Source organism: Mastigoproctus giganteus, chromosome 14, assembly GCF_048544385.1.
Source record: "Mastigoproctus giganteus isolate SK-2022 chromosome 14, ASM4854438v1, whole genome shotgun sequence".
Classification (NCBI taxonomy): Eukaryota; Metazoa; Arthropoda; class Arachnida; order Uropygi; family Thelyphonidae; genus Mastigoproctus; species Mastigoproctus giganteus.
The window spans coordinates 117,885,714-118,010,707 of record NC_143588.1 but is presented as its reverse complement, the minus strand read 5'-3'; the positions used below and the strand labels follow the sequence as shown (position 1 = coordinate 118,010,707).

General features: G+C 37.4%; 1 protein-coding gene and 1 long non-coding RNA gene across 3 annotated transcripts; both read left to right on the top strand.

Annotated features, from left to right (window-relative positions):
* The first annotated feature begins 36,690 nt into the window (after positions 1-36,690).
* LOC150075666 (uncharacterized) lies at positions 36,691-73,770 on the top strand. The gene is made up of 3 exons (XR_016547907.1): positions 36,691-36,765; positions 44,940-45,106; positions 73,234-73,770. It is a non-coding gene; the product is annotated as an uncharacterized LOC150075666 (long non-coding RNA).
* Positions 73,771-73,883: 113 nt separating this feature from the next.
* Positions 73,884-116,349, top strand: LOC150075665 (uncharacterized). 2 transcript variants are annotated; one of them, XM_090388796.1, is made up of 2 exons: positions 73,884-74,667; positions 115,432-116,349. In XM_090388796.1, exon 1 carries the CDS (start codon positions 73,891-73,893, stop codon positions 74,641-74,643), a length of 753 nt encoding a protein of 250 aa, XP_090244922.1. In that variant the 5' UTR covers positions 73,884-73,890; the 3' UTR covers positions 74,644-74,667; positions 115,432-116,349. The 2 variants fall into 2 exon arrangements, 1 of the variants encoding a protein (XP_090244922.1); XR_016547893.1 differs by lacking the exon at positions 73,884-74,667 and adding an exon at positions 102,258-102,332.
* Positions 116,350-124,994: the final 8,645 nt, after the last annotated feature.

Here is a 124,994-nt window from a genome sequence, read left to right as displayed (position 1 = left end):
TTATTCCCCCTTAGGTTTGTAATCTGAACAAATGGAAGGATCCCATCAGAATTCAGCGTGCTCAACCCATGGTTTGGCATCTTTTTTTTTTTTTTTATTATTATTTCTTACTTTAAAGTGTGGAAAAATTGTTTGTAAAAAAAATCAGAATCAGGTAATAATTTATTTTTAGGAAATCATTATTTGATTATTGTGATAAGTTGACGTCCAAACTTGGCCTTGTTGCTCACATAATCCTCCAAAAGACAGGATTGTGTATGAGTTTCTTTGATTTGAAATTTTAACCATTCCTATGTACTCTTACTTTCCAGATTGCTCTCCCTTCGCACCTGTTGTTTTTTTCTGTAGATTGTTAAATTTTTTAGCCGTATATTTTTCTTATGAGGTCCATAATAGTTGTCAACTCCTACTACTTTTTTTTGGAAAAGTCCGGGTTCAAAGCCTTTTGGCTAGACAAGTTTCTTAAAGACTCATGTTTCTAACTTTTCATCCCACAGAAGTGGACAGATAAGCCATGATATAAGCATTTATACTGAGTGGACAGAAATCATGCATATTTATCTAGTAATGGGTAGGCCCACCTTTCACCCAGATAAGGGCAGCCACACGGCGAGGCATTGAGTCCACTAGTTCACAAGTGTTCCACAGGTATTTCCATCCATGCTTGCTGTACCGCTCTCCATAATTCCGTCACATTCCTGGGGGGAAGATCCAAAGCTCGAATGGACCTTTCCTCAGCGTCCAAAAGATGCTCCATGGGGTTCATGTCTGGTGAATGGGGAGGCTATTCCATGGTGGTAAAATCTGCGGATTGCTCTTTGAACAACGTTCTAATCACCACAGCTCTGTGGGAGCACAGTGAACGCAAAGGGATGCAGATGGTCTGCAAGGATGGACACATAACCTGAACCGTTCAGAGATGTACCAGAGGTCCCAACATGTGCTAGTTGAACATGCCCCAGACCATTACTGCCCGTCCAGCTGCCTGAACAGTTCCTTGTTGACATGATCGGTGCATAGCTTTGTGGAGATTCTGCCAGATACGTGCTCTCCTGTCCACTCAAAATAACTGGAAATAAGACTCATTGGACCAGGAGACCCATCTCCAATCAACCAAGGCCCAGTTCTGATGTTCTTTCGCCCAGTTGAGAGGTAGAGTCCTGTGTCGGGGTGTTGGCAATGGGACTCAGGTGGGTCGGTGGACCCATAACCTATTGCAGCTAATAATCGCCTGTGGCCTTGGTGGGGACTTTTCTGGCATCTTCCTTGTTGAAGTTGATGGTGATTTGTGCCACTGTCACTCTCCGGTTGGCTGAAACAATGCGAGGTGGATGAACGTAGCTGTCGACAGTTATGTTCATCCACCTTTCTCCACCCGCAGCGCTGTCCACAATGAGATGTTATTCCGGAAATGGTGTATTCCTGCTACACTCTTGATACTGACGAATGGGGATAGTGCAATTTCTGTACCACCTCCGCGATAGTGACTCATGCATCGGGCACCCACTATCATATATCAAAGTTGGTTAACTCACAACGTTTATCCATACTGACATCGAATTACCATCTATGTAAATGCAGTGATGCAGTGTACCTATATACCTGCCAAGTGGTGGGTTTGTCCACTAGTGAGAGGGTGGTGACAGCGTCGCATTGCCCAGGAACCAGGTATCCCATGAATTCAGTACTTTCAGTGTTACATGTTAATAATTATAAAAATGTTGTCACTGACTGTAAAGGCACATGTATTATGGAGACTAAGCCTGGTTATTACATAAACATAACAGGAACCCAACATTACCCGACCCCTTTGTCAGCCATTAAACATGATGGTGGCCAGTGCAGAAGACGTATATCTGCTGAAGTTCATCAATGTTTGATTTCTGTTGATTAATAGGTTGTATGGTAGAAGAATGATGAGAAAATATGCAAGTAAGGACACACAGTGCTACCAGAATTTACACCTGTTCTCTCATGTCAATACGCCAAACATGCATTTGTGCACGTACATGACTTGTCACGTACTCTCTCACAAGTATATGCTGACAGATCTCCAGTTACATATATGCTATTCATTCACAAATGTTGTTTGTAAAGAGTTTATGCTACATGGGCTACATTTCCATAATTAAAATCGAAAGAGCTATGAAGCCCAATATGTCCTGTTATTATTAATCTTAAATTATAAGAGGGAACCTCATACCTTTTTGTAGGACTGTAATTCTCTCGGCACTCAATCGCAGATGAATGTATTATTATATGAGCCAATGTCCCATGTTTAATATTAAATCAGTTTATGAGTTTTAAAATAGCTACATATTAAAATCATCATGTATTCGATTCTCATACCCACCGTAGTGCATTGAGAAGAGCCGTGGAAAGTCGACAGCCATGACTGTCGACTTTATACAGTGAGATATAAAATTTACTGTGCAGCAAACAGGTGAATAGAAGGCACATGGTGTCTCATCTATTATATATAGGGGTGCCTCCATAGCCAGGTGGGCAGGAGCAGCAATACAGAGGATGCGGAAAGGTCAGGGAATGACCACCGCATATCCCCGGAGCAATATGGCCTTAGTTGCTAATGCTCCTAAAAAAAAAATCAAATAACAATCAAATTATATATAAGACCTTTATTAATAGGAAGAAGGGGTAACTGCCCCTCTGTATAAAATGATGGTGATGAATGCATGAGTCTAGGTTCTAGCCTTGAGATGGGCAGCTCGGTGCTTGATGGGTCCTGAATTTTAATTACTTTGAGGGCATAAACTCAGGTTTTCAAACCCTCACATAGGCCCATCAGAACACTGAACTGTTCTTTTTTTTTATGATTTTTTTCCATTTCTTTTTTTTATTTCATTCGTTTCAATTTTTCGCTCTGGTGGAGAAAAGGTTTAAATAAACCTTTTCTTCTGGCAGTTTCATTAATTTAAAAGGCATTTTATTAGAATTAGATCATATTTGGTTAGGATGAGAAGGAAGAAAGATTGGTAATTACATATTGGAATTTTCAACAATTTCTGTGGCTCAGAATAAATTTCTGCTCTGATATTAACAGATGCCTTTTTGCAGAAAAATAATATTATTCTGCTAAATACGATATTAAAGATATATTCATATCACACATTTAATCGGACTTGTTTCCATAAAATGTTATGATCAGTTTATTGGAACTAAGTTTAGCATATTTCAGTATCATTCTGTTTCAAGAGCATTTGCTCTCATTAGGTAATGAATATTTCGGCATTAATTATTTTCTTTCAGTTTAAAATCCTAGACACCTCTAATTTTGCTGATTAACGGACCATCTGTTTGTTTCTTCTATCAAAGATAGATTGTTGCAGTTGGCTTACTGATGGAATATGCTGACTTTTCCCATTTTATGTCATTTTATTTGTCATTGCCATGTGTTTGCACACACAAAATGTAGAGCCATGTCTATATGTTTCTGTTTTACTCTTACCTTTTTTTAGATATTAGATAAGTAAATAAGATGCTCCATATAAGTTTTAATTCAATCAGCTCTAGGCTATGTGTAAATAGGGCTAAAGCATGTCTGTGACTGTGTACCATTCTTGCATGACTTGACAACCCACTGACAAAATGTTTCTGCAGTGTGAAAGATGCCAGATGGTTGGATATTCAGAACTTGGGTAAATTTGGGTTTCAGGGTGAAAAAAAAAAAAAAAAAAAACCTGTAAAACTTAAATAGATGAGAGTTAGTATAGCAAGAAAGCAAACTAGATTTGCCACAAAGAGTTAAATATCTCATGTTGTGAAGGAAATCATAAGTTGCCCCAGTTTTGAATCACAAATTAGCAGCACTTCCCAACAAAGGAAAAATATATTGCTATTGTAATGTTTACCATTATTACTATTTATAGGATTATTATTCATTGGTGGGTAATTAAGCATTGTGAGTGCAGGACCTTGACAACAATTATAAAAAAATATTATTCAATTATTATCCACTATTAATCCACAATATGGTACTTTTATAAAAAAAAAAAAAAAAAACCCACCTTGGTAATTTTTTAAAACAAACCAAGGAAAGTATCACACAATATTTGGAACAGTGAAAAATCATTCATTTAGCATTAGCATTGGCATATGATGCAAGAAAGCAAGCTTATGCAGCATCAGCCAAAAAAAAAAAAAAAAAAAAAAAAAAAGCCAAAAAAAAAAGTGATGAATGTTCACAATGAATCAATGAAGGCAGATGTATTGGTCTGTATAGGGAGCAGTGAATGATCCTTCCATAGCTGAGATGATATGATTGGTTTTCAAAGAGCATAAATTCACAGAAATAATGATCAGACTCATCCAGACAAGTTGACAAATCTTTCATTCATTTATGACATGCCTCTATTAGAAATAGGTGCCCACCCCTTGCTTTGACTGCTGCACATTGTCTTGGCATTGACTGGATAAAGTTCTGAATGTATTAATGGGAAATCTCATGATACCAATGTCTCGTGCAGTAAGTGTTTTTGATTTTTTTGCATTCTGAAACGCCCATTTTGTTCCAACAACTTTCAGTTGGATTGAGGTCTGGACTGTTCCTGGTCCATGATTTATCCATGATATGGTTAAAAAAGTACCATGATGTACTTTTTTACCTTATGGCTTTGGCATAGCTAATAAAAATTGTAATGTTTTTTAAAATAAATTACCAATTCCGTTATTCTGTTTTTAATTCCACTCTGCATCTATGATGAATTAGCGACCATATCCCAGTTACCCTTCTGTTTAGAACTCAGGTAAATTTATGTTTCAGAGGTATGTGAGTGCTGTAAAACATTAATGGATGTGAGTTAGCAAAATTTCTCATTTGTTTGTGCAGCTAAAAGCAAATTAAGTTGGCTACAAAATGTATCAACATTACAATTTATTTGTGATCTATGCCATCACTCAGAAGTCTGTTTCATTATTCTGATTCATTGGTGGTACTGTCTGGGTAATGGCATGTATTTTAAATAAATAATAACATGCTTCTCCTTAGGAGTAATACTATTTATTTGAAATGCAATGCTGAGACAAGTTACGGTGATACTTCACTTCACAAGGTTTTAATGCAGTTTGTGGCCAATTCAGTTTGCTTTTAATTATGTACACAAATGAGGCTTTTGCCTAGGTGTACATTGATATTTCATAGCTTCCTATTCTAGAAGCCTTTACTATAAATTTACTTGAATACCCTTTTAAAATCTTTCAAATTGTGGAAAATATCACTGCTGGGTTGTCAGGCTTTGCACTGATGCATAAACAATAAAACACACAGCTAAAGTAGCTGTTCTAGGTAATAGTACTCATTACCTAGTCATTGTTTATTTTGTAGTGAAAGACTGCAATCCATAATGCAGTAATTGTAAGGTTAAAAAAAAAAAAGCAAAGTTCCATATAAAGTATAGGCTGATTTTTTTTGTAAACTCTAAAATATTTTTATTTTATTATGATAATAAATAAATCATCAATTTTTAATAATAAATCATTGTTTTTGATTTTTTTTTTTTTTTTTTTGTACTTATGTTTGGTAGACCCATTTGTAACTGTAAACAAAGAAGTATTCCTGACTACATACTGAATTTATGTACAGCAGTGCTCAAAAAATTGCATCACCTCATTTTTTAGGTTGTTTGTCCTTATATTAACAACTAATCTTTTAGAAATAGCTGAAGTAATATAAATAAGTAATAACAATGCACATATGAAACTATTAATTGCAGAAAAATTTACTTTTATGCCTTATGAGTAAATATACAATGAAATAATTACTTTTCTCCAAAATTAATAGCACGTTACTTACGGTTCATATAATAACAAAAATTCTATGAAAGCAGTGATTGTTTTCATTATTTTGCTCATACTAGTATGAAAGACAGCTATATAACTAAAAAACACAACAAAATGCACACTAATATTTTATTGGCCCACCCCCATGCTTTAATGATTGCTATACATCATCATGGCATTGACTGGATAAGATTCTGAATGTATTCCTGAGAAATCTCATGGTACCAAACATGGATTAATGTCTCCTGCAGCTCTTCTAGTGTTTTTAGGGTTTTTTTTGCATTACTGAAACACCCATTTTTTTCCAACAATTTTCGATTGGATTGAGGTGTGGACTGTTCCTAGCCACGTCATTGTGTGAATTCATTTATCCTTCAACCATTTTTGCACCTGTGTAGACTAAAGACAGTGAAATAAATTACATTTATTTAAGCAAGAGTTGATGTTTCATAAATATAAAACTAATAAAGCTAATTTAATAGAGCTAATATAAAATATAAAGCTAATTTTATGAAGTAGTATTTACAGTTTTGGCTCTATGACATGGAGCAGAGTCAACCTGAAAAATGTAGTTGGCAACATCCCCATAGTGATCTCTAACTGTGGAGAGCAATTTTGTCTCAAGAATATCCTTGTATACCTCAACATTCAATGTAACCTTCACAAATACATGATGACCTCTGTGTGAAATACAGCCCCATATCATTTTAAATGCAGAATGTTTCATTGTGGAGATGATGCAGTCAGGATGACATTCTTCTCTTCTTCATCTTAGTCTGCTAGCTGTCCAAACCATGCAAGTTGAATTTTGATTCATTAGAGAAAATAACACAATTCCACCAATCCTCAGACCGGTTAGTGTGCTCTTTTGCTCGCTTTAAACACTAGGCTTTAATAATTTATGTCAAAAGTGGCTTTTTTCTTCAGTGATGTGCTACTAATTCCAATGAGAAAAGCTGTCTACATACTTCAGCATTCCTGTATTCTCCTCCAATGCTATTCCACACAGACAAACTAGAAATCTGTTCTGTGCTGCAGAAGATATTTGTGGATATCCACTTCTCTTCTTTCTGTTTAGACTGCCATTTCTGATAATTTTTGTAATAAACGTTCCACTGTTAGCTGATTACAGTGAATTCTTTTAGCTATTTCATGTGTAGAATGTCCCTCTGCATTCAATGCAATGGCAATGCATTTCCTATGTGGTGTTAATTGTGAAAATTTTAACCATTTTAATAACACAGAATACTGGGCTCGTTGCACATGCACTATATTTATACTTCTTCTAGGGTGATGCAAGCATGTGATTGCACGTGACATCATTCAAGAGAGCTTGCTAGGATGGATGATGCTAATGCTGTTACAAAACATATGATATTTTGCCAAATTTCACGGAAATTCATTGAATTTTGTGAGTGCTGCTATTTTTTTTGCACACTTGTGTATCTCCTCAGTACTTATTGTATAAATGATTATACATTAACTGTTTAATTTTTCATTACAGATAAAGGAATCTACAGCATTCAGAAACTGAAAGGATACTCAACAATAAATATAAAAAAAAGTATATAAAACTATTTTTAGAAGTGAGAGAGAGAGAGAGAGAGAGAGAGAGATGATTTTAGAAATATTCACTTGAAAGAAACCTAAAGAATACATAGTGATTTGGGTAATTTTTATGCTTTTTAATCAACATTGCAACTTCTTTATCTAATTATTTTTAATGTAAGGTAAATTGTGTTACATTTGTTCAAAAAGTAACTTTATAAAGAAAATTAGATAAGTGAATTATACTCTGTATGGCAAGACTATGTTATAGTTACCTCAGAAATAATGAAAACTCTACTTTCGTGTAAAAATTAAGCAAGTTAAAAAAAAGCATGCCATGTTTTTCTTAGCATGCTTCCCTAGCATCTTGGTTTCTTGGTTACAACATTATTTAAAAATTGCATACCTCTGTTATGTAAAACTTTCCAGTGAGTTAACCATCAGTATATTAGTATTAGTAACGACAATGATGCAAGGAAACAAGCTCATTCAGTCTGTCATTGTTATTGTATAAAGCTGAGATCATGCAGTAAACAGTGCACTGTTGCTCGCAATAAGATATGTAACTGTCATCAGCAAATTATATATGGTAGGACATTTACTTTGCAAAAAGTATGCATGGACTTTTCTGAGCTTATCATACTTTGTTAGCTAATCAGTAATGCCAATTCTTGTTTGGTAGTTTTCTCAGTGGTGTTAACAATTTGCCTTTGCTCTTTGATTATTTCCTCACCCTGTATACTCTGAGGGTCTTGAAATACTGGTAAATTTGGTCATGAATTCAATGGTTTCGTGAACTCACTTCTCAGGATAGAATTCTACTAATTTGCTGTAAACATTTATTACAGTTTTCCTCAGTTGAATACTTAGCTGCTTCCTTAGCATGTTTTTCCTTCAGTAAAAATAGGATGTCATTATAGTGTAACTTTTGAACTAAAAATAACCTGATGTCGCTTTATTATAACATCATGAATATTTTTGTTCTCCCGATGACAGTATAATTGAGTTTGACTGTATAATATAATAACCAATATTGAAAAAAAATAATAATAATAATTAACAAAGACTGAGGAAGAGAACAGTTCAAAGTGACATTTCTTTTTAAGAAATGTATTAACTGTAATGACAACAGAGGCTTGTAATTAACCTAACTTTATAATGTGGTTAATCACACTTTTTAAAACTGTAGAACTGTTTTTATATTTGTATGAGAATTTATATCATGAAACAGTCTGTTAACATAACTTCATTTCCAGAAAAATCTCTCTGTGCAATTCCTTCTACTGAAAAGCATAGTTGCAAAGTTTGTGGTAAAACATTTTTTTCTCTCAGGCATTTACAGTAATGAAAAACTTTCCAAGTGTGAAATGTGTGATTTGGCATTTCTTAAGTCAATAAATCCAAAAATCTACAGGCTGAGTAATGCTGGTCAGAATGAATTTATATGTGAAATATGTGGCAAAATATTTTCAGAATTAGAAAATCTTACTGCACACTCCAGAATTCATACTGAAGAAAGAACTTCAAGTGAAATATGTAATAAACCATTTTTAAGGAAAGAATCACCTGAGAGGTATATTAAAATTTGTATCAGTGAGAACCCTCAAATTCATGAAGTGCATAAGAAGACATTTTCACAATCATCAAATCTTCGAAAACACAGAATTCACAATGGTGAGAAACAATATGTATGTGAAATATGTGGTAAAGCCTTTTCAAGGTCAATAATCTCTCTTCACATGTAAGAGTTCATACCAATGAACGACCGTATACATGTGAAATATGTGGCAAAGCATTTTCATTATCAGGACATCTTAAAACTCACAGAAAAATTCATACTAATGAAAAACCGTTTGTATGTGACACTTGTGGGAAAGCATTTTCAGAAGCAGGACCACTTAAAAGACATATCAGAATTCATACTAAAGAGAAACCTCATATTTGTGAAATATGTGGAAAAGGATTTTCACAAGCAGCACATCTGAAGAAACACATAAAGATTCATACTAACGAGAGGCAATTTATATGCGAAATATGTGGTAAAGCATTTACAGAGTCGGGAAGTTTAACTGTTCATATAAGAATTCATACTAATGAAAAGCCTTTTTCTTGTGAGATATGTGGTAGGGCATTTTCACGATCAGAAAATCTCTCTGTGCACATAAGAATTCATACCAGTGAGAGACCTTTTAAATGTGAAATATGTGGAAAGGCATTTGCAGTATCAGGACATGTTAAAAGGCACCAAAAAATTCATTTCAAGGAGGCATGTTTTGCATGTAAAATATGTGGCATGGTGTTTTCAGAACTGGAACCATTGAAAATGCATATTACCATTCACAAAAAGAAACTTCATATTTGTGAAATATGTGGAAAGACATTTTTAAAATTATCACGTCTTAAGAAACATGCAAGAGTTCACGCTGATAAGAAGCCATGTGTATGCGAAGTATGTGGTTACACATTTTCAGGATCAGGACATCTTAAGAGACACCTAAAAATTCATTCCAAAGAGAGTAATTTTATATAAAAAATATTTATCACAGTTTTTTTACAGGTTTTTTTTTTTTTTTTTTACTAGAATCTTGAAATATGTGTACTACAACACAAAAATCAGTTTATAGGTGATAAAATGAGAATGTTTTAATTCCGAAAGAAAAATGCCGAAATAAATTTTTTTGGATTTTTATTTTTTTATTTTTTCTCATTTGTTAACTGATTTTGTATGTGATCTGATTCTGCATTACAGTTTATACCAGTGTTTTCAAACTTTGTTTTGTGGAATTTTGGGTTTGCTCAAATGTTTTGGTATTGATTTTTTTTTATTTCATTTGCACAAGTATGTACAGTAGAATCTCAAAAATCTAAAATTCAGAAATCTGGAAATTTTGAATATTTCTCCAAGGGTGGTCAGGGATATGAGGAATATTTCTTTGAAGCTAAAAAAAAGGGCAGAGGGAAAATAGACTGGCCAGACTTAGGAAAAAAAAAAAAAAACACCTGAGGTGTTGAATTTATGCATTATGTTCCATTAATAATTTCTAAATGCTAATTCCTTTTTGTTTTACTTATTTCCTGGACAATATGTCATTGTTACCATGACTATGTATTTTGAACATAAATATCATTTGTTTTGTGTAGTGCTCGATACTTGTTCACAGTATAGTACTTAATAGTACAGTAGTATATATTTAGTTTTTAAAACATTTCAATTGCTGAAATTATTATTATACTATTTATACCTTATGTTAAAAGTATTAGACAATTTCAACATCTATACCAGAAGTAGCATTCGAACTCGTGACTTTTTTTTTTTTTTTTTTTTCTTAGGCAAATATGTTACCCGGTGGGCTAGTCTGGCAGTATGGGTTAACATTTTTTGCTTAATGCTGACAACCATCATTCTGTGGAAATAATAGGGATCAAGGCTACTGTGTTATCTAATGAAAATAACAAATTACTCCTGATTATTTAGGCTATATTCATAACTTTCAAAAAACGCAGAATTTTCAAAAATCTGGAATGTGCCATGTCTCCAGGAATGCTGGATTTGAGTTCTACTCTATTACTCTTTTCACTATATAATATCGGTGTACATTGAGCTCTGCCAAAAAACTGGGTTTGCAAAAAGGTTCCATGATCAGTATATTTGAACCGTTTTTTCACTCAAAAAAAAAAAAAAAAAAATCCAGTATTTTGTAACCATTAAAAAAAAAAAAAAAAAAAAAAGGTTAGGAAATATTGGATTATGCTAACAGTAACATTAGCATAAACACTAATTTATACTAACAGTTCACAATTGAATAAAAAACAGTTTGCCTGTAAATGCTGCAGATAAGCATTTATGAAACATGTAGAAAGGCAAAGGTTGAAGCCAGGAAATGGGCAATTTTAAAAGCTCAGTAATTAAATGAAGAATTTGTATTTGCCAAATTACAGATATGCCATCTTAAAGTACATAGCATTGTTGTTTATTTTTTGAAGATGATATCCTCAAGGTGACCCCTGTCTCTCCACTGGCATTTCTCTAGTCTTCTATGCTTTTCCCATGATGCAACATAGTGTATCCAAAGGAATTCAAGAATTTCTTTGCAAATTCTTTCATATTGTGTGGGCAGTAAGAGAGTACACACCTTGCTTTTTAAGTTCCTTATAAAAAATAAAAAAGTCACATGCTGGCAGGTCTTGGGGAGCTTGGAGGCCAAAAAATGTTACCATTCCTGGAGATGATGCGAATTATTAAAAAGCAGTTGTACAGTGTTCATTGACACCCTGGCAGTATGACACATCATGCCATTTTGTTGAAACCAACTGGCATCATTAATTTGAGGAAACCTAGTAGCTAGTTCAATAGTCAAAAAAGTTGCAGTCATGTTAGCATAGCAGATTTGAAGATGACAATGTCATCTTCAAAAAAAAATGAGCCGATAATGCTGTGAGGTGAAATTGCATGCCACACTGTTACCTGGTCACTGCTATGGCTGCTGGCAGAATTGGCAAGTTTTCTTCTGATGAACTGTTTAGATGAAAGTGAGCTTCATCAGACATCCATAGCTTGTGAAGAAAGTCTTCATCATGGTCCATTTGAGTGAGCATTTCTTTACAAAACTTTTTATGAGTAAGGAGATTGCTTGATTTTAATTCTTTCAGTACCTGTACCTTGTAAGGATGGAAATTTAAGTCTTTATGCAATATTATTCATCATGCACTTCAGTTGGATATGTCCAAAGATAGTGCATGGTGACGTGCAGAACACTCTGGATGCTATATGAGAGTGGGCCTTCTTTCTTTTGAGAGCAGAACCAGCTTCTCCAAAAGTAGTACCCATATTTTTATGGTATGAGCAGAGAGTACAGGATCATGATGCTTCAGCTTAAAGTGAACATGAAATAAATGTCAGCTGTAATAATTGTCATTGTTTTTGTAAATTGCCTTAATGATGCAAGCACTTGTGTACCACTCCATTGTTCCGTGGTTATTAATGGCATGATGTGAACAAGGATATCTTGGGTGATGCAATCCTTCCCACTACACTGGTACCCACTTTTTAAAATTGCTTGTTTCCTTGTGTTCTCCATACATTTGAAACTAGTATATTTTAAATGGCCAAGAAATTCATCCTGATTTGTTTCAAATATCAAATTTTTAAGCAAATCTTAAGGCAAATGTAAAGACTCATCCTAATCAGAAACAGTTTATGTGATGCATGTGTAACTTTTGTTTTTATTGTTATGAAATTCTCTAATACATAAATTCACATATTAAAAACTATATTTTTGTATAAATGCAGACAAAATAACTTCATAATGCTTTTAAGAGACTAACAGATTTCATAATTTCTGAAAATAAAATCTTTTTCTGGATAATTTATCATTAAAGTATAAAAAAATTTTAAGTATAAGCCTGAGCTATTTCTGGCTAGGTGCTCAATCATTTTGGCACTAGATCTCTCTCCCTTGCCAGTAAGTCCTTAACCTTGCTGTTTGTTGATATGCAGATTGTACATACTGTAACATACATATAAATCTCTGTAAAAAAAATTATATATATGTCATTTTTGTTATAAAATAATTATTCTTTCTGTATATTGTAAATTAAATTATTGTTTTATTTGATGCTAAAATATACATATTTTATTTTGTTTATAAATATGTGAATACCTGTAGAAAGTTGTCATTCCAATAATTGGATGCATCTTCTCATTAATAAATGAAAATTCAAAACACTCATATTCAATAACAATCATAATCAGTATAAATACGAGGTTTGTATATTAAATAGTACTAATGAAAACTAATATAAAAAAAAAGGTTTCTGTAACTAAAAACTCCTAAAAAAATAGCAGTTTCTTCAAAATAATTACCATTAGACTTAATACATCTTTCCCAGTTTTAGACTATGGATCAGATATGTGCATATTCTTGGGTTTGGATGCAAGCAGGCTGCCATATTAAGTTTCAAGGTGGTAGACTCATATTTCATTTCTGTATTTAATTAGTATTCTTGTTTATCTTGTTTATTACTCTGGCATGACCACTAGGCCAGAGGAGTTTACATTATTTTGATAATGAATTCAATCATTAACTGTATTTAGCAGTCACACAGGTTTGAACAATGATCCACTCAAATTGTGTTTGTGCCTTCTGTACCTCATGCCTAACCACTCTGCTATTTTGAGCCTTCTCATGCCTGTTAATGCTATTTTGACTTAGTAAATATGGAGTAATGACACAGGGGAGGGGGGGGGATGAGAGAAAGAGAAAGCAGGTCAATAAGGAAAATGGAGCATAAGAACACCTTTTTCAAGCAAGGTTCGCTATTACTTCCACATTATTACACAGCAGAAGGCAGTTTTCCAGCTGCCAGAGGCTAAGTTTTGCTGTCCTTAATTGAAAACACACATTAAAACATCTTCATAGGCTTACTGATTAAAGTTTGACTATCATGACATTTTTGGTTTATGAAAATCAAAATGTGATGAGCATACATTTCATCTTTGAGTTTTACGTTGTGATCTTAACTTTGATGGGAGAGTTATTGCCATGTTATTCTACACCAGCATTTTTTAACAAATGCTCCATGAGTACTTGTCACATGGAATTCTGTACCGAGAAATAAATTTTTACACAGTTTGTTTACAAGTACAGGAACTCCCCGACTTATGTAATACTCGACTTACGGAAATTTGACTTTACATATGTTTTTGCCGGCCGGAGCACACTTAAAAAATCGCGGAAACGTATTATGCATCCCATAGGAATAAATGGAGGTATCGTGAAAATATAATGTGAACCCAGTAACACGTTTTTTTTTGTTTTTTTTTTTAATTCTTTCCAAGTCCTTGTAAATTGAAAATTTCGCTATATTACTAAGCTATCTATCTCTCTAAAAGGTCCATTTTTATAATGGAAATTGCACTACACTTTCATTGTTATCATATATTCTGTTTTTTTTTTTTTTTTTTGTTAGCTTTTGGCACATTGGCTTCTGTGGCCATAATGCACCTCCCAAGGTTTTCGCACTACTCTGATCCAAGCCCGAGGCGGGATTCGAACCCGCGACCTTTGGGTTGCCAGGCAGGCACCATACCCACCCGGCTAGCCCAGTCGGCATATTCTGTTATAAGAATCAATTTTTGAACACCTTTGTAATATTTTTCTCAAACACATTTTTGGAGGTCACTACCACAAAAAAATAAACACAATTTGCACTTTCCAGTTTATTGGGCTTTTCTGTTAGTGCAATCTATTATAAACGAGTAGTAAACTCAATCGTATTGCATTTTGCGATAATACTGATAACTGTAATTGTGTGGGTTTTTACACTGTTATGATGAAATGTGTTCCCCTTCACTGAAATCTTCAATCATATCAAAAATTTTCAATAACTTCTCTTCATTCCTATTTACGTATTACAATGATGAAGGGAAAGTGACCAATGAAAAGGGCAAGTGGTTTTAGTACCAGGAAACGAAACAAAATTGATTTAGAAATGAAGATGAAAATGATTAAGAAGTACGAAGCAGGACAAAGTTTGTTATCTATTGCGAGGGAATTGCAAGTGAATACTATTTTAAGGGAATGATGCCAGCAGTGGGGAAGATGGATTGCAAAGTAGCAACACATACGACATACCCGATATTCTTCCTGATGAGGTAGAACATACATTGAAGAAAATGAAGAATCAGAAAGCCCCGGGGGAAGATGAAATTACTGTAGAGTTGTTAAAATTGGGAGGAAGAGACATAACGCAAAAACTGGCAAGGCGCTTCACAAAGTGCATTAGAAAAGGTGTGATGCCTAAGCAGTGGAATAATGTAAAATCATAGTTTTGCTGCATAAGAAAGGAGATAAATTGGAAATTATAGACCAATTAGCTTGTTATCCCACATCTACAAGTTGTTCACAAGGGTCATTACTAACAGATAAGAAAGAATACTTGATGAGAATCAACCGAAAGAGCAAGCTGGCTTTAGAACAGGATTCTCAACTATGGATCACCTTCACGTAATATCACAGCTAATGGAGAAAGCAAATGAATATAAAACACCATTATGCCTGGCATTTGTGGATTATGAAAAGGCATTTGACTCCATACAGCATAAGGCAATGTTTCATGCACTGGAAAGACAAGGCATAAATACCCCATATATTATGATTTTGAAGAAAATATATGAGAGTGCTACTTCCTTTATTAGACTAGACAAAGACAGTAGGAAATTTAAAATTGAGAAAGGAGTTCGACAAGGAGACACAATATCTCCGAATCTGTTTGCGGCTGCCCTTGAGGAAGCTTTCAGAAGATTAGACTGGTCGCAGAAAGGAGTCAATGTGAACGGAGAGTACCTAAACCATTTACGATTTGCAGATGACATTGTGGTCATAAGCCACGATCCCAAAGAATTAGAGGAAAATCTTAAACAGTTATGCACAGTTAGTAAGGATTTCGGAATGAAGATGAATATGGCTAAAACAAAAGTAATGATGAACAAGTATGCCACAGAAAGGGAAATAATGATTGAAGGAGCAGTAATTGAAAAGGTGGAGTCATATATTTATCTGGGACAAGTTATTAGCTGTAATAATGATAACTGGCTGGAAGTCAAGAGAAGAATAAATTTTGGATGGATAGCATTCAGGAAATATACTCACATACAGAAGAGCAATATCCCAGTTTGTCTGAAACGTAAAATAATGAACCAATGTATACTCCCACCATGACTTATGGAAGTGAAACTTGGGCACTCACCAAAAGAATGGAAGAGAAGCTGAGAACTACACAGCGAAGAATGGAACGAATGATATTGGGAATCAGACTGTTAGATAAGAAGAGAAACACATGGATTAGGCAGCAAACTCAAGTAAAGGACATTCTTATCAAAACTAAAGAACTAAAATGGTCTTGGGCAGGACATATAGCTCAGAGACATGATGACAGATGGACTAAGAAAATAACAGAATGGTACCCAAGAGGAGCTAGTAGAAGAAAACCTGGAAGACAAAGGCGGAGATGGATAGATGAAATTCATGAGTTTGTGGGTAGTAAATGATGGTCAGTACTCAAAACAGAAGGAACTGGAAAGTTGCTGGAGAGGCCTTCATCCTGCAGTGGATTGAAAATGGCTGATGATGATGACTATTTTAAAGGACAGTGCACGTATAAAAGAAAATGTCAAAGGATCAACACACTTAAGATCAACAGTGATCACAAAACAGTGTTCAAGTGCTATATCAAAGATGGAACAGCTGTTAATAATATGGATGGAAAATCAGATTCAGAAGCGAGTGCCCCTGAGTCTAATGACCATTCAAGCAAAAGCAACAAGCATTTATAAAGAAATTAAGGATAAGTACGGCGAACCCCAACCCAAGTTCATGGCAAGCAATGGGTGGTTTAATAGGTTCAAGCATTTCACAAGGTTTCCACAACATTAAAGTATGCAGTGAAGTCACCAGTGCTGATTCTGCAGCAGCAGATAATTTTGTGATGTGTTGGAAAAAATTATTGATGAAGGCAGCTATTCAACGTAGCAAATTTTTAACATTGACGAGACTGCTTTGTATTGGAAAATGATGCCGGATTGAACATACATTGCAAAGAGGAAAATACAATGTCAGATTTCAACACATCAAAAGATAGGGCCATGCTCTTGCTTGGGGCTAATGCAGTGGGAGATTACAGATTAAAACCACTGCTTGTGTACCATTCTGGAAATCTTCGTGCATTTAAGGGCATCTATAAAACCACCCTACCTGTGCATTTCCGATCGAACCAGAGAGCATGGATGGATAACAGTATCTCTCTTTGAGGATTGGTTTAAATGCTGCTTCATTCCCAAGGTTGAAAAATATTGTAAAGACAACAATGTTCCTTTCAAGATTTTGCTTCTATTAGATAATGCTCCTGGACATCCTATGTATCTAGATGATTTCAATTCGAATGTGAGAGTCATATTTCTACCGCCAAACACTACTTCACTCATCCAACCTATGGATCAGGGTGTTATTTCGAATTTAAAAGCATACTATTTATGCACAACATTTGCTTAGGGTGGGGGTCAAGTCCCTCACTGCTGAATATGGTCAACCTGCACTGGAACCTTTTGAAAATCTTAAAGTATTTACCATGCCATCTTAAACATTAATAAGGCCTGGGCAGAAATTACTAAAAGTTGTTTGAATGGCACATGGAAGAAAATATGCCCACAGCATGTAAAAGGCTTCGAAGGATTTGAAAAAAGACGAATCATATGAAGAGGTTACAGATAAGGTTGTAAAGGTTGCAGAGCTACTTCAGTTGGAGGTCGATGCCAAAGACGTGGAGTAGTTAATAGAGGAAGAAGAGAAGGAATTATCTAACAAAGAACCTATTGACTTGCAGGCAGCAATAGTGAAAGAAGAAAATGCTGACAAGGCTCAAAATGAACCAAATGAGCAGCCGAGACGCTTCATCACCAGAGAGATGGCAATGGCATTTTGTGAAATTGCAATGGCAATGGCGAGGTTTGAGAAGATGGATCCTGACAGCGAACAATTCCTAAAAGTTAACAGAGGGGTGAATGATATGCTTGCTTGCTACAAAGAAATCTATGATGAAAAAAAAGCCACCGTCCAGTTATCCCTTAATATGTTCTTTCATAAGTTGAGCGGCCGACCCCTTCTGAATCTCCACAGCTCTCAACCTCTGCAACGGTGTACTTATCAGCTGAAGACATCGATTCTGGCAATGATGCTCGAAAGGTAAAACTTACTGATATTATGCCTGTCTCCTCTCTTTTTCTGTAATTTTATAATATTGAAATTTTTTTTAAATTGCACGCTTTTGTAATTTTTCCTGTGCATGAGATAAAAAATTGAATAAATACAATAAATAATTCTATTTACATGTTCGTTGAACATTTCTTTTTTGATTCAATCAATTCAGTGAGCACAGCTGCAAGTGCTGCACAAGCATGGGGGAAATTCCGACTTACTTAGCGTTTCATGGAACGCAATCCTTACATAAGTCGCGGAGTTCCTGTATTAGCTGAGTAAATATGGGCAAGATCTTATTATTTAGTTAATTTTCTGGTTTGTTTTTACACTAATGTAATATTTGTATATACAGCAAAATGTAAAATATATTATATGTATATGAGCCTCCATAGCTGAGTGGTCAGGAGTGGAAGTGCAATTGCACATGCTCTGAGTGGAGTTCAAGCCCCTCACTGCTGAATATGGTCAATCTGCCAACCTACACTGGACCAGTGTGGCAGATTGTGGTCCAATATAGTTAGGGAAGGACATACCTGGTTGTTTTCCATTAAGATTGATTATATACCACTCATATACCACGTAAAATTAATAATATAATTTATTAAATTAATTACCCAAACCACTATACATTTAAGGTGACATTTCAGGCATCTTACCGATACCTATCAGACCATGCTGCTGACGAACTGCTACTTGCCGATACCGCCAGAATGGGTATGTACATCAGGTTTCTGGCAGCATCAGCAAGTAGCAGTCCATCAGCAGTATGGTCTGATGACGGGTATTGGTAAGATGCCTGAAATGTCACCTTAAATGTATAGTGGTTTGGGCGATTAATTTAATAAACTATATTATTAATTTCGAGTGGTTATTAAATATAGTAATTAATCTTATATTGTGGTCCATTCTCTCAACACAACTTGTTGAGGAGGCCTCCATACTGCAGCGGAATGACAATGGCTGCAGATTTATTTTATTATATATGTATATATTTGTTCAAGTGCTTCACCTAAATTAAGGAATAATTTGAGGTGCTCCAAGGTATACTAATGGTTGAGAAACACTGCTCTACACTGTTTTTGTTTCAGGGTTATAAACAAAGAATCATGTTTCATCTCTAGTTATAATATGTGGTGTTACTGTTTTAGACATTGTTAAATTTTATAATCCTAGGAGAAGAGCCTTCCACAACAGAGTTAAAATGAAAAGTATCTACAAAAACTCACGGTGTCAATAAAATTATCACAAAAGACAGATTCATGGCAAGATTAACTAGGGGAAAAGAAGTGAATTTGAAGGGAAATAAGTATAAAGTGCAATTCATTGCACCAGCCTACTAAGAAAATGTTTTATAACAAAATTAAATTGCAGATACTGAAAAAAAAAGAAGAAAGCAAAAAAAAAAAAAAAAAAAAACATTTCCACATATATTTATATTCATTAAACAAAATGAGACTCCATATATTATGGAAGACATTTTGCACAATCAAAGGTTCAGTGTTGTATCTACTAAACTAAGACATAAGTGACGTCACATTAGCAAAGAATATCTTGCAAATACTTATTGGGAATTACAATGTTATACATTGTAATTTTTAATGAGCATTTGTATATTTCAATTAAAAATGTAATTCTCAATTGTACATTAATATATTAATTAGTAACAATTCCAACAGTTTCATTTGTATTGTCAGATACAGTGCATACCTCCCTTTCTTCTGATTATCTAATATATACTCTCTGATCATTGGTGGGTTTAAGGGAGAGCATGGGGCACATGCTCTCCCCAAATTGGAATTAGAAACGACATCATATCTTAATGTACTGTTGTGTTGGATGGAAAACAAAAGAAAGGAAAGAGGAGACTGCAGCAATCATGTGTCGTGAAAAAAATAATACATTTTCTTTACTGGCATTACACCTTGTACACACAGCACCTAGACAGGTTAGACTATCATAATCGACATCAGAATTTCCTCCTCCCTGAAAAATTTCTGACTCTGCCTATGTCTGAAATCTATAGGAAACATCCTGTCACGACCAATGACAGATGCATGCATGAGGTACGACACACCAGGCCCTGGTGTGTTGTACCTCGACACAAAACGTGTCCTTGTGTGTTTCATCTGAGAAACAATGTGATCAGCATTTAGTTTACTTAGCCCTTTTAAAGCCGTATACACTTCATTTAGATGATCACGCAGAGGTCCAATTTCCAGAATCAATCATTTTTTGTGAGAATATCCCTTTATACCCTCAACTGACCTGGCTACTATGGGTATTTAATTAAAGGAGTGGTTAATTTTTAATCTTTAATATAATCTAATCCTAACAAAGTTGTAACAACAAGATTACAAGTGATCCTTAGTATAAGCTTTATCTTTAGTATAAACTCTATATAAATATTATTGACAAATTTGTTAGGATTAGATTATATTAAAAATTAAAAACGATAATTAACTACCAATGCATATGATTAAAAATAAGATGGTGGTTAAACCATCTTATTTTTAATTATTTTTGGATTACATCAAACCCAAAGGTTTGATGCACTCAAAAAAATTTTACTGAGAAGAAATGTTAATGAAATAAATATTATTGAGAGTGGTATTAGACTCCAGGAAGATCATCTTGGATGGAAAAGTGCTAAGTCTTTCCCTAATCCACAAAGGTGATACTCAAGAGCTGGGCATTTATAGGCTAGTGTGTTTTATGTCTGTGGTAAGGAAGATCATGAATTCTCTGGTTGATTATGTGATTCAGGACCATTTCAACAAGAACGGTATCCTGAATAGATCCTGATATCTTGGAGTGGGAGTTGTCTGATTAGTCTGGCACAACTATTACTACATTACTGTTTTTCAGTCATTAGACAGTTGGATGCAGGTAACAATTTTTACATTATTATCTTGACTTAAAATTTTGAAAGTTGGAATTACAGTAAGATCCTATGCTGAATTGCAGCTTTGCTGAAAGATAGGAGACAGAGGGTTATCACAAGTGGGTCCCCTCTCCTATTTCTAATTTTCATAAATAATATTTCTGAGGATATCCAACAAGAGAAACTCAAAGTTTGTTGATGATTTCAAGTTGGGAAGGGTGATTAACAATTCCAGCTGGACTGTTGTTCCAAAACAACTTGTATAGGTTGCATCTATAGTCCAAAAAATGTCTATTAAAGTTTAATGCATCTCAGTTTTAGGTTACGGGTGAGGGTATTTGGGGAACTGAAATATTTGTAGAGTCCTGTATAAGTTAGGAGGAAAGGAACTAAAAGGGATTCAAGGTGAAAAGGGTTAGGTGTTTTGATTCAATCAAAAAAAAAATTTTAACAAGGCACACAATATCCTGTTCATGATTTTATAGGAGTCTAATCCAAAAAGGTGATGCTAATGAAGGAAATCATTATCCCTCTACACAAGACAATAGTAAAACTGTATTTGTAATATTATATTCAGGTCTGGAGACTACACCTAAAAACTTCTGAAGAATACAAAGTAGGGCAACCAGATTAGTGATGAGTGTATATTGATATTCATACAAAGAATGATTAGGAGTGTACTGAAAAGTTTGAGAACTAGATAAGGAAATCTAATTGAGGTATATAAAGGCATTGAATAAAATGAATGAAGGAGGTGTGTTTCCATCAAGTGAGACAAGATTTAAAATTTTCAAAACCACTTGGCCCCGGACTGAAACAAGCACTCACATGGCATCTGGCAGATTCAACGCAAACTGTATTTTTTTTCAGTTGTTCATGTTTTAGGCAGAATCTGCTACAAGATTAAACACTTCACTTAGGTTGCGCTGCTGGCCCTTTCTGAACTGAATTGAATCTTCTGAAAAAAGCTCATAAAAATTCTCCAAGTCATTGATTAGATTCAAACAGGTCTTTCCCACCCTCTTTGAGGAGGGTGGTGATATCAAATGTGCTACCCATGCGGTACAATAGTGCTTAAATAGCAGCAATACTTTACGTAATTGAGGCCAAATTCACAGTTTTTGTAGAAGTCCTGGTTTTTTAGAAATTTCTTTTAAGCATTGAAGTCATTAACTTAAGGATATCTCATGTTAGGCAGTCAAACTTTACTTTGTATTTAACTGATTTAAAATGAAACACTCATTTTCTTACATGTGGTTTCTTTAGAACCCTCCAAGTTGCCTTTCAGAATCCTCAAAATGTTTCTTATTAAACAATGTAAATTGTAAAATAAATGTATTTATTTTTAATACATTACAATCACTTTTTTTTGTTAACTTCAATTAATTGTTGATTTATTTTTGTATGTAAATTCAATGTTAAATTAAATTTTGTCAGACGTCTAATGATTTTTGTTAACAGATTGTTACCTTCTACGCCATGTGGAAATAGGCTATCTCTGCATGACAAACTTTTCATGGTTTCTTGTATTGTGGTGCATATATTTTTTCTTCCCAGAAATTAGTTATTCATAAAGCAAAAAAATTTATCAGCAGTTGTGTGCCATTTACAGAAAATATATGAGTATTTTGTAGCCGTAGTTACCTAGCTGGAATTGTCAAAAACAGACCTAACATTAGTGAGTGGACAGTGCAAAGATATAGTACACTGATTGGCAAAATTAACAGAACACATAGAAAATGAGTAACTTGTGCATCTTGCGGTGAAGCAGGACAAAATTTAGGACAGTAGTATACCACAGAATAACAACGAAATGAGGAAACACCAAGAAACATCGGACAAGTATAAGGGACATTTATTAGGGTTCATATAAGAATCACCATAAAGGTCGCATTATAGAAATCGATACAAGATGCTAGAAAATATGGTCACATGACTCAGTACGGTGTATGATCTCCCTCCATTGGCTAAACAGGCCAGACAGCAATGAACAATGCTTGATATAAGATTGCCTATAAGATTCTGTGGCAAATCCCATTCCGCCGGCACAGATCTTAGCTCACCAAGTGACTGAGGAGTTTACTGTCGGTGTGAAATGCTATACCTAAGGGCATCCATCATGTTTGAACAGATTTAAATTTAGTGATCATGGTGGCCACGGCAGTTGTTGGATGTTTTCAGTTTCAAGATACTCCTCCACCACTTGAGCTGTATATGCAGTGGCATCGTACATGAAAAGATAACCTGATACCACAGCACCCCTAAAAAGTCACAAAAGGGTTTGCCCATCTGTTCTCAGTACCTCTGAACAGTTACAGTACCCCTATCAAAAACATGAAGAGGAGTGTTGCCATTGGATCATTATTGTGCCCCATGAAACAATTCCACCAGCGTAGGTGTTCCTTTCTCTGATGTTAGCATTTCCATTAGTTGTGGCATATGATGCAAGAAAGCAAGCTTATAGAGCATCAGCCAAAAAAAAAAAAAAATTTCCCATTGACCCATCTGGTCACTCCAAATGTTTGTCTAGTTCAGCCTTAAATTTAAGCTATCAACTTCCGCAACAACAGATGGAAGTCTGTACCAACAATCAACTACATCTGGCTAAAGGCAAACTTCCACACATCTATTCTACAACTGTCTTTAATCAATTTGAATCTATGCCCACAGAGTTTAATTTCAGCAAGTGAAAGTATCCCATCAGCCTGCTCAAACCATTCAAGGCCTTGTACACCTCAATCAGATCACCTTGCAGGTGCCTTGTCTCTAGAGCAGTGGTTTTCAAACTTTATTTAATAACGGCACCCCTAAGTAATTTATTTTATTTTGCGGCACCCCTACTCAATTTTCTTCCTGTTAGATCCAATTCTCTCTGTATATATATATATAATATTAAAAAATATATATGTTATATGATATTTATTACAATAATATAATTATAAAAATTACATTTCATAATACAAATTATATATATATGCAGTATATAATTTTATTCTTCGTATAGAGGTATTAAGTAAACATCAATTATAGATCACCACAACATTAAAAAGATACTGTACACCTTTTTATAATGAAATAAACATAAATTAAAAAATAATAAGTTTAAGTAACTTAAACCCAAATTACATGGCACCCCTGGAATGTTGTTGCGGCACCCCAGTTGAAAACCACTGCTCTAGAGGCTGCAACTTACAGAATTTAAGCCTCTCCTGGTAAGAGAACACTTGTTCCTCACACCAATCTTGTTGCCCTTCTCTGTACTCGTTCTAGCAACTCTACATCCTAAAATGAGGCCTCCAAACCTGTCGCAGTACTCAAGGTGTGGCCTGACTATTCGCTTATACAAAGGTATCACCTCCTTGTCTCTGCTAGCAAAATTCCTATATATCACTGACAAAACTCCATGACCTGGCAGCCCATCTACCTAACTATTTTAGGTCATGTGGCAGTAGCATACTGTCTTTACTATCATTAACAGTCCTGCCAACCTTTGTATCATCTGCAAAATTGGACATTAAGCCTGATATACCTTCATCGATATCACTAATAAATACACAAAACAATGGGCTCAGCACCGAACCCTTGGGGGATTCCACTAATAACAGTCTGCGTAGAGCAGTGTCCATTTATTACCACTCCGCTGTCTCCCACTTAACCATCCCTTGATCCATTGCAGCAACTTGCCAGTAATGCCATGCTGCTCCAATTTGTACAGCAGTCTTCTATGTGGAACAGTAGCAAAAGCTTTCCTGAAATCCAAATATATGATACCAAAATTATTTTTTACATCCAGTTCCTTTGTGACCACATTGTAGTATCCAATCAAATTGGTCAGACAAGACTTCCTCTTAACAAACCCATTCTGTGTCTGAACTATAACTGCAGTCTTGTCTAAGTGATCCTGCATCACTTCTTTAACCAGTGACCATTAATTTCTCCAGAACAGAAGTTAAACTAACAGGTCTATAATTATTTGTGTCACCCTTTGCGAATTGGGGATACATTTGCACATCTCCACTCCATGGGGACCTCCCCTGAATGTAACAATGTCATAATTATAGTTAAGGGTTTGCTTACTTCACTTGATGCCTCTAATATAGCTGGATCAATTCCAGGTGCCCTTTTTTTTATCTTCAACAATTTCTCCTCCACTTTGCTCTCTGTTATTACAAAATCATTTAGCTTCCAGTAGAGTTTAGTAAACTTCTGTCCTCCCCTTCCTTACAGAATTCCTCATGTGTAAATATAGATGCAAAATACTCATTCAGTTTGTCAGCTATCTGAGCAGGATCAGCAACAGTTAAACCACCTGATATCTTGGAGTGGTACTGCATTCCTTATCTCCATTAGCATTAGCATTAGCATTAGTAGAGGCATATGATGCAAGAAAGCAAGCTTATTCAGCATCAGCCAAAAAAAAAAAAAAAAAAAAAAAAAAACCCACTCCCATTTCACCCCTCCGTTCGTTCGAAATACCTGTCCAGTTGAGCTTTAAATTTGTTTAGGCTATCAACTTCAACAACAAGTGATGGAAGTCGGTTCCACCAACCAACCACCCGCTGGCCAAAGGCAAATTTCCGCACATCTATCCGACATCCGTCCTTCCGCAATTTGAATTTATGCCCTCTGAGGTGATTATTCTGAGCAAGATGAAGAATCCCATTGGCATTGAGCATGCTCAAACCATTCAAAGCCTTATACACCTCTATCAGATCACCTCGCCGGTGCCTAGTCTCCAGACTCTGTAATTTGCAAAACTTAAGCCTTTCTTCGTAAGAGCAACCCTTTGTTCCATTCACTAATCTTGTTGCCCTTCTCTGTACCCGTTCCAGCAGCTCTACATCCTTCCTGAAATGAGGCCTCCAGACCTGTATACAGTACTCAAGGTGTGGCCTGACCATTGCCTTATACAAGGGAATAATCACATCCTTATCCCTGCTAGAAAAATTCCTGTATATCATTGACAAGACACCATGAGCTACTCTTGCAGCCCGTCTGCACTGCTCAGAGAACTTCATATCTGCCTGCACAATTACCCCCAGGTCCTTTTCATTCTCCACCACTGTCAGTGTAGTACCACAGAGTTGATACGTTGCTCGGGGGTTACTGTTTCCCATATGTAGTACTTTACATTTGTCAATGTTAAACTTCATTTGCCACCTCTCAGCCCATCTGTTCAACCTTTCCAGATCCTGTTGCAGCAGCATAGCATCAGTAGTGTCCTTAACGACCCTGCCAACCTTTGTATCATCTGCAAACTTGGACATTAAACTTGATATACCATCATCAATATCATTCATAAACACCGAAAACAACAACGGACCCAACACTGAACCTTGAGGAACTCCACTAATAACATTAGTCCACGTTGAGCAGTGTCCATTGATTACCACTCTCTGTCTTCTGCCACTCAACCATCCCCTTATCCATAGCAGCAATTTGCCTCCAATACCACTCTGCTCCAATTTGTGCAGCAGTCTTCCATGTGCAACAGTATCAAAAGCCTTTCTAAGATCCAAATATATAATATCAAAGTTATTCCTTGCATCCAGTTCTTTTGTGACTACATCATAGTATCCAATCAAATTGGTCAGGCAAGACCTACCCTTAACAAAACCATGCTGCGTCTGAGCTATAACTGAATTCTTGTCTAGATGATCCTGCAGTGCTTCTTTAACCAGTGCCTCCATTAATTTACCTGGAACAGAAGTTAAACTAACAGGTCTATAATTACTTGTGTCAGCCTTTGATCCTCCTTTGTGAATTGGGGTTACATTTGCACATCTCCAGTCTATGGGTACCTCCCCTGAGTCCAAAGAAGCTCTCATAATTATGGCTAGGGGTTTGCATACTTCCTTTGCTGCCTCCTTTAATATAACTGGATAGATCCCATCCACCCCAGGTGCCTTTTTTATGTTTATCCTCAACAATCTCTCCTCCACTTTCCTCTCAGTTATTACAAAATCATCCAGCTCACTGCCCATGTTTACTTTACCTACATCATTCTCCTTCCTGAATAACTCCTCATGCGTGAATGTAGATGCAAAATACTCGTTTAGATTGTTAGCCATCTGGGCAGGATCCTCAACTGTTGAACCATCAATATCCAGTGGACCAATCTGATTCATTCCTTTCCTTCTCGAGTTCAAATATGTAAAGAACTCTTTTCTGTTTTTCTTTGCATCCTTTGCCAAGGATTTTTCGTAGTCTGCCTTTGCCTGCCTAATCACCTTTGTGACTTGGTTACAGACCAACTTATATCTATCATAGGCTTCCATGTCACCCATTAATTTGTATGTATCCCATGCATTTTTCTTCTCTGCCACATGTCTCATTAGTTCATCTGACAACCATTTAGGCCTAAACCTTGAACAATATTTCTTAGTTGGTATGTAAAGCCTGGTAGCCTCCAAGATTAGTTCCTTGAATGCTTCCCATTTTGAGTTTGCTGTTGGTAACATCATCAGTTGGTCCCACTGTATAGAATTTAAATACTGTCTCAGACCATCATAATCGCCTTTACGAAAACAAAAACCCTTCCCTTTACCTCTGATGGTAGTTACCTCCTTGAGTAAATCCCACTTCAACACACTGTGATCACTGCCACCTAGTGGTTCATTTATCTGCAGATTCTTAATGCATGAAGAATCACTACTGATAATCAGATCAAGAGTATTGCTCCCTCTTGTTGCCTCACGAACATGCTGATGTAGAAAACAATCATCCAATAAATCCACAAAAGCCTTGCTAGTGTGCGAGTGACCAACCCACAAATTCCAGTCAATATCTGGGAAATTAAAATCCCCCATTATAAGACTCTCTGATTTACTGGCCCACTCTATTTCCCTGTACAATATCTTATTATACTCATCAGAATCATTAGGCCTATAGCACACTCCTACTCTCAATTTTGATTTCCCTATGCTTATGTCACACCAAACTGACTCGACACTGCCCTGTCCATCGATGTCGACTGGCTTCACTTCCTTGGACTTTATGTGTTTCTTAATTAATAGCATAACCCCTCCTCCCCTCCTGTCCTGTCTATCTTTTCTATACACATTGTATTCCCCAAATTCCAGTTCCGCATTACTTATATCTGTGTGACACCACGTCTCTGATATCCCAACAATATCTGCCTTTGATGTTTTGAGCAATACCTCAAATTCATCAAATTTATTTACCAAACTCCTAGCATTGGTGTACACACAGGTATACATGCACCTGTTTCTATTCTTAGCTACCCTAACACAACCCATGTGTTTACTTGTACCGCAATGACTACCAGCAGTCTCTGAAATATCCGGCATCTTGTTTTTCAGGCTTCTGCTCATTTCAATAGAAGCAGTGCAAGAATCACTTCCACCTCTGCCAGTGGCTACTGTTAATCTATTAATCCTTGTATCCCCCCCAACTAGCAGTTTTCCGACCCACCTAACACTGCCTCGACAGCATCAGCAAAAATTCTTGCACCCTTTCTATTTAAGTGTATCCCATCCCTGTAGAAGCAATCTCTCCTGTTAACAAGTACAGTCCAGGCTGAAAAAAATTTTACCCCTTGAGCCTTGCACAATCCCTCCAGGGCCGAATTGATCGACAAGGCTCTCATCATATACTCCCTCCTATCGTGTCTGGGCAGAATTGCAGACACTCTCAAGTTCAACCCTAATTCACGGCTTTTTTTCAACAGTGACCTGTACTTGCTAAGTAGTTCCGCCGGTCTCCTACTCTTAATATCATTAGTGCCAACGTGTACAACTATATCACCTTTTGTGCCCTTAAAAGATGATATCCGCTCTACAACGTCATCAACCTTTGCCCCTGGCAGACATACCCTGGTCCTATTCCACCTATCCTTTTTACAAAGCAAATTCCCCGTTTCCCTGACAATAGAGTCACCAACAACTACTAGTTCCTGTGGGACCAGCGCATTCTGCCTAGGGGGCTGCCTCTGTGTTGCCTGATGACCAAGTGCAAGCTCTGGCGTTGATGTGGGCAGCTGAGAGCTTGATGGGCCCCTCAATTTATTTCCTTCGAGGGCATCCACCCTGTCCTTCAAGCTCTCATAAAGGCCCATAACAACGCTGAGTTGTCGCCTGATTTCCTTGCACTCCTTACATCGTGCACACACAAAGTCATCCCCCTTGGCAGTATCATGTCCCGTACCCGACTGCTCCGCAAACATCAAGCAAACAGTGCATTTTAATAGACTGTGATTCAGAGGGCAACTGCCCCCCCGCAGTTCTCCCCTGAACCACAGCACTCCTATTAGCTTGAGCCTTTTGCTTTGCTGCTCTGGTCAGAGTCTCCAAATAAAATAACGTCTGGAAACTAGGCTAAAATGGGGCTCATCAGAGAACAAACTACTCCATTTGTCAGGCTCCAAATCACATGTTCATGGCACTAGTTTTGATGAGCTCTGCAATGAGGTCTGGGGTTAATTGGATACAAACCAATAGCTTGTGTAGAGTGCACTTCAGTTGAGATTTTCACCTGTGACTGCAGCAACTTGAACAGACAGTTGATGAGATATTGTAGAGATCTGTCTTTCTATTACAGCAAGATAGTGGTATGTTCTGGTTGACATAGCAATCGGGCAACCTTGCCAGTTTTTTTTTAATGGTTCCTGTCTCCTGAAACTGCTTCTGTAGTACAGAGACGAGACTACAACACATTAAGCATGCCACTTTTGCCCATGGCTGCCTGACTTCAAGTCATCTAATGGCCAATCATCTCAAAGAAAGAATCATATAAACTGTGATGACGCTAGCCTGAGTACTGGAGATTTGACTGTCCCAGTGAGCATGCCAAAAAAAAAAAACAGGAATGAACTGATGTGGGTGCAACCCATGTTTTTATAGGCATGAATAATTTGCATAATATGCAGCTCTGTAACGTAGGAGATCGATTTATATTGGATTATAAAACGAATTTGCATACCAGGATGACAATTATATCAAATATTCGCCGTCTGCGACTCTGTTCACAAAAAAATGTTAATGAAAAACATTTTCTGTTAATTTTGTTGAGCACCGGATAATTTAAAATCTCAAGGGAAAAAAATTAGCAATTGTGGTTATTTAAACATGAAAAAAAAAAATAAAAATATTTTTTTTTCTTTTAAGTTTATGTGTATTATTTTTTCACACCACTGCTAAGTTGTTAGAGCTACAAATACTTATTAAGTTGTTTCATCATCATTCTCTCTCTCTCTCTCAGGGTAACTCGGAATTTTTTTTTTTTTTGGCCGGTACAGCATAAGCCTCAGGCTTCCTTGCACCATATGGCTAATAATAATAATATTTCTTTTGGCTTAGGGGCGCCGTGAAAAAATTACTGAGACACTAAGGAAGGGCATTGTGAAAAAAATTACTTAAACACTTAGAGCGCCGTGAACCAAGAAAGTTTGGGAACCTCTGCAGCCTTATGGTGAATATAAGCTAGTCTGTAATCAAGTCACAAAGGAGGTTATGCAAGAGAAAGCAGTCAACTAGAAATCTTCGGCAACGGATGCTAAGAAAAATAGCAGAGACTTCTTTAGTTATGTAAAGAAGTCATTGAAGAAAAGGAATCAATCAGATTGGTTAACATGAAAACGATGGTTGGACTGCTGATGATCCTGCTCAGGTAGCTGAAAACTGAAGGAGTATTTTGCATCTACACGTTCAAACGTGAGTTATTTAAGGAGGGAAACGCTATAAGTTTATAAAAAATCTAAAAAGGAGCTAAAGGATTTTGTAACAACAGAGCAAAGTGCAGGAGATATTGTTGAATTTAAACGTAAGGAAGGCCCCAGGAGTGGATGGGATCTATCCAGTTATATTGAAGAAGACCGCAAAACACTTTAATAAGTATTTGGGCTTTAACAACTTAGCAGTGATGTGAAAAAATAATACACATAAATTGAAAGGAAAACCCTTAGCCATACTTATGAAAGCATCCTTCGATTCAGAGAAGGTCCCCAAAGACTGGAGATGTGCAAATGTCACCCCTATTCGAAAAGGGAGTTCAAAGAAGAACAGTAATTTCAGACCTGTTAGATTAACTTCTGTTCCAGGAAAAATAATGAATCACTGGTTCATGAAACATTAGAAGATCATCTAGACAAGACTGCACTTATCGTTCAGACAGAGCATGAGTTTATTAAGCAGAAGTCTTGTCTGACCAATATGATTAGATACTACGATGTGGTCACAAAGGAACTGTATGTAAAAAATAATTTTGATATCATAATCAAATTGGATTTCAGGAACGCTTCTGATACTGTTGCGCATGGGGGACTGCTGTAAAAATTGGAGCATAATGGTATTAAGGCCAAGTTGCTGCTATGGATAAAGGGATGGTTGATTGGGAGCAGACAGAGGTCTGTGGACACTGCTCTTCATGGACTAATATTATTATTAGAACTCCAGACGGTTCGGTGTTCAGCCCATTGTGGTTTTGTATATTTATCAATGATATTGAAGAAGATATATCAGGTTTATCGTTCAAGTTTGCAGATGATACAAAAGTTGTCTGGGTGTTAATGGCAGCCCACTACTGAAACAGGATCTAGAAAGATGGGCTGAGAGGGATAAACGAAGTTTAACGTTGCCAAATGCAAAGTACTGCATATGAAAAGAAATAACCCCAGAGTAACCTACTAACTGTATGGTACTATACTCAGGGTAGTGGAGACTAAAAAGAACCACGGGATAATTGTACAGTGAGATAAAAAATTTCTCAGCAGCGCAGACAGGCTACAAAAGCCATTCATGGGGTCTTGTCAATGATATTCAAGAATTTTTTTTTAGCAGAGAAAAGGAAGTGATTGTCCTCTTGTATAAGCAATGGTCAGGCCACATATTGAGTACTGCATATAGTAGTAGTGGCATGTGATGCAAGAAAGCATGTGTATGAGCTTATGCAGCATCAGCCAAAAAAAAAAAAAAAATCACACCATTCCCTCCAAATGCCTGTCCAGTTCCTCCTTAAATTTATTCAACCTATCAACTTCCACAACGACAGATGGAAGTTTGTTCCAGCAATTAACCACTCGCTGGTTAAAGGCAAATATCCGCACATCTATTCTACATCTGTCTTTTCTTAATATGAATTTATGCCCCCTTAGGTTCGTAATCTGAACAAGTGGAAGGATCCCATCAGAATTCAGCGTGCTCAATCCATTCAAGGCCTTATACACCTCAATCAGATCACTGCGCAGGTGCCTAGTCTCCAGCCACTGCAATTTGCAGAACTTAAGCCTCTCTTGGTAAGAGGATCCCTTCATTCCCCTCACCAATCTTGTTGCCCTTCTCTGTACACGCTCAAGTAAATCTACATCCTTCCTAAAATGAGGCCTCCAAGACCTGTACTGCATACAGGTCTTGGAGGCCTCATTTATATAGGTCTGGAAGTCTCATTTTAGGAAGGATGTAGAGATACTGGAACGAGTATAGAGGACAAGAAGATTGGTGAGGGGAACATAAGGTTGCTCTTAACAAGAACGACTTAAGTTCTGCAAATTGCAACGTCTAGAGATTAGGTACCTGTGAGTGGATCTAATTGAGGTGTAAATAACACCCTAAATGGTTTGAGCATGCTCAGTGCTAATGGGATTCATCCTCTTGTCCAGATTAATTGCCTCTGGGGTCAAATTCACATTAAGGAAAGGCAGTTGTAGAACACATGTGCGGAAATTTGCCTTTAGCGGGTGGTTGATTGCTGGAACAAACTTCTATCTATCGTTCTGGAAGTTGACAGCTTTAATAAATTCATGCCAGAACTAGATAAACATTTGTAGTGGCTAGATGAGTGAATTGGGAAAGGGTTTTTTTTTTTTTTTTTTTTGGCTGATGCTGTATAAGCTTGCCTTCTTGCATCATTTTTCGCTATTAATACTAACCGCCTCATGATGATTTCATTTTAAAAAAATCCGTTTTTAAAATCAGTGTTAAATGGCAAAAACTTATTGTTACGAGTAGCAAGCTGAATATAATCACCATCCTTCCATGCTAGGTGGCCATTTGCAATTATTCAGTTATAGTACTAATTAACAATAACCTCCTCTTTCTAAAAACCATTATACAAAAATGCTATAATGCATCATAATTAACAACTGAAGACAGCAATACTGCCTCATTCCCCCGGCCAAAATTAGCCACCAAATGTATCAGCTCACGTCTGAACGTACCATACAAATGACAATTGTATAATACATGATCCCATGATTCTACCGTGCCACAAACACAGTAAGGTTCATCTTCCAAGACTGCTGTAATAGTTAAGACACAGCATGGGTTTGCTAAAGGGAGGTCTTGTCTGACCAGTTTGATTGGACACTATGATGTGGTCACACAGGAACTGAAGGCCAAAAATAATTTTGATATCATATACTTGGATTTCAGGAAAGCTTTTGATACTGTTGCATATGGAACACTGCTGTAAAAATTGGAGAGGTATGACATTAAGGGTAAGTTGCTACGATGGATAAAGGGATGGTTGAGTGGGAGACGACAGAGAGTGGTAATCAATTGACACAGCTCTTCGTGGATAAATGTTATTAGTGGAGTTCCTCGGGGTTGGGTGTTGGGCCTATTGTTGTTTTCAGTATTTATTAATGATAGTGATGAAGGTATATCAGATTTAATGTCCAAGTTTGTAGACGATACAAAGGTTGGTAGGGTTGTGAACGACAGTAAAGACAGTATGCTACTCCAACTGGATCTAGATAGTTTGGAAAATGGGGTGAGAAGTGGTAACTGAAGTTTAACATTGACAAATGCAAAGTAGTGCATATGGGTAGCAATAACCGAAGAGAAACGTACCAACTGGGTGGTACTACACTCATTGAAGTGGAAAGTGAAAAAGACCTGGGGGTAATTGTGCAGTCAAATATGAAGTTCGGTGAGCAGTGCAGACTGGCTGCCACGGCAGGTCAATGATGTACATATAGGAATTTTGCTAGCAGGGACAGGGAAGTGATTATCCCGTTTTATAAGGCAATGGTCAGGCCACACCTAGAGTACTGTGTACAAGTCTGGAAGCCTCATTCTGGGAAGGATGTAGAGTTGCTAGAACGGATACAAAGAAGGGCAACAAGGTTGGTGAGGGGAACAAAGGGGTGTTCTTACGAAGAAAGGCTTAAGTTCTGCAAACTGCAGCGTCTGGGAAGTAGGTACCTGCGAGGTGATCTGATTGAGGTGTATAAGGCCTTGAATGGGTTGAGCAAGCTGAATACTGATGGGATTCTTCCTTTTACTCAGACTAAGAACCTGAGGGGGCACAGTTTCAAATTTAGGAAAGATAGTTGTAGAATAAATGTGCGGAAATTTGCCTTTAGCCAGCGGGTAGTTGATTGGTGGAACAGGCTTCCATCTTTTATTGTGGAAGCTAATAGCCAAAATAAATTTAAGGCTGAGCTGGACAGGCATTTGGAACGAATGGAGGAGTGACATGGGAGGCTTTTTTTTTTTTTTTTTTTTTAGCTGATGCTGCTTTCTTGCATAATATGCCTCTACTAATCCTAATGCTAACACAATCCTAACTCATGTAATTAGCTTTCAGTGAACAATGTCCTGTATGTATGAACCCTCCATATAAGTATAACACCAATTGTTTAATTTATTCTTATAATTAAATTGTACACTGTAAATAAAAGAATATGTTGTCTTACCACTTACACTTGTCTCAACGCTCCTGCCACAAATCAACTAACTTAGATAATATATCCCTCTTCTTTCCTGTAATTGTTAATGCTGGATTTACTGTAATACCGAAAAACGTTATTTGACCTTCCTTACGTAAATAATAACAGAATGATCTGTATACAAGAAATAAATCCCAAGGCATTACCCCAGCTATGTATTGATCGACACCGTCTGACATACCCGTAACATAGTTAATAACATAACTCTTTGTAGAGACAATAATTGCTTCTTAAATTTTATCCGAGCGGCTCTTGCATACCAAATAGAGACAGCATAAGTAACTATTGGTATTAAAATAGAATTATAATATAAACGTATAACCTTCTTATTTGAACTCCAACCGTTTATAGTTAATCTAATAATGGAAGCAGCATAATTTTTAACCTTAGAACTCAGGTAATCTAAATGCAGTGTGAATTGCAACTTATCATCAAGAATTACTCCTAGGTATTTAACTTGAGAAACTAAAGGAATCTGTTTACCATTTATTGTTAATCTGGGTGGTCTATTGTAATCAAGCTTTCCTTTTAATAACGTAACTATTTTATTAGAAGAGATCTTTAATTTGTTTAATTCAGCCCACTTAATTGAATCCGGGATAATCATATCTAACCTACTTTCCAAAACTGCTCTTGACCTTCCAGTCACGCATAAAGCCAAATCATCGATTTAAAATCAACGTTAAATGGCAGAAACGTGTCCTTGCAGGTAGCGAGCTGGATGTAATCATCATCCTTCTATGCTAGGTGGAAAAGCTCTGATTTGCAATCCTCCAATGACAAATTTTATTGACTTTTTTTTTTTTCACAATGTGGTTGAGTTAGTGTTCGCCGGTTTTACGTCCAACAAACAATTTTCAGTCAATCGACAGTAGAATCCGTTCATATAGACACACTATACTAGCGCCCCATAACCTTAGTTGCTTTTGAGCTTAACGAAATTTGTGAAAGTTGAATGAGGAACTCCTGATCAAATAATAGAATATAATTTATTAAAATAATCAAATAATAGAAATAATATTTAGTTTACATACACTGTTGAAGTGTTTACTGATTTACATTAAGACATGGGAATATGTTATAGCTTCTGTTTGAGTGGCAATACGGATTTAGTGAATTTACATTATTATTATTAGCCATATGGTGCAAGGAAGCCTGAGGCTTATGCTGCACCAGCCAAAAAAAAAAAAAAAAAATTCCCCGAGTTACCCTGAGAGAGAGAGAGAAAGAGAGAGAGAGAGAGAGAGAGAGAGAGAGAGAGAGAGAGAAGGGAATCACCAAGAAAGAGAAGAATGATGATATCCGGCTGAGGACCCTGGATGTGCCAAGTCCAGGGTCCTGAGCTGGATATCATCATTCTTCTCTTTACATATAGGATTATTATTATTATTATTATTATTAGCCATATGGCGCAAGGAAGCCTGAGGATTTTGCTGCACCAGCCAAAAAAAAAAAAAATTCTGAGTGAGAGAGAGAGAGAGAGAAAGAGAGAGAGAGAGACGGAAATAGAAGGGAATCACCATGAAAGAGAAGAATGGTGATATCCAGCTCAGGACCCTGGGTGTACCAAGCCCATACTCGCCAGATGTGAGCCCCTGGGGGTAATGATTGTTAATTTAGTTAATTCAATTTAATTGTTAATTTCACTTCATGTTTTTCACTCAAGGTATCAGCTGTAAATATTATTTTAATATTAATTTATAAATAAAGTTATAAAAATGCAAAAAAAATTAAATACAGTTGAAAAATTTTTCATGTTAATAATTTTTTTAAAAATGTTTGAAAAAAGCACCACATTAGTGTTGTTATTTTTAATTCGGTCAGTAGGGTGCCATCTTTCAAAATATAGCAACAAAATAATTTGTGGTTTTTCATACTAGCAGTGTATTCATTAGTTTTGTTTTGATGAAAATTTATTACTGTTATTGTTAATTTAATTTTATTAGTAGTTTGTTTATACTATTTTCATTGACAGTAGTTTTTTAAAAAATTGATTTTTTTAAATTAAAATAAATGTAACTAGTCACAAATGTAAGAGTATAAGCGCTCACTCTAGTAAAAGAGCTTGAGGCTATTTACTTCTTCCTTCAGGAGTTATGGTAATTTCACTTTTTATGCGTATTCTTGAAAATCTAAAGGCACCTAACTGTTATTTAATTCTACTTAAGATACCAAGAGTATGATAATCAAAAGCATTGAGATTAGAACAGTAATACCTCATGCATAGCGCTCGTATTGTGATTGTTTTTACATGAAAACTTTAGTTATTGTAAAATGAACCGAGATCATAGTGTTATTACACCCTGACCTCAAGGACGTAGATCTGCCCTTTTAGGACAGATCTGTGCCCTTCCTAAAATGCGTTGGTAGCAATTCTTACTAAAAAAGGATAGGGTTCTTTAAATTGCAGTTTCTAGAAGGCGAGCTAACTGAGGTGCATAAGGTTTTAAAAAGGTTAAGTAAACTAAATGCTGATGGAATCTTTACCTTTTCTCAGAAATAAATACGTTAGGGTGCATAAATTTAAATTGGAAAATGCTTCATCCAAAGAGCACTTAATTGATGGAATAAACTTCCACAAAACGTGGAGGTCAGTGATTAATAATGTAGACAAATTATTGGATGGATTGGGAAAATTAAGGGTTTTTTTTTTTTTTTTTTTTTTGGCTAATGATCTATAAGCTTTGCTTCCTTGTACTATGTTGCCAATACTAACACTAATTTGAGATTTTCGATGAGCCACAGGTAGGTCCAGATTTTGATATGAGAATAGGGGAAGGAGTTTGCAAATGCAAGCTATAGATGGCTGCAGAAAAAAATTAATAAAATACAGTTCTTTGCAGCTCTAACGTGCATTCTTCCTCCTAGAACTGCAAATACAAGGAGCCACAATTTAATTATGCCTCTTTCTAGAGGTAAAAGGAGATAGAAAAAAAAATCTAATTATAAGCTTATCAATTTTTGGTCCTTTCTGATTAATAATAATATAAGTATTGTTGAATCAATGAATGAAAAGATATATGCAGTGACAAATCAAATTGTAAATGCTGCTTTATTTATTAAAAATGTTTCAAATTTAGAAATGAGGCCATTTTTAGGACTTAATAACTGATGTACTTAAATAGTCAAACCATGATCATAAAGAAGAATTGAGCAACCCTCTATTGGGGGAAAAAATGATGGAGATTCTTATTATGTTCATCTAAAAATGACTGCCGTAAAATTGTTTGCACAGAACAGCATGGTTGAGATTATTTTCAATAAGTGCTATTGAATTTTGACCTTTTGTGATGAGGGCCATCAGATGTGTTTATTTATTTTTTATTTTTTTTTAAACTCAAGGCTGTGAAAAACAAAACAAAACATAGAATCATTTTAATTAATAAGTTAGGTTGTTCAGGTTTCCTCTTCTTTTTGTAACAGTGTTCAAAAAAACATGCTTTTTTATTTATTGTCGTAATCTTATTTTTTTAAATTAATGTTAAAAACAAGAAATTAGAACAAATATTTATAAATTTGAAATATATAAATATGTCATTTATTTAATATCTTAAGTTGTTTACTATAAAAATACAGCTTTCATTTTTCAGATAAAAAATTACCTGGCAGTGTACTTTAGATTGTAAAGCAACAAATTGCGAGACAACATTTAAATTAATTATACTTATGAACAAATCTTGTGAACTTTAATTAATGCAAAATTGGCCATAATTTCACAGTAGTTGAATTCATTGGGAACATTAATTTCACTTAATTTCAATTTACAGAATAGCTAATTTGTTAACCCATTTTTGAAGCATCATTGACAACAGTTAAGTTTTCTTAAGTTTTAGTTTTTGAAACACTTTTCATCAGCTGCTCTGGTGGCAGGAAAAATTAGAAGTTCTTAGAGCAATGAAAGTAATAGGAAAGTGTAGCATATGCTAAGGCAGGCCTCAGCATATTTTTTTTATTATTATCAACCATATGGTTCAAGGAAGCCTGAGGCTTATGCTGTACCAGCCAAAAAAATTCCCGAGTTACCCTGAGAGAGAGAGAGAGAGAGAGAGAGAGAGAAGTAGAAAGGAATCGTGAAGAAAGAGAAGAATGATCATATCCAGCTCAGGACCCTGGATGTGCCAAACCCGTACTCACCAGCCCCTGGGGTTGTTTGTTCAAGATATAGGCATCACCTACAAAAAGTTAGCTACCAGTTTTGGAGAAAATGGCATACTTTTTAGTATATCTGATGTATATACATCAGATATTGGTTGCTAGGAAAAATGGGCAACCTTTATTGTCTGAATCTGTAAGAAGCCAAAGGAGAATTGATTGTCATCTACTTTGTAATTTGGCTCCTGACCACTCGGCTATGGCCTCCATAGCCGAGTGGTCAGGAGCAGGAGTGCAATAGCACATGCTCTTTGAGTAGACTGGTGTTCAAGCCCCTGTGCTAAATACGGTCAATCTGCCCTGGACTAGCGTGGAAGATTATGGTCTATTTCCCTCAGCATGAATTGTTGAGGAGGCTTCCATCCTGCAGTGGGTTGATAATGGCTGCAGTTTTTTACTTTGTAATTTATAGTTTATTTTTTTCTGATTAGTGTTACTACTGAAAGACCTGGAATATGAATTTCTAGCTGCAAATATTAAAGTGAGAATGAGTTAAGAGGACCTAGAACAGTGGGAAAGTTGTATGGGAGAAAGTTTTATACAGTGGAGATTTGGTCCATGTGTGTTCAGCTCAGTTTAGGTTGGCTGACCAGTGCAGGTCTTGTCACACTTGGCACCTTGTAAACTGAGTCCTGGATTTTGGTAGGTGGGAGGATTCAACCAGAGAATGTTTTGTTCTAGCCAGTCTAGTGAGCTTTTCTTCCTATCCTGGATTATAGAAGAGGGTTGATGCAGGATGTTCCATCCCTTCCCCTTTCAGGATTGTATGCAGTAGGAGACTGGAACCTGTTCATAAAAAATCATATCAGCATTTTCCATGATATTTTTATATCATTATTTTAGGTAACTAATGGGCCTACAGGATCTTCAGGTTCAGATTCCTGACTGCCATGGTCATAGAAGGAGGCTTCCAATCTTTGAAAGCTTTTTGTACATGGTATGTTTCTGGTGTTCTGCAAAAGAATTAGTGGTGGTAAATACCACTAATACCACTAATTGACATATACCACTAATTTTTTTGTGGACTGAAATGTTTTATAATTTGTTGGCCTAAATATCCACAATTCCTGTAACTTACCATCAAATTATGTGAATTAAAGTCCATGAATGTTATTCTGTGTTTGAAATCTGAGTTGTACATGCAAGATTGATGTCTTATTTACAAATCAACTGCACATTATATTGATCCTCCATTGTGGACTTGTACAGTGAGTTTGCCAGTTGACATTCATTTGGAGAGATCTGGGTTCAAATATATCAGAGATGGTGGCATGAATTTAAAGGTTTCTTCAGTCAAGCTGTGTTTAGTCAATTTCAGGTATAGAGGATAGGATTATTTGTTGTTTTTAAATCTATGTAACATGTTGATCAGCCCATGAATGCTGTGTTCATTAATATTTGTATTAACTAAAGCAAGTTTTGCAATATTGTTAAATGTTTTTCTTCAAGGCATTATTATTTTTGCAGTTACAGCTTTTATCTGTTTTTTGAACTGCACAAGGTAAAATGTTATAATCAATAGAAATATTCTCAAAAAGTGCAGAATCGATGTTTTAAGTGAATGTTACTCTCTATTTTAGTTATCCAGAGACCATTATGATTATTCAGTTTTTTTTTTACTGAAACTAATTTAAGAAATAATTTTAATGTTCACTGTTTGGCTGTAGTGATTTTAAATATGTAATTTGCTTTTCTTTTTTTTTTTTTGTAGATAATGAAATGATTTGGATATTCACAAATTGAAAGTTCAGTACAAACCAAAGGGAGCATAAAAATTATTTGGAAATGCAGTTCTTAAAAGGAAGTAGTATCTTGCTTACAGTAATGGCAAATTCAAAATGAACTGATGCCAATTTTCGGTTGGTTAACAGAAACTTAGAAGTAAAATTTATAGTGGGGTAATTATTCCATAACTTTTTGATGGAGTCAAATTTAACATGTACTGACATTGTTTCATAAGGAAATAATTTTAAATATATACATTATGAACTATGCAAAAGCTAGCAGTATAACTAGTAATGTGAAAGATGTAATGTAAAAGAAATATTTTGCACCACTCTTCATATCTTCATTGAATACTATTTTTTTTTTTTTTTTTTTTTTTTGTATCATTACGTTATTTACTTGTGGATATAGCACTAGGTGATTCTGAAATGCAAAGAAGAAGAAGCAATGGAAGAAGATCCTTTAATGAATGTTCACAAACATTCATTTTCACAGTCATCTTCTGTTGATAATGCTGAAATTGATTCTAATGACAAACCATTTTTATGTAAGATATGTGGCAAGGCATTTTCACAACTGCTAAAGCTTACTGCACATGTTGAATTTCACACTAATGAAAAAACATATGCTTGTGAAATTTGTGGAACAGCATTTCCACATTCAGAAGATCTTAAAATCCATATAATGATTCATACTAATAAGAAACCTTTTACATGTGAAATATGTGGTAAGGTATTTTCAAGAGCAAATGATCTTACAAAACATCAAAGAATTCATACTAATGATAAGCCTTTTATATGTGAAATATGCAAGAAAGCATTTTCACAATCGGGAAATCTTAAAACGCACGTAAGAATTCATACCAACGAGAAACCTTTCATTTGTGAAATATGTGGTAAATCATTTTCACGATCTCAGAACCTTAATACGCATATAAGAATTCATAATGACAGGAAACCTTTTGCCTGTGAAGTATGTGACAAAACATTTGCACAGTCAGGAAGTCTTAAAAGACACATAACAGTTCACAGTAAAGCGAAACCCTTTATTTGTGAAATGTGTGGCAAGACATTTTCAGTTTCAGGTGATCTGAAAAGGCACAATAGAATTCACACTAATGAAAAGCCATTTAGTTGTGACATGTGTGGAAAAGCATTTTCATTTTCAGGAAGTCTTAAAATGCACATTAGAAATCACACTAACGAACATCCTTTTATTTGTGACGTGTGCGGGAAGGCTTTTACTGTTTCGGGAGATCTCAACAGGCACGTTAGAATTCACACTAATGAGAAACCATTTAGCTGTAAAATATGTGGTAAAGCATTTTCAGTATCAGGAAATCTTAAGAGACATATTAAAATCCATAGTAATGTGAAATCACTGTTATCTAGAAGGCCAAAATGTCATATGCTCTCTCCTTCCATGAATTTTGATACAGAAGATCATTAATTCATGTGGACTTAGTCTAGTCTATCCTCTGCCATCCTGCTTTATCAGATTCCTTGTATATAGATGATTAGAAGGCTAATCTCTAGATTACAGATTTTTTGTCATACGAGTCTTTCATATACATATTTATAAATAAGTAATATGAGATGTTTGTACAGAGAACTTTTCATTGTGGTTTTGTATGTTTGTTCTTTATAATAAAATTTTATTATATTATTAGTACTTAATATTGTTTAGTTTTATGCGAAAAATGGTTTAAGTACATTGCATATCTTATAATTATAGAATATTTCAGTGTTTAAAAAATTTTGCAAAATACTGCCGAATTCTAATTTATAAATAATTAACTTGTGGTCTTGAGTAATATATGTTTAGAGCCTTAAGCTTTGATCCTTTCCTTTGTTTACATTCACAACATTCTCACTCCTTGCACTAATCTGTCACAACCAGAATTCTGTAATTAGTCATTGGTTCTTCTCCCTGCCCTCTTTTTAAATCATGGTTCACTTTCTAATTTTATTTTTACAAATTATTTTCAATAAACACCATCATATAACATAATCTTTATAATTTTTTTATAAGAGATTATTTTTTATAAAAGATTTATAACATAAATCTTTATAATCTTTATAATTTTTATGTAGTTCTTTTTTTTGCACAGATCATTTAGTAGTGTATTTACAAGCCAGTTTTTGTCCTCATATTTATTCAAATCAACTTGGGTAACGTATTGCAAAAAACTTTCATACAGTTGAGATTCATTCATTAGTATTAGTAAAGAGAAATCAAAGCAAGGGTATCAGGATTATTTATGATCATCTATAAAATTAAATAAGTCAACTCATCTCATGCAAGTATCTGTCCAACCCATCCTTAAATTTACGTAAGCTCTCTAGTTCTACAAGATTAGATAGTAAATTATTCCAACAGTTAATAGCCTCTTGGCTAAATAAAATTTTATTGCATCTATTTAATAACTAGCCTTCTTTAATTTTAGTAAATATCCCTTGTTTGTGCAGCCTCAAAAAGAAAAAATGTATCTCAATGGTTTAATCTGTTTGTCTTTGAAGGCCCTTGATCAAGTCCCCATGCAGATGTTTGGTTCTTAAAACTGCAACCCACACATCTGTCTCCCTCTTAATATCTGTATTTGTCAATAACTAGCCTTATCACTGCTCTTCAGTCAAGTTTTTTCAGAAGAATCAACATTCCTCCTGTATTCGAAACTCAAGGAACTGCTTAATTCTCTATTCTCTTCATCTGTCTAGAGCTCCATGGCCCAATCCACATTTGTGGTTTGATTTGCATAACATAACACTTGTCACTGCTTTTTCAAATTTATATTATTTTTGTCAATGCTATGGTGTATTAAATGTAGGTATTTGGTTCTCCCCGTGCATTCTGTCCTTAGAAACAACATTTGGCTTTGAGGGCAAGTTGCTACAATGGATAAAAAGATGGTTGAGTCGGAGAAGACAGATAGTGGTAATCAGTGAACACTGCTCTTTGTGGACTAATGTTATTAGTGGAGTTCCCCAGGGTTCAGTGTTAGGCCCATTGTTGTTTTCTGTATTTATCAATGATATTGGTGAAGGTATATCAGGCTTAATGTCCAAGTGTTTGCCAACAGTACGAAGTTTGGTATGGTTGTTAATGACAGTAAGGGTGGTATGCTACTTGCAACAGGATCTAGAAAAGTTGAGCAGATGGGCTGAGAGGTGTCAACTGAAGTTTAACATTGACAAATGCAAAGTACTGCATATGAGTAGCAGTAACCCCAGAGTAATGTATCAACTGTGTGGTACTACACTGACAGTGGTAGAGAGTTAAAAGGACCTGGGGGTAATTGTGCAGGCAGATATGAAGTATTCTGAGCAGTGCAAGAGTAGCTCATGGGGTCTTGTCAATGATATATAGGAATTTTGCTAGCAGGGATAAGGAGGTAGATTATTCCCTTGTATAAGCCAATGGTTAGGCCACACCTTGAGTACTGCATACAGGTCTGGAGGCCTCATTTTAGGAAAGATGCTGAGCTACTAGAAAGAGTACAGAGAAGGGCAGTGAGTGGAACAAAGTTTCTGTTACAGTGATAGGCTTAACTTCTGCAAATTGCAGCATCCGGAGACTAGGCACCTGCGAGGTGATCTGATTGAGGTGTATAAGGCTTTGAATGGTTTGAGCAAGCTCAGTGCTGATGGGATTCTTCCTCTTGCTCAGATTCCACACCTGAAGGGGCATAAATTCAAACTGAAGAAAGTCAGCTGTAGAATAGACATGCAGAAATTTGCCTTTAGCTGTCAGGTGGTTGATTGCTGGAGCAAACTGCCATCTGTCATGGAAGTTGACAGCTCAAATAAATTCAAGGCTGAACTAGATACACTTTTGGAGTGAATTGGATGGGTGTTTTTTTTTTTTTTTTTTTTGGATGATGCTAAATAAGTTTGCTTCCTTGCATCATATACCTCTGCTAATGCTAAGAGCAACTGTTAGCCTATTAATGTATCTAATAGATACTGACCAAGCAGGTAAGCTATATTTAGTAAAATAAATATAGATTGCTTGAGTTCTGTAAACACAAAAAAAGAAGTGGAATGATAGGATAATATTGCATATATAGAAATAAAGTGGAATTTACCTCTTTTTCCCTTTTTTGTAGAATGCTACATTACAACACCCTCCTTAATTCAATCAGATGTAAAATTATTACTCAATGGTTTTCTCCCCTCACAGACATGAATGGTCTGACCTATCCATGATCGGCAGTCAAGATCTCTCAACCACAAACACATCAAACCACCACCACATAATCTTGACAGTCAGAAAACATCTTCTCTAAAAGTAAAATCATTAAAAACCATTAAAATGATTGTGTCGTATAAAAGTTAAAATCTTTAAATTAGCTAAAATAATTGAAATCCATTTTGAATAACTTCTCTTCCTAAAGCAGACCGGGGCTTTTCGACTGTCTGTCTTGTTTACGGGATAGAAGTAACATCGTGGATACGTCGGACCATTCATATGTCTGTGAGGGAAGGAAACCATTGAGTAATAATTTTACTTCTGATTGAATTTAGGAGGGTGTTGTAGTGAAGCATTCTACAAAAAAGCATCGAGGTAAATTCCTCTTTATTTCTATATATTAATACAAATGTAGAACTCGTTGAGTATTATAGCTTTGTTTTATTTATCCTAATTGATGCTTGATGGTGTAGAGTAATTTAGATTACGGTATAGTTTAGGGCTAAAGCCTCAGGCTACGTAAATAGTTTAACCAATGTACAAGTTAGTGCATTTGCATCATTTCTGTACATAGCCAACTACATAAGTAGTTATAAATTGGCATCATTAAGTCTAAATTACTCCACACCATCAGGCATCTCTCATATTTGTGGATTTATACTTCGCAAATGGGTTGTCTTGTCATCATTGCAACACCAGGATACCTGCCCATCCACTGATGAGGAGCCAATAAGTTCCGAAACAGTGCCATATGGGTGATGGTATCCACTGAGAATAAGTAACAAGTCTTCTCCTTGGTGAAGTGTTACTTATTCGAGGTAGTGCAATATCATGGCAACTCGTGAAGGTATTCACAATATGAGATATACTTAATGATGCCAATTTATAACCATTTATGTAGTTGGCTACGTGAAGAAATGATGCAAATGCACTAACTTGTACATTGGTTAAACCAATAATAATAATTGTTTTTGTGTTTTGAAGAATTTAAGGTCACTCATCCCCTGATTGAAACAGATTCTTGTGTGAAATTATCTTGTCTTAAATTCTACAAAAAAGCATCTGTAGACAGAACAGGAATGTCTTTATCTTTATTTTTGTTATCTATTTGCATTTAACCAGCAAAACCAAAGATTTATGGCAAGATTAAGCAATTCTCGTTGGCATTGATTGGTGATGTAATCTGCAGATTGAAGTGGACTAGTGCTGAAGCTATCACAATACAGCCCGAAAACCTTCAAAGCTGATGGGACATGACAGGCAAGTCCTGCAAAGAATCATATGCTCAAAGCAGGTCAATGATGTTGCAGCATGCACAGGCCTTCACAGAGAGACAGTTGGGACCTGTCTGCACCAATACAGTGCATGGGATGCTCCATGATATGGGTTATCACAGTTGTGTACTGTTCACAAGCAGCACCCCAACTAATGCCACACACTGTAGTTTGCTGCAAATCCTGCTATTTTTGGACTATTGAGCAGTGTAAAGCTGTGCTTTGGAGCAATGAGACAGTACATGTTCTACCAGTTTGATGGTTGTGCCTGGTGTGGCAGATTCCCGGCGAGCTACCTGCTGTATTATCATTCCAGCAATGAAGCTTGGAAGAGGCAGTGTCATGATCTGTACTTTGTTTCATGGTTTGGCTTGGGATCATTGGTGGTTTTGACAAAACCATGAATGCTCAGGTCTATCAAGATGTCCTGGACAATAATGGATTACCTATGTTGGTGGCACTTTGGAGTAGTGCCACCAACTCCAAATAGTGCTCCTACTGTAACGGAGTAAACCACTCTGAAGACAGCAGCATTGAAAAGTTGGACTAGCAAGCCCAGAGCGCCGATATTAATTCTATAAAGACCCTCTAGAATGAATTAAATTGATTTTAGGTTGCATGTGAGAAGAGATGCCTAAAAGCAGTTGAACTGATCACTACTCTGATGGCCGAATGGCAAAAAATATCAGAACAGTTACAAAAAACTAGTGGAGGGCATTTGATGGATATTAGAGGCTGCCATAAAGGCTAAAGGTTTAGTTTTTGTAGTTATCCAGATGTCGGGATATTAATTATCAGAAAAGTGAGTTGTCAGTAAATAAATGTACTACAGATTGCAATCCAATGGCTTCAGACCAAACAGTTGCCAGATTTTGATATGAAATCTTATCAACACTGCCTTATCTTAGTACAAAATATATTATATATCCAATAGTGCAGCACCAGGACATACACTGTGCTGCCACTTTATTAGGTACATCCCTGCTGTGCACACAAATGATTTGTCCCACAACAATGCAAGTCACATGACCACAGTTGTGGATATAAATGCAGCAGAACAACCTTTCTAGTATCAGTTAAGTGTACAAACCGTAGCAAGAACGGGGAAAAGGAGTGATCTAACGCACTTCGAATGTGACATGGTAGTAGGTGCAAGACGTGCTGGACAAAGCATCTCTCAGACGGCAGTTCAGAAATTTTCACGCACAGTTTCAAGGGAGTATCGAGAATGGTGCAATGAACAGAAAACATCCTTTCAATGGCACTGCTGTGGAAGAAAATCGCTTGTTGATGAGAGAGGTCAGAGGAGGATTGCTAGAATTGTGCAAGCAAACAGACGGGCCTCAATGTCGCACATCACGTCAGAATATAACCTTGGTGCGCACAACAAAATATCGCAATGGGCCACTAGTTGCACTTTGTCGCGAATGGGATACAACAACCAACGGCCACCGCATACCTTTGTTATCAATGAAGAACAAGAGAGCACGCCTCCTGTGGGCACAGCAACACCAGCACTAGACTATCAAGGATTGGAAAACAGTTGCTTGGTCTGATGAGTCGAAGTTTCTGGTGCATTATTGTTGAAGGCTCAGAATTTGGTGAAAACAACATGAATCCATGGACCCGTCATGTCTGACGACTGCTGTGCAAGGCGATGGGGGAAGTGTTATGGTGTGGGGAATGTTTACTTGGCACGTGGGTCCATTGATACCCATAGATTCACATCTCAGTGCCACATCGTTGCTGACCAAGTGCATCCGTTCATGTTGAGCTTACCTCAGTCAGATGGTTACTTCCAGCAGGATAATGTGCCGGTGCACAAAGCCCGAATCACTATGGAATGATTCCAGGAACATGACAATGACTTTTCTTTGCTGCAGTGGCCCGCTCAGTCTCGGATCTCAATCCTATTGAACATCTTTGGGATGAGCTGGAAAGGGCTGTTTGCTGCAGCAAACATTCTTTACGATGATATATCATCATGAGGTTAGACTGGTGGAATTTTATTAATTTATATATTTTTTTGGATTCCACTTCTGAGCCTACACCTCCATTGAATCTCAAGGAACTGTGTGTGACACATTCATATCTGCATGGTACTCCATTCCTGCACAACATTCATCCCATGCTTAGGCTGTTTTGAAGGCTAAAGGAGGCTCAACACGCTACTAGGTAGGTTAAAGTGGCAACACAGTGTAAGTTCACATTAAATTGGTATTTGATATAATTGCATAGGAGCAAGGAAGCATGCTCAGAAATAGGTGTGCAAAAGAACTGTGTTATAATCTTTTGCCTATTACACTTGCATTTGATAAATAAGAATTTTGTTCTCCATGCTTTTTGTCTTTCTCATAGAAGCTTGGCACCCTGGTTTGTTTTTTCTTGATATTATTAAAAGCATATTCTTATTCATGGAAAAGATTTGTTTTCTGAATATCATCTTTTTTTATTGTAGCCATTTTCTACAGCTTTTATCTTCCTGAATTCATTTTGCAATATATGTTAATTTTATTCCATTATTATTAATTATTTTTTGTAGTTGGACAGGATTTCACTGAAATGTAACTCTCGACACCAGTTAAACTCAACAGAATCCTCGTAGTTATTAAACAGTATAGGGACAATGTTTTTCCTGATGAAAAACAAGTTATGCTTGAATCAAACAGACTGAAAACTATTTCTGGTGCCAAAAATCTGATTTCTGGTAATCATTCTTTACAATGATATATCATCATGAGCTTAGACTGGTGGAATGTTATTAATTTATATATTTTTTTGGACTCCACTTTTAAGCTCAGAGCCCTACCCCAGGATTATACTTCACTGGTATAATATAATTAGGATCTGATTTTATGTGGTGATTTTTCATGAAATTTTTGTACTTATTGACTTACTAAGAAATTAGGTAATGTTTTGAGAACCTTGCGAGAACTTATCATCAGACCATACTTGGCTGTAACAAAGGGCAGAAAAACAAATTGTTATAATTAATTATGTTTTACTACAAACATCCAATTATCTATAATTTGGAAATTTCATACAAAGTAAAAGTAAATAAGAAGCTGGCTTTCCCGTTGCTGAATGACAGGTCTCCTTCGTTCAGTAAAGGTGAGATGTTAACAGCCCATTTTATGCCTATATTGAACATGAATGAATGCCATCTTAATTAATTGGTCAATAGTAGGTTGTTAGGTTAGTTATCCTGGAGCAATGTTCTGGAAGGGTTAGCTAAGCCTCACTTCCACAAACTTCCTAGGTTGTGGTTATACCACTGGAGCTTTGTTTTTTTGAGGTCTCCTTTGAGGATGCAGAGTTATTGGCAAGTGGCACGTGGTTGCCACTTGGCCCTCAATAATATGTCCATTCTTTAAGGATAAGGTTGTTGAAATATTGATCAAATTGTATACCTTGTGTTTTGTTTATAGAATTGGCCCCCCAACATTTTTATAAAGATGATTCTTTATAAGGAATAAATGATTATAAAAACGTTGGGCCAACTCTGCAAACGAAAAAGGTATGGAATTCGATCAACAATATTTCAACATCCTTAAAGAGATAGTAGAAGACCTCAAAAAAATAGCTCCAGACAAGAAAACATCCAATCATTCCTCTCCCCACTATCAGCATAACCACAACCTAGAAATTTTTTGGAAGCGAACCTTAGCTAACCAATCTGCAAAATCAACTCTGAGGTAAATTGAACTACAAGAAGCAGTGGATTCCAGGATAACCAACCTAGCAGCCTACTATTGGCCAATTAATATGTCAATAATCCAGGCCCTACGTAGGCAAAAAATGAGCTATAAATAGCTCCCCTTGACTGAATGAAGATATAAGAGTAAGCCAATATTTCCCTTGTTTAAATTTGTATTGCTAGGGTGGTCATTTGGTTTACCCCAAAATATGAGTAATCACAAGACCCAATCAAAGGCAAAAAACCCTTAAAGCTATAAACAGTTGGCTGGCGTACTTAGATTGTGTATAACAAAAGGGAAATCTGACCATGTATCAGAAGAAACCTTCATCTTGGGTTTTTAATCCCAAGAAAATTGTGCAAAAATAAACAAGACACCTCGTGTAAAACAATTTCAAGCTTTAACATGATAATTATTACAACCCACTGATGATATTTCATACATGCAGGATACTAAAGTTATTTTAAATTATGTGTACATGCTAATTACATAATAGTGCTCTGTTTCACTGGATAACAATCTTTCATTCATAAATCATTTACTGACACTCAGATTTCACTTCCCACTTAAAGTTGAACAATTTTTAATGCACTATAACCTTAGAAGCCTCGTTATGAACAATAAATTTCAAGCACTGTAATTGGGTTAGTAGTAAGGGCTGTTCCTAAGTTCTGCCTGTCTAGTTATCTCCTTTAAAAAAAGCGATGGGGCTCACGTTCCTAATTAGAGATCAATTTTCGTGCACATTGACTTCCACGAGCGCGAATTTAATACTTCTGATGACTGGCACGACGTGCTCCAATTTATCATCGCTTCAACACCCGTAGCGTTCACTAAACCGACTTCCATGCACGTATCAAAAGCAGCTATTTTTCTCGACTATAATTAATAGACTTCCACGCTCGCAAATTTTATGACATGTTCTGTCTTCAAAGAAACTCACCTTGAACGTCAAGGGAGTGGTCCACTCTGGCTTGACATCAGCGAGAGGCGCTTAATGGAACTGTTGCTTCGAAGGGACTCGCCTTCCTATTTAGGGATGAAAATGCTTGTATACCGACTTTCATGCTCACGTATTTTATGACTTCTGTGTTTTGACGGCGGCATTTGTTCTTATTTAGTGTCCACAGAACTGGCCTCTTGAATCTTGGCGATGAACGGAGTGACATCATCGAGACGTGCTCTACGGTGCTCTCACTTCGAATTACACGTGCGTTAACACGAACTGATTTCGGTTTAAAATGAAATGTGAGTTTAAATCAGACAAAAAATCTTTTGTTTAATTGGATGTTCGACTTACTCAGAGAGCCTCTTTTTTGTGTAGTCGGCAGAGAAACGAGCAAAGCATCACATGAATAAATGTACTCAATTCCTTTATAAAAGAGATCAAAAATGGTGAGAAATGCTAGCAATTGACTATCAGTTCCCATAGAACCAATATGGTGGATATTTTATTAAAGAAATAGCAGTCTCAAATGGATGAGAAACGTTCTCAGAAATAATGTCTGCTTTGTACGTGGGAAAAACTGCTGACTAAAATTCAAAAGCAAAATTTATGGCTGATAGGAAGGAAACTTATCTAATGATGAAATTCATAAATTGCTGAGCGAAAAAAAAAAAAAAAAAAGTACTGGAAAGATTAATATCAGTTCCTGTTTCTGATTTAACTAACTACAATGTCCACCAATCAAAGAGCTTCATTTTCAAGGCATGGCATGTCATGTCAGCTCAGCTGACCTGTTAAGCCCTCTTCTGTGCAGCGAGTCAGCCAGCTGATGCAAAATTGGGTTTGGTCGGTTCTAGACAGTCTCTAGAGAAGTTGATGATTTCTATAGTTCCGAATATGTCTAGCATTATTCCTAATGAGTCTAACGTTGAAAAGAAGGTATGGTATGGTTGTTTACTGGCGCATTAGCTGCTATGGCTATAGTGCGCCAATAAAATAAAGGGTTAAATTTCAGAACAACACTCTTACCCATGAATCTTTGTGAGAGTGAATGATAACCAAATATAGCTTTGCCCTGATTAGCTGCTAATCACGGTTTTGCAATAAAGTGAATGCCATTCTGCAAGCGATTAGAGCCGGCAGGAATACGATGGACAGGGACAGTAAACCTGACATTCGTTTCTAGTTTCCATGACAGACTTTCATTTCCAGCAGCAAAAAAAGGTCAGGTTAGATTACGCCCAGAGCCGAAGTTAGGGAATCCGACGCCTGGGGAAAAAGTGTTATAAGTATGTCCCCATTATATACAATTAGTGAATCTTTCAGTAGCACAGATAGGGTGGTCAACGCCCAGGACAACATGTCTTCCTGGTGTCCCTGATTGTGATAGGTAATTCCTTCAGTGTGCGCCCCTGAAGTTCATCCCCCTGGGGAATTCCCCCCCTCTGCACCCATTGCTGCTACCCTACAATTTTTATGAATTTATAAAAATTACCATTCCAACGGTCTACGATTTCCATATATTTATTAATAAAATAATTTAAATAATACAATGAATATAACAAAACAAAAATATCAAAGAAAAAGAAACTTACAAATATTCGTTTATATCTACAGAGAATTTAATTCTAAACTACAAAGAAAGTACATATAACTACAAAGAAATTAGAAAACCAGATAGTTTGTTTGTATATCTGGTATAAAATCATAGAAACAAAATATTGCGAAATATAGTACTTTTAACATAAACTAAAAATATGCAATGAAGGTGTATTATTTTAGTTGAAGTTTTCTCGCTTTGAAGGACCTTTCACAAAGCGCTGCTGTTACAGGCAGTGTAAGAAAAATTCATAACGCTATTTCTATATTTGGATAAGATTCTATTAGACAATATTCCTGAACGAATTGAATAAGTTGTAAAGGGGATACAGATATTATACCATACTGCAAAATTGATAAAATATGATTTTTCAAATATCTGTTGAAATATCAACAGATATTGAAAAAATTTTGTTTGTCCTCCTGTAGTTAGCACTGGAGGACAAACCAAAAAGCTCAGAGGTGTGACATCACCAAATGGACCATATTATTATTACTAGTTATATTATTATTAGCTATATGGTGCAAGGAAGCCTGAGGCTTATGCTGCACCAGCCAAAAGAATTTCCCGAGTTACCCTGAGAGAGAGAGAGAGAGAGAGAGTCAAAAGAGAATCACCAAGAAAGTGAACAATGCTCAGGACCCTGGGTGTGCGAAGCCCATACTCACCAGATGTGAGCCTCTGGAGTTAAATACTTTATAGAAGTTTGTATTTGGAATTTTTCTGTTATTTTCGAAAAATTTGTAAAACACTGTTCCTCCCTGATATTTTTTCAGTAAGTGATTATAAATGCCAAATTTATAATTTTTATTGCACTCACAAAATCACAATTTCTGGAATCATAAATAGCACGTGAAAAGATAATACAGTATTTCTTTTAATAAAATTTTTATTTTAAACAAAGAACACAAGTTGACCAGAAGCTATTATAAAAATGTGGCCATTTTTATTTCTTGCTTAATTCCCATCAGCAAGTTGCTCTATATTTTTGCCACTGCTATACTCAGAGAATAATAACCATTGCATGCAGTAAGCTATTTTTGTCTGTTCTAATATACACACCTTGACTTCGAACTTGGGAGGCAGCAATAGAGACGCTATTGTGAGTCCGGCTAAATCACAGCAAGAGATCAGTTCGGACAAATGTCGTGGATTTCATTAAAACAGTGAGAAAGTCTAATTCTCGGCAGAGAAATTAGAGTATTGCTAGGTAAGGAACATCTTTGAGGTGAAACCTGAACTTCCTAACTACGAAGAGATTGTTATCTGGAGATTGGTACAAATAAGAGAACACCTGAACTTCCTAACTACCAAGTGATTGTTATCTGGAGATTGGTACAAATAAAGAGACTTTAGATTTAGTGACTAATGCTGAACAATCTGGATATGCCACCTCATGCAGATGCGAAGTTCCTCTTTCTACTTATAAGATTCTATTTTTAATTGGGTCAGGTTTCCAAGACAATCGTTTTTCTTTCCCCCACAAAATTAGTCTCTTGACCAATACGAGGATTCAAACCTAAGGGTGGGGGGAGCTATATATATTTGGAGAGGGCAGAAAGAGAGGTTCGTTGGTTAGGGAGTAGTTTGTTCGTCGTTTTGTCGGTTGTTGAAGTTGTGACTGATTGTTGTGGAGTGGCGAAGAGAAGCAGAAAGGCTCAGTAGAAGAATTGTAGTTGAAGCAGTGTCTTGAGAAAAGAGTTATACATCATGGAACACTGGCTAGAGCCTTCAAACTCTGGAGGAACGCAGAAATTTTCTGGTAAGTTTGCTCGTACTTTAATAGAAATTAAACGGAACGACCCAACAAGATCTACCCCTCCCTTTAGACTGTCAACGACTACTTACATTCCTCCTCTCAGATTTACATGTTAACATTTTACCTATTGTTAATACTATTAAATGTAGTACTATCAGTCAGATTTACATGTCAACATTTTACCTATTGTTAATACTATTAAATGTAGTACTATCAGTCAGATTTACATGTCAACATTTTACCTATTGTTAATACTATTAAATGTAGTACTATCAGTCAGATTTACATGTCAACATTTTACCTATTGTTAATACTATTAAATGTAGTACTATCAGTCAGATTTACATGTCAACATTTTACCTATTGTTAATACTATTAAATGTAGTACTATCAGTCAGATTTACATGTCAACATTTTACCTATTGTTAATACTATTAAATGTAGTACTATCAGTCAGATTTATATGTCAACATTTTACCTATTGTTAATACTATTAAATGTAGTACTATCAGTCAGATTTATGTCAACATTTTACCTATTGTTAATATGTTATAATGTAGTATTATCAGTCAGATTTACATGTCAACATTTTACCTATTGTTAATACTATTAAATGGAATACTATCAATTATTGGTAAACATACAAGTCAACTCTACACAGTTACCTAAATATTCAGACAGCGAGATGCCTATTGACGCATTTGAGTACGAGCAATGAATATCTAATAAAGGCCTCACGAAGAACACAAACCAACTAATATACATGTGCTAATTATGTCTCAACTTTTAGTATATTGTGCAATCTTCAGTATATCGTGAATAAGGTACAGAGTCATACTCTTTAATACTGAGATGCAACCAGCCACTGCTTTGATTCGTTTGTATCATATATGTTTATGTCTAATAAATCATGTTTTGTTTGTTTACTCCTACCTCTTGACCATTCTCTAGTTACACATAAGTCACAGAATAAGTTTTAATGGAAAAGAACCACCATTTGCGGCCGCTCTGGAGTCTAATCATCTGAAAAGGGACCAGAGCGGAAATCACAGCATCTTCTTGTTGTTGTTGTGGATCTATCCTCCATGTTTCAGGATAAGATTTGAGGACACGAGATTGTAGTCCTAAAAAAATAAACTACTAGTCGATCATATAAAACCCAGGTTTCCTGGAATACTAATATTAGTGATAGTCCTGCCCGGTATCTTTATTTTAAGCATTGAATGGTGAGTAATTGTATGAGTTGATTGTCTTAATCGTTAGGTGATAAAGCTTATCTGGCAAGCACACTATAACAGGAAAGCCTGTGGAACACTATTATCCATGTCGGTAATACGCCTTAATCTTCTGAATGGCTATAGAAAGCAGTTGACTAGCATGTGGGATAGGTGGCTGCATACGTTTTACGTTCCACTTACATTGTGGAACGGTAATCCCTTTAACCCATAACTTGCGCTTTCTAATTGCTGAAATTGCATTAAGGCCAGAGGTGGAAACAAAGCATACAAATTTAAGTCACTCGTAATCCGTTCGTTATATACAAATTTTCTTCATTCTACAGAAACTTTTAAATGTAATTACCAAAAGGAATTCAAAAAATTCGCTATAAAGAAGTTCGTTAAACACAGATCCGACTGTAATTAAATCCAAAAATAATCAATTTTAAAATAAAACTTATCAAATGAGCCCTTAAAATGCTGCACCTGGGGCTGGTACCCCGCTCACCCCAACGTGGTTCTGGTTCTGATTACACCACCAAATTCGGAATGGATTCAAATGAAAAATGGTGCATAGCAGCCATTATGGACACCATTTTCGCTAGAACCCGCCCCAAATTTGGTGGTGTAAACTAAACCAAACTCTTTTTAGTATAGAGTGTACAGTAACGTACACTAAACATTATTTTACTGTTGAATCCTTCCCGAATTCGGGTAAAAAAGCAACCTAACCTTTTTTTTCTTAAATGCCACAATAACCTAGGTGTGATTATATGGCTTCTAAAGAAAATTAAGGTTAAATTTCTGACATGATTATACCTTCCAATCAGAGTAAAGCAGTGGACGGAGTTACATCGATGGATAAGAGTGTTGTTCTGAATTTTATCCGAAAGAAGAATTGTGTATTTTTCCGGCGTCGATTAATTCAGTATGTGTGCGTCTTTTTGATTGTGAACTGGCAATAGTTTGAGAACAAAGCTATTTGTGCCTAACGAAATGTCAGTGGTCGGAGCTAAAGCAGCAGGGGGGGGGGGTAACGTGCTGTTATTCTTGCTTAGCCGAACGACTGAGATGGTGAAAATCCGCAGCGATTTCATACCGAAAACGGACAACGGCTGTGTTACACTAATTTCCGACAACCCATTTGAAGTTGGTATAGCCGAGCAGATACAGTTAGGCTTATTTGCATATGAGATGCTTATACAAGACACGTATGTGGATGAGTTCTTTGAAATTCGGGACAGCGAAAAAGACACAAATTAATTCATAAAATCATATGGAACCAACTGCACAGTGTACACGAGTACATGAAGGGGCACTGCTACTTTACGAATTGTGACATTCCATTCAATCAATGTGTATGATCATCTTGCCAGAAAAATATCACATCGCTTTAGGATGTGATAACTGACTTCACTGCAAAATGCAAGCTAAGTCACAAGGAATCCCTGTTTTAATGCTTAACAGCATTCTGTAGGGGTACTATGGGATGATCTCTGAATTGAGATGTTCGTACGATTCTCTTCATCCCACAACGTTTCCCATTCAATGATTGTAATTTTTGATTTTCAAAAGCAGTCAATGAACTTTTTATATGCTCAGTAAAGACTGAGCATACAAAAGGTTAGAGTTGTTATTATTTTTAGGTAATGAACATGTCACTTTTAAATTATTAAAGCAAAAAGCTTTTGAGTACAGTCTAACTTTTAAGATAACTTATAGTGTACAAAATTAAATTTTCATTAGTCTTCACAGATTAAATTAATGAAAGCAAAATAGATCCCCAAAAGATGAATGATACAAAATAAATAATTTCATTAGAGTTAACTGAAGTCCACAAAGTGATGATTTTTTAATTTCATGAAAGCAAATAAACATTCTTATCATCTCTTGATTTTTAAGGAGTCCTTATGTGCTGTAATGTGATAACTAGATCATATGCATAGCTTAGCTTAATTTTCAGCACTCACCTCATAGTAATCCGCTTAGCTGGTGGAAAGTTTTACCACATGCATAGTGGTTATAGGATTCTAATAACTTACGGGGATTATGGATTTAAAAACTAAGTTATGGGCTATAAAAATTTTGCTAAGAAATGAAAGTGCACCTTCCATTCTATGGTTGCCTAATTAAAATAAATTAAATGAAGAAAGATTAGGCAACCATAGAATGGAAGGTGCACTTTCATTTCTTAGCAAAATTTTTATAGCCCATAACTTAGTTTTTAAATCCATAATCCCCGTAAGTTATTAGAATCCTATAACCACTATGCATGTGGTAAAACTTTCCACCAGCTAAGCGGATTGCTATTAGGTGAGTGCTGAAAATTAAGCTAAGCTATACATACGATTTACATCCTTATCATTTATAACTGAAATGCAAGGAAAAAAATCACACAAAAAAGAAAAAATCTTCATTGTCTACTTATAGAAAAAAAAATTTATTATTATTATTATTAGCCATATGGTGCAAGGAAGCCTGAGGCTTATGCTGCACCAGACCAAAAAAAAATTCCCGAGTTACCCTGAGAGAGAGAGAGAGAGAGAGAGAGAGAAGTCGAAAGGAATCACCAAGAAAGAGAAGAATGATGATATCCAGCTCAGGACCCTGGGTGTGCCAAGCCCATACTCACCAGATGTGAGTCCCTGGGGGTATCTTCTTGTAATTAATGGATTTTAGGCTGATGAAGCCTGTACCATAAACTCTCTTCAAAGAACTGTTCCATCCATTCCTTTCTGGGACGCCCTCTTGTTTCTTTTTCAATAGGATTGTAGTTCATAGCCAATTTTGGTAGGCCCTTCCTACTTATTCTCTTTTAAAAAAAATGATATAAAAAAACAATTTCAAATTAAAAACCACATTGCTTATCGAGAATACTCGCAGCACCACCAAGTGCCCATTATCAGCACTATATAAGGGGGAAATATACATCAAAACCTGTACATCACCAAAAATGGTTACACCTTTACAAAAATGTAGCATTCTTTCTTTTAAGATTTTGTAGAGAGTATGGCTAACTTTTTAGAGTTAAGGGGTTTTAACTTTTTAGGGGTTTAGAGGGGAACAGGTATCCTGTGTGTTATCAGACACTCAGCCTAAAACACTGATGAATCCAATATCTCTCTATTACAGAAGATTTAGGAGAAGTCTGGTTGGCCTGCCTCCCTAAAATCCACTCATGCACACCTTCTCGATGGTAAACCCTGTTATGTCACTTAGGTGGCAACGAACGTGCAGAGTGGTTCTCTTCAAGACGCCTGGTCAGCGTGAAGAGGAAAAGACCAAACCCTCCAGCATATGAGAGCACGACAAAAGAAATGGCCCTCAGTCCCCAGCAGCTTTCACTCTCCCTCTTACGGCAGAGAGAGGATCAGAGTGGAAGCAGAGGGTGCTAAGAATCTCTGGGTACGATCAGGCTGCCATGCACGGAAACTGAACTTGGCCTGTTATAACGTACGATCACTCATCGGTGAAGACAGGATATTAGAGCTGGGAAAGGAATTAGAAAATGTGAATTAGAATATCATCGGTTTGGCTGAAACAAGAAGAAGAAATGAATCACTTATAAGTTTATCAAGTGGAAATCTGCTGTACACCAATGGAAACAGTGAAAGGAGTGAAGGTGGAGTTGGGTTTCTGGTCCATAAAGATTTTAAAAACAACATTTTGGAATTCAAAAGTACATCACCAAGGGTGTCAAGACTAATACTCAAGATTTCTAAGAGGTACAAGCTAAAGATTATAATGATTTATGCACCAACATCGAGCCATGATGATGAAGAGGTTGAAGAAATGTACACCGAAATTGAGTCTTCTAGATGAGCAGAAAACCCACTACACTATTATTATGGGGTACTTCAATGCTAAGGTTGGAAAAAGGCAAAACAGCGCAGAAAGAGGAACTATAGGAAATTTTGGAATTGGTGAAAGAAATAAAAGAGGTGAAAGACTTGTGGAATTTGCAGAATCTCAAGGACTGTCAGTAATGAACACTTTTTTCAAGAAAAGGGTGAACAGAAAGTGGACATGAAAGAGTCCAAATGGATTAACAACTAATGAAATCGACTTCATCCTCACTAACAGAAGATATATTGTGAATGATATTACCGTCCTGAATAAGGTAAATTTTGGAAGTGATCACAGAATGGTAAGATGTACACTTGATATAGATGTAGGAAAGGAAAGGAAAAACTGACTCGAGTAAATAATACAAAAGTCGGAGATAACAGAGGAGGAGAAAAAGCAGTAGGTACTGGAACTTAAGAACACGTTTGAGCTTCTGCAGACTGCTCAGGACCAAGATATCGACGAGGAATATTACAACTTTCTGAAAGTGATAAAGCCCAAGAAACCTATAGGGAAAAAGAAATCCAAAGAAGAAAAAATTAGTCAAGAAACACTTGTCATGATGAACCGTAGACGACAAATGAAGAGCAAGAAAAACACTGACAGGGAGAAAATTGAGTATACTGAGTTATGCAAAGCCATTAGAAAGAGACTCAGAGAGGACATAAGAAGATTTAACACAAGAAAAGTAGAAAAAGCATTAAGGGAAAACAAAGGATTTAAATCAGCAGCCATGAGCAGTAATACAGAAAGACAAATGATACTGAAACTGAAGAATAGCGATGGTGTACTTATAAACAGCAGAGAAGGCATAATTCAAATAGCAGAAGACTACTATAGAGAATTATACAAGGAGCGAGGGAATGATACCAGCAGTGGGGAAGATAGATTGCAAAGTAGCAACACATACGACATACCCGATATTCTTCCTGATGAGGTAGAACATGTATTGAAGAAAATGAAGAATCGGAAAGCCCCAGGGGAAGATGAAGTTACTGTAGAGTTGTTAAAATTGGAAGGAAGAGACATAACACAAAAACTGGCAAGGCTCTTCACAAAGTGCATTAGAAAAGGTGTGATGCCTAAACAGTGGAATAATGCAATCATAGTTTTGCTGCATAAGAAAGGAGATAAATCAGAAATTGGAAATTATAGACCAATTATCTTGTTATCCCACATCTACAAGTTGTTCACAAGGGTCATTACTAACATTAGAAAGAATACTTGATGAGAATCAACCGAAAGAGCAAGCTGGCTTTAGGACAGGATTCTCAACTATGGATCACCTTCACGTAATATCACAGCTAATGGAGAAAGCAAATGAATATAAAGCACCATTATGCCTGGCATTTGTGGATTATGAAAAGGCATTTGACTCCATACAGCATAAGGCAATGTTTCGGGCACTGGAAAGACAAGGCATAGATACCCAATTTATTATGATTTTGAAGAAAATATATGAGAGTGCTACCTCCTTTATTAGACTAGACAAAGACAGTAGCAAATTTAAAATCGAGAAAGGAGTTCGACAAGGAGACACAATATCTCCGAAGCTGTTTACTGCTGCCCTTGAGGAAGCTTTCAGAAGATTAGACTGGTCGCAGAAAGGAGTCAATGTGAACGGAGAGTACCTAAACCATTTACAATTTGCAGATGACATTGTGGTCATAAGCCACGATCCCAAAGAATTAGAGGAAAATCTTAATGAGTTTGCACAGTTAGTAATGATTTTGGACTAAAGATGAATATGGCTAAAACAAAAGTAATGATGAACAAGTATGCCACAGAAAAGGAAATAATGATTGAAGGAGCAGTAATTAAAAAGGTGGAGTCATATACTTATCTGGGACAAGTTATTAGCTGTAATAATGATAAATGGCTGGAAGTCAAGAGAAGAATAAATTTTGGATGGATAGCATTCAGGAAATATAGTCACATACTGAAGAGCAATATCCCAGTTTGTCTGAAACGTAAAGTAATGAATCAATGTATACTCCCCACCATGACTTATGGCAGTGAAACTTGGGCACTCACCAAAAGAATGGAAGAGAAGCTGAGAACTACACAACGAAGAATGGAACGAATTATATTGGGAATCAGACTGTTAGATAAGAAGAGAAACACATGGATTAGGCAGCAAACTCAAGTAAAGGACATTCTTATCAAAACTAAAGAACTAAAATGGTCTTGGGCAGGACACATAGCTCAAAGACATGATGACAAATGGACTAAGAAAATAACAGAATGGTATCCAAGAGGAGCTAGAAGAAAACCTGGAAGACAAAGGCGGAGATGGATAGATGAAATTCATGAGTTTTTGGGTAGTAAATGGATGGCCAGTGCTCAAAACATAAGGAACTGGAAAGTTGCTGGAGAGGCCTTCATCCTGCAGTGGATTGAAAATGGCTGATGATGATGATGTTGGCTAACTTTCTGTCTTCACTTTTATCTGTGGGAAATGGTATGTGTTCCGATTATCAGTACTAGAATTGAAAACGAGCATGGCTTATCAGTTTTCATGTGTGTGTGTTTTTTTTCTTTTTTTTTTTTTTTTTTGATATCCCATCAGCCACAGGGATATTAGCTTACTACGATAGAATTTATTGTGAAAAAATATGCATATATATTAAGTAAAAATTTGGCCATGATTTGTTTCTAGAGGACATTTTATTGACAGAGTAGTTTTTTGAAAGTTTTTCAAAGTGGTTGAGTCAGTCCAGATTAGGCGAGAGCAATGTTGTTTTTTCTCCGGAAAACTTGGGTTGTTTATCTAACAAACAGCAAATTGCCCACAGAACACGCATAATTTCTACAGACATTGTTTTTTTTTTTTTTTTTTATGTGAACCCCAAACACGAGAGGTATTAAAATCTATAGTACTTAGTACCATGCTTGGGTTGGAGGTTGAGAAGACGAAAGAAGATATTTGTTGACATTGGACTTGAACTTCTGTAGATTGCAATTTTCAGGAAATACGTATGAAGGAAGGTTGTTCCAGAAAATGGCAATTCAATGAATAAATGAGGAAGATGAAAAGTTGGTTCTGTGGGTTTGAAGTTGGACAGTAAATGGATGTTGGCTGGTGGCGGCACGTGTTCGGACTGTTTTGAAAGAGAGAGTGGGAATTATAGAAGCCAATTCAGAAGAACAGTGCACTATGGAAGTATCTGTAGAAGGGCATGCAGCAGAAACAGTACGTCTATGAGAAAGCGAGTGGAGAGACTCTGTTAGAGATGAATCATTAATTAACCTAACTGCCCTCTTCTGAATGGAATCAAGAAGCCCAAGACAGGTTTTTGGGCGAACCACCCCAGATGTGGGAACAATATTCCATGGCAGGGCGGATTTGCGATTTATACAGAGTGAGAAGCTGTTTGGAAGAAAAGTAACGCCGAGAGCGAAAGAGAAAACCAAGTTTTTTAGATGCAGAGGAAGCAATATTTGTAATGTGCTTGTGCCAAGAGAGATTAGAAGTCAGGGTAATCTCCAAAAGAGATATATCATTTTGCCTGGAAATCGGAGTGTCACTAAAGATAAGCATAGGAACAGAAGAATCCTTTTTGCGAGATATAAGACAAGACTGAGTTTTAGAAGGGTTGAAATCAACTAAGTTGTCTTTGCCCCACTGGAGAATTACCTGAAGATCCGCATTTAAGGAATTGGTAGCAGATTTTCGAGAAATTGAAGCTGATTGAGCAGGCAAGGTTTCTCAAAATGGAAAGTGGAATGCAATGTGCTATCATTGGCAAAACTATGGATAGGATTTCCAGTCAATGGAAAAAGGTCATTAATATACAAGAGGAAAAGAGTGGGGGAAAGAACTGAACCTTGGGGGACACCGGCATTAGTGGAGAAGTTAGACAGAGAGCCATCTACCATCACCCTCAGTGAGCGATCAGAGAGAAAACTGGATAACCAATTACTAAGAACAGTTGGCAAACCATAAGATGGAAGCTTGTTTAGAAGACCTTTATGCCAAACACGATCAAACGCCTTTGAGATGTCAAGAGAAACTACTTGTGTTTCACCGAACCTTTCCATTGAATTAGTCCATAAATGGGTAACATAAGCCAGAATATCACCAGTGGATCGACACTAACGGAATCCATACTGGTGATCGTTGATCAGACGGAATGTTTCTAGGTAGTTTAAGAGTTGGCGGTTAATTGATTTCTCCATTACTTTAGAAAGAGTAGAAGTAATTGCAATGGGACGATAATTGGATGGGAGGGATTTGTCACCCTTTTTAGGAACTGGCTGGATATGAGCAAATTTCCAAGCAGAAGGAAAAACACCTTTGGAATAAGAAAGTGAAAAAAAGGCAGCAAAGAATAGGAGTAAGTTCAGGTGCACAGGTTTTGAGAACAAGTGGAGAAATACCATCAGGACCTGGAGCTTTCTTAGCATCAAGATTCATCAAAATCCTTCTGATATCCTTTTGACGGAAGACCACAGGAGGCATTGAATGGAGCGTGTTGGGAATGGTGGGAGGTGTTTTACCAAGATCATTAATATCATTAATCATTAATACCAAGATCATTAAAATTGAGCTGGAAGAAAAATGGGATGCTAGCAGGTCAGCTTTATCCTTGGCTGAAGTGACAACAGAACCATCTGGTTTGGGCAGAGGTGGGAGTAGAGATGGGCAAAAGTTGCGGCCAGTAGCTTTGGCAAGAGACCAGAATGCTCGGCTACCATTAGGGCAAGAAGCAAGTTTTCTACTCTTAGCCTGTTCAAACTCTAGTTTGGACTGATTAATAACTGCTTTACGATTGTTGCAAGCTTTGGTGTAGGCAGAAAATGACACTGAAGAATTAGAAACAAGCCAATTATGATATGCAACATTCTTCTCTTGAACAGCCTTAGCACATTTATTGGAAAACCAAGGTTTAGATAAAGGACGAGATTTTAAAGTGGAGTGTGGGATAAAGGATTCCATTCCTGCAAGAATAATTTCACTGACACAATCTGGGCAAACGTTGACATCAGAAGTTTTGAAACAGTAAGAAGAAAAGAAGTCTCGCAGGTCATCCCATTTTGCATTCTTGTAATGCCAAACAACACGAGGTTCGGAATAGCCATGAGATAAAAGGTTCCATTGGAGAAGAGACAATCACCAAGTTGTGATCTGAAGTGCTTAAAGGAGCTCTCACTTCGACCGTGTACTTAGAAGGGTTGTTTGTGAGAAAAAGATCAAGCATATTGGCTGTATGATTAGGATTGTCTGGTATTCTTGTAGGTAAATGAACAATCTGTGCTAGGTCATTAGTAATTGCAAAAGCCTCAGCATCTCGACCTGCTGGGTCGTTGTGACTAGAAAACGGAGGCCAGCTGGAGTTGTGAACATTAAAATCGCCAAGGAAAATTACCTCACTGTTAGGAAAGTTGGACTGGAGAAAGTCAAGTTGCAAATAGAGAAAGTTAAAGAGCTCCAAGTGATTAGTGGAGTTGGGAGAACGGTAGAGACAACAGATGAATTTGACACAATGAGGTAGAGAGATTTTAAGCCAGAGAAGATCAAAGAGAGGAGATTCCAAATTGCCAAGTCTGACAGGGAATATCAGAACGGACATATGCACAAGTACCACCTTTGAGGCAAAAGGAATCATACAGCGAATAATTTGGGCATCTGAGATGAGCAGTGATTGAATCAACCGATAACTGAGATTCTGTCAGAAAAAGTAGATGGGGTTTGGCAGACTGCAAGTGGAAATGGACATCGTTGAGATTAGAACTGAGACCACGTATATTTGTGAAATGAATTAGGAAGTGCTTGGGAGGTTTAGATCTTTTCGCAGATAAGCTTGCTCTATTAGTTTGACAATTCATGGTGTATTCAATAGTAAGAAAAAGTGGGTGGGACATGCTGTATGAAGTAATGAAATTTTTGGATATGGCGTACACGTGGTAAGAATATACCCAGATCCTTGACATAACGTGGCCTCGACAATGCTCCCCACATACACACTACTCGGACTCCCTCCAATCACTATCTGGCAGAGTAGAGGTAGCAAGATTATACACTAGCTGATCCAGAAGCCTCCTAGAGAGTTACCAATAGGTTCGGTCCAGTGTACTAACTAGCGGCCGGCCTGCGAACACCGTTTTAGAGCTGTACCCTCGAAGCGTAAGGAATATTGGATCTCGCCACGACGTTCATCATAACCTCAAAAGTCATCAATCTTACTGCATGAGGGAAGGGTTGGCCGGAACTTAGCTCTAGAGACTAAACATGGGTTCCACTACTTCAAGCCTCCAATAAGCAGAGTGGTGGTATTTCACCGGTTGATGAGAGTCATCTGCCTCCTAGTACTGCCTGGTAACATAGAGGGTCGACGTTCTTCCATGTGGTGTGGGCGCCACACCTCGACCCCTGCTTACGTTGGTTCACACCTGGGTGGTCACCCACCATGTACTTGTGCATGGAGGTTATACCCAGGATTACTAACAGTCCCACCATCGTGAAGGTGCAAGCAGAGGATTTGGCTGTCACAGACCGTCCGGACTTCGCCGAAATTGGGTCCACTTCACTTGAGTGTCACCCGAATATCAGTTCCATCAGCGTTTTAGACTCCCAGGTAGCAAGTACAGCTTGTCTGGCATATCTGAGAGAATGTCTGTGATAACCTCAAGGACCTGTTTCAGATATTGTTGGGATATCAGAGACATGGTGCAGAACTGGAATTTGGGGAGTACAGTGTGTATAGGGGGATAGGAAGGGAGTAGGGGTTATGCTGTTAGTTAAGAAACACACAAAATCTAAGGAAGTGCATCCAATTGATGCTGGTGGACAATGCAGTGTTGAGTCTGTTTGGTGTGAAATAAGCGCTGGGAAGGAAAATGAGAGTAGGTGTGTGTTATAGGCCAAATGAATCTGATGAGTATAATGAGCAATTGGGCAGAGTGGGCCAGTAAATCAGAATGTCTTATAATGGGAGATTTTAACTTTCCAGATATTGACTGGAACTTGTGGGTTGGTCACTTGCACACTAGCAAGACATTTGTGGATTTATTGGATGACTTTTCTACAGCAACAATCTCGAGAGGCAACCAGAGGGAGTAATAGAGGGAGCATGAAGAATCTGTAGATAAAGGAAACACTGGGCAACAGTGATCACAATGTATTGATGTGGGAATTATTTAAAGATGTAACTACCATCAAGGCTAAAGGGAAGGGCTTTTGCTTTCGTAAAGGTGACTACAGAGGTCTCAGACAGTTTTTAAATTCTGTACAGTGGGATCAACTGATGATGTTACCAACAGTGAATTCTAAATGGAAATCCTTCAGGGAATTAATTTTGGAGGCTACTAGGCTTTTCATTCCAACTAAAAAAATACTGTTCAAGGTTTAGGCCTAAATGGATGTCAGATGAATTAATGAGGCTAGTGGCAGAGAAGAAGAATGTATGGGAAGCATACAGCAGGCCCCCGTTATAACGCGGTTCGCTTTACGCTGATTCGCTATAACGCTGTTCTTTTATTATAACCCGTATCTGACTATAACGCTGTTATAGATCACTATAACGCTCTTTTACAGATTGCATTTTTGGCATATTTAACGAAATCGTTTCATTTGATGGAGTCGATAGCTTGAAAATGAATATAAAAATACGGTTAAAACGTTTCCCACGCCGACCTGAGAAATATTCCCACGCTCAGTGAAATTCTCTCGCGCGCTAATTTAATTGCAGTACAGTGACTTGTTATGTAGTTCGGAGATCAACATTTTAATAAATGATCAAGTATATTGCTTGTAATATTTGCGTTATATGCATTTATCCGAAGTCTAGTGATCACTCAGTACAACGGACAGTTTACTTGCACATTGTATCATAATTAATGCAACCAACGCAGTTACATTTTCGAAGAGTTAATAATGGCCGATAAGAATGAAAAAGCAACAACATCTGAGTGCAATACGAAGACTATAAATGTAAGGAAAAAGACTGAATTTGAAAATCAAATTAGACGTTTTGAAGCGGAATCGATCCGGTCTAAGAGAAGCGAATGTGTGCCAAAATTTAGGACTTGCAAGTTTAACTGTAAGAACAATTATAAAAAAAATAATAAAGAATTAATTTTAGCAGCGGGAAAGATAGCTGTTCCACTGCAAGCAACTAGGGCTAGTGCCGGCTATTAGGATTGAAATGGAAAGACTAACTAATTTTATTGAAGATAATATCCAATGCAGAATTCAGTTAAGTTAAATATTATAAATACATGTAATAAAAAAGAGAGAGAGAGATTAGCCTATATGATGATCTGAAGAAACTCACCTAAAAAAAAAAAAAAATTGGAACCATTTAAAACTAGTAAGGGCTGGTTGAATAGATTTAAAATCCAGGGAGAAGCCGTAAGTGCAGATCAAAGAGCCGAAACTTTCAAAAAATAACTTGTTAAAATTATTGAAGAGGGGTATTGTGTGTTATACTTCTCAACAAGTTTTTAACATAGATGAAGCAGGACTTTTCTGGAAACGAATGCCTAAAAGAAGTTTCATATTGAAAGAAGAAAAAAACATGCAAGGTTTCAAAGCGGCGAAGGATCGGTTGACTTTATTGTTGGGTGGTAATTAAACTGCGGGGGATTTAAAATTAATACCCCTTTTAGTTTATTTGGAAGAGGGCCAAAGTTCAACCCAAAATCGACACATTTTTCATAATTAAATTCATCAATTAAATTAAATCAATTTAGATCAATTCAATTCATGATTTTAATTGGAATTTTAAGTTTAATTTTGATACGTAAGTAGTTACCACATAATTATATACGTATGTAATGCGGAATATTTTATATGTACAAATATTTGAATATTAAATATTTTGACCGACATTTGTGCATCTTTTCACTACCCCTTATTATTGATTAGGAAATATCGTATGGCACCGACTGCAACTCACAAATACATACGTTACTTTATGGGAATGCGGCGCTCGCTTAGCGCGGATTCACTTAGCGCTCTGTTTTTCCGGAACGCATTATCAGCGTTAACCGGGGGTCACCTGTATAAAGTATCAGGTGACACAGAAGCCTATGGCAGGTATAAACTAGTCTGTAATCAAGTCACAAAGGAGGTTAGGCAGGCAAAGGCAGATTATGAGAAATCTTTGGCAAAGGATGCAAAGACAAACAGCAAGGAGTTCTTTACTTATGTAAACTCTAGAAGGAAAGGGATGAATCAGATTGGACCACTTAACATAGATGGGTTGACTATTGATGATCAGGTAGCTGATAAACTGAATGAGTATTTTGCCTCTACATTCACACAAGGAGTTATTCAATGAGGGGAGTGCCAGAAGTTTATCAAATGCTAACAGGGAGCTAAGTGATTTTGTAATAACTGAGAGCAAAGTGGAGGAGAAATTGTTGAAGTTAAACATAAGGAAGGTACCTGGGGTAGACGGGATCTATCCAGTTATATTAAATGAGGCAGCAAAGGAAGTAAGCAGGCCCTTGGCCATAATTATGAGAGCTACCTTGGACTCAGGGGAGGTCCTCATGGACTGGAGGTGTGCAAATGTATCACCAATTCACAAAGGAGGTTCAAAAGGTGACACAAGTAACTACAGACCTGTTAGTTTAACTTGTGTTCCTGGGAAAATAATGGAATCACTGGTTAAAGAAGCACTGCAGGATCATCTAGACAAGACTGCAGTAATAGTTAAGACACAGCATGGGTTTGTCAGAGGGTGGTCTTGTCTGACCAATTTGATTGGTTACAATGATGTGGTCACAAAGGAACTGAATGCCAAAAATAATTTTGATATCATATACTTGGATTTCAGGAAAGCTTTTGATACTGTTGCACATGGAAGACTGCTGTACAAATTAGAGAGGTATGACATCAAGGGTAAGCTGCTACAATGGATAAAGGGATGGTTGAGTGGGAGACAACAGAGACTGGTAATCAATGGAAACTGCTCCTCGTGGACAAATGTTATTAGTGGGGTTCCCCAAGGTTTGGTGTTGAGCCCATTGTTGTTTTGCTTATTTATCAATGATATTGATGAAAGTATATCAGGTTTAATGTCCAAGTTTGCAGATGATACAAAGGTTGGCAGGGTTGTCAATGACAGTATGCTACTCCAACTGGATCTAGATAAGTTGGGAAAATGGGATGAGAAGTGGCAACTGGAGTTTAACGTTGGCACATGCAAAGTACTGCACATTGGTAGCAATAACTGAAGAGAAATGTACCAACTGGGTGATACTACACTCAAGATAGTGGAAAGTGAAAAAGACCCGGGGGTAAATGTGCAGCCAAATATGAAGTTCGCTGAACAGTGCAGATGAGCTGCCAGGGCAGGTCATGGAGTCTTGTCAATGATATATAGGAATTTTGCTAGCAGGGACAGGGAGGTGATAATCCCATTATACAAGGCAATTGTCAGGCCACACCTAGAGTACTGTGTACAGGTCTGGAGGCCTCATTTTAGGAAGGATGTAGAGTTGCTAGAACGAGTACAAAGATGGGCAACAAGATTGGTGAGGGGAACAAAGGGGTGCTCTTATGAAGAAAGGCTTAAGTTCTGCAAATTGCAGCACCTGGAGAGTGATCCGATTGAGATGTATAAGGCCTTGAATGGGTTGAGCAAGCTGAATGCTGATGGGATTCTTCCTCTTGCTCAGACTAAGAACCTGAGGGGCCACAGTTTCAAATTGAGGAAAGATAGTTGTAGAATAGATGTGCGGAAATTTGCCTTTAGCCAGCGGGTAATTGATTGGTGGAACAGGCTTCCATCTTTTGTTGTGGAAGCTAATAGCCTAAATAAATTTAAGGCTGAGCTGGACAGGCTTTTAGAACGAATGGAGGGATGAAATGGGAAGTTTTTTTTTGGCTAATGCTGCATAAGCTTGCTTTCTTGCATCATATGCCTATGCTAATGCTAATTGCAATGGTAGGATAACTGGATGGGAGGGACTTGTCGCCATTTTTAGGAACTGGCTGGATATGAGTAAATTTCCAAGCAGAAGGAAAAACACCTTTGGAATAAGAAAGTGAAAAAAGGTGGCAAAGAACAGGAGTACATTTGGGAGGGACTCATGGAGAAATACCATCAGGACCTGGAGCTTTCTTAGCATGAAGTTTAGTCAAAATCCTTCTGACATCCTTTTGATGGAAGACCACAGGAGGCATTGACTGTAGCATGCTAGGAATGGTGGGAGGTATTTTACCAAGATCATTAATACATGAGTTGGAAGAAAAATGGGATGCTAGCAGATCAGCTTTATTCTTGGCTGAAGTGACAATAGAACCATCTGGTTTTGACAAGAGGTGTTTGTAGAGATGGGCAAAAGTTGCAGCCATTAGCTTTGGTAAGAGACCACAATGTTCGGCTACCATTAGTCAAGAAGCAAGTTTTCTACTCTTAGCCTGTTTAAAATCTAGTTTGGACTGATTAATAACTGCTTTACAATTGTTGTGAGCTTTCGTATAGGCAGAAAATGAAAGTGAAGACTTGGAAACAAGCCACTTATGATATGCACCATTCTTCTTTTTAACAGCCTTAGTACATTTATTGGAAAACCGAGGTTTAGATAAAGGATGAGATTTTAATGTGGAGTGTGGAATAAAGGATTCCATTCCTACAAGAATAATTTCACTGACACGATCTGAGCAAACGTTGACATCAGAAGTTTTGAAACATTAATCTGACCAAGGAAAAGAAGAAAAGAAATCTCACAGGTTATCCAATTTTGTATTCTTATGATGCCAAACAACACAAGGTTGGGAACAACCATGAGATAAATGCTCCATTGGAGAAGAGACAATCACCAAGTTGTGATCTGAGGTGCCTAAAGGACCACTCACTTTAACCGTGTACTTAGAAGGGTTGTTTGTGAGAAAAAGATCAAGAATGTTGGCTGTATGATTAGGATTGTCCGGTATTCTGGTAGGTAAATGAACAATCTGTGCGAGGTGATTAGTAATTTCAGAAGCCTCAGCATCTCGACCAGCTGGGTCTGTGTGACTATAAAACGGAGTTGTGATCATTAAAATCGGCAAGGAAAATTACCTCACTGTTAGAAAAGTTGAACTGGAGAAAGTCAAGTTGCATAGAGAGGAAGTCAGAGTTCCAAGTGATTAGTGGTGTTGGTAGAATGGTAGAGACAACAGATGAATTTGACAGAATGAGGTAGAGAGATTTTAAGCCAGAGAACCTCAAAAAAGAGGAGATTCCAAATTACCAAGTTTCTGACAGTGAATATCAGAAAGGACATATGCACAAGTACCACCTTTGAGGCGAAAGGAATCGTACTGCAAATAATTTGGGCAACTGGGATGAGCAGTGGTTGAATCAGCTGATAACTGAGATTCTGCCGGGAAAAGTACATGGGGTTTGGTAGTCTTTAAGTGGAAACAAACATCATTGGGATTAGAACTGAAACCACATATGTTTGTGAAATGAACTAGGAAGTGTTTTGGGGGTTTAGATTTTTTGCAGTTAAGTTTGCTCTATTAGTTTGACAATTCATGATGTATTCATTAGCCTATAACACACTCCTCTCATTTTTGTTTTTCATTGCTTATGTCACACCAAAATGTACCCAACTTTGAACTGCCCACCCATGTCAACTGGATGCACTGCCATATTTTATGCACTTAACTAAAAGCATAACACCTTCCCAACCTATCTTCTCTGTCCTTTCTGTACACATTGTAACCCTCATATTCAAATTCTGCATCCCTAATTGGAGTGACACCATCTCTGATATCCCAACAATGTCTGCATTTGATGTCTTGAGCAGCACTTCAAATTGATCAATTTATGTACTGTGCTCTTAACTTTGGTTTACATGAAAGTATACATTCATTTGTTCTCGCTGTTAATTACTCTAACTCAGCTCATGTATTTATTTGTTTCACGATGACTCTAAGCAGTCATTCAAATCCCCAACGCCTTGCTTTCAAGGCTGCTGCTCATTGCAACAGAAGCAGTTCAAGAATCACTTTTACCTCTGCCTGCAGATATTGTTAATCTATTAGTGTGTGTATCCCCCAAGCTAGCAGTTTTCCAGCCCATCTAACACTGCTCTGATGCCACTGGCAAACCTTTTTTGTGCCCTTTCTGTTTAAGTGCATCCCATCCCTGTTGAAACTGATTCCCTGTTGACAAGCGCAGACCACTCTATGAAAAATTGTACTCCACGAGCCTCGAACAGTCTCAAGGATCAAATTGATCAAGAAGGCTCTAATAACATTCTCTCTACTATCGAGTTTGGGCAGACACGTTTTACAGACACTTTCAGATTTAACCCTATCTCACAACTTTATTTCAACATTTCCCTGTACTTTGTTAACATCTGGGGTTGGGCTACCAAAACTACTCTCAATCTACTAAACTTTGTTGAAAGGAGGACAAAATTTTTCACAGTCTTCCAAACCAATGAGAACACGTGCAGCAGTTATTCAGCATTCATCCCCTACCCAACTCCAAATTCATGGGACCAACTTTTCCTCTTACTCATTTATCCTTCCTGGTTCTTTTCTCTGTAATGACCTTTCCTCGCAAATTTCCAAATAAGTAGCCCATAGAAATTAGTCTTAATGTCACCAACTATCTTTTGTTTTCTCAGGCTTTGCCCCATAGTTATGCATCTTGGCATCTTCTTGTGCTATATTATTTATTTATTTTTTATTTATTTTTTTTTTTGAAGGAAATAAAACTTAATTCATAATTTTATATGATCTTACTTCTAGGAAAGAGACTAAACTAATAATGCCACTTTTAGGAAATGTATCAACTCGAATAGTGATTGTTCAATGTATTGAAAAATCAGAGTGCAAGTTTTAGTCTTTAAACATAAACCAACAAAACTTATTAATCTCAATGTTATAGAATTTTCATAATTTTTACTTACATGAATATATAACAAATTGAAACTGCTCATCAGTTTTTTTATTTATTTTTGTTTTTATAAAATATTCTAAGTCAAATAGAAACCATGTATAGTAAAATATTCGAGCACATTCCAAAAGTCCCAAAAATCTAATCTTTTTTAGATTATTGCAGTGAACAACAAATTGATTTTTCAAAAAGTATAGTTAAAAACCAAATGTAATCCTTTATAAATATTATTAAATGATTATCGTTTAAATATCTGTTTATTTGAATATTTGTTGTTTTATGTACTTTAAAGTATTTCATTTTATTCTGCAGGTTACCTGCTGGAGTGATTTCTAAAGAAGTGTGGAAGTAGAACTGTAGCCATTAATATTTTATGGCAGGATAAGTAGAAATTTAAGACTGGGATTAATAACGTATTGTTACTTTTCATGTTTCAAGAGTGCACTAGAGACTGAAACATTTTTCTATTAGAAAGTTTGATAACTAATTGTTATTACTTTCACAGTTTTAAACAACCAAGCAAAAACATTGACTATGAAAGAAATGTTCGGATGCAAAGTTTGTGGTAAGACATATTCAGAGGAAGGCAAGCTTACTACACATGAAAAAGGACACATTTATGAGAAAACTTTCCTCTGTGAATACTGTGGAAAGGTTTTTAAAAGAAAACAAATCCTTTTGGACCACACTAAAACTCACACTGGTGAAAAACCTTTCTCATGTAAAACTTGTGGTAAAACATTTAACCGGTGTAGCTACCTTGTTTCACACAGCAAAACACATAATCGCGAGAGGCCTTTTACTTGCAAAATGTGTGGTATGACATTTGCACGGTCTTCATATCTTGACAGGCACAGTACACTTCATAATTTTAAAGAGAAAGAGAAACATTTTAAATGTGAAATGTGCTCCAAAGCATTCTCTTCTTCTAAATACCTTCAGAAACACATGATAGCACATAGCAGTGAGATGCCATTTGCTTGTGATATATGTGAGAAGAAATATAAATATTCTCAGAGCCTTATTATTCACAAACGAACTCACACTAATGAAAAACCATATACATGTGAAACATGTGGAACGGCATTTTCTGATTCGGGACATCTTAGAGTGCACTCAGTAGTTCACTCAAACGAGAAACCATATACGTGTGAAGTATGTGGAAGAGGATTCTCGCGTTCTAATTGTCTTAAATTGCATTCTGTTGTTCATTTGCAAGTGAAACCATATATGTGTGAAATGTGTGGAAAAGAATTTTCTTCCTTGCGTTATCTGAACACACACAAAATAGTTCACAACAATGAAAAGCCATACATGTGTAATACATGTGGGAAAACATTTTCAGATAATAGACTTTTAAAGGTTCATACCAGAGTACACACTAATGAGAAACGTTTCGTATGTAGCATATGTGGCAAAGTATTTTCAAGCTGGAATGGGCGCAAAAATCATTGTAGACAGCATACTAATGTAAAACCCTATGCTTGTGAAATATGTGACAAAAAATTTTATCGTTCGCATCATCTAATAGGACATCGTAGAATACACACTCATGAGAAACCATATACTTGTGAAACCTGTGGAAAGAAATTTGCTCATGTTGGAAATCTCAAGCTGCATTTAAGGATTCATACCAAAGAAAAACCATTCACATGTAATACTTGTGGAAAATCATTTTCCCAGTCAGGAAGCCTTCGTGGACACATGAAAACTCATCGGTAAAGTATTGTGTTTGAGGAACATAAAGTAATAAAGTTTCCGTTGTAAATTATTTTTCTATACATATTTGTGTTATGTTTATTCTTTAAGTAGAAACAGTAGTTCCATCTAATACTTTCCAAAAGCAATTCCATAATGTGTGTATAGAAAATAATGTGAAACACTTCATTTATAGTTCAGTTATTTATTGATTGAGGATATCTTTTCCCTGTGTAAACATGAAACACAAAATTTATAAATTAAATAAATTAATTAAGAATTAAAGTAAATAAAATAACTTCTGCTTCAATCCCTGATGCCGGCATTTCTTTTCCCTGGCATTTCTTTTCTCACTGAAAGTTGTTACAAGAATATAAAGTGCAAACATCTATCATTATGAATACTAATTCTAATGATCCCAAATCCCAAACACAAAAATTATTAGAGCCCATATAGCTTAGTAAAATGTATATATTAAAGGTCAGAAAACATTAGACATTAGATTGTTGACATTAGACTTCAATTTCTGTAAATTGCAATTTGGAAAATACATTTGAAGAAAGGTTGTTCTAGGGAACAGGAGTAGAAGGGATAAATGAGGTAGAGTAAATGTTGGTTCTGTGATTATGCAGTTGGACGGTGAATGGATGTTGACTGGTTGGAACACGTTTGTATTACTTTGGAAGACAGGAGTGAACTTAAGAAACAGATTCAGAAGAACAGTCATAGAAGTATCGAAGGAAAAAGTATGCATCAGAAAGTGATCATGTATGTCACAAAGAGTCAAGAAAATTGGAAAGAAATGGGTTATTAATTAATCAAACTTCTCTCTTTTGAATAGAGCCAAACTGTGGAGAGGTTCTGAGACATTTCCTCAAATGCGGGAACAATATTTAATTGTAGGGCAGATTTGAAATATTTAGAAGAAGAGTAAAGTGAATTATTTAGAAGAAAAGTAAAGCCTTTCTTCTAAATAATAAAAGAAAACCCGGTTGTTTTTATGAAGAGGAAGCGATATATGCTATGTGCTCGTGCCAAGATAGATTATAAGTCGAGGTAATCCCAAAAAAAAAAAAATATATGAACTTCTCTAAAAATCTGTGTCATTGAAGGTGAGCATAGGAGTAATAGACTTTTTTGCAAGTATAAAACAGGGTTGAGTTTTAGAAGGATTGATATTAACTAAGTTATCCTTGCCTGATTGGAGAATTACGTGGAGATGAGAATTTACATAATTGGTGGTGGATATTCAAGAATTTGAAGCTGTTATTACAGGTAAGGTTTCTCAGCTTGGAGGAGGGAATCCAATATGCTATCATCATCATCTGAAAAATAATGGATGGGATATCCAGTCAGTGGAATAATATCAGTGATATACAAGAGGAAGAGCGGGAAAAACAACTGAACCTTGGGGAACACCAGTGTTAGTGGAGTAGTTAGAAGGTGATCACCAAGACTGAGTACTCTCGCAAACTCAACCAGGTGGCCAGGATAATACATCAAAAGCTAACACAAAGTAAGTTACCAGCTGGTCAAACAAAGTTCACCATATTACAATTACAAGCCTCATGCCGTACTAGAGACCCTTTCTCGCAGACTATATTCGTACCGTGCCATCATAAAGTACAAGAGAATCTGGCACAACAGTCCAGACATAACAATCATTGACAAGAAGGAAATGGCTATCAATTTGATCGACATAACGGTGTCCAACACCAGAATCTCGAGAAAAGATCAGGAAGTTCTCAAACCTAAGATAGGAAGTCAAAGTTATGTGGCATATGGACAAGTAATGATCTTCCCTATCACTGGATCAACCACAGGCACGGTGCTAAAAAGCCTCCATAAGAACATAGCAGCAATAAGCATACCAGAGAACACTTACGTGCATCTCCAGAATGCCGCAATTCTGAACACCTTTAGGATAATAAGAGTTTCTCAACCAACAGTAATAATAATAGTAATCAAACACAACTAACTGCCCCATGCACTTGATACCAGTACCCATCACGGGGCAGAAATAATCCTATAAAAAGGAGAAAATGTGTTCTTTTCTTTTTTTATTTTGGCTAAACAGCCAAACCACGACTGTGCCAGGCCTCCCACTGCATTATGAATCAGTGTTCGTGATCGAGTACTTATTCAATAATTAATTGATAATTGAATGAAATGAATGAAGTCACCCTAATGTATTCTACAGTTATACGTAGTTAACATTCTTTAAAAGTAACTAACAGAACATTTCATTTGCTTTTTTTATTGGCACACTACAAAAGTTAATGAAATATGGTTTACATATGACACTAATGACTTCATCAAGTTCATTGCAATTCAAAATTATAAAGTGTGAGCAGTGCTAAACTAGGCACATGAGATGCTAGCTGAGATCCCTCTTTGGAGTTTCCACTTACAATGGGCCTTCGAATATGTATCATCAGAACAAATAAATTATTTAATTCAAAGAAATACATATTTCAATTAATATATCTCTGGCAAATTAATAATTTGTCTATTTACACAGTTTTTATTCGATTCAAATAAAGCTTTCTATCTATATTTTTTTAGTGCCCCTTGCTGGGCCACAAAGCTAACAGAAACTACAGATGGAAAACTGATGAGCCGTTTTTGTCTTTTCCATAGAACAGCGTTTTGTAAACGAGGTTAGAGAGAGAGAGAGAGAGAATCTTTAATTTAGGGATATTATTAAAGATAATCTTATTATTAATATTATTAAAGATTAAATTAAAGATAATCTTTAAATCTTGGGGCAGCCGTTTATTTGGGGCTAATCTTAAAGAACAGAACCTAATCGAGAAAATAGCCAGGGTTTTTTTTTTCGTTTAATTCGGACAATGTGTGTTTTAATTGGGGGCAGGAAACTGCAGCACTTGAGATTACCCTATGATTATCTCTGACTGGACCATGTGGTCCAGTTGGATTTCTGGAGGTTACTAATGATAGCTACATAGCCATATTTATTTATTTTTATTACTTTTGCCTAACTTTTACCTCACATAATATATATTAATGGTAGTAGTGGGTTGATATGCTAAATAAGCAGCGCCTGTGCCGCCATCTATTCTTTTCCTTTCTATTGTATAAGCTGGTTAAGCTTGCATTATGTCAGTGGTGTGGCTCTGATCAAGAGTGCTGTCTGTTCTATAGTTTATTTTTCGCTGCATAAGGACCACCGCCATGCAAATCCTCTGCATCGGTTGATCTATCGGAGAATGGAGGGGTGGTTTGGTTCTTCGATATTTCTGCCTTTGCGATGATTTGTATGACGATTGAAATGCAGCGTTTCCATGACCATTATTGGCCTCGTGGTCCTCTGTCGATATGGGGCATGATGGTCAGTCTATTATTTTGATATTTTAGTTTTTTGGTAGTTTCTTTAACCCCTTTTTTGGTGATATTTCACGTTTTTTGGAACTGGTACCTTCGAGGGGGGTACCGCTAAATTATTTATAATTGGCATTATTTTAAATTTACATTTTTTATTAATTGGGTTTAATGACTTAATTGACTAAATTTTACAGGGGATTATCGACTACCTTTTTTCCTATTATCTCTACTTTCCCTTTCCTGTTTGTTTATTTTATATTATTTTGCGTTTCGTTTCGCTCTGCATTATTGCCGTACTACTGGCTGATGTTTTTATTTTAAATATCATATTTATTTTAATTATCAGATATAATTAGGCATCATGTGGAGGATGTGCATTTGCTGCCTCTAATGATAGCTACATAGCCATATTTATTTATTTTTATTACTTTTGCCTAACTTTTACCTCACATAATATATATATATATATATATATATATATAGTACTTTAAATGTAATTGAATAACTAATAAAAATAATTGATCTGTATTAATAAATATATACTTTTTTTTTTCCTCCCCCAAATAACAAATATTACAGGGAGAGGTTTGTCGGGTTGCCAGGCATCCTGTATATACGGGACGTGTCCCGTATTTAATGATTTTGGCCTGCCTCCTGTATTGATTTTGTCAGGACACCCTAAATGTACTGTATTCAGCTTTTTTTAATAAATTACAGAAATTCGGCAGTTAGAGCTATTTTTCTGCCACAGTAATTGGCACTTAAATGGCAACACTACTTCAATTTATCGTTAGTTCGCAACCCTTTCAATGGTTCAACCCCTGTTTACAGTTAGTTTTGAGTTCAGACTTGTGAGTGATAGACACACTGATGCAGCTGTGAGATTATCAAATTCAATCTTTTTAATTCTTGCAGTGGTTGCTATTATCTATTTTTTATATTTGCATATTTGAACCCCAAAATGCCAAAATGCAACTGTAAATTTCATGATGAATTTTCTGAACGGTGGACATTTACTAAACAGGAAAAAAAGTCCTTTTGAAGCTCTTTGTGCAGTATGCAATTGTTCATTCAATATCAAAAATGGTGAAAAGTCATATAAACCAGCATACACTAACAGATAAGCATAAGAGATGTACGATTTCCTCAACTAGTACCAAAGAAAGTGATAAAGTAACAAAATTTTTTCATTAAGAGAAATTCAGATGAAGTTGTAATGGCCTTCCACGCATTATATCATCATCAGTCTTTCAGCTCAATTGAGTATTTGAACATACCTACCAGAAGTATTTTATGATTCCAAAATTGCAAGCAAATTTTCAAGTGCCAGGACGAAATATACTGCAATAATAAAAAAAAAATGTAATACCTCCATTTAATATTACAGAGATTATCAAAGAACTAAATGTCTGACCTTTGAAGAATTTGAAGGGTGGTTGATTGCTAGAACAACTTCCATCTGTCATTGTAGAAGTTGAGAGCTTAAATAAATTCAAAGCAGAACTAGACAAACATCTGATGTGAATGGATCGGTGAAATTGGAAGGTTTTTTTTTTTTTTTTTTTTTGGCTGATGCTGTATTATAAGCTTGCTTTCTTGCATCATATGTCTCTACTAATGCTAATTGTTTTCTTACTTCAGCATTTATACTGTTCGTACTGAGCGATTAAAGGATTTTTGTGATTTTGTTGGCATTCAGTATCCTTCAATTGTCTTGCAATCAAAAACACATTGGCTCTCTTTAACAAATGCAGTTGAAGAATCCTCAGTTTATTTTTGAAGCATTAAAATCATACTTTAATTCTGAAGAAAAGGCCTCAAAAATTCTTGACCTTTTCAACTATGAACAAGAAATAAGCCTACTTATTTCTTGTTCATAGTTTTAAATATCTCTTTAGCAATAGGATTATGGAAATTGAAAGAAGAGCAAACTGTTTTTGAAGTACTCAATTACTTAAAGAAACTTGTTGAATGTGTTATTGAAAAAATTGACAAAAATTTATCCCTTTAAGTGTCAAGGCTGTTCTTAAAAGGGACAACATTACTTATGAACAGGAAAATAAATTCCGACTTGAAGTAGATAATTATTAGGGCACTTGCCACGACTATCTTTTGAAATGGATTTTATCCCTTGAAGAATTTGATTCTTTTACATGGATGTTACTAAATACTCTTCCAGCATGGGAACAAGTTATTTTTTTTTTTTTTTTTTTTATGTGAACCCCAAACACGAGAGGTATTAGAACCTATAGTACTTAGTACCGTTCTTGGGTTGGAGGTTGAGAAGATGAAAGAAGATATTTGTTGACATTGGACTTGAACTTCTATAGATTGTAATTTTCAGGAAATACGTATGAAGGAAGGTTGTTCCAGAAAACGGCAGTTGAATGAATAAATGAGGAAGATGAAAAGTTCGTTCTGTGGGTTTGAAGTTGGACAGTAAATGGATGTTGGCTGGTGGCGGCACGTGTTCGGACTGTTTTGAAAGAGAGAGCGGGAATTATAGAAGCCAATTCAGAAGAACAGTGCCCATGGAAGTATCTGTAGAAGAGGCATGCAGCAGAAACAGTGCATCTATGAGACAGCGAGTGGAGAGACTCTGTTAGAGATGAATCCTTAATTAACCTAACTGCCCTCTTCTGAATGGAATCAAGAAGCCTGAGAGAGGTTTTGGGGGCACCACCCCAGATGTGGGAACAATATTCCATGGCAGGGCGGATTTGCGATTTATACAGAGTGAGCAGCTGTTTGGAAGAAAAGTAACGCCGAGAGCGAAAGAGAAAACCAAGTTTTTTAGATGCAGAGGAAGCAATATTTGTAATGTGCTTGTGCCAAGAGAGATTAGAAGTCAGGGTAATCCCCAAAAGAGATATATCCTTTTGCCTAGAAATCAGAGTGTCACTAAAGATAAGCATAGGAGCAGAAGAATCCTTTTTGCGAGATATAAGACAAGACTGAGTTTTAGAAGGGTTGAAATCAACTAAGTTGTCTTTGCCCCACTGGAGAATTACTTGAAGATCGGCATTTAAGGAATTGGTAGCAGATTTTCGAGAAGTTGAAGCTGATTGAGCAGGACAAGATTTCTCAAAATGAAAAGTTGAATGCAATGTGCTATCATCGGCAAAACTATGGATAGGATTTCCAGTCAATGGAAGAAGGTCATTGATATACAAGAGGAAAAGAGTGGGGGAAAGAACTGAACCTTGGGGGACACCGGCATTAGTGGAGAAGTTAGAAGACAGAGAGCCATCTACCATCACCCTCAGTGAGCGATCAGAGAGAAAACTGGATAACCAATTACTAAAAACAGTTGGCACACCATAAGATGGATGCTTGTTTAGAAGACCTTTATTGCCAAACACGATCGAAAGCCTTTGAGATGTCAAGAGCAACTACTTGTGTTTCACCGAACCTTTCCATTGAATTAGTCCATAAATGGGTAACATAAGCCAGAATATCACCAGTGGATCGACACTGATGGAATCCATACTGGTGATCGTTGATCAGACGGAATGTTTCTAGGTAGTTTAAGAGTTGGCGGTTAATTGATTTCTCCATTACTTTAGAAAGAGTAGAAGTAATTGTAATGGGACGATAATTGGATGGGAGGGATTTGTCACCCTTTTTAGGAACTGGCTGGATATGAGCAAATTTCCAAGCAGAAGGATAAACACCTTTGGAATAAGAAAGTACAAAAAGGTGGCAAAGAATAGGAGTAAGTTCAGGAGCACAGGTTTTGAGAACAAGTGGAGAAATACCATCAGGACCTGGAGCTTTCTTAGCATCAAGATTCATCAAAATCCTTCTAATATCCTTTTGACGGAAGACCACAGGAGGCATTGAATGGAGCGTGTCGGGAATGGTGGGAGGTGTTTTACCAAGATAAGATCATTAATACATGAGCTGGAAGAAAAATGGGATGCTAGCAGGTCAGCTTTATCCTTGGCTGAAGTGACAACAGAACCATCTGGTTTGGACAGAGGTGGGAGCAGAGATGGGCAAAAGTTGCGGCCAATAGCTTTGGCAAGAGACCAGAATTCTCGGCTACCATTAGGGCAAGAAGCAAGTTTTCTACTCTTAGCCTGTTCAAACTCTAGTTTGGACTGATTAATAACTGCTTTACAATTGTTGCGAGCTTTGGTGTAGGCAGAAAATGAAACTGAAGAATTAGAAACAAGCCAATTACGATATGCAACATTCTTCTCTAACTCTGATGATTCCACTTCTCTGAGTGGAATCATCATGTGTAGTGTTGAAGAAGAAGAGAATAAAAATTGATGAGAGTGCTCTTCTTTGTCAGTGGATAACATTTAAAAAAATCTTTGATCAAGAGATGCAACGTAATCCTGAAGAATGGAAAAGCAAGTTATGCATGAAAGATGGTATGTGCTTCAACAAATCAAATTTAAAGAGCAATTCTCACAGTTGTTAACTTTATGCTAGTTCATGTTCAGTATGCTCATATGTTGAGCATGTTTTTCTCATTAATGAATGTTCAATGGACAAAAGAACGAAATGAGTTGGTTTGGTTTGGTTTTTTTTTTTTTTTTTTAGGAGCATTAGCAACTAAGGCCATATTGTTCCGGGGATGTGCAGTGGTCATTCCCTAACCTTTCCACATCCTCCGTATTTGGTGGTCACAGGCTCAAACCCCGGTCTAATCAAGAAGCATGTGCTACGCACTGCTGCTCCTGCCCACCTGGTACGGAAGCGCCCCGAAATGAGTTGGATGTGACCACTGTAGATGCTATCTTACAATGTAAGTGGAACCTACTGTAACTACAAGAAATTTTTATAAGCAAATTCTGCAAAACAAGGAACTGTTAAGGAGAGCCAAATCATCAGGGAAATGTAATGAAAGAAATAGGTGTGTAATTTAGATACTTAATTTTTTTTCAGATAAACAATGAATAATGTTTTAGTACAAGTATGTCCCATGTAACATTTTTCTTTTATCTCCCTGTACATATGCATAGGCAATTAGAAATAATTCAAATTTAACTGGGCATCCTCTATTTTTATTTGCTATATCTTGCAACCCTTTTGTTTCCATCACTAATTGGGTTGCTATTCTGTGCACACATTCCAACAGATCCACATCCTTCTGTAAATGAGGCTTCCACACTTGTATGCAGTACCTAAGATGTTGCCTTACACAACAGGATTATCACCTTATCCCTACTGGTAAAATTCATGTATATCACCAACAAAACCCCATGGACTGTCCCAGCAGCATGTCTGAACTTCTTGGAATAAGTGCTTCTGACTTTGTTGCTGCTCCTTGCATCTCTTCCTGTACCTACCTTCATAAAAAGAATCATCACGTGTAGTGTTGCAAAGATTTGCAAAGTGAAAATTTAAATGAAAACGGGTTCTCAGATTGAAGTTTAGACACTGTTGCCGTAGAAATTAATTCTGGTTTAAATTAAGAATTTTAAAAGGCAATTTTTTCTCTTTTAATGGTAGTTTAGTATTATTTAGTATTATTGGTTATTTTTTTATTAATTATTAAAATTAATAATTAGTATAAAATTAATCAAGAATACTTTGTACAAAATTAATAATATGAACTATAGAAGCCTTGTGCCTAAAGCTTTTTTTGAAGATAGGTGCAGGAAGAGATGCAAGGAGCAGCAACAAAGTCAGAAGCACTTATTCCAAGAAGTTCAGACATGCTGCTGGGACAGTCCATGGGGTTTTGTTGGTGATATACATGAATTTTACCAGTAGGGATAAGGTGATAATCCTGTTGTGTAAGGCCACATCTTGGTACTGCATACAAGTGTGGAAGCCTCATTTACAGAAGGATGTGGATCTGTTGGAATGTGTGCATAGAATAGCAACCCAATTAGTGATGGAAACAAAAGCCTGCTCATAAAATGTGAGGTTACAGGATAGATGTGGAGAAATTTGTCTTCAGCCAGCAGGTAGTTTGATTGTTGGACAAACTTCTATCAGGTGTTGTAGAAGTTGGCAATTTGAATAAATTCAAGGAAGAGATAGAAAAACCATTAGAGGGAATGATGGACAGGTAATATTAGTAGTGGCAAATGTTGCAAGAAAGCAAACTTATATGGCATCAGCCAAAAAAAAAACTTCCCACATCACCTGTCCATCTCTCCTATTTTATTCAAATTACCCACTTCCACAAGAACAAATGTAGGTTTGTTCAATGAATCAACACTTGCTGGCTGAAGGCAAACTTCTACTCATCTACAATGCAACTGTCCCTCCTCAATTTCAATTTATGCCACCTCATGTGTAGTCTGAGCAAGAGAAAGAATGCCATCAGCATTGAACTTGCTCAATACACTGAAAGCATTAAACATCTCAATCAGATTACTTTGCAGGTTTCTAGTTTCCAGATGCTGCATTTTGAAGAACTGAAGCCTTTCACGATAAAACCACCATTTTTTTGTTCCTTTACCAGTCTCATTGCCTTACTCTGCACCCATTCCAACAGATCTATATCTTTCCTAAAGGGAGATCTCCAGATCTGTATGCAGTACTCAAGATGTGGCTAAACCACTACTTTGTACAAAGGGATAATCACCTCCTTATCCCTGTTAGTAAAGTTCTTGTACATCATTGACAAAACTTATGAGCTGCATGGCTCAGAGAACTTCATATATGACTGCACATTATCCCCAGATCCTTTCCATTTTCCACTAATATGGGTGTACTGTCTCACAGTTGGCATGTTAGTCTGATTTTACTACTACCTATATGCAATACCTTGCATTTTTCAAGGTTAAACTTCGACTACCATTTCTTGGCTCAGCTGCCTCGTTTATCTATATCCTATTAACCACCCTACCAACCTTTGTATTATCTGCACACTTAAACATTAAGTCAGATATACCCTTATCAATATCATTAATAAATATGAAAAACAATAATGGGCCCAGCACCTGGACCTGGAGAACTTCACTAATAGCACAAGTCCGTGAAGACCAGTGTCCATTAGCATTAGCATTAGTAGAGGCATTTGATGCAAGAAAGCAAGCTTATGCAACATCAATCAAAAAAAAAAAAAAAAAAAAACCACTTCACCCCTCTGTTCGTTCAAAATACCTGTCCAGCTGAGCCTTAAACTTATTTAGGCTATCAACTTCCACGACAAGGGATGGAAGTCTGTTCCACCAACCAACCACCCGCTGGCTAAAGGCAAATTTCCGCACGTCTATCCTACATCTGTCTTTCCTCAATTTGAATTTATGCCCTCTCAGTTGATTATTCTGAGCGAGAGGAAGAATCCCGTCAGCATTGAGCATGCTCAAACCATTCAAGGCTTTATACACCTCTATCAGATCACCTCGCTGGTGCCTAGTCTCCAGACACTGTAATTTGCAAAACAAACTTAAGCCTTTCTTCGTAAGAGCCCCTTTGTTCCATTCACTAATCTTGTTGCCCTTCTCTGTACTCGTTCCAGCAGCTCTACATCCTTCTTGAAATGAGGCCTCCAGACCTGTATACAGTACTCTGGGTGTGGCCTGACCATTGCCTTATACAAGGGAATAATCACCTCCTTATCCCTGCTAGAAAAATTCCTATATATCATTGACAATACACCATGAGCTACTTTTGCAGCCCGTCTGCACTGCTCAGAGAACTTCATATCTGCCTGCACAACCACCCCCAGGTCCCTTTCATTCTCTACCACTGTCAGTGTAGTACCACAGAGTTGATACGTTGCTCTGGGGTTGCTGTTTCCCATGTGTAGTACTTTACATTTGTCAATGTTAAACTTCATTTGCCACCTCTCAGCCCATCTGCTCAACCTTTCCAGATCCTGTTGCAGCAGCATAGTGTCAGTAGTGTCCTTGACAACCCTGCCTACCTTTGTATCATCTGCAAACTTCGACATTAAGCTTGATATACCCTCATCAATATCATTTATGAATACAGAAAACAATAATGGACCCAACACTGAGCCCTGAGGGACTCCACTAATAACATTAGTCCACGACGAGCAGTGTCCATTGATTACCACTCTCTGTCTTCTCCCCCTCAGCCACCCCTTTATCCACAGCAGCAATTTGCCTCCAATGCCACACTGCTCCAATTTGTGCAGCAGTCTTCCATGTGCAACAGTATCAAAAGCCTTTCTAAGATCCAAGTATATAATATCAAAGTTATTCCCTGCATCCAGTTCCTTTGTGACTGCATCATAGTATCCAATCAAATTGGTCAGGCAAGACTTCCCCATTAATAACCACTCTTTATGTTCTCCCATCCAACTGCCCCTTTATCCGAAGTACTAACTTGCCCTTAATGACACTGCTCCATTTGTACAAGTCTTATGTGCAACAGTATAAAAATATTTCCTGAAATCCAAGTATACGATATTATTTTTTGAATCCAGTTCCTTTGTTACCATGTCATAGTATTCATTTTGTTTGGTCCAACAAGATCACCCCTTAAGAAATATGTGCTGTGACTGCAGTATAACAACAGTCAGTGATTGCTCTTTTAGTGCAGTCATATTGGAAGTGTTGATGTTTGTAATGCTGTATAAGCTTGCTTTCGTGCATCATTTGTCACCAATAATACTAATGTTGTGACTGTGATGTTCTCAAGGAGACCACAGAAAACAGTGTTTGTAAAGGCAATCTAGAGACAAGTCTTTCAAACCACAGAAGCCACGTTATGTTCCAAGAATTGTTTTCTTTTCTGCACATCTGTCCTTCATCCTTCCTCAATTTGAATTTATGCCCCCTCCCCAACCCTCATATATGTAGTCTGAGCAAGAGGAAGAATGCCATCAGCATTGAACTTACTTAGTCCATCCAAAGCTTTAAAGACCTCAATTGTATCACATTTCAGGTGCCTAGTCTTCAGAAACTGCAATTTGCAGAACTGAAGTCTTTAATTTCTTTCCATAATTGTCTGGTTTACTGTTTAGGTTTCTTCAAAATATTTTGCACCTACTTCATTAGTTGCATTTTTTATAATACTGCTACAACTAGCATATTTTATTTAAAATAGAGATTACATTACTAAAAATTTATAGGTGGAATTCGTAACGTTTCATTTTGTTTATGTGCTGGGAAAGGTAGCCGGTTTTAAAGCTTTGTGGTGCGAAGTATTAGTTTCATGTTATACACTTTCCGGGAAAAAAAGTATATAATGACATTAAAATAATATCATTTTTCCTCTCAAAGTGGAATGGAAATTTTATTTTTTCTCTTATCATTTTACCCAGAGAATCTCAGTTTGACATAGCATCATTTAAAATTTTGTAAAATGTTCACTAATTATTATTTACATCATTATTTCAGTATTCTTTACAGTATAAGCATCAAAAATATATTGTTTTACTTTCTCAACTGACTTAGCAATGCATAAAAATAGCCCCAGTATTTTATACATACAGCTGTACATTTAAATTAATATCATAATAGATATCAATTTAAGGGTACCTATAGTAGAACCTGCCATATTAGCAGAGAAGGTAAGATTAGTTATCAAAATCATGAAGAATGGCAGGGCAGCTGTTTTAACTGATTGCACCATGCACATTATATTAATACCTAAAAGTGGCCCAGTAAGAATGCCAGCTGTGGGCCTCCTAGATCTGCCCCTGCCAATATGAAATTCTTTCTGAACTGTTGAAGAACACTGGAAGTTGGGCATCAAAGAACTGACTTTCATTCATAACACGATTAATTATACATAACTTAATCATAGAAAAATTGAGAAAGTATGCAAAGTATTTCATACTCTTTAAATTTGTTTTCATTTGTCATTTACGGGCACATTTGCTTATAAAATACATCATACTCAAGTCTACTTTGGTTAAACTAAATGTTACTTGCAGCCAAAAAATGTATATACTTAAAAGTGATGATTGCCTTCAGAAGTACCGATGTCTTTAGTACATTGCTGGAACTTAACACGTGTGGTACAACCTACTAGTGTTTGGAGCTGGATCTATTTCAAGAAGATAACACAATAGTGGATCGATATGAATGGTTTCAAATTCCTCCGTTTTGTAATTCTGCTTAAAATCAGGACCACGAGCAATGAATATGGTTTTAATGGACATAAGCCAATAGTCACCCAGCTGGACGAGAAAATTTGCTGCTCTGCAAAGAAATATGACACCAAAAATTAAGGTATTAAATATACTTGTATGAAACATACAGTTATAGAGTAGCTAACTGCTGGAGAATTCTGTTGTCAGGGCTCCACTCAGCCCTAATACAAATTTGTATTAATATTACGGAACAGTAACCTGTGAAGCAGTGTATTTGTTCTCAGATATGAGCATTGCCCACTTGAATCTGCTGGTCAGGAGACCTGGTTTAATTGTTAAGTAGTTTTTCTCACAAGAACTACTTGCATTATTACTGATTCGCCTAGCATATGATTATGATAAAATTAGTTTTGTTATCAGGAAAAGTATTTGGATATCAGTACAAAGTTATGTGGTTACTCTGTTAACATTTCTTTTCCATATAGGGAGTCCTGCAGTATAAAGAAACTCTTTGACCTCACATAAGCTAAGTGGCCAAGCACAAGAATTCTCATGAATTTGATTGGGCCATGGTTTAAACTGATGCGACTTCCAAATACAATTCACAGTTTTATTCATTTTCAAAATACGTCAACTTTTCTGACCTAGCTGTCGTGCTTGAATATAAACAAGATTTTTAATTTTTTTTTTTTTTTGTTAGATGATCAGTGAGTTCACTGCCTAGAAGCAAACAGTTATTCTAGGCAAGATGCTCTCAACAGGCCTATTAAAAATACAAACTGTTTCAAATGAACACTACTTGGGCCTGAACGAAACAACTTACAATTTTTGATCCCACGATGTAGAATTATAAGAAATAACATGAAGTGTTTCGGCATCTGTTCTGTTTTGTAACAAGACAAGTTGTGCCCTCAACATAATTTTTCTGGTAATACGGATCTGATCTCTACATTACCGTCTTGAGTAATAGTGATGTCCTTTTAGTGGTTTTCAGCTGTCTGAAGATAGGGTAATTGTGCAGGGAGCAGTGTTTCCTCTTTATCTCTGCCTGAATGACGTTGGCTGTATGAGGTTTCCCATTGCACAAGATAATGCCACATGGGAACATATCAATCTACCAGCTTGGTTTGGTTGCAACCCCCGCTGCTTAAAACATTGTGCCCCCATTATCTCCCCCCTCCACTTAGCCCTCATGTTATCATGCCACTTTATTGTTAAGAAACTTCCACATTTTTTTAAATGTAGAGGGTTGTATTATTTATTTTGTACATAAATATTGTTTTAATATAAAAGGTGAAATACGTAATTAATGTTTTAATTTTTTTTCTAATATGTCTGCTTATTAGGCAACAGTTTGAAGAAAAGGATCAAAAAAGGATAGGATTTGAATAAATGTCTGGAATATGTAAAAGAAAAATGTACAATAAAATATAATTGTGCAATATATTTACATAGCCTCTATAAAATAGTTTAGCATAGTCTTTTACAAAAAACTGAAAAAATATTAGGATCTATACCCAATGAAAGTGCAAGTTCTGTACTTGAGTCCTTAAGTTCTTGAAAAGAATCCCTTAATTGTCTTAGCTCCTCATAAATGTTGAGGTAAGCTTCAGCATCTTTTATATCAGTAGACTTTCATTGAAGGTTGGCGCCTCCATAGCCAGGTGGGCAAGAGCAGTAGTGCGTAGCACACACTTCTTGATTAGACCGCGGTTTGAGCCCGTGACCACCAAATACGGAGGATGCGGAAAGTCAGGGAATTACCACTGCATATCCCCGCCCTGGATAAAGGGTGAGGGTTGGCGTCAGGACGGGCATCCGGCCGTAAAAATTTCATGCCAAAACAGTGAGTGAAAAACGCTGACCTCATAATAATGGGAAAAAGGCGAGGACAAAAAAAAAGAGACTGACTGAAGGTACTCAGTGGGTTACAAAGGAAAATATTTTAGAAAACATTACAACTAAAAATATTGAAATTCTCAAGTTGGCTTTTGAGACCTCAGGCTTCTGCATGGTGTTTTGATTTTAAAATAATTTCTGTTAATGATTTTATGACATCTTTGTACTTAAATCAAACTGTTGTCAAAGCTTCATTTCTTGAAGACCATCTTTTTCGGCACAACAGTGAGATTCCATGAAGAAATGTATATCATTTTTAGGAAGTAATCCCCATCTGTTAACACTGGCATGAAAAAATTGTAGAAACACTCCAGGGTGTCAAAAAAGCAGTGACTTCAGGAACCCCTTTTACAGCATCATTCACAACGAGATTGATATTTTGAGCCGCACAATGAACCAATTTTGTGTTTTCCCTCTAGCTGCAAAATTTGTGTTTGTAGTCCGTTGTAAGCACCTGCCATAACACTTGCGCCATTGTAGGCTTGTCCGTTGCACTTGTTTAGGTCTATACCGTGTTTTTCAAAAAAATTAATATCTTTTAGTCCAGATGATGAATGGTCACGCACAGGGAAAAAAAAATCAGAAACGATTCTTTTACTTTCAGGTCAACTGGATTTCCCTTCTGATCAACCATAACTTTAACGTATCAGAAAACAATGCTTAACTGGTCAACTTTGATAATATCCGGAGTGGTATCAAGTACTATTGAAAAAAACGAAGCATCTTTGAGCTCATCCAACAATGTTTTTTTTAACACGTTCCGAAATGAGATTAATGAGCTCGTTCTGCACATCATGACTCAAGTATTTAATTTCTCCTTCAGGTTTTTCTATTAGCTCTTTCAGTACTGGATCATATGTTGCTAAAAGTCCGATCAAAGACAAAAAGTTTACTCCCACTTCACCTCCAATGTGTTCCGTGTGACCTAAATGGCAAATTTTGATGAGCAAGAAAAAGGGACATATTTATTAAATGATGAAAAAATTGCTTCCATAAAGTTTGCCTTCACTTATTAGGGACTATAGTGCATCATTAACTGTTTCCTCTTTTCCAAGAATTGGAGACAGCACCATTAGCAAGAGCACATGATGCAAGAAAGCAAGCTTATATAGCATCAGCCCAATAAAAAAAACCCCTTATTTCACCAATCCCTTCGCTCAAATGTTTGTCAAGTTCTTCTTTGAATCCATTTAAGCTAATAACTTCTACGACAGATGAAGTTTGTTGCGGCAATCAACCACCTGCTGGCTAAAGGCAAACGTCCGCACATATATCCTACAATCGTCTTTCCTCGATTTGAATTTATGCCCTCTCAGGTGAGCAAGAGGAAGAATCCCATCATCATTGAGCATGCTCAAACCATTCAACGCTTTATACACCTCAATCAGATCACCTCGTAGGTGCCTAGTCCCCAGACACTGTAATTTGCAAAACTTAAGCATTTCTTCGTAAGAGTAACCCTTTGTTCTGTTCACTAATCTTGTTGCCCTTCTCTGTACTCGTTCCAACAGCTCTACATCCTTCTTAAAGGGAGTATATGATGAGAGCCTTGTCGATCAATTCGGCCCTGGAAAGATTGTGCAAGGCTCAAGGGATAGAATTTTTTTCAGCCTAGTCTGTACTTGTTAACAGGAGAGACTGCTTCTACAGGGATGAGATACACTTAAATACAAAGCGTGCAAGAATATTTGCTGATGCTATCAAGGCAGTGTTAGATGGGTCGGAAAACTGCTAGCTTGGGGAGATACAAAGATTAATAGATTAACAGTAGCCACTGGCAGAGGTGAAAGTGATTCTTGCACTGCTTCTATTGGAATGAGCAGCAGCCTGGAAAACAAGATGCAGGATATTTCAGAGACTGCTGGGAGTCATTGTGATACAAGTAAACACATGGGTTGTGTTAGGATAGCTAAGAATAGGAACAGGTGCATGTATACTTGCGTGTACACCAATGCTGGGAGTTTGGTAAATAAATTTGATGAATTTGAGGTATTGCTCAAAACATCAAAGGCAGAAATTATTGGGATATTAGAGGCGTGGTGTCAGACAGATAAAAGGAATGCAGAACTGAAATTTGGGGAGTACAATATCTACAGAAAGGGAGGAGGGGTTATGCTGTTAAGTTTAAAATCTATAAAATCACATAAAATCTAAGGAAGTGCATCCAATTGATGTTGGTGGACAATGCAATGTTGAGTCTGTTTTGACTTAACCATTGGGAGATCAAAATTGAGAGTAGGAGTGTGCTATAGGCCTAATGACTCTGATGAGTATAATAAGAAACTGTACAGGGAAATAGAGTGGGTCAGTAAATCAGAGAGTCATAATCGATTTTAATTTCCCAGATATTGACTGGAATTTGTGTGTTGGTCAATTACACACTAGCAAGGCTTTTGTGGATTTATTGGATGATGGTTTTCTACATCAGCATCATCAATCAGATCAAGAGGGATACTCTTGATCTGATTATCAGTAGTGATTCTTCATGCATTAAGAATCTGCAGATAAAGGAACCACTAGGTGGCAGTGTACTGAAGTGGGATTTACTCAAAGAGGTAACTACCATCAGGGGTAAAGGGAAGGGTTTTTGCTTTCGTAAAGGCGACTACGATGATCTGCGACAGTATTTAAATTTTATACAGTGGGACCAACTGATGATGTTACCAACAGCAAATTCAAAATGGGAAGCATTCAAAAAATTTATCTTGGAAACCACTAGACTTTACATAGCAACTAAGAAATATTGTTCAAGGTTTAGGCCTAAATGGATGTCAGAGGAACTAATGAGACATGAGAGCTGCCGCCTACCAGAGTCCCGTTGCTAACACTACGACAGAGAAATGTATTCCTCAACTGGGCGAAAGAACACCGGCACTAGACCTTGGAGGACTGGAAACGGGTCTCATAATCTGACAAGTCATGTTTCCAATTATTTAGAGCAGACAGGAAGGTGCATATCTGGCGGAAACTGCACAAAGCTATGCAATGGTCATAGCACCAAGGAACTGTTCAGCCAGGTGGACGGTCGGTAATGGTCTGGGCTGTGCTTAACTGGTGCACGGAACCTCTGGTACAAGTAGACGTATTTCTGAACGGTCCTGGTTACTTGTCCACCCTTGCAGACCATCTGCATCCCTGAATGATCGTCGTGCACCCACAACGCAATGGACTTTCAACAGGACAATACGCATCCCCACAGAGCCGTGTTGACTAACATTAGCATCAGTGCTAATGCTAATATCATTTACATCATTGGATGCAAGAAAGCAAGTTTATATAGCGTCAGGCAAAAAAAAAAAAAAAAAAAAACTTCCCATTTCATCCACCCCTTTGCTCCAATAATTTGTCCATTTCTTCCTTGAATTTATGTAAGCTATGAACAACAACGAGAGATGGGCGCTTCATCCAGCAATCAAATACACACTGGCTAAAAGCAAATTTCTGCATATCTCTTCAACAACTCTCTTTCCTCAATTTCAGTTTATGCCCCCTCAGATTTGTAATGGATTTGCTATGGATAAAGGGGTGGCTGAGGGGGAGAAGACAGAGAGTGATAATCAATGGACACTGCTCATCGTGGACTAATGTTATTAGTGGAGTCCCTCAGGGCTCAGTGTTGGGTCCATTATTGTTTTCTGTATTTATAAATGATATTGATGATGGTATATCAAGCTTAAGGTCCAAGTTTGCAGATGATACAAAGGTTGGCAGGGTTGTCAAGGACACTACTGACACTATGCTGCTGCAACAGGATCTGGAAAGGTTGAGCAGATGGGCTGAGAGGTGGCAAATGAAGTTTAACATTGACAAATGTAAAGTACTACACATGGGAAACAGCAACCCCAGAGCAACGTATCAACTCTGTGGTACTACACTGACAGTGGTAGAGAATGAAAGGGACTTGGGGGTGGTTGTGCAGGCAGATATGAAGTTCTCTGAGCAGTGCAGACGGGCTGCAAGAGTAGCTCATGGAGTATTGTCAATGATATACAGGAATTTTTCCAGCAGGGATAAGGAGGTGATTATTCCCTTGTATAAGGCAATGGTCAGGCCACACCTAGAGTACTGTATACAGGTTTGGAGGCCTCATTTCAAGAAGGATGTAGAGCTGCTGGAACGAGTACAGAGAAGGGCAACAAGATTAGTGAATGGAACAAAGGGGTGCTCTTACGAAGAAAGGCTTAAGTTTTGCAAATTACAGTGTCTTGAGACTAGGCACCAGCGCGGTGATCCGATAGAGGTGTATAAAGCCTTGAATGGTTTGAGCATGCTCAATGCTGATGGGATTCTTCCTCTAGCTCAGAATAATCACCTGAGAGGGCATAAATTCAAATTGAGGAAAGACAGATGTAGGATAGACGTGCAGAAATTTGCCTTTAGCCAGCGGGTGGTTGGTTGGTGGAACAGACTTCCATCCCTTGTAGTGGAGGTTGATAGCCTAAATAAGTTTAAGGCTCAGCTGGACAGGTATTTTGAACGAACAGAGGGATGAAGTGGAAGTGGTTTTTTTTTTTTTTTTGGCTGATGCTGAATAAGCTTGCTTTCTTGCATCAAATGCCTCTACTAATGCTAAATAATGCTAATGCTAAACTAATCTGACCAAGAGAAACAATCCCACCAGCACTGAACCTGCTCAATCCATTCAAGGCCTTATACACCTCATTCAGATCACCTCTAAAGTGTCTAGTCTCGAGACGCTGTAATTTGCAGAACTTAAGCCTTTCTTCGTAAGAGCACCCATTTGTTCCCCTCACAAGTCTTGTCCTTATCTGTTCTCGTTATAGCAAATCTACATTCTTCCTAAAATGACGCTTCTAGACTTGTGTGCAGTACTCAAGGTGTGGCCTGACCATTGCCTTATACAAGAGGATAATCACCTCCTTATCCCTGCTAGCAAAATTCCTGTATCATTAACAAGTCCCCCATGACCTACTCTGGCAGCCTATATGCACTGCTCAGAAAACTTCAAAAATGACTGCACAATTACACCCAGGTTTCATTCTCCATTACATTGATTGTAATAACAACACATTGTTACATTTCTTTGGGTTACTGCTAACCATATGCAGTACTTTGCATTTGTCAATGATAAATTTCATTTGCCACCTGTAAGCCATTCTGCCCGACTTATCCATATCCCATGCATTTTCTTCTGTGCCACGAGTCTCATTAGTTCATCTGACATCCATTTTGGTCTAAACCTAGAAAAGTATTTCATAGTTAGACACCCAGGGTCCTGAGCTGGGTATCATCATTCTTCTCTTTCTTGTTGATTCCCTTCCCTTCTACTTCTCTCTCTCTCTCTCTCTCTCTCTCTCTCTCTCTCTCTCTCTCTCTCTCTCTCTCTCTCAGGGTAATTTTTTTGGCTGATACAGCATAAGCCCAGGCTTTCTTGCACTATATGGGTAATAATAATAATAAGTGTGTCGACATGTGTCATCGAACACTTTGATGACACATGTCTACGATGCCACCTGGCCTCAGAAACGATCCAACACATCACCATGGGGTGCAAGGTAATCACCCAGACTGAGTACACTCATAGACACGACCAGGTAGTTAGGATAATACATCAGAAGCTAGCAAGGAAATACCAGTTGATCGAAGAAAGTGTACCGTACTACAAGTACGAACCCCAGGCAGTAGTAGAGACCCCAACTCACAAGCTGTACTGGAACCGCGCCATAATAACGAATAGGACAATCCCACACAGCAGACGAGACATAATCCTTGTGGACAAGAAGGAAAAGGGTTACTGCTAAAGGTTACAACATCAAAGGCGGATATCCTAACAATATCCGCCTTTGATGTCGTTACCACCACTTCAATTCATCAGATTTATTTACTATACTCCTAGCCGAGACTAGAACATAGTTCGAAGAGCAATGCGCAGATATTACCACCATGGAATGGCCTCCCCGTTCACTGAACATGAACCCTGTGAAGCATCTTTGGGATGCTTGGAAAGTTTCATTCTAGCTTTGGATCCTCCACCCAGGAATGCCAGGGAATTTTTGACAGCACTGCAGCAAGCATGGATAGAAATACCTAGGGATGCTTTCGTGAACTAATGGATTAATGCCTCGGCGTGTGGCTGCTCTTATGTGGGAGAAATGTGCTCCTACCCGTTACTAGGTAGGTATCCAATGATTTCTGTCCACTCAGTGAAGTCCTCTTTGAAGAAGCATGAACATAATGCGAGATGATCTGATTGAGGCGTATAAATACTTGAATAGTTTTAGCATGCTCAATGCTGGTGGGATTCTTCCTCTTGCTGAGATTATTTTTCTGCTCTTATTTTTCCTTCGAAGCCCGAATATTGTTCCTTATGATTAGAGTTATAATGCCGCTTAATGTTGTATTCTTTAGCAACACTAATATTTTCCTTACAAACTAAGCATGTAATTTTACTTTTTTTTTTTTTTTTTTGGTAGTTGTTGGCGCATCGGCTTCTGTGGCCATAGCGCACCTCCCAAGGTTTTTAGCATTAGCATTAGCATTAGTAGAGGCATTTGATGCAAGAAAGCAAGCTTATGCAGCATCAGCCAAGAAAAAAAAAAAAACCCACTTCCACTTCACCCCTCTGTTCGTTCAAAATACCTGTCCAGCTGAGCCTTAAACTTATTTAGACTATAAACCTCCACCACAAGGGATGGCAGTCTGTTACACCAACCAACCACCCGCTGGCTAAAGGCAAACTTCCGCACGTCTATCCTACATCTGTCTTTCCTCAATTTGAATTTATGCCCTCTCAGGTGATTTTTCTGAGCTAGAGGAAGAATCCCATCAGCATTGAGCATGCTTAAACCATTCAAGGCTTTATACACCTCTATCAGATCACCTCGCTGGTGCCTAGTCTCCAGACACTGTAATTTGCAAAACTTAAGCCTTTCTTCGTAAGAGCACCCCTTTGTTCCATTCACTAATCTTGTTGCCCTTCTCTGTACTCGTTCCAGCAGCTCTACATCCTTCTTGAAATGAGGCCTCCAGACCTGTATACAGTACTCTAGGTGTGGCCTGACCATTGCCTTATACAATGGAATAATCACCTCCTTATCCCTGCTGGAAAAATTCCTGTATATCATTGACAATACTCCATGAGCTACTCTTGCAGCCCGTCTGCACTGCTCAGAGAACTTCATATCTGCCTGCACAATGACCCCCAAGTCCCTTTCATTCTCTACCACTGTCAGTGTGGTACCACAGAGTTGATACGTTGATCTGGGGTTGCTGTTTCCCATGTGTAGTACTTTACATTTGTCAATGTTAAACTTCATTTGCCACCTCTCAGCCCATCTGCTCAACCTTTCCAGATCCTGTTGCAGCAGCATAGTGTCAGTAGTGTCCTTGACAACCCTGCCAACCTTTGTATCATCTGCAAACTTGGACATTAAGCTTGATATACCATCATCAATATCATTTATAAATACAGAAAACAATAATGGACCCAACACTGAGCCCTGAGGGACTCCACTAATAACATTAGTCCACGATGAGCAGTGTCCATTGATTACCACTCTCTGTCTTCTCCCCCTCAACCACCCCTTTATCCATAGCAGCAATTTGCCTCCAATGCCACACTGCTCCAATTTGTGCAGCAGTCTTCCATGTGCAACAGTATCAAAAGCCTTTCTAAGATCCAAGTATATAATATCAAAGTTATTCCCTGCATCCAGTTCTTTTGTGACTGCATCATAGTATCCAATCAAGTTGGTCAGGCAAGACTTCCCCTTAACAAAACCATGCTGTGTCTGAGCTATAACCGAAGTCTTGTCTAAATGATCCTGCAGTGCTTCTTTAACCAGTGCCTCCATTAATGTTCCTGGAACAGAAGTTAAGCTCACAGGTCTATAATTACTTGTGTCAGCCTTTGATCCTCCTTTGTGAATTGGGGTCACATTTGCACATTTCCAGTCTATGGGTACATCCCCTGAGTCCAAAGAAGCTCTCATAATTATGGCTAAGGGTTTGCTTACTTCCTTTGCTGCCTCCTTTAATATAACTGGATAGATCCCATCCACCCCGGGTGCCTTTCTTGTGTTTATCTTCAACAGTTTCTCCTCACTTTACTCTCAGTTATTTCAAGATTCTGTAGCTTACTGCTAGAGTTGAATACACCTCTGGCATTCCCCTTGCTGAATAACTCCTCATGTGTGAATGTCGATGCAAAATATTCATTTAGTTTGTTAGCTACCTGAGCAGGATCATCAACAGTTGACCCATCAATATCAAGTGGACCAATCTGATTCATCCCCTTCCTTCTAGAGTTTACATAAGTGAAGAACTCTTTGCTGTTTTTCTTTGCATCCCTTGCCAAGGATTTCTCGTAATCTGCCTTCGCCTGCCTAACCTCCTTTGTAACTTGGTTGCATATCAACTTGTATCTATCATAGGCTTCTGTGTCATGTGTTAATTTGTAAGTATCCCATGCATTTTTCTTCTCTGCCATATGCCTCATTAGTTCATCTGACATCCATTTTGGCCTAAACCTTGAACAATATTTCTTAGTTGGTATGTAAAGCCTAGTAGCTTCCAAGATAAGTTCTTTGAATGCTTCCCATTTTGAATTTGCTGTTGGTAACATCATCAGTTGGTCCCACTGTATAGAATTTAAATACTGTCTCAGTCCATCGTAGTCGCCTTTACGGAAGCAATAACCCTTCCCTTTACCCCTAATGGTAGTTACCTCTTTCAGTAAATCCCACTTCAGCACACTGTGATCACTGCCACCTAGTGGTTCATTTATCTGCAGATTCTTAATGCATGAAGAATCACTGCTGATAATCAAATCAAGAGTATTACTCCCTCTAGTTGCCTCCCGAACATGCTGATGTAGAAAACAATCATCCAATAAATCCACAAAAGCCCTGCTAGTGTGTGAGTAACCAGCCCCCAAATTCCAGTCAATATCTGGGAAATTAAAATCTCCCATTATAAGACTCTCTGATTTACTGGCCCACTCTATTTCCCTGTACAGTTCCTTATTATACTCATCAGAGTCATTAGGCCTATAGCACACTCCTACTCTCAATTTTGATCTCCCAATGCTTATGTCACACCAAACTGACTCAACACTGCACTGTCCAGCGATGTCGACTGGCTTCACTTCCTTGGTTTTTATGTGTTTCTTAACTAATAGCATAACCCCTCCCCCCTTCCTATCCTGTCTATCCTTTCTGTAGACGTTGTACTCCCCAAATTGCAGTTCTGCATCCCTTATATCTGTGTGACACCACGTCTCTGATATCCCAACAATATCTGCCTTTGATGTTTTGAGCAATACCTCAAATTCATCAAATTTATTTACTAAACTCCTAGCATTGGTGTACACGCAAGTATACCTGCACCTGTTTCTATTCTTAGCTACCCTAACACAACCCATGTGTTTACTTGTACCGCAATGGCTCCCAGCAGTCTCTGAAATACCATGCATCTTGTTTTTCAGGCTTCTGCTCGTTTTTGCAGTACTTTGATCCAAGCCCGAGGCGGGATTCGAACCCGCGACCTTTGGGTTGCCAGGCAGGCACTTTACCCACCTGGCTAGCCCGGTCGGCTGTAATTTTACTGTTCACTTCCATACAAAAATAGTTCAGCTTCCACTTTTCTTGGAATTTTCTTCCCTCGTTATCAATTTTTCTTTTCCTGATTGGTGTTGAAAGCGACATTTTCTATATAAATTCTATAGTTGAAATTAAAATTATAAAATTAAAAAAGAACGATTACTTTGCAATGGCACCACAGTTCGCAGTAGGGGAGGAATCTGGTTAAGCTCTATAAAAATTAGCATTAGTAGGGTCAAATGATGCAAGAAAGCAAGCATATTAACACCAGGGGCTCCCATCTGGCGAGTACGGGATTGGCACTCCCAGGGTCCTGAGTCGGATCTCATCATTATTCTCTTTCTTGGAGATTTTCTCTCTCTCTCTCTCTCTCTCTCTCTCTCTCTCTCTCTCTCTCTCTCTTTCTCTCTCTCTCTCAGGGTAACTCAGAATTTTTTTTTTTTTTTTTTTTAGCTGATGTTGCGAAAGTCTCGGGCTTCCTTTCACCATAAGGCTAATAATACAACATAGACTAAAAAAAAAAAAACAAACAACGCCTCCCATTATTATTATTATTATTATTATTAGCCATATGGTACAAGGAAGCCTGAGGCTTATGCTGCACCAGCCAAAAAAAAAAAAAAAAATTCTGAGTTACCCCGAGAGACAGAGAGAGAAAGAGGGGGGGGGAGAAGGAAATCACCAAGAAAGAGAAGAATGATGATATCCAGCTCAGCTCAGGACCCTGGGTGTGCCAAGCCCATACTAACCAGATGTGAGCCCCTGGGATTAATTTCAGCCACCTAGCCCGCAATTACCTGAATCGAAAGTTTTCTGGTCAGTGGATAAGTAGAGGTGGACCAACTGCCTGGCCTCCACGCTCACCTGATTTAAACCCACTAGATTTCTTCTTGTGGGGACATTTAAAGTCATTGGTGTATTCGACTCAGGTAGCTGATGTGGAAACTCTCTGCAATCGAAATCTGCATTTCACCTGTCATTCCCTCCAATAGTTTATCTAATCCTTTTTAATTTCTTTAAGCTATCAACTGGCAATACCGTCAATACTGACGTCTGTATTGACGTTTCACTGTTATGACAGATTTAAATTCAGGATACCACAACACACTTTCTGTTTCATGGTGGCCATCTTACTGATACTGACTGAGGCGGTGCGTGTAGGAGTCATTCTACACATACTCACAGGGCAGCCAAGGTCATTGTTGAGGTGTCAAATAAAACTTAGTGAATTACCATACTGTTTGCTGCTACGATCACAGCAATCCATCAAATATTTCTGAAGATAATTAAAAGGGAAATGACGGAAACTTTTTTTTGGTTAACCGTGTGTTAGGGTCACATTGAAATTTCCTTTCAACAACGCTTGTGTATTGTGTCTGTAAATTGCGTGTGTTCCCTGATCGATTTCCATGCTTTACTGTACGAAAAAAAACCCGGGTTTAGGGAAAATTAAATCAGCCACAGATTGAAAAAAGCCCATAAAAGCTCATCGCGTTATCGACATGATTCGAATCCGGACCTTTTCCAACTGGTGATGTGAGGACAGTGACTTCTTACCAAGAGAGGTTTAAGTTCTGCAAATTGCAGTGGCTGAAGACCAGACACCTGCGCGTTGATCTGATTGAGGTGTATAAGGCCTTGAATGGGTTGAGCACGCTGAATTCTGATGGGATCCTTCCACTTGTTCAGATTACGAACATAAGGGGGCATAAATTTAAATTAAGAAAAGACAGATGTAGAATAGATGTGCGGAAATTTGCCTTTAGCCAGCGGGTGGTCAATTGCTGGAACAAACTTCCATCTGTCATTGTGGAAGTTGATAGGTTGAATAAATTTAAGGAGGAACTGGACAGGCATTTGGAGGGAATGGTGTGATTTTTTTTTTTTTTTTTTTTTTTGGCTGATGCTGCATAAGCTCATACACTTGCTTTCTTGCATCACATGCCACAACTACTACGACTGCGATACAACTGTGCTACTGCGCAGACTTCAGGAATACACAATAATGTACATAGTGTTTGGGGGTCAGGCGTCACCGGTGATTTTCCACAACTGCGCCTTTAGTACACTTGTGAGGATAATTTTACTCCGTAAATACCAGAAGAGTGTGGGTTTATGTAGAGTTATGTCGGGTTCTGTTGTTCTTCTGGCTTCTTGGTCGCGGGGCCCCTGTTGGTACCCCATTCAATAAAGACTGAATTAAAACGAAGTCTGCCGTTATTTTTAGTTAATGAACTTATCATATTTAAATTATTGAGACAAGAACTTTTGATTACACTCTAATTTTTAAGTTAAGTCAATTTAAGTTAATTTTAATTACAAAATTAAATTTTAATTAGCCTGGCAGATTAAATTAACGAGAGCAAAATAAATATTTCCCAAAAAGTTTAACATATACACAATAAATAATTTCATTAAAGTTAACTAGAATGGGAAAGGTTAAATCCACAAAATGTTTTTTAATTTCACGAAAACAAATAGATATCCTTTACAGTATCTCAAATGCAAGAAAAAAATAATCTATAAATATGACATTGCAGAGAAGTTAGATACTACTGTGCACAGAGTAGTAACTACTGTGTATGACACAAACCGGTGGCGCCGTTTACTGATATAAAAAATATACACATATATAAAAAAACAAATTCAATTAAAAATCACATGCTTAATAAAACTCACAGCGCCACCACGTGTACATTATCAGCTCCTACTCTGTAATCAGCTCTCTCTAAGGGAAAAATATGCATAAAAATCAACAATGCATAAAAATCAACAAAGTATGTGTATTACTACTCTGTGTAAAAACTTGTGCTTATCAGAAATGAACTGCTTATCAAAAATGGTCGCTCCGTTATGAAAAGCATTCTGTGATTAAGAATTCGTAAAGAGTACACATAGTTTCGTGTCTTCACTTTTATCTGTGTGAAATGGTATGTATTCCTATTACAGTATGGTATTATCTTATCCTTAAATTTATTAAGACCACCAAACAGAGCAAAACCAGAGAGAAATCTGTTCCAACAGTTGTTAGTCTCTGGCTGAAAAAAGCAAATTTTTGCACATCTAGCCAACGTATATCCTTTCTTAGTTTGTATCCTGGATGTATGTTGTCAGAGAAAGAGTAAGGATACCATCAGCATTTAGTTTACTTAATCCATTTAAAGCCTTAAACACTTCAATCGGTCTACTTGCAGGAGAGCTGATTGAAGGCTGCTTAATTTCTAATTTCAAAGTGCTGCAGTTTGCAGAACTTAGCACTTTCCTAACTAAGTCTGGTAATCCTGCACTTTAGTATCGTGAGTCACGGTCAGCCCATCAGTCACTGCAGTTAGGAAATGTCGTGAATCGCATTCTGACGGGCAGTTCTGACTTGACTGAGCAATGCGCAACACTGTCTGTCAGTCTGAGCTTGGAATTGTCGCGGAGCATGCGCGACACTCCGTATCTGCCGGTCAATACACTGTACAGTATTCTGACGGACAAGTTCCGACTTCACTGAGCATGCGCGACACTAACTATATCTGCTGGTCTATGCTCTGTGAATTGCACATAGCATGCGCGACACTCACTTATACACAGAGAACTACTCTGTGACACTAGCATTGTATTACGTACGCCCAGTAATTTTTTTTTGTTTTCAGAAAGAATAAAAAACAATTTTCTGACTACATAAAAGAATTTGATTAGAAAAACGAAAGTAGACAGTTACAAAACAATAAAGCGTTTAGGGCGTAAGCCTCAAGCTATGGAAAAGTCTAGACTATGTATAAGTATAGTGCGAAGGCATCAATAATTTTTTTTTTTTTGGCTGATGCTGCATAAGCTTGCTTTCTTGCATTATAATAATAATACATAGCCAAATCTGAACGAACAGAATATTAGCAAACCGGCATCATTTTAAGTTTAGCATTAGCAGAGGCATATGATGCAAGAAAGCAAGCTTATGCAACATCACCCAAAAACAACACACTTCCATTTCACCCCTCCGTTCGTTCGAAATACCTGTCCAGCTGAGCCTTAAATTTATTTAGGCTATCAACTTCCACAACAAGGGATGGAAGTCTGTTCCACCAACCAAATACACGTTGGCTAAAGGCAAATTTCCGCACATCTATCCTACATCTGTCTTTCCTCAATTTAAATTTACGCCCTCTCAGGTGATTATTCTGAGCAAGAGAAAGAATCCCATCGGCATTGAGCATGCTGAAACCATTCAAGGCTTTATACACCTCAATCAGGTCACCTCGCCGGTGCCTAGTCTCCAGACACTGTAATTTGCAAAACTTAAGCCTTTCTTCATAAGAGCAACCCTTTGTTCCATTCACTAATCTTGTTGCCCTTCTCTGTACTCGTTCCAGCAGCTCTACATCCTTCTTGAAATGAGGCCTCCAGACCTGTATACAGTACTCAAGGTGTGGCCTGACCATTGCGTTATACAAGGGAATAATCACCTCCTTATCTCTGCTAGAATAATTCCTGTATATCATTGACAATACTCCATGAGCTACTCTTGCAGCCCGTCTGCACTGCACTTCATATCTGCCTGCACAATAACCCCCAGGTCCTTTTCATTCTCAACCACTGTCAGTGTAGTACCACGGAGTTGATACGTTGCTCTGGGGTTGCTGTTTCCCATATGTAGTACTTTACATTTGTCAATGTTAAACTTCATTTGAAGTTTAACATTGACAAATGTAAGCCTCTCAGCCCATCTGCTCAACCTTTCCAGATCCTGTTGCAGCAGCTGTTTGTTTGATCGTTTGTTTGTTTGTTGTTATTTGGTTTTTAGGAATATTAGCAACTAGGGCCATATTGCTCCGGGGATACACGGTGGTCATTCCCTGACCTTTCCGCCTCCTCCATATTTGGTGGTCACGGGCTCGAACCCCGGTCTAATCAAGAAGCGTGGGCTATGCACTGCTGCTCCTGCCTACCTGGCTACGGAGCCGCTGTTGCAGCAGCAGCATAGCATCAGTAGTGTCCTTAACAACCCTGCCAACCTTTGTATCGTCTGCAAACTTGGACATTAAGCTTGATATACCATCATCAGTATCATTTATAAATACAGAAAACAATAATGACCCAACACTGAACCCTGTAGGCGCCTCCGTAGCCAGGTAGGAAGGAGCAGCAGTGTGTAGCACACGCTTCTTGATTAGACCGAGGTTCGAGCCTGTCACCACCAAATACAGAGGATGCGGAAAGGTCAGGGAATGACCACCGCATTTCCCGGAGCAATATGGCCTTAGTTGCTAATGCTCCTAAAAACCAAATAACTAACAAACAAACAAACTGAACCCTGAGGGACTCCACTAATAACATTAGTCCACAATGAGCAGTGTCCATTGATTACCACTCTCTTGTCTTCTCCCACTTAACCATCCCTTTATCCATAGCAGCAATTTGCCTCCAATGCCACACTGCTCCAATTTGTGCAGCAGTCTTCCATGTGCAACAGTATCAAAAGCCTTTCTAAGATCCAAATATATAATATCAAAGTTATTCCCTGCATCCAGTTCTTTTTTGATTGCATCATAGTATCCAATCAAATTGGTCAGGCAGGACTTTCTCTTAACAAAACCATGCTGTGTCCGAGCTATAACTGAAGTCTTGTCTAGATGATCCTGCAGTGCTTCTTTAACCAGGGCCTCAATTATTTTTCCTGGAACAGAAGTTAAACTCACAGGTCTATAATTACTTGTGTTTGCCTTTGATCCTCCTTTGTGAATTGGGGTCACATTTGCACATCACCAGTCCACGGGTACCTCCCCTGTGTCCAAGGAAGCTCTCATAATTATGGCTAATGGTTTGCTTACTTCCCTTGCTGCCTCCTTTAATATAACTGGATAGATCCCGTCCACCCCAGGTGCCTTTCTTGTGTTTATCTTCAACAATATCCCCTCCACTTTACTCTCAGTTATTACAAGATTATCTAGCTTACTGCCAGAGTTGAATACACCTCTGGCATTCCCCTTGCTGAATAACTCCTCGTGTGTGAATGTCGATGCAAAATATTCATTTATTTTGTTAGCTACCTGAGCAGGATCATCAACAGTCGAACCATCGATATCAAGTTGACCAATCTGATTCATCCCCTTCCTTCTAGAGTTTACATAAGTAAAGAACTCTTTGCTGTTTTTCTTTGCATCCTTTGCCAAAGATATCTTGTAATCTGCCTTCGCCTGCCTAACCTCCTTTGTGACTTGGTTACAGGCCAGCTTATATCTATCATAGTCTTCCATGTCACGTGTTAGTTTATATGTATCCCATGCATTTTTCTTCTGTGCCATATGTCTCATTAGTTCATCTGACATCCATTTAGACCTAAACCTTGAACAATATTTGTTAGTTGGTATGTAAAGCCTAGTAGCTTCCAAGATAAGTTATATCTCATATTGTGAATACCTTCACAACGAGTTGCCATGATATTGCACTACTTCGAATAAGTAATGCTTCACCTGAGGAGAAGACTAATGTTACTTATTCTCGGATGGATACCACCACCCAGACAGCACCGTTTCAGGGTTAAATTAATTCTTCAGTTCTGAAAACTGCAGAACTGAAGTCTTAGTGTAAGGCTGCCTAGTTTGCAAGTGCTGCAGTTAGCAGAATCCTAATAATGGTACCCCTTTGTGTACTTGACTAATCTTGTCTCTCTTCTCTGCACCTGTTCCAACATATGCACATCATTCTTAAAGTGAGGTTTCTGGACCTGTATGAAGTACTCAAGATGCAGCCTCATTACTTTGTACAACATGATAATTAATCACCTCCTTTTCTCTGCTAGCAAAATTTTTTTTTTTTTTTTTTTTTTTTATTATTGCTAGAAACTCACAGGCTGATCTAACAGCCTGGCTGCATTTCTTCACAATTTTGTGAAGGAGAAATCATATTTAACCAACCTAGTAAGCTATTTTGATAGTCATTCATGAACTGGGCTGTTTCCTTTGGTTCCAAGTCATTGATGTAGGAAATAATCTTTAAATTGTTTACTTAGATTTCAGCAAAGCATTTGACTCAGTCCTGCTTGGGAGGTCACTCTATAAGCAGTAATGAGTGGAAATTGCAGAAAAATTTCTGAGATGAATCACAGGGTGGCTTCAGAATAGGAGACAGAGGATTGTTATTAATGGTTTAATTGTTATTATCTCTGCAAATTGTACAAAACTGGACCAACGTAAGAAGTGGTGTTCCCAAGAATTGGTACCGTGAACATTGTTGTTTTTGATGTTATTAAATTACATTAAACAATACAGGGAGTGATGTCAAAATTTGCAGGTGATATCAAGATTGTTAGAGTAGCTAATAATAGGTGCCAAGCAGCGATTCTCTAGGATAACTTGTGTAGACTTCAAGGAAGGACATTAATATAATTGAATATAGATCCCATCCACCCTAGGTGCCTTTCTTATATTTAACTTCAACAGTTTCTCTTCCACTTACCTCTTAGCCCCCTTTTAGAGTTGGATAAACTTCTGGTCTCCTCTTCCCTAAAGAATTCCTCATGTATGAATGTAAATGCAAAATACTCATTCAGTTTGTAAGCAACCTGAACAGGATCATCAACAGCTGAACCATCGATTTTGATTCATCCCCTTCTAATGTTACTTCTAGTAAAGAAGCCATTGCTGGTTTGTGTTCTCTTATTTTTTTTGTATTATTTGCCCAAGATTTCTCGTAATCTGCCTTTGCTTGCTTAACATCCTTTTTGACATGATTACACAGTAGTTTATTCTACCATAGGCCATTTTGTGTCACCTGATAATTTATATGCATTCCGTGCATTTTTCTTCTCTCCCACAAGTCGCATTAGTTCATCTGACATCCATTTAGCCGTATATCTTGAAGAATATTTCTTAGTTGGTATGAAAAATCCAGTAGCATCTATGATTAATTCCTTGAATGCTTCCCATTTAGAATTTGCTGATGTTTTCCATCATCAGTTGGTCCAATTCCATCATCAATTGATCCCACTGTATAGAATTTAAAAACTATTTGTCAAAATTTGCAGGTGATATCAAGATTGTTAGAGTAGCTAATAATAGGTGCCAAGCAGTGATTGGCACTACTGTAGTGACTTTTACAAAAGCAAAAGCCCTTCCCTTTACCCTAGTTGGTAGTTACATCTCGAAGAACCTCCCATATCAATACACCGTGATCACTGCCTATAATGGTTGTTTTATCTGGCGATTCTTAATGCATGAATAATTGCTGCTGATATTCAGATCAAGAGTTTTACTCCCTCTTGTTGCCATTCTAACATACTACTGTAGATCAGTCATCCAATAAATCCACAAAAGTTTTGCTATTCTGTGAGTGACCAACTCAAGTTCCAGCCAATATCGACAAAGTTAAAATCCCTCATAATAAGTCATTCTGATTTACTGGCCCACTCTATTTCTCTGTACAGCTGTTCATTATACTTATCAGAATCATTAGGCCTATAACACACTCCTACTCTAATTTTTGCTTTCTAGTGCTTATGTCATACTAAGTTGACCCAACACTGAACTGGCCACCCATATCAACTGGATGCACTGCCTTAGATTTTATGTGCTTCTTAACTAAAGGCATAACTCTTCTATCCTCTGTCCTTTCTGTGCACATTGTACTCCCCATATTCAAATTCTGCATTCCTTATATCAGAGTGAGACCACATCTCTGTTATTAGCATTAGTATTAGTAGAGGCATTTGATGCAAGAAAGCAAGCTTATGCAGCATCAGCCAAAAAAAATAATAAAATAAAATAATAATAATAAATAAATAAATAAATAAAAAATAACCACTTCCACTTCACCCCTCTGTTCGTTCGAAATACCTGTCCAGCTGAGCCTTAAACTTATTTAGGCTATCAACTTCCATGACAAGGGATGGAAGTCTGTTCCACCAACCAACCACCTGCTGGCTAAAGGCAAATTTCCTCACATCTATCCTACATCTGTCTTTCCTCAATTTGAATTTATGCCCTCTCAGGTGATTATTCTGAGAAAGAGGAAGAATTCCATCAGCATTGAGCATGCTCAAACCATTCAAGGCTTTATACACCTCTATCAGATCACCTCGCTGGTGCCTAGTCTCCAGACACTGTAATTTGCAAAACTTAAGCCTTTCTTCGTAAGAGCACAACTTTGTTCCATTGACTAATCTTGTTTCCCTTCTCTGTACTCGTTCCAGCAGCTCTACATCCTTCTTGAAATGAGGCCTCCAGACCTGTATACAGTACTCTAGGTGTGGCCTGACCATTGCCTTATACAAGGGACAGAGGCGGATTTAATGGCGCGCGCGCCCTGGGCCCTGACTTCTGAAGGGCCCATGCAAAATCCCAACTAATTAGTTGAACATATTAGTTCAAAACTTTGTGATTATTATTATGCTATTATTAATTTTATTATACATATATTATATTCAAATTTTATTGGAAATAAAACATTAATAGTACATAATATTTTTTATTTATTTTAAAAAAATGGTTAACATGTATTTTTATTTTCCCTGTCTCTCTCTTTTTTTTTAAGGGGTCCAATATTTTCTTCTGCGCCCGGGGCCTCAACCGACCTTAATCCGCTCCTGACAAGGGAATATTCACCTCCTTATCCCTGCTAGAAAAATTCCTATATATCATTGACAATACACCATGAGCTACTCTTGCAGCCCGTCTGCACTGCTCAGAGAACTTCATATCTGCCTGCACAACCACCCCCAGGTGCATTTAATGACTTGACCAGGACTTCAAATTCATCAGATTTGTTTACGATGCTTCTGACATGGGTTTATGTGCAAGTATAGATGCACCTGTTCTTAATCTTAGTTACCTTAATGCAGCCCTTGTATTTACTTGTTTTGTGATGATTCCCTGCAGTCCTTGAAATACCGAGCAACTTGCTTTAAAGGCTGTTGTTCATTCCAACAGAAGCAGCGCAAGAGCCACTTTTACCTCTGCCTGCTGTTATTGTTAATCTATTAGTCTGTGTATCCCCTGAGCTAGCAGTTTTCCCACCCATCTTACACTGTCGTGATGCCATTGGCTAATATTCTTGCACCCTTTATATTTAACTGTATCCCATTACTGTTGAGTCACCCTTGGTAACAAGTGCAGACCACCCTGAGAAAAATTGTACCCTATGAGTCCAAGGGGCTCACATCTGGTGAGTATGGGCTTGGCATACCCAGGGTCCTGAGCTGGATGTCACCATTCTTCTCTTTCTTGGTGATTCCCTTCTACTTCTCTCTCTCTCAAGGTAATCTCAAAATTTTTTTTTAGCTGGTGCAGCATATGCCTCAGGCTTCCTTGCACTATATGGTTAATAATAATAAATAATAATAATGAGCCTTGAACAGTCTCTCTAAAGGAGGGGTCCCCAAACGTTTTGAGAAGTGGGCCACACATGAATTTTTGGAATATTTGGTGGGCCAGAGAAAATTCTAATTACTGAAAACTACATTATCTGCATAACTTTGATGTTATGCAGAGAAACAAATTATATACCTATCTATATCAATAGATTCAAAAATAAATAGATGGATATGTAATATAAAATATACCAGTTTGTTTATACCAAATTTTAATTATTACTTATTTATTGTACTAATGACAAAAATACAGCCAGTAAAATTAATTATTACTTATTATTGTACTAATCCCAAAAATACAACAGTGAGTAATACAACAAAATATTTGCAGCTCCGGCAAATGCTAAGTTTTACTTTATATTTAGTTCTTTTATTGACTTAATTGTTATACTAAATTATTTTCTATAAGTAGCTTTATAGTTCTAGCCAAGCTCCATGGTTTATTTTTGAATTTAGATAGCAATTTTTAAAGTTAATACTTAGTGTCCGTGGATTTTACATTTGTAACTTGGGGCCATTGTTATATGATATGGAATAGCATAATGTTTAACGTAAAACTAGATAGTGAAATACGTAACACTGTACTAGAAATCTCTTAGATTATAATAGTATTATCAATTAATCAGTAAAATTTGTTAATCTTATTAAAGTTCATTGTTAATTAAATTATATTTAACGGAATCATGACCCAGACTAAAGCAGCACTCACAGAATAGCCAGAGTGCTGTTGCTTGCGTGAGAACCGAAGGGGCGATTCTCCTATGTATCACAGTCCAAAACAATGCGCAAAATGTGAAATGTTTGCAGACCTGTCTAGAACAGGACATGATCTAGCTAAGGTGTGTGTGTGTGTGTGTGTGTGTGCGTGTGTGTGCGTGCGCACGCTAGGTGCAGAGACTGAAGAAATTAAGCACCAACTCAGCGTTCTGATAGGTGTCTATGAGAGTTTGAGGTGTAGGGTAAATGCCCTCGAAAAAATTAATGAGTGGCCCATCAAGCTCTCAGCTGCCCAACTCAACACCAGAGCTCACTCCTGTGCATCAGGCAACACAGCGGAAATCTGCGAGGCAGAATGTGCTGGTCCCACAGAAACTAGTTATTGTTGGTGACTATTGTCAGAGAGACTGGGAATATATTATCCAAAAAGGATAGGTGGAACAGGACCAGGTTATGTCTGACAGGGGCAAAAGTTCATGATGTTGTAGGGCAGATATCATCTTTTATGGGCACAAAATATATTGTTGTACACGTTGGCACTAATGACCTTAAGAGTAAGAGATCTGCAGATTTACTTAACAAGTACAGGTCAATGCTGGAAAAAAGTTGCGAGTTAGGGTTAAATTTGAAAGTGTCTGCATTTCTGTCCAGACACGATAGGAGAATTATAAGATGAGAACCATGTCAATAAATTCAGCACTGAAGGGATTGTGCAAAGCTGATGGGATAAAATTTTTTTCAGCGTGGTCTGTGCTTGCTAACAGGAGGACTGTTTCTACAGGGCTGGGATAAATAGAAAATAGAAATTCACTTAAATAGAAAGGGTGCAAGAATATTTGCTGATGCTATTGAGGCAGCATTAGATGGGTCGGAAAACTGCTAGATTGGGGGGATACATAGACTAAAAGATTAACGGTAGCCACAGGCAGAGGCGAAAGTGATTCTTGCACTGCTTCTATTGTAATGAGCAGCAGCCTAAAGAGAAAATTGCTAGGGACTTCAAGAGCTGCTGGGAGTCATCATGGAACAAGTAAATACATGGGCTGTGCTAGGGTAACTAAGAGTAAGAACATACTTCTAGCATCAGTGTACATATTTGCATGCACACTAATGCTAGACTTATGGTAAATAAAATTGATGAATTTGAAGTTCTGATCAAGACATCAAAGGCTGATATTGTTGGGATATCAGAGACATGGGGTCACACAGATATAAGCAGTGCAGAATTTGACTTTGGGGAGTACAATGTGTATAGAAAGGACAGACAGGGTAGGAAGGGTTAAGCTATTAGTTAAGAAACACAAAATCTAAGGAAGTGCATCCAGTACACATGGGTGGACAGTGAAATGTTGAGTCTGTTTGGTGTGACATAAACACTGGGAAATGGAAAATAAGAGTTGGAGTATGTTATAGGCTTAATGACTCTGATGAGTACAATGAACAGTTGTGCAGAGAAATAGAATGAGGCAGTAAATCAGATTGTCTTGTAATGGGGGATTTTAACCTTCCAGATATTGACTGGAACTTCTGGGTTGGTCATTTGCACGCTACAGCAACATGTTCGAGGGCAACCAGAGGGAGTAATACCCTTGATTTGATTATCAACAGTGATTATTCGTGCATTAAGAATTTGCAGATAATGGAACCACTGGGTGGCAGTGATCACAGTGTAGTGATGTGGGATTTACTTAAAGATGTAACTAACATCAGGGATAAAGGGAAGGGTTTTTGTTTTCGTAAAGGTGACTACAGTGTTCTCAGACAGTTTTGAAATTCTATACAGTGGGATCAACTGATGATGTTACAAAGGATGAATTCTAAATGGGAAGCCTTCAGGGACTTAATCTTGGAGGCTACTAGACTTTTCATACCAACTAAGAAATACTGTTCAAGGTTCAGGCTTAAATGGATGTCGGATGAATTAATGAGTCTAGTGGGTGAGAAGAAAAATGCATGGGATGCATATAAATTATCAGGTGACACAGAAGCCTACGGCAGATAAAAGCTAGTCTGTAATCAATTCACAAAGGAGGTTAGGCAGGTGAAGGCAGATTACAAGAAATCTTTGGCAAAGGACGCAAAAAAAAACAGCAAAGAGTTCTTTACTTATGAAACTCTAGAAGGAAGGGAATGAATCAGATTGGTCCACTTAACATAGATGGTTCAACTATTGATGCTCCTGTTCAAATAGCTAACAAACTAAATGAATATTTTGCATCTACATTCACACATGAGGAGTTATTCAGGGAGGGGAATGCCAGAAGTTTATCAAACCCTAACAGGGAGTTAAGTGATTTTGTAATAACAGAGAGCAATGTTGATGAGAAATTGTTGAAGTTAAACATCAAAAAGGCAGCTGGGAGAGATGTAATCTATTCATTTGTAATGAAGAAGGCAGCAAGGGAAGTAAGCAAACTCTTAGCCATAATTATGAGAGCATCATTAGAGTCAGGGGAGCTCCCCATGGACTGGAGATGTGCAAATGTATCCAAAATTCACAAAGGGGGTTCAAAGGGTGACACAAATAATTATAGACCTGGTAGTTTAACTTCTATTCCAGGGAAAATAATGGAGTCACCGGTTAAAGAGGTGATACAGGATCACCTAGACAAGACAACAGTAATAGTTCAGACACAGCATGGGTTTGTTAAGGGGAAGTCTTTTCTGACCAATTTGATTGGATACTACGATGTAGTCACAAAAGAACTGGATGTAAAAAATAATTTTGATATCGTATACTTGGATTTCAGGAAAGCTTTTGATACTGTTGCATATGGAAGACTGCTGTACAAATTGGAGTGGTATGGCATTAAGGGCAAGATACTGCAGTGAATGCTTGAGTGGGAGATGGCAGAGAGTGGTAATAAATGGACACTGTCCTACATGGATTAATGTTATTAGCAGAGTCCCCCGGGGTTCAGTGCTGGGCCCATTGTTGTTTTGTGTATTTATCAATGATATCAATGAAGGTATATCAGGCTTAATTTCCAAGTTTGCAAATGATACAAACGTTGGCAGTGTTGTTAATGACAGTAAAGACAGTATGCTACTGCAACAGGATCTAGAAAAGTTAGGCAGATGGGCTGCCTAAGAAGTGGCAACTGAAGTATAACATGGACAAATGCAAAGTACTCCATATGGGTAGCAGTAACCCAAGAGAAATGTACCAACTGTGTGGTACTACACTCAGTGAGATGGAGAATGAAAAAGACCTGGCGGTAATTGTGCTGTCAGATATGAAGTTCTCTGAGCACCAGAGCAGGTCATGGATTTTTCTGAATGATATATAGGAATTTTGCTAGCAGAGACATGGAAGTGATTATCCCTTTCTATAAGGCAGTGGTCAAGCCACACCTTGAGTGCTGTATACAGGTCTGGAGGCCTCATTTTAGGAAGGATTTAGAGTTGCTAGAACGGTACAGAGAAGGGCAACAAGATTGGTGGGAGGAACAAAGGGTTACTCTTATGAAGAAAGGCCTAAGTACTGCAAGTTGAAGCATCTGAAAACTAGGCACCTGTGAGGTGATCTGAACGAGGTGTATAAAGCCTTGAATGGTTTGAGCAGGCTCAGTGCTGACGGGATATTTCTGCTTGCTCAGATTAAGAACCTGAGGGGGCATAAATTCAAATTGAAAAAAGACAGATATAGGATAAATGTGCAGAAATTTTCCTTTAGCCAGCGGGTTGTTTGTTGGTGGAACAGACTTCCATCCCTTGTTGTGGAAGTTGATAGCCTAAATAAATTTAAGGCTCAGGTGGACAGGTATTTTGAATGAACGGAGGGGTGAAATGGGAGTGGAAGTGTCTCTAGACTATTGTTCAGAATAGGAAAGTTAAGTTAATTAATGATGAGTCATTTACAAAATTCTCTCCACCCTGTTTCAGATATTCATTTTCTACCTAATGCCTTTTCTGTAGGTACTTGCATGCACACTTCCAAATGGTCATCTGAAATTTCCTCACTGTCTTCCAAACTAGTCCAAATACGTGTAGCAATTATTATTTATTATTATCATTATTATTATTAGCCATATGGTGCAAGGAATCCTGAGGGTTATGCTGCACCAGCCCTGAGAGATAGAGAGAGAGAGAATCACCAAAAAAGAGAAGAATGATGATATCCAACTCAGGACCATGGGTGTGCCAATCCCATACTCACCAGATGTGAGCCCCTGGGCTTTCATTCACTGCCCAACTCCAAATTCACAGACCCAACTTTTCCTCTCTTTAATTTATCCTTCCCAGTTCTGTTATCTGGAATGTGAATTCTTCACAAATTTCCAAATAACTATAGTCTACAGAAATTAAAGTCTTAATGTCAACAATTATCCTATGTTTTCTCAGGCTTTGCCCCATATTTGTGTATCTTGGCATCTCCTTGTGCTATTTTTGTTTTTTTTTTCTTCCATAGAGTTTTACATGTTATTACTTCTAGGGAAGAGACTAAACTAATAATGCCACTTTTTAGGAAATGTATCAACTAGAATGGCAATTGTTCAATGTATTATAAAATTAGAGTGCAAGTTTTAGTCTTTAATCTTCAACCAACAAAACTTATTAATCTATATGTTAATAGCAATTTATTAATTTATATTTACATGAAGATCACAAATTGAAACTGCTCATCAGTTATTTTTATTTTTATAAAATATTCTAAGCCAGACAGAAACCATGTATAGTAAAATTTTTGAGCACATTAAAAATGTCCCAAAAATCTAATCTTTTTTTTTGATTATTGCAGTGAACAACAAATTAATTTTCTTAAAAAGTATTGTTAGAAAAACAAATGTAATTGCTTTTTAAATATTATTAAATTATTTAATTAAATAATTAAATATTATGTGATTTAATAATAATATTATTAAATATTATTAAACTTTTTAAATATTATCCTATAGAGATCTGTTTATTTAAATATTTGTTGTTTAATGTATTTTAAAGTATTTCATTTTATTCTGCAGGTAGCAAGTTACTTGCTGGAGAGATTTCTAAAGAAATGTGGAAATAGAAATGTAGCAGGATAAGTAGAAATTTAACACTGGGATTAATGACTTTTTGTTACTTTTCTTGCTTCATCAGGAAACATGAGACTGAAACATTTTCCTATTAGATAGTCAGTGATAAATACTTGTTCTTACTTTCACTGCTTTAAACAACCACACAAACATCGACTATGACAGAAATGTTCAGTTGCAAAGTTTGTGGTAAGACATATTCACAGGTAGGCAAGCTTACTGCACATGAAAAGAGACACACTCGTGAGAGAACTTTGCTCTGTGAGTATTGCGGAAAGGTCTTCAAGGGAACCAACAGCATTTTGTACCACATTAGAACTCACACCGGTGATAAACCTTTCTTGTGTAAAATTTGTGGTAGAACATTTACCCGGTGTGACTACCTTGTTTCACACCACAAAACACACAATCATGAGAGGCGTTTTACTTGCAAAACGTGTGGCAATACATTTGCACGGTCTTCATATCTTGAGAAGCATAGTAAACTTCATCATTTTAAAGGGAAAGATAAAGAGAAAGAGAAACATTTTAAGTGTGAAATATGCTCAAAAGCATTCTTTTCTTCTATATACCTTCAGAAACACGTGATAGCACATAGCAGTGAGAAGCCATTTGCTTGTGATATATGTGAGAAGAAATATAAATATTCACAGAGCCTTATTATACACAAACGAATTCACAGTAATGAAAAACCATATACATGTGAAACATGCGGAAAGTCATTTGCTGATGCGGGGGGTCTTAGAGTGCACTCAATAGTTCACTCGAACAAGAAACCATATACGTGTGAAGTATGTGGAAGAGCATTCTCACGTTCTAGGTGTCTTAAACTGCATTATGTTGTTCATTCACAAGTAAAACCATATATGTGTGAAATGTGTGGAAAAGAATTTTCTGCCTTGCGTTATCTGAACACACACAAAATAGTTCACAACAATGAAAAGCCATACATATGTAATACATGTGGGAAAACATTTTCAGACAATAGACTTTTAAAGAATCATATCAGGATTCACACTAATAAGAAATGTTTTGCATGTAACGTATGTGGGAAAGTATTTTCAACATGGAATGGACGTAAAAATCATTGTAGACAACATACTAATGTAAAACCCTATGCTTGTGAAATATGTGACAAAAAATTTTATCGTTCGCATCATCTAATAGTGCATCGTAGAATACACACCCAAGAGAAACCATATACTTGTGAAATTTGTGGAAAAAAATTTGCACAAACAGGAGATCTCAAGAAGCATATAAGGATTCATACCAAAGAAAAACCATTTACATGTAATACTTGTGGAAAATCATTTTCTCAGTCAGGAAGCCTTCGTGGACATGAGAAAACTCACCGGTAAAATCTTGTTTGAGGAACATAAGGTAGTAAAGGTTCCATTGTAAATTATTTTTCTATATGTATTTGTCTCATGTATTCTTTCATAGAGACTATAGATCCATCTAACACTTCCAAATAGCAATTTCATAAATAATGTGTGTATGGTAAAGAATATGAAACACTTCATTTATAGTGCAGGAATTTCAATGATTTAATTGATTCAGTCAGTTTAATTGAGTCAATTGAGTGAGTGAGTTAATTGAATCAGGATTGAGTCAGTCTTTTCTCTGTGTAAACATAACACACAAAATTTATAAATTAAGTAAATTAATTAAGAAATAAAGTAAGTAAATAACTTCTGCTTCAATCTCTGATGCTGGCATTTCTTTTCTTAGTGAAAGTTGTTACAAAAAATAAATTGCAAACCTGATTATGAATACTAACTCCAAAGAATTTTTTTTTTAATATGAAAACCCCAAACACAAAAATTATATGAACCCACATAGCTTAGTACCGTGTATGAGTTCAGAAGACTGAAGATGATTGTGTTGACAGAAAACTTCAATTTCTGTAGATTGCAGTTTCTGGGAAATGCATGTGAAGAAAGGTTGTTCCAGAGAACAGGAGTAGAAGGAATAAATGACATAGAGTAAATGTTGGTTCTGTGAGTTTGCAGTTGGACAGTGAATGGACAGTTAATTGGTTGAAGCACATGTTTGTATTACTTTGGAAGAGAGCAGTAGATTTAACAAACAAATTCAGAAAAACAGTGCTCACAGAAGTATTGATGGAAGACGTATGAATCAAAAAGTGATTGTGTATGGGACAAAGGCAAGAAAATTTGAAAGAGATGGATTATTAATTAATCAAACTTCCCTCTTTTGAATAGAGCCAAGCTTGAGAGGTTCTGGGAACACAGGCTGTTGGGACAGTCTGTGGGATTTTGTTGGTGATATACAAAAATTTTTCCAGTAGGAATAAGCAGGTGATAATCCTGTTGTATAAGGCAGTGGTTAGGCTACATCTTAGGTATGGCATACAAGTGTGGAAGTGTCATTTACAGAAGGATGTGGATCTGTTAGAACGGGTGCATAGAATAGCAACACAGTGATGGAAACAAAAGGCTGCTCTTAAAATGTGATTACAGGATAGATGTATAGAAATTTGTCTTCAGCCAGCAGGTAGTCTGATTGTTGGACAAACTTCCATCTGGTAGTAGTAGTAGTGGCACGTGATGCAAGAAGAAAGCAAGTGTGTGAGCTTATGCAGCATCAGCCTAAAAAAAAAAAAAAAAACAATCACACCATTCCCTCCAAATGCCTGTCCAGTTCCTCCTTAAATTTATTGAACCTATCAACTTCCACAACGACAGATGGAAGTTTGTTCCAGCAATTAACCACCCGCTGCCTAAACACAAATTTCCACACATCTATTCTACATCTGTCTTTCCTTAATTTGAATTTATGCCCCCTTAGGTTCGTAATGTGAGGAAATGAGGCGATAACTCAGCGTTGTTATGGGCCTATATGAGAGATTGAAGGACAGGGTGGATGCCCTCGAAGGATCTAAATTGAGGGACCCATCAAGCTCTCAGCTGCCCACATCAATGCCACAGCTTGCACTTGATCATCACGCAACACAGCGGCAACCCCCAAGGCAGAATGCGCTGGTCCAACAAGAACTAGTAGTTGTTGGTGACTCTATTGTCAGGAAACGGGGAACATGCTATGTAAAAAAGGATAGGTGGAACAGCACCAGGATATGTCTGCCAGGGGCAAAGGTTGATGACATTGTAGAGCAGATATCATCTTTTAAGGGCACAAAGGGTGATATTGTTGTACACGTTGGCAAAATTAAGAGTAGGAGACCGGCAGAATTACTTAACAAGTACAGGTCACTGTTGAAAAAAAGCCATAAATTAGGATTGAATTTGAAAGTGTCTGCAATTTTGCACAGACATGACAGGAGGCAGTATATGATGAAAGCCTTGTCGATCAATTTGGCCCTGGAAAGACTGTGCAAGGCTCAAGGGGTAGAATTTTTTTCAGCCTGGTCTGTACTTGTTAACAGGAGAGACTGCTTCTACAGGGATGGGATACACTTAAATAGAAAGGGTGCAAGAATATTGGCTGATGCTATCGAGACAGTGTTAGGTGGGTCGGAAAACTGCTAGCTTGGGGGGATATAAGGACTAATAGATTAACAGTAGCCACTGGCAGAGGTGAAAGTGATTCTTGCACTGCTTCTATTGGAATGAGCAGCAGCCTGGAAAACAAGATGCAGGATATTTCAGAGACTGCTGGGAGTCATTGCGGTACAAGAAAACACATGGGTTGTGTTAGGGTAGCTAAGAATAGGAACAGGTGCAGGTATACTTGCATGAACACAAATGCTAGGAGTTTGGTAAATAAATTTGATGAATTTGAGGTATTGCTCAGAACATCAAAGGCAGATATTGTTGGGATATCAGAGACATAGTGTCACACAGATATAAGGAATGCACAACTGGAATTTGGGGAGTACAATGTGTACAGGAAGGATAGACAAGGTAGGAAGGGTTATACTATTAGTTAAGAAACACATAAAATCCAAGGAAGTGAAGCCCGTTGACATCACCGAACATTGCAGTGTCCAGTCAGTTTGGTGTGACATAAGCATTGGGAGATCAAAATTGAGTGTAGGAGTGTGTTATAGGCCTAATGACTCTGATGAGTATAATAAGGAACTGTACAGGGAAATAGAGTGGGCCAGTAAATCAGAGAGTCTTATAATGGGAGATTTTAATTTCCTAGATATTGACTGGAATTTGTGGGTGGTCACTCACACAATAGCAAGGCTTTTGTGGATCTATTGGATGATTGTTTTCTACATCAGCATGTTCGGGAGGCAACTAGAAGGAGTAATACTCTTGATCTGATTACCAGTAGTCATTCTTCATGCATTAAGAATCTGCAGATAAAGGAACCATTAGGTGGCAGTGATCACAATGTGCTGAAGCGGGGTTTACTCAAAGAGGTAAACTACCATTAGGGGTAAAGGGAAGGGTTTTTGCTTTCGTAAAGGTGACTACGGTAGTCTGAGACAGTATTTCAATTCTGTATGGTGGGACCAACTGATGATGTTACTAACAGCAAATTCAAAATGGGAAGCATTCAAAGAATTTGTCTTGGAAGCTACTAGGCCCTACATGCCAACTAAGAAATATTGTTCAAGGTTTAGGCCTAAATGGATGTCAGATGAACTAATGAGACATATGGAAGAGAAGAAAAATGCAAAGGATACATAAAAATTAATGGGTGACATGGAAGCCTATGTTAGATATAAGCTGGGCTGTAACCAAGTCACAAAGGAGATTAGGAAGGTAAAGGCAGATTATAAGAAATCCTTGGCAAAGGATGCAAAGAAAAACAACAAAGAGTCCTTTACCTATGTAAACAATAGAAGGAAAGGGATGAATCAGATTGGTCCACTGGATATGGATGGTTCAACTGTTGATAATCCTGCTCAGGTGGCTAACAAACTGAGTATTTTGCATCTTCATTCACCCGTGAGGAGTTATTCAGGGAGGGGAATGCCAGAGGTGAATTAAACTTTGGCAGTGAGCTGGATGATTTTGTAATAACTGAGAGCAAAGTGGAGGAGAAATTGTTGAAGATAAACATAAAAAAGGCACCCGAGGTGGACGGGATCTATCCACTTATATTATAAGAGGCAGCAAAGGAAGTAAGCAAACCCTTCGCCATAATTATGAGAGCTGCTTTGGACTCAGGGGAGGTACCTATGGACTGGAGATGTGCAAATGTGACCCCAATTCACAAAGGAGGATTAAAGGGCAACACAAGTAATTATAGACCTGTTAGTTTAACTTCTGTTCCAGGAAAAGTAATGGAGGCACTGGTTAAAGAAGCACTGCAGGATCATCTGGACAAGACTTCAGTTATAGCTCGGACACAGCATGGTTTTGTTAATTAAGGGAAAGTCTTGCCTGACCAATTTGATTGGATACTATGATGTGGTCACAAAGGAACTGGATGCAGGGAATAACTTTGATATCATATATTTGGATCTTAGAAAGGCTTGATACTGTTGCACATGGAAGACTGCTGCACAAATTGGGGCAGTGTGGCATTGGAGGCAAATTGCTGCTATGAATAAAGGGATGGTTGAGTGGGAGAAGACAGAGAGTGGTAATCAATGGACACTGCTCATCGTGGATTAATGTTATTAGTGGAGTCCCTCAGGGTTCAGTATTGGGTCCATTGTTTTCTGTATTTATAAATGATATTGATGATGGTATATCAAGCTTAATGTCCAAGTTTGCAGACGATACGAAGGTTGGCAGGGTTGTACATAAATGACAGTACGCTGCTGCAACAAGATCTAGAAAAGTTGAGCAGATGGGCTGAGAGGTGGCAAATGAAGTTTAACATTGACAAATGTAAAGTACTACATATGGGAAGCTTCAACCCCAGAGTGACGTATCAACTCTGTAGTACTATACTGACAGTCGTAGAGAACGAAAAGGACCTGGCGGGAGCAGTGCAGACAGTCTGCAAATGCACCTCATAATGTCTTGTCAATGATATACAGGAATTTTTCTAGCAGGGATAAGGAGGTGATTATTCCCTTGTATAAGGCAATGGTCAGGCCACGCTTTGAGTACTGTATACAGGTCTGGAGGCCTCATTTTAAGAAGGATTTAGAGCTGTTAGAACAAGTACATAGAAGGGCAACAAGATTAGTCAATGGAACAAAGGGTTTGTCTTATGAAGAAAGGCTTAAATTTTGCAAATTACAGTGTCTGAAGACTAGGCACCTGTGAGGTGATCTGATTGAGGTGTATAAAGCCTTGAATGGCTTGAGCATGCTCGATGCTGATGGAATTCTCCCTCTTGCTCAGAATAATCATTTGAGAGGGCCTAAATTCAATTTGAGGAAAGACAGATGTAGGATAGATGTGCGGAAGTTTGCCTTTATCCAGCGGGTGGTTGGTTGGTGGAACAGACTTCTGTCTTTTGTTGTGGAAGTTGGTAACCTAAATAAATTTAAGGCTGAGCTGGATAGGTACTTGGAAAGAACAGAAGGGTGAAATGGGAGCGTGTTTTTTTTTTTTTTTTTTGGCTGATGCTGCATAAGCTTGCTTTCTTGCATGATATGCCTCTACTAATGCTAATCTGAACAAGTGGAAGGATCCCATCAGAATTCAGCATGCTCAACCCATTCAAGGCCTTATACACCTCAATCAGATTGCCATGCAGGTGCTGGTCTCCAGCCACTGCAATTTTCAGGACTTAAGCCTCTCTTGGTAAGAGTATCTCTTCATTTCCCTCACCAATCTTGTTGCCCTTCTCTGTACACGCTCATGCAAAACTACATTCTTCCTAAAATGAGGCCTCCAGATCTGCACGCAGTACACAAGACATGGTCTGACCATTGCCTTATACAGAGGGACAATCACCTTTTCCTTGCTAGCAAAATTACTGTATATCATTGACAACACCCCATGACCTGCCCTGGCAGCCTGCCTGCATTGCTCAGAAAACTTCATATCTGACTTTTTTTTTTTTTTTTTTATGAAAACCCCAAACACGAAAGGTATCAAAACCTATAGTACTTAGTACCGTGCATGGGTTGAAGGAGAAGTATGGGGGGAGGGGGATGCCGGAAACTTTGCTCTAGAGACTAAACATGGGTTTCACCACTTCAAGCCCCCAATAAACAAAACTGCACAATTACTCCCAGGTCTTTTTCATTTTCTATCACCTTAAGTGTAGTACCACACAGTTGGTATGTTTCTCTGGGGTTACTTCTACCCATATGCGGTACTTTGCATTTGTAAAGGTTAAACTTCAGTTTGGCACTTCTCAGCCCATTTGCCCAAATTTTCTACAATCAGTACTTTACCAATGCATGTGGCTTAGCATTAGCATTAGCATTAGTAGAGGCATATGATGCAAGAAAGCAAGCTTATTCAGCATCAGCAAAAAAAAAAAAAAAAACCCACTCCCATTTCACCCCTACGTTCGTTCGAAATACCTGTCCAGTTGAGCTTTAAATTTGTTTAGGCTATCAACTTCAACAACAAGTGATGGAAGTCGGTTCCACCAACCAACCACCCGCTGGCCAAAGGCAAATTTCCGCACATCTATCCGACATCCGTCCTTCCGCAATTTGAATTTATGCCCTCTGAGGTGATTATTCTGAGCAAGATGAAGAATCCCATTGGCATTGAGCATGCTCAAACCATTCAAAGCCTTATACACCTCTATCAGATCACCTCGCCGGTGCCTAGTCTCCAGACTCTGTAATTTGCAAAACTTAAGCCTTTCTTCGTAAGAGCAACCCTTTGTTCCATTCACTAATCTTGTTGCCCTTCTCTGTACCCGTTCCAGCAGCTCTACATCCTTCCTGAAATGAGGCCTCCAGACCTGTATACAGTACTCAAGGTGTGGCCTGACCATTGCCTTATACAAGGGAATAATCACATCCTTATCCCTGCTAGAAAAATTCCTGTATATCATTGACAAGACACCATGAGCTACTCTTGCAGCCCGTCTGCACTGCTCAGAGAACTTCATATCTGCCTGCACAATTACCCCCAGGTCCTTTTCATTCTCCACCACTGTCAGTGTAGTACCACAGAGTTGATACGTTGCTCGGGGGTTACTGTTTCCCATATGTAGTACTTTACATTTGTCAATGTTAAACTTCATTTGCCACCTCTCAGCCCATCTGTTCAACCTTTCCAGATCCTGTTGCAGCAGCATAGCATCAGTAGTGTCCTTAACAACCCTGCCAACCTTTGTATCATCTGCAAACTTGGACATTAAACTTGATATACCATCATCAATATCATTCATAAACACCGAAAACAACAACGGACCCAACACTGAACCTTGAGGAACTCCACTAATAACATTAGTCCACGTTGAGCAGTGTCCATTGATTACCACTCTCTGTCTTCTGCCACTCAACCATCCCCTTATCCATAGCAGCAATTTGCCTCCAATACCACTCTGCTCCAATTTGTGCAGCAGTCTTCCATGTGCAACAGTATCAAAAGCCTTTCTAAGATCCAAATATATAATATCAAAGTTATTCCTTGCATCCAGTTCTTTTGTGACTACATCATAGTATCCAATCAAATTGGTCAGGCAAGACCTGCCCTTAACAAAACCATGCTGCGTCTGAGCTATAACTGAATTCTTGTCTAGATGATCCTGCAGTGCTTCTTTAACCAGTCCCTCCATTAATTTACCTGGAACAGAAGTTAAACTAACAGGTCTATAATTACTTGTGTCAGCCTTTGATCCTCCTTTGTGAATTGGGGTTACATTTGCACATCTCCAGTCTATGGGTACCTCCCCTGAGTCCAAAGAAGCTCTCATAATTATGGCTAGGGGTTTGCATACTTCCTTTGCTGCCTCCTTTAATATAACTGGATAGATCCCATCCACCCCAGGTGCCTTTTTTATGTTTATCCTCAACAATCTCTCCTCCACTTTCCTCTCAGTTATTACAAAATCATCCAGCTCACTGCCCATGTTTACTTTACCTACATCATTCTCCTTCCTGAATAACTCCTCATGCGTGAATGTAGATGCAAAATACTCGTTTAGATTGTTAGCCATCTGGGCAGGATCCTCAACTGTTGAACCATCAATATCCAGTGGACCAATCTGATTCATTCCTTTCCTTCTCGAGTTCAAATATGTAAAGAACTCTTTTCTGTTTTTCTTTGCATCCTTTGCCAAGGATTTTTCGTAGTCTGCCTTTGCCTGCCTAATCTCCTTTGTGACTTGGTTACAGACCAACTTATATCTATCATAGGCTTCCATGTCACCCATTAATTTGTATGTATCCCATGCATTTTTCTTCTCTGCCACATGTCTCATTAGTTAGTCTATGTCTTGTTGCAGTAACACACTGCCATTACTGTCATTAACAACCCTGCCAACCTTTGTATCATCTGCAAACTTTGATACTAAGCCTGATATACCTTCATCAGCATATTATTGATAAATATATAAAACAACAGTGGACCCAACACCGAACCTTGGGGAACTCCACTAATAACATTTGTCCACAAGGAGCAATGTCCATTGATTACCACTCTTTGTTGTCTCCCACTCAACCATCCTTTTATCCATTGTAGCAACTTACCCTTAATACC

Bases quoted from the DNA above. Each gene is read 5' to 3' on its own strand.
- LOC150075665 (XM_090388796.1), top strand. From the start codon at position 73,891: ATGCCATTTGCTTGTGATATATGTGAGAAGAAATATAAATATTCTCAG.